This window comes from Salarias fasciatus, chromosome 18 (assembly GCF_902148845.1).
Source record: "Salarias fasciatus chromosome 18, fSalaFa1.1, whole genome shotgun sequence".
NCBI lineage: Eukaryota > Metazoa > Chordata > Actinopteri > Blenniiformes > Blenniidae > Salarias > Salarias fasciatus.
Window position 1 is genome coordinate 23,456,652 of NC_043762.1, and position 144,179 is coordinate 23,600,830.

The 144,179-nt window shown below is 43.4% G+C and overlaps 5 protein-coding genes and 2 pseudogenes across 5 annotated transcripts in view; 4 read left to right on the top strand and 3 right to left on the bottom strand.

The window, feature by feature from the left end:
* Positions 1-12,540: 12,540 nt before the first annotated feature.
* On the bottom strand, positions 12,541-14,056 carry LOC115404985 (zinc finger protein 300-like). Its single transcript, XM_030114370.1, has one exon. The coding sequence runs from the start codon at positions 13,923-13,925 to the stop codon at positions 13,056-13,058; it is 870 nt and encodes a 289-aa protein (XP_029970230.1). The 5' UTR covers positions 13,926-14,056; the 3' UTR covers positions 12,541-13,055.
* Positions 14,057-32,833: 18,777 nt separating this feature from the next.
* Positions 32,834-34,766, bottom strand: LOC115406103 (zinc finger protein OZF-like). The gene is made up of 3 exons (XM_030116010.1): positions 33,995-34,766; positions 32,990-33,910; positions 32,834-32,853 (listed from the first exon to the last, which is right to left on the bottom strand). The coding sequence occupies exons 1-3, from the start codon at positions 34,656-34,658 to the stop codon at positions 32,834-32,836; spliced, it is 1,605 nt and encodes a 534-aa protein (XP_029971870.1). The 5' UTR covers positions 34,659-34,766.
* Positions 34,767-41,692: 6,926 nt separating this feature from the next.
* LOC115404979 (zinc finger protein 2 homolog) lies at positions 41,693-60,393 on the bottom strand (annotated as a pseudogene).
* A 16,234-nt stretch (positions 60,394-76,627) lies between these two features.
* LOC115406104 (uncharacterized) lies at positions 76,628-78,298 on the top strand (annotated as a pseudogene).
* A 4,381-nt stretch (positions 78,299-82,679) lies between these two features.
* LOC115404981 (zinc finger protein 391-like) lies at positions 82,680-102,234 on the top strand. Its single transcript, XM_030114366.1, has 3 exons — positions 82,680-82,862; positions 84,322-84,582; positions 100,018-102,234. Exons 2-3 carry the CDS (start codon positions 84,354-84,356, stop codon positions 101,235-101,237), a joined length of 1,449 nt encoding a protein of 482 aa, XP_029970226.1. The 5' UTR covers positions 82,680-82,862; positions 84,322-84,353; the 3' UTR covers positions 101,238-102,234.
* Positions 102,235-113,691: 11,457 nt separating this feature from the next.
* Positions 113,692-125,161, top strand: LOC115406106 (oocyte zinc finger protein XlCOF22-like). The gene is made up of 3 exons (XM_030116011.1): positions 113,692-114,361; positions 114,530-114,697; positions 125,148-125,161. The coding sequence occupies exons 1-3, from the start codon at positions 113,758-113,760 to the stop codon at positions 125,159-125,161; spliced, it is 786 nt and encodes a 261-aa protein (XP_029971871.1). The 5' UTR covers positions 113,692-113,757.
* A 14,016-nt stretch (positions 125,162-139,177) lies between these two features.
* LOC115406107 (zinc finger protein OZF-like) overlaps positions 139,178-144,179 on the top strand; it is a 13,749-nt gene continuing 8,747 nt past the window's right edge. Inside the window, exon 1 of the mRNA XM_030116012.1 lies at positions 139,178-139,364. Coding sequence (XP_029971872.1) covers positions 139,178-139,364 — 187 coding nt within the window. The remainder of the gene's footprint in view (positions 139,365-144,179) is intronic.

Sequence of the window (144,179 nt, forward strand, 5' to 3'; positions counted from 1 at the left end):
CATTAGTTATTAGACAAAATGGCCACCATTTCAGCTATCAAGTTGATGTCCTGTCACATTTCTTTGATTTGTTGTATATAAAGTCCCTCATTATGGCTTGTGAACCGCTAGCGGTAGCTCGCTAGTGAGTTAGCTAGCATTAGCATCAATGCAGTGTTTCTCCCTCCAGCTTGTTAGAGTGTTTCCTTGACGACTGATCTCTCGTAGAGCCTGTGCTGCTGTTGTAAACCAGCTTTGCCTTACACAGTCTACACCCAACAGTATTTCCACAGCTTGTTTGAAAAGCTGCCACACAGCGCTCCACTCGTTGTTAGCTGCCATCACGTCCCTGAGTCAACTTGAACACAACACCGGCTGTGGCTGCAGGTTTTTTTTTTTTTTCAATCAATGTAACATTGCGCCACACGTATCTATTATGTATATGAATAACTGCACTACAGGGAACATTTAGTTAGTTAATGTTATTATTTGAAGCTTTCAAGTAACTTCATCGCTCCAAAAAATATTAGATAGGTGAAAAAAGAATAAGGAGGAGGAAAATGACATGTACACGGTTATTGATTTTCCTAAACGGTTATGATTTATTATCTGTGTACATGTAGACGTTGACACCCCTACAAGAGACTATTTTGATCAAGATAGTTGTTCAACTGAGTAAAGACCGCACGTTCCAAAACCTTTGATAAAACATTATACAAGATTGATACTGGCGTATAATTACAAATCTCAGCTCTGTCTTTCTTTTTAAATAATGGTACAACTCTAGCCATTTTGAGTGCATCAGGAGAAGCCTTGTTTCCACAGCTCCGGAACGGGTCGGGCTGGGTCATGCTGGATAGGTGTGTATGTCCACTGGCTGTGGTGATAAGGGTTACGACCCGTGACCATTTTTCACTCCTGGTCACGAGAGGTAACAAACCGTGCAACAACGGATATGGTTGGGAGGGACTTCAGCACAACTGTCTGCTGATTGGTCCGGGAAGACTGCTACTGTTGAGAAAGTCCACCATTAAAAAAAAAAAAACAAAACAAAAGAAAAAAAAACAAACTGTTGGCAACAAGAAAACACTCCGTCAGCCACCGAACTTTTTCAAAAAAAGTCTACCGAACACTGGTCTTCATGCGAGGAGCTGCTGCTGCTTTCCGTCACTGCAGAGGAGGTTCAACGGAACCGAACGGTGCTGTCAGAAATGAAAAAAAAAAAAAAAAAAAAATTGCATTGTCTCAGAGCGGCTGCTCTCTGTCGGCTGAAGACCCCGGTCAGCACCACACAAAATGCAAGAAGCTGCGGAGAGATTACAGAGCAGTAAATGATCACAACAGTCGCAGTAGGATCCTGAGGAAGAACCGGCAGTGGTTTGATGCCATGGACTGAATTTAGAACCGAAGACCGGCGAGTGAAGGCAGAGGAGGCGGTCTGGACTGCGCCGCAGCCCAGCTGAGGTGGAGGACAATGGTAAGTTTTAAAACTCTGAACTGTACAACCACCAGTGTTACCATGAAATTATCCACAACGGAAATCTGTGATTTTTGTCTTAAATTTGTGTCCACGCAGCATGATCGCTGGTTAGCATTAGCACGCGGCTTAGCTAGTTAACTTTACACCCAGCTGGACATCATATTCCATGTATCGTTATCGCTGTTTTCTGAATGTGTGCTTTGTGTAATGTTTCTGCAGGAGGACGTCAGTCGTTCCAGGGCCAGGAGTCCTCCTCCTCTGGACCCAGGGATGTTGATGGGAGGTGCAGCACCTTCAACATCCACTCCATGTCCTCCAGCCGGACTCTCCTGCTGTGTTATGAAGTACACAGCAACTTTGAGGTAAGCAGGAGCCTTGTTGATGGTGTACATATTGCAGTAAACCATTCAGCATCTATCATGTAAAAAGACATGGATACATTCACCACTGCTGGATGTTTACGCTGAACATCTCTCTCGTCCAGTGTTATGGCGAACACAAACCATTGAAGTAACAAAAACTGCTGGACAAACAACAACAGACAATATTGAATCCATTACAGAAGTGCAGAGCAGTCAGTTGATAGGTCACACTCTGCAATTACACCCTTGGAATAACATCCAGCAATGTTACTGTCCAAGAACGTCTCCACCACCTGCCACCACAGTGTCTGATGGGTGGATGCAGGGTGTGGGTGGCAGTGCCTTGCTCTCTTTCCCCCTTTACTTTTTAACCAGGAGGAGGCTGGAGCACCAACGAGACCTGACAGAGCCCCTGAGAGAAATCCAGGCTTCAGGTGAGCTGGAGGCACAACTGAGCTGGGAGCTGCAACGTGAGCAGCGTGACAAACGGCACGTCCATCAGGAGGAGCAGTAGGAGGAGCAGCGTCTAAATCTGTACTTGCTTGAAGATGAAACAGGGCAGCGAGGCTGAATGAGGCTGATTTGGCCTCTCCGCCAGACCTTCAGACGTTCCTTCAGGGGGTTTCTTTGCTGGTCCAGACTTCGAGAACCCAGCGTTACATGGGAGCAACTCAACAACTGGTGGTGTCGATGTTTTTGCATTTGACATTACTTTCTAAGTAGTGGTGCTGAATGGAAACCAACTGAGAAATGAAATAACTATTTGTAAAGGTTGTATGTGGTGATATTTTGAATATTTTACATAGCTATCATCATGAACTTTAATCCAGATAAATTTGCACTGTGACACGTTACAATAACAGTGTCCTTTATGAAAACCACACACTTTAGTCTGATTGCTACAGAAGAGCAAAATGTAAGGTGGAGCTAGAGTTTTTGACACGTAGGAAGAAGTCAAAACTTATATAATCTTACTCTGTCACATCTTTAAACACAACTGACAGCCTTATAAAAAAAATCCTGTCATCAACCAACTCCTCTTTTGAGCTGGCCTCACGTTGGCAAGCATGTAGTCTCTGCACAATTTCGAAGACTAGTTTGAAACTGTAAATCTCCTCTTACAGCAAACTGTTTTGTCTGTCAGAAATGTATTAGTGTTATCCAGTTATGAGCAAATCTATGCTTCATATAGAACAGAATAGGCTTAATTTATCTCACCACGGTTAAATTTAGTTACAGAGGCTCGTAGAACAGAGGGGTGCAAAAAAATGAGAAAATGTGCAATAAAGAACAAGTAATAATGCAAATCTTAATAAGAATAATATAAATCTAAAAGAAGAAAAGATCTAACTTGATATACAACAAATCGGAAACATACCAGGACCTATAATATATACAAATATGTTCAGGTATGTTTTAGAGCAGACCTGGGCCCTTTGGCTGACTTTGACTGGCCCTCATAAGGTTAATTGGAAATTACAAAATAAACGTACTTTCTCATTTTACCTCATACATGGACTAAAGGTGCATTGCTTTTATTTTGAAGTTTTTTTTATTCACGTACATAATGACGCAATACGTATAGCAACCGATAGCAACACGAGCGCAATTGGATTGTTGTCACAAAATGACTTTGGCCCTCGAAAATTTCCTCTCATGCTGAAAAAAGCAAGATAGATGCCGAATGCAGGCTTGTCAACAAAAAGTTGGACTGCTAAGTATTAGTTTACTGAAGTCGGAGGTAAAGCCGTGTGTTTAGGTTGTGGGGAGCAGATCGCCATCTTTAAGGACTACAATTTGAGTCAGCATTATGAGATGAAACACTCGGAGAAATACAAAAACTTCACTGATGCTGAAAGGGCATGGACATGGGAAGCGTTGTTAGCTAAGCTGCAAAAGCAGCAAGGCTTTTTTTACCAAGCTTCACACATCCAGGGATGCAGCTTTGTGATATCCCACAAAATCGCCAAAAACAGTAAGCCATTCTCTGAGGGGGAGTTTGTCAAAGAGTGCTTGGTGGACTCTGCAGCACTAATACAAGGGGGTACCCAAAATCCCCAGAATTTGGTTGTAACTTTTTATTTATTACATTTCAAAATAAAACACCACCGTCACCTTAAAAATAATCTCCATTCGCATTAATGCAGCGCTCCAGCCGTGTCTCCCACTTCATAAGTGTGTCGCCACACCCGTGCGTAATTGTGCCATTTTGGGCCGGCTGCAATTTGTCTGTCACCTCCTCCACATCTGCAAACCGCTGTCCCTTCAGCTCCTTCTTCAACTTGAGGAACAAGTAAATGTCACTCGAGGCTACATCTGGCGAATAAGGCGGATGGGGGAAGAGATTCATCCCATTCTTCACCAGAAACTGCGTGACGTGCAGCGCCGTGTCCGCTGGCACACTGTCGTGGTGGATCAACCAGGCTCCACTTCGCCGCTACGCGGACCGCTTCCTCCTCACATCCTCACGGAGCCGTCTGAGGACTTCCATGGAGTAGTCCTGATTTACAGTCTGACCTGGAGGGACAAACTCGCTGTGGACGATACCCTGGACAGTGAAAAAGCAGCTCAGCATTGTTTTCATGGCTGAGCAGACCTGACGCGCGGACATCTGGCCCTTCTCAAACCACCCGAACCACTCATGGACCTGAGTCTTCCCCAGAGCATCATCCTTGTAGACTTTCTACAACAAGGTGAGTGTCTCTGCTGCTGTTTTTTCCCAGCAAAAAGCAGAATTTAGTGTTTGCGCGCTGCTCTTGCTTTCCAGTTAATGTCGCCATTTTGGAAAAATCGCAGACCGCAGCGGCACTCTGTCACTATAAATAGCACCTGACAGGCGTCAGTGTCACTTTGGGAGCTCAGCTTTTTCACAGATATGCACGAGGCTTACCTGGAGCACATTTGACGGCCAGAAGTCGAAACTCATTATTATTAGTATTTTATGACCAAATTCTGGGAACTTTTGGGTACCCCCTCGTACATACTTTGAACAAGTCCCGCTGTTCAGGCGAACAGTGACGAGGAGGATTGAGGACATTGCGGGGAATCTTGAGCTTCAGCTGAAACGTGAAGTGGCAAGTTTTTACTTTTTCTCCTTGGCTTTGGATGAGAGTTGTGATGTCCGCGACACAGCTCAGCTACACTCATATTTGTACGGGGGATAACAGACTTCAAGATCAAGGGGGAACTGGCAGCCATGCAGTCGATGAAAGGGACGACGACAGGGAGTGATCTGTTTACCGAGGTAAATGTGTGCATGGACAGTCTGGGATTGAAATGGGACAGACTGGCAGGTGTCACAACGGACGGTTGTCCAAATCTTACAGGGAAAAACGTCGGACTTTTGAAACAAATGCAAGATAAAGTGACAGAAATTGACGCTGATCAGAAATTGGTATTTTTGCATTGTATTATACACCAACATGTGTTGTGCAAGTCAGTGCTAAAAATTAACCATGTTATTGATGTTGTTAAAACAGTAAACTTCATCAGGGCAAGGGCATTGAATCACAGACAGTTTGTAGCACTGTTGGAGGAGCATGAGACTGAGCAAAGTGACATCGGCTACCACACAGCTGTCAGATGGCTCAGCCTGGTCAATGTGCTGAAAAGGGTTTGGGACCTGAAAGCAGAGATTCGAGAGTTTTGTGAGAAAAAAGGCAACAAAATCCCATAGCTCTCAGATGAGCTTTTGCATTTGCTGTTGATGTGACTGCACTGATAAATGAACTGAACACCACACTGCAAGGCAAAGGGCTTTTTGTTCATGAAATGCACAGCCTGGTGAAGGCTTTCATGAGAAAGATGCAGTTTCTTTCAAGCCAACTGGAGAGCAATGCTCTCACTCACATGCAAACGCTGAAAGAAGTCCCACCATCAGCTGATCACCTCCGCAGGTACCCATCCATGTTAGCAGCATTGCATGGTGAGTTTTCAAGGCGATTTGAAGATCTCAGAACAATCGAGGATGAAATGCACATGATTTCCTCTCCCTTTACCTGCAGCGTGGATAACGCACCCAGTGATGTTCAGCTGGAACTCATTGACCTACAATCTGATGCAGTAGTGGCAGAGCATTTTTCAGAATCTCTGCTGGATTTCGACTCTTCTCTTAAAGCAACACTAAGGAACTTTCAGTTTTCGTTGATTTTGGCGGCGCCAGTGGACAAAAGCGGTAGTGTTTTGCCTGAAGGAATACTACAGTTCCCATGAGGTCCATGAGGCCCATGAGGTGACGTCGTAAAATGCTGGTCCCGGTGGCATGCTGTCGGACTGAACTCGCCTACATTTATTTCCAGCGGCTGTGTGAAGGACGGATAGCGACAAGGTAATGAATCTAATAGTGGCTAAACAATGTTATATCATGATATGACGCATGCCGTAAAGCAGTCCGCACATTTGGAGTTTTATAGTGTGCAGGGTTCCTACCACCCTCCTCACAGTTGCTTAGTCTAAGTGAAAGCAATACTGACATCCTCAGCCCGTGACAGAGGGGTCATTCAACTAGTTGTAAGTCGATGTATCATCACAAAAGATGTTAAAATGTTTTATTAAGGTTGAAAAGTTCCTTAGTGTCGCTTTAAGGAGGAGAACTTTCCAAACATGAGGAGACATGCTCAGAAGATGTTGGTTCTCTTTGGCTCTACCTACGTATGTGAACAAACATTTTCAGTGATGAAGTTTACAAGATCCAGCTATAGATCCTCTCTCACTGATGATCATCTGTCAGCTGTGCTTCACATCTTCACCTCAGACATTCTACCTGACTTCGATGCACTTGTTAAAGCCCTGAGACTAGATCTCTCTCACTGAACAAGAAAAAATAAACACCAAATGAGGTGGTTAGACTACAAATGAAGGCATGTGAAGGCACCAGCCAGCAGTGAACTGGGCCACTTTCTTTGGAAGTCTTTTTCTCAAAATCACAGTTTAGTGATGTTCAGTTCAGTTAGTTCAATATGATGTGTCTTGCTTAATGTTTTGAGCACAAAGACAATATTGTGGTGTCTGTAGAATGCTAAGAACAGTATTTGAAACGCAAAATGTGTTTTGGAGTGAATGTGACTGAAAATGTTCACTAATATAAGTCACAAATATTTAACACAAGTTTCACAAAAGTTCACATTTTCTTCACCATTGCTTTGGGAAATTTGATTGAATAAATGACATTTTTTGTATGCAACCTCACATTTTCATTGCTTAATTATAACATAGCCGACTCTTACCAGCTTGTCAAAACAATGCTATTTACTGCTTTTTATAAAGACATACAATTAATATTATGCAGAATTAGGTTCAGCCTTTTGGCCCGGCCCTTCACAATATTTTCTGTTTCTCATGTGGCCCCCTGGAAATAATAATTGCCCACCCCTGTTTTCGAGCAACAAAATGAGTATATACTAAAGTGGCCATGATTTCTTATGGGGGTTATAAAGTGACCTTAAAGGGGCTGTATCATTCTTTTTTAGCTAGTCCAAACCCTAGTATAGGCATTAACATGGTAATAGTTTATTTTTGGCCCTAAGGAAAAGTTATTTTGTGTGAAATAAAACACTTTCTGGGGCTAATTCTGAAACCCGGAAGAGAAAACCTCTGTTTCACTGAAAATCCCGCCTCTCCCCCTGTGGACTCTGACTGACAGCGTACTTCAACCAATCGGAGCTTCAAAACAAATACGTCATGCGTTAGCATCTCTAACAGTGTGTTTCCACTGGACGCGTTTAACGCGACTGCATTCACGCAACAAATGACACCATGCCACGCTAGACGCCCGAGTTTTATCGCTGGTGTGTGAATTCATTCGCACAACGCGTCACACTGGTACAAATATGCAACACAGAACATCCTGCAGAAACATCACAGCCCTCCTCATCACCGTCTCCTGCACAGCAGCAGTGGGCAGGATTCTTCTGTTTGTCCCACAGTCCTGTGTGCACCCGGCTGTCCGTCTCTGTGTGTGTTCCATTGCTTAAACCTCTGATAAAGCGGTCAATACGGTGTTTCAAATTAACTGGTGTCCTTGTTAACTGGTGACTGACTTCCTTTAGCATTTCCTGCTGCTGCTGCTGCTACTGGCAGTAGATGTTGAAATTAGACTCATAAAAGGTCTTACACAGCTTTTTGTTTGGTTGTTAACATCTATCAGCAACAAGGGACGTGAAAGAACCCCAGTCGCCAATAGGGAAACCAGTTATTCCAAAACACCGGCTCCTCTCCGGGTTCTACGCACCTCTCCTCCGCTAGTTAGCTGCTGTGTTCAGGTGACTGGAGCTGCTACGGAAAACTGAAACTCGGTCGTATACATGAAGGTAGCGGTGACAGCTGGACTCGGAGACACTCGGGAGACACGTGAAGGAAGTGTGGACAATTTGCACAAAGGAACGGCTCTCAGACAGCTGTGAACCGGCTCTCATCGTTCAATTAAAAAAGCTGTTCAAACGAACGGCTCGTTCATTGAACGTCACAGCACTACTGCAGGAGCTGCGCTTGGACGACGGCCGGTTCCAGCGCTACTTCAGGCTGACGCTGTTCCACCAGAAGCGGTGGACAAATGAGATCGCGCACGCCCCAAGCCGCTCGCCTTGGCATCATGCTAACTGTTCTGCATGGTCGGAGCCCTGCATGCCCTACGTCAGCACGTCCGTGAAGACCTCCACGCTGATAGGCTGTCCTGGCGCGACTTCGCTTGAAAAGTTCAATTATTTCAACTCGTGCGACAAGCATGAAGCGATGAAGCGGCGGGCTTCGGGCGGCGAGCGGTGGGTGGGGCCAACTGGCAGTGCAAGTAGACGATTTTTCGCTGGAAACGCTCGCCGCCGGCCACCCGCCACGTCATCGCTTGCCGCCCGCCGCCCACCGCTCAAGATTGAGCGACAATCGCGTCATTACATTGACTTTGTATTTAATCTCATCGCACGAAAAATTCGCGTCGCATCCGGTGGAAACACACCGTAAGACATCATAGACCTTTTTCACAAAAAACGGAAATACACAATCAGTGGGTAACTTTTCTTCCGGTCCAGCGCCAAGTCCATTCATTTTCTCCGAGATGGATCGCGTTTTCAATACATGTCTCCAACATTTCCCCAGCATTTCCTTCGCTGATGTGGAAAGGATGGTGGAAGAGAAGTCAGTGACAAAAAAAGTCAAAGATGAAGAAAGGATCCAAGTTTTTCCATGAAAAATTAAAAGAAAAACACAAAGGTAAGTAGAGAGTTAGCATGTTAGCCTAAGTGCTACTGAACCCTAGCGAATGTACTTAGGCATACTTTTTAATGTGTAGATCCTGATAACCGTATCCAAACATTTAAGTTTCATTTGCAGCATGACGACACCCGTTTGTTCTCTTTATGGCTGTTTCAGTGAACGTCTTTCAGATATGATATTAGACGAATGCTATCATTGATTAGCCCAACAGCTAACAGCGTTAGCTCTCTGCTTACGTGTTTTTGTGCGTGTCTTATCGTCATCATAGTATCAAATGCATTAAATGGCCAGGTGACAGTGAGGGCAAGGTGCTGCCGGTCGCAGAGAAAAAGCGAGGAGCCTCATAAACTAGAGGTTTGACCACAGAGAGCAGAAGTTCCCTGCCGTTGCAGCTGCTGCTGCTCTCTCCGCTGACGTGCTGTCCATCCCAGCCTTATCTTATACAGGAGCCTCGATGCCGCTCTTTTTCTTTGTCCTTTTATTTCACTTCATTCCATAGGTTATAAGTCTCTACTGCTATGTTATCTGTTTCTATAATAGATCTGTGGCCAGAAGAGTGCATCCCCACTCAACCAAACCAGCTTTGTGCAGTGTATTTCTATTGTACTGATTAAAGTCGTGTCTGTGTGTGTGTGTGAAAATATATTGTAAATGTTATTTTGGAAAAAAAAAAAAAGGGTCGTGGTGGGTGCACTACAAAATCCCCTTGCCATAAGCTGTTACCATCTCTTACCACTGACAGTTATGTATTTCCATGATGTCATGTTCATCATTCTTATCCATTTTTGTACAGATGACGCTTGCTGTTAACAGTGGATGTCTGATGGCGTTTTCCTGTAGCTGTGCAGCAGGAAAAGGGTTTTTCAACCACGCTGTGGCCTTACTTCATCAGACAGCGCATTATACACAGTATGGCCTGCAGACTGTTCCTCCATCTCTGGCCTGCACATGCAGTCTACAGCAATGGCATGGAGCGAGAACTCAGGTGGGTGTTTAATAAGGTAGTTTATTTACTCTGTTTTCATTAAGTGCTTGTGTTTACCGTATGTTCTTTTTTGTTTGTGTCCTGAAATTAATAAAAAAAAAACAACACACACACACAGAATGTGTATTACTCCAATTCTCTGCAAAAATGAACATATTTCACCATTGTTTTCAGGGAATTCATCCAGAACCTGTGAGTGATGTGGTGGTGTGAAAGCCAACAACAGAAGCAAAGTTACCCACTGATTGCGTATTTCCAGCTAAAAAACCAGGAAGTGTGAAGAAGGTCTATTAAACGAAACGAAAAAAAAAAAGAACTTTATAATGTGAGTGAGCCTCATTATCTGTAATATCAGATTTACATAACAGACCGATAACCTGTTCAAACCTCAGCCAGTGTCGGTTCGTCCACGGCAATGCTGCTCACTGCAGCCATGATCTTCCTCCACACAACGTTTTCATATCCTTTAATTCCAGTTTTTAGTCTTCCACAGAGCGACTCCTTATTTACCTCCACCTCAGACCTGAGAGGATCGAAATCCAGCTCGCAAAAGTTTCTTTTTTATGCCAGAATTGTGGGGCTTCTGAGCAATGAATATAGCCATGCCATCCGCTGCCGGTGCCGCTGAATCAAGACCAGCCATCATCACGGCGGAGATCTTTGCTGTAGCGCTCTGGCACATGTGTATACCGGTGCGACCGGTGTACATGCAATGCGGTCTCAAAATTTGGGCTGTGCGCGGACGTCTGTGGAGGGATCCATGCAGACGGGAGCACGTAAACAACTTTACGTGTGCACGTGAAAGTACGTCAAACTCACTTAAAAAAAAAAAAAATTTGATGTCCCTTTAGGGGCCCCGTACTTGTCAACTTGATCAGCTTATTCCTTTTCAAAAAGCGTCATGACTCCAGCTTTCTTCTATTAAATCCCATCATCATAAGGAGGATCGGGGAAAACCCTCCTCTAAACTGCTCTCAGCCAATCACAGGTGAGCTCACCTCTGTCTTGGAAACAGCGTGACTGACAGGCTTCTAGTCACTAAGGTTAACTGTTGTGGTGTCTGATGTCTTCAGGAGCCTCGGATAACTTTTTATGAGTGAACCCACATCAACAGTACAACATAAGAATTAGTATTACAACACGTTTTGCTCTCTGCTAAAGGGGATTTTTTTTCTGTTTCTACATGTCCCACGATTTGAGAAGCACAGTTGTAAATCAATACCTACTACATGGACACAGATAGACCAATTTATTAAAGAAAAGAAATTACATAAAAATACCAGTATAACATATAAAGACAAATTAAATCACATTCAGATTTTTTTTTAATTCATTTTCAAGGGGCAATTGAGACGGAAAAAATACAGTGTCAAGTCTGCTGCAAGTAACAGTATGGGCCCATTCCAATTCGCCCCCTTAACCCTCAATCTCAACCCTCAATCTTAAAAATGCGCGCTCCGGCGAGTCAAGTCTTTTGAGCAAATGGACAAGTTTGAGGGAGGTTATGTCCCTAAATGTTGAGATTTTCCCAGACCACCCTTGGCGGTAAGGGATATCCAGAATGCATTGCGCGTGTATAATACACACACACCTGTATCTGAGTCATCAGTGCTGCCATGTGTCTGAAGAGTCTTCTCCTTCGCACCGCTTTTCTTCTTTCTACGGACAATCTGAAAAAGATTCTCAAAGCCCACGCAGCTGGAGTTTCCATCGGCATTGTTCTTCTTGTTTATTTCTGGGTTTACTTTCTTCTTGTAGTGCTGCGATTTATCTGATATAGTGCTGCCCTCTTCAGTCTAAGGGTGTAACTGCGTTTAAGTGGTTTCCCATTTCCAAGTCACATTATGTCCCTCAACTCTCATTTTTGAGGGACCCTCAAATTGAGCGTTGAGCTTGAGTGTTAAGATGGGAATTGGAATTGGCCCTATGACTAGGCATAACACATAATATACTCATATGTATGAAGTGTACTTTAAGAAGGCATGAGGAAGAAATGGCTGGGTTTTAAGAAAACTAAATTTTTTTATGCTAATATTTTTGCTTCTTTTACACACAGTCAAAGCTTTTGAAAAGAAAGTTCAAGAGTAAAAATAATATGACTCTACAAGATGATAACTCATAGATATCATCATTTAACTTTTTCACATGATCTGGTGTTACAGCCAACTTCAAACCACAGTCTGAATCGAAGAATCACAAGTTAAATCAAATGGGCACCCAAAAGGTCATTAAAAAACAAAAAAACAAAAACAAAAAAAACCACTAGGAAAGAAGCTCTATTTTTTATGGTTTAAAGGGGACATAATATGCTTTTTTCCACTTTGTGAAGAGTTTCTTAAAGTAGCATGTGTTGCCGTTGCCTCATTATGACGTTCAATTTAGAAAAATTGTCTGTTTCCTCCCTGTCCTGCGACACCACATTTTGTGAAAATGCCTGCTGAAACGGTCGAGTTTGGTCCGCTTATCCTGAAATAAGAGGATTTAACTCCTCCCCCTGACTGTTCCCCCACTGTGTGTGTGTGTGTGTGAGAGTGGGCGTGGCCAGATGCGTTCAAGTGCATACCGGAAAGCAGGCTCAGAAACAGCCTGTTCTGAGGAGGGCTCGTTAGAGGCACTTTTTAGACCACTGAAACTCCGAACAAAGGATGAATTTGGGGCGAACAAACTTAAACACTATGCTTTCGGGCTTCTGAGACCTGTATGGCGTAACTGGAAAATAGCATAATATGTCCCCTTTAATTATCTTTGTTCACTTCAGAGGAGATAGACTGTCAGTGCCGACGGCACGTTGGTGCTTGAGCACCGGCAACACCGAACCCTAGCGTCGCGCCACCTTTCTGTTCAAAGTGAGCCCTCAAAACATATTTTGTCCATCATGCACTTTACAGTGGTGTTGAATGATGTTTTAGCCACGACAGCTGATGCACACAGTCCATGTAATGCACGCATGCGCACAGCTATGACTGCACCCATGAACACACTCTGCCCCACTAAGTATTTTCACGCAAAAACACCAATGTGAATGAGACCTCCCACGAGTCCTTCATGACTTGATTTCTTCGTGAGATTTCATGTGATACACCAATGAAGAACGATGAGTAAAGCTCTTCCCACATGTTTTACATGAATACGGCTTCTCACCTGTGTGAATTCTCATGTGGACCACCACATCACGCCTCGCACTGAAACATTTTCCACACTCGTCACAAGAATACGGCTTCTCACCTGTGTGAGTTCTCATGTGATTTTTCAAGCCAGACTTTTCACTGAAACTTTTCCCACATGTTTCACAAGAATACGGCTTCTCACCTGTGTGAGTTCTCTTGTGGATCAATAAAGCGTTCTTTTGGTAATAACTTTTACCACAGGTTTCACAGGAATAAGGCTTCTCACCTGTGTGAGTTTTCATGTGGGCGGACACATAACTCTTTCTGCTGAAACTTTTCCCACATGTTTCACAAAAATAAGACTTTGTGCCTGTGTGAATTGTCATGTGGGCCAAGAGATTACTTCCCTGAATGAAAGTTTTTCCACATGTTCGACAAGCATACGGCTTCTCACCCGTGTGAGTTCTCAAGTGGTACGACAAAAGACTCTGGTGACGATAATTTTTCCCACATGTTTCACAATGATATGGCCTCTCACCTGTGTGAGTTCTCCTGTGGGCCAACAAATGACTCCTTTGGCTGAAACTCTGACCACATGTTTCACAAGAAAATGGCTTCTCACCAGTATGAGTTCTCCTGTGGACCAACAAATCACCCCGACAACTGAAACATTTTCTACATATTTCACAAGAATACGGCTTCTCATCCAGGTGAGTTCTCATATGGACCACTAAACTACTCTGTCTACTGAAACTTTTCTGACACCTTTCACAAGAATATGGCTTCTCACCTGACTGAGTTCTCATGTGGACCAACAAGTCATTCTTCCGGTTGTAATTTTGACCACAGATAGAGTTCACTTCGTGGACTTCAGAGTCATGGAACTCATTAGTGTCCGGTGCTTCTTCTGGTTCACTCAGGTAACTTTGTTCCTCAATACTTTCAAACTTCAGTGGAAGCTGCTCTGCCTCCTGGCCGATACCCAGTTCATTGTTGTCCTTAATCTGTGAAGGTTCTGGTTCCTCCTGATTCTCTTTAAAGAGGAGAAGTCCTGGTTCTTCTGGTTCCTCTTTGATCTGTGAAGGTTCTGGTTCTTCTGGTTCCTCTTTGATCTGTGGAGTTTCTGGTTCTTCTGGTTCCTCTTTGATCTGTGGAGTTTCTGGTTCTTCTGGTTCCTCTTTGATCTGTGGAGTTTCTGGTTCTTCTGGTTCCTCTTTGATCTGTGAAGGATCCGGTTCTTCTGGTTCCTCTTTAATGCGTGGAGATTCTGGTTCTTCCTGCTCTTGACAGTAGTTTGTTTCCTGTTTAAAGAGCTGCTCCTCTCTACAGTCGTGGTTCTGTTGGAGCTCTGGAGGGACAAAACGTACAAGATCAAAGGTCACCTACATTACTTCTACAGTTCCAACTTTGGAAAAAAAAAAAATCCACTCAAGAATACGGCTGTCACAAATGATTATTCATCGATCTTGCCAGGAGGGCCTCTATTGTTTTTCGTCAGGTTTTTTTTTTTTTCATGGTTATTTTTCTGACGCGGAAAAAACCCCTAATTTGACCCCCTAAACAGTAATGAAAATTCGCCAAATTTGGCACACACATCATGGCTGGCAAAACTTTTGATAAAATGGAAAAATTAACTCCATCGCTGCCAAAATGTGCTCTCTAGCACCACTAGGAACCTCAGATCATCAGGGAGGTGACCAAGACTGACCTGGTCTGGAGGGAAACTTTGAACAACAGCAGGGTGCTGGTTGTGGCATGGCAGGACAAGTGTCTGGTGAAGATGGTGACAACCTGCCACCATGACACCATGCAGAGGGTTGAGGTGTGCAGAAGGGTCTCGAGGAGAAGGTGGGTCAGGTGAAGCCAGAGAGCATTGTGGAGTACAATGTTTGCATGAATGAGGTAGATAAACTGGAGCAGAACATTGTCTACTACCCCTTCATTAGAAAGTCACTGAACGGGCCACAGAAATTTGTGGCCTAGAGTTTTCAAGTGGCCATGTTCAACACCTTTGGACTGCACAAGGCCGGGAACCCAGGGAAATGCAAAACTCTCTTGGAGTTCATGAGGAGGGTGGTGAGGTGGTGGACTGCCAAGCGACATGCAGCGGATGAGGAGGAGGAGGAGGAGGAGGAGAAGGAGAACCAACCAGCTAAAAGGCCACCGTACAACCACGACCCAAATCACAGGCTGGATGGCCAGATGGGCAAACATCAGCTGGAACATTTGATGTCCATCAATATGTCAGATATTCAGGTGAATCCCTACATATTTCCTCTGGGGAAAAAGGAGATGATGTGTGTACTTCAGTGTAATGCTGTGCTGTTGCTGGAATTACCCTTACACACAAGAGGGGGCGCTGTGTGGTTGAGTTGAAGTAGAGAGTGGAAAAGAAGAGTGGCTGTATTTGGAGTTATCAGTCTGGTGAATAAAGAGACTGATAACATAACAGCCACAAACTCTGCTTCAGTCTGTGGTGGACAAACCAAACACAGCCAGAACCATGGAGATCCTCCACCAGTCACATTCATGTGTTCATTCACATGTTTCCATACCTGTTCTGTGTCTGCGCTGATCATCAGTCTCCATCTCGTACTGGACCACAGTTTCTTCAAACACGCTGAATATTTCCACAGCAGCAGCAGTTCGTCTCTGGCTGCTGAAGTCTCTCAAACAGTGGTGGGAATTGTCACTTTCACCATCAGGAACAGTCACCTCAACAAGCTCTTCCTCCTCTTTCATGTGTGGAGCTTCATGTTCCTCCTGCTCTGCACTGGAGCTCATCTTCTGCTGTGTTGCTGTGGATTCTCTGGAGGGAAACAAGACAAAAGTCACTGATGTGCTAGAAGGGAAGATTTTACATTGATGGATGGATGAGACAGGACAGACTGCATTTAAAATACAAACATTTACAAACAAGAAGTCTGCAGAAAACTGACAGTAGTGGGCTTTAAGGAACAAATGACAAAACTGTCTGGATGCAGCATCAGCTTCAGAGTTAAGTGACGAAGGTGAACAAAAATTCAGGAGATGGACAGTGTTTCCAAAGCGAGTCACGGGCAGATAAACACCTCAAAGCAAGGGTAATCAACAAACAGACCAGAAACATAAAAGTGAGTCCAAACTCGACGTTTATTCTACTAAGAAACCCCCCAGCAGAAAACCAGCCACTCGTCGCTCGAGCGCTCCTCATAATAACTTTAACAGAAAACGCCGCAAAACGCGGAAAATCATGAAATAAACCTCAAATGCTCCTCAATGTCCAAACTTTCACCCCCAAAGTTTCCCAAAGTCCAAAGCGCACGTCCCTGCAGGGGACCGACTGAGTGGGCCGGCGGCAGATAATTACTCACGACCTGTAAACACCCCTCATCCTCTGGTCTCTGCTGCATCTCCTCTCCAGCCGGCAGCTCCGTGGAAAAGTAATGCAGCGATTCCAAAAGGGCAACAAAGTTATAATCCCTGAGGCACAGATCCCACCAGCAAACACTCCACGACTGTTACCTGATAGTAGCATGCAAACAGCCCGCGCGACTGACTGCTTATCCCAAGATTCTTTGTGGCAGTGACATCACATTTTCCATCTCTATAAACATGAACCATCAAGCTTGATTTATGCTAGACCCGCCTGTGAGGTTTGTGCAGCTTCACACAGATAAATTATGTATTTTTGGCAGCCATGACCCCCACAGTCCTTCTAAAGAGGAAAATTTGTTTCACACACCTCCAAATTCTTCAAAAGATATGCATAATGTACATCACAAACAGCAGAGCTTTCAAAAAACAAAATTTCATAAAAAATGGTAAAGGTGAAGAGGAGGAGGACTTAAGATTTGATTTTCAACAGACTACAAACAGACAAGGACAGAGTCACCAACAGGGAGACTGAAAACAAGATTTGGCTCTGCTGTTGCTGACATGCTGGAAAATATCCCAGAACAACAAAGGAAGCAATAAAATTTAAAAATTACAAACTACATCATGAGATGAGCCAGATGTCTTGTAGTTGATGTCTCATGCAGAAATCAAACACAGATAAAAGGTATTTTTACATCCGATTCTTGATAATTTATTTTCTTTGTCACAGTTTTTGATAAACAAATAATATTTCTTGCTCAAGAATGTTACTTGCATTAAAACAGTGTTGAATTTCTAATTCAATGCAGTCCTGTATGTTCTTCTCTCCTCTTCAGCAGACATTTTCTAAGCTCATTCTCCTGTCAGGGTACAAATTCCTGTGGTGTCAGGAAGAAGGACTTCAAGTCATTTCAAGCTGAAGTTGCAGTCCCAGTTGCTCGTGCGTTGCTCAGACGCTCAATGTGCAACAAGTTGTTGTGTCCTGCTATACCACCTCCCTCCACTAGTCTCCATTCACAGGATCACCCGCTGATGTTGAGCAGTAGAAGAAGAAGAGCTACTTCCTCTACTCTACTTTAGCACTGTGCTACACATAGGCTGTGTTCGAAACCGCATACTGTCTACTACATCCTTACATACTCATACTATCCATCCTGCATCCTGCTTACTCAGTCCATCAAACAGTATGCGAAGCGTTTACACTACAGCATACTACATAATAACCCACAATGCATTGCACTTCTTCCATGAGCAGAAATCGATCTGCTAAAGCTGATTTCACTTTAGCTCTAAACTCGTCAAATGTATAACTTCATCAAGATTTTTTTTAAAATTAGGCGACAAAGTGGTGGTTTAGAGCCCGAGTGTGTCGTTTATTTGTCCGAATACCAGCCGTTTATGATTTTCTTCGGACGAATTCGGCGAAATTCAAGCCAGCTGCAGTGAGCAACGCACTTCCGGTTATTTTCACCAAAATAAACCACCCCTTTCCCTTTCTCATGCAAAAAAACCTGTGATAAATCTGTGCTTTTACTTTGAAAACAAGAAGGCAATCTTTCAGCAATATATCACGCTTAACGTCGCCGTTTGGACCGGTGTCCCGTTAACGGACCACTTATTATGCCAATTATGATGCTTTACCGACGGAGAGTTTTTTCGGCTCTTCAACAAAGATCGGCTCGCCGTCTTCGGTACATCATGGTCGCTTTCAGCATGGAGTTGTTCTCAGATGTAAGGGGTTTTTTTGTTTTTGTTTTTTGTTTTTACTATTTTTAATCATTGTCAATACAATCACAAATCTCGTAACATAACATACCTACGAGCACAAACAATGGAGGGAAGATTAAATCTAGAACCATACTCAGCTTGCTAAATGTACATCATGAAGAAACAGTCATTGTGAACTGAATAAAGTTTATTCAAATGTCCGTCGCGTTGCATCTTGGGCAATTTCAGTATGAGTAGCGAACACACGATGTATACTCAACATTTCTGGCGAATGCAGTATGCATCCGGGAACTTCTCGCATACTCAAAATCGCATACTGCCAGTGTAAACACACTGCATACTCAATAAGTTAGTATGAGTAGTACGTAAGTATGCGGTTTCGAACACAGCCCATAGATATCATATAAAAACTAGATGCCTTAAGGCGGAGTCAGCAACGTCGTTCACTGGCGGCCATCTTTGTACAGTGGACCACTCTGGGGCGCTCTGTGTAATCTAAGGGAAGGTGAGTGATTTACACTAATTAAAATACTCAACTCACTGAATTCTTCATGGATTTACAGACAGTTTGATTTATTACTAACGTTATGTTGCTATGATGCAGACTAAATTTTAATATCACAACTTTTCTTTTTGCATGCAGTTAAATGCCTACATGTCTGACGTTTATAACAAACCAAGTCGTTTGAAAATCGATTGAAAATTGAACAATCTATAGCTATTTCAAAGTTGACGCTCAATTGACATTAATGTGATGAGTGAGTGAGCGGCCCTGTACCAAGATGGCCGCCATGTGACGACGTTAGTCCCCATTGGGTTACAGCGCGCATGAGCCATCTAGTGTTTCTATATATATCTATGGTGCTACACGTGTGTTTGCGATACACTGCCCACTGAAGTTTGGGAGCAGACGCGCGACGAGGAACAAAGACACACACCTCTCGTGTACGTTCCGCGCCTCACGTTCACGCACGAAGTAGAATCCAGCCTTAAAAGCTGCACAAACCACAGTAACGTTAGCATGTTCGCCCAGACTGAGTGGCAATAAATCACTTCGTCTGTTTTCAAACAGCTCAAGCACCGTTTCCACTCTTTCTGACACACATGCTGTTTAATGCTGAAGCTTTCTGCTTTCAAATCACTCCTGTTGTTTCACTTTGAACAAAAACTGCAGCTGCAGCCTCATTTCTGTCTGCTGGCTTCTAAACAAATGGAACAATCCTCCACCACTCACATTCATGTCTTCATTCACACTTTTACTAACCTGTTCTGTGAGACTTGATTGGAGGTTTCCACTTCTTACTGAACCACAGTTTGTTCACATTTCTCCAGCAGCAGCAGTTAGTCGTTGCTTGATAAACTCTCTCAAAGCCTGAACTGAACTCATTGTTGCTGCACGAGATGAAATATTTCCTCTGTGAGAAACGAGTCACTCAACAACACCACAACCATCGTTTATCTATGAACACAGCGGCAGCTGAACGCCGGAACAGGAAGGAAGTTTAGACATCTTTCTACAATAAAAGCGCTCACTTCAGAGTAAAAGCATATACACACAGTCCATGACTTGAAACATTCTGGACCCCCTTGTTTGTTAATGACCACATTACTACTGACTCAGATGAAGTTACCAAAGAATTAGCTTCAATCTGTGAACAACTAAATTCCTCAGCTTTTCCTGTGAATCAACCAAACTCCTTCTTCAACCACCTCAAAGATCTTTTTCCTCACACTGGTGAGGCTTTGAATTGCTGTGTGATTCCGATCCCACATTCATGGAGCTGAAAAAAGCTGAAGAGAGTTTGTCCTCAGACAAACCTCCAGGTTGTGATACCTTAAAGCCAACTCAGAGAAACGTTTCTGTGATTTTTTTTGTGTGAACTCTTCTATACTAATATCAAAAGAAGACATTATTGACAAGCTGACTTTCATATCCACTATGAAACAAGGCCTGATAACAACATATAATAATAATACCCAAAGGTGGTGAAAATCCCAAAATTGGGAACTTGAGACCAATTATATTGATTAACAATGATTATAAAACTGTAGCTGTTATTTATGGCACCAGGCTGAACAAGAATTGTTCATCCTGGAAATAAGAATTGAATTAAAAGTGAATCATAATCAGGCTTCATAAGGAGCAGATCCATTCACAAGAGCGCTCATTTAGTTCTTGATCTCTGAGATTACAATCACCTCATAAGAGACGGTGGCTCCCTTCTATTTCTTCACTTTCATAAAACATTTTACTCAGCTGAACATTGAGCCATATTCAAATGTTAAAACTTTTTAGAATTGGAAACAAATTGATCAACATGATAGAATCTCTGTCATACGATGAGATCTGTACTGAGATCTGTACAGGATTGATAAATGAGGGTCGCTGTGTCCTGCAGATTAAAGATGAAAGGGACCGTCCATCTTGTTATCAGCTCTCAGTTTCAAAGTGTGAATCTCACATGGTTTGTGGCTGCATTCGTGTCTATGGTGTGGACAGTTTCCACGTCTGGAGAGGAATCATCAATGTTGAAAAGGATGTAGAGGTTTAAAAACAACTTCTGCTCCCATCCAGACAACATCTCTTTGAGGAAGGAGGAATGGAATTAAAATGAGGCCATTTATCAAGGGAAGTCTTAACTTTAGCATTACAATGGATTTTTCATCTGTAATGTGAAATCAATGATTGATTTGTGAGAAATGCAATTCACTACATTCTGCTTTTACTGACATTTAACTTCCCAACTGTTGTCACTTGTGTTGAATCATCAAGGTAAAATCCGATCTTGTTTCACTGTCTCCTCTGAATGAGTGAAAGTGCTGCAGAAAGTGACTCTCTGAAAATCATTCACGCTTGACATTTATTGAAAACTCTTCAATGCTACTAATTGTTCTCCTTCAGTCAATCATCTGTATTGATTCATCTCTTCTCTGCATGTTCTCTTCTTCTCCAGAGTGTAAAGGAGAAGACAAAGTGATGCAGCCATCAGGAGATGTTCCTGCTGCTGAAGGAGACTCAGTTATACTGAATTGTGCTTTTGAAACCTCCAACTCAAATCCAACGTTGCTCTGGTACAAAAAATCAGTGCACAGTTATCCAGAGTACATGCTGATACGTATTTTAACAACTGCGGAGAATGCTGCAGATTTCCCCAAAGACAGATTTGATGCTGAGCTCAAAGACAAATCAGTTCCTCTGAAGACCCAGAAGCTTGAGCTGTCTGACTCTGCTGTGTACTACTGTGTTCTGCAGCCCACAGTGACAGGAAACAGCACAACTGTGGACGAAAACCTTTGCAGTGAAGACAACACAATCCTCCACTAGAGGGAGCCCCACTCCATCACACTGCTGTGGTTTGTCTCTTGACACACACTGGCAGAAAAAAATTATGTGAATATTTTTGATTTTCCAGGTTTTCTGCTTTAATTGGTTCTGCAGTATGATCTGAAATGAATCTGTGTCACAATCTGTGTCACAAGTCTAAACAAATCTAAATTTCTTCACCAATTTTCCTATTTCGTGTTTTGACTGAACATATACAATTATTCTACTTCGTGTGGTGCTTAGCCCACCTACGAGCTTTGCTATTGGTACCCTCCTCTGGTGCCAGCCAGACACTGAGACAAGTCAAAGAAGTTGCCACGCCAATCATACCTGGGCGCTGGCACATGCCCCGCCCCGCTCCAAGGGGATATAACCGAGCGGCTCCCAACAATCTCCCTTGTTTTTTCTCAGCCTGAGATAAGATCATTCCTCGATTAAAGACAAAGACAATAATGGACAAGCTGGCCCGAATCAAGTTGCCATCCGGCGTCGGGCTCTTCACCTGCCGCAGCTGTGAGACTCCGCTGCACGAGAGGGACCGAAACAACCACTCTTTCTGAGGCAAGCCTCTGGCTCATCGTGCTTCCTGGTCGGCCTGCCTCCTTCCCGCTGGAAGAAGTCGAGTGCCGGGCTGCCTTCATGGGAGCTGTGTTTCCCGCTTCCTCACTGCAAACCGGGGGAGCGACTCGTGGCTCTGTTCACCGCAGCATCCCCTGGGTGCCGAACGCGTGAAACGGAACAAGGCTCCGGCGTCACGGAGGCCTCATCCCGCTCACTCCTCTACCCTCTACCGTAATATATGTAATAGGCTATCAGGCCCATTACATCGTTAAAAAGCGATCCTACTTGCACCAACTGATCGCGCTCATGCTACAGAGGCACACTCAGCTCAACAGGGGTGTCTCCTCCTCTTCTTCGGCTGCTACACGGGAGAAGCGCCAGACAAGGGCGGCCGGGGATGCTGTGGCTGGGGTCAGACGCCCTCGCACCCGCCGAGATGGCAGCATGTGACATGCTGGGCATGCTGGGCCTTCTGGAGCCCAGCATGCGCCCTGGGCCTTCCGGGGTCAGGAGTTCTGAGCGTCTCTCCCCGACGACGTTGGCGGCGCGGCACAGACACCCCGCTGCCGAGGTCTGATCACGGCACCGCTGGCCCGACGCGACTTGAGCTCACAGCCGCTTTGTCTGCATCAGCCACCACGTTTTGGCAAGGGTTGGAAGGACACCTGGCCTCTTCTCCCACCCCTAGCTGAGGCCGAGCACGGCTCCTTTGAGGGAGGCCCAAACGTCTGTACTCCGAGACGGCGGGTGGTCCGGTGTTTCTGGATGTGAACGCGGTGCAGCCACTGACGCTTCACTTCCACATGTGGAGAGACGTGCTGGCTGACTTCCACTGGGGGTGAGTGATCCCCGCCCCCACCCTCGCGCTGCCTGCACGTTCTCAGGCGAGGAGTGCTGAGCGTTTTTCTCCCGCATCTTTCACCCTCTCTCGTCCGCCGAGCTCGCAGCGGAGCCGGGGAGAAATTTAACGTTAACTCCCTGCTGTCGTGAGACGCGGAGAGCCAGGACGGCTGGGGATGCTGTGGCCGCGCCCAAGCGTTCCAGGCCCTCTAAAGAGCACAATTCCTCACATCACGCCATGCTCGCACTGCAGGGGCGTGCTGAGCACAGCTGTGGCCTCTTCTCCACGGCGGCCGTTCCACCTGTGGTCACCTGCTGACGTGGGACGCGGAGCACCAGGGCTGCCGGGGATGCTGTGGATGCAGCCGGGATTTCTAATGAGCACAATTTCTAACATCACAACGCGCTCACACGGCTAGGCCGTGCTGAGCCCGGCTGCAGCCTCGCCATTTTCAAGATGGCCACCGTACCTGTGGTGTCTCGCCGTTGCACGACACGGAGCGCCTGGATTGCCAGGGATGCTGTGTCCATAGCCAAGCGTCCCAGGACCTCTAAAGAGCACAATTTCTTGCACCACACTGCGCCCGCACTACAGGGACGTGCTTAGTGCTGCATTGGCCCCTCCTCTTCCACTGCTACTCCACGCGTGGTCGATTCAGCCCCTCGTGTCGCGCTCACACCACAGAGGCGTATCATGCCTGACGCATCACATCTCAGACACATCTGCTCCGCCGGTGCACACAGGACACAGAAGAGGGGCGCCTCTGGTGACGCGGCGACCGTTCACAAGCATCCCAGACTGGTTTCGACGGGCATGTGTTGTACCCCCCCTCGCTTGCGCTGCCTGCCCGTTTACCGGCTAGGAGTGCCGAGCGTCCTTTCCCTGCGCCTCTCACCCGCCCTCCTCCAACAGGTTTGTGATAGAAGTGGGGAGGAATTTGATGGTGGTGGGACTGTGACTGACAGCCCCCCTGTAGTGGGACAGCTTGGTGTTACCTTCCCCAGGGTTATCAGCGGGGTCAGTGGCCTGACGCGACTCAGGACCACGCCCCCTTCATCTGCTTCGCCTGCCGCTGAATGCCGGGGACCGGCCGGGCGTCCGGCTTCCCCGGCACCTCCTGATGCACACTGCACACAGCCCTTTTGTGATGGCCCCCCCGCCTCTTTGTTCTGAGAGGGTGGTCGGGCCTGGGCTCCTAGACGTGAATGCAGTGCAACCGCTGACGCTTCATTTTCACGCATGGCGGGAAATACTGGGTCCGCTCTCACCCTGGTTGTCCAGGATGCTGAGGAGCGGTTACGCCCTTCAATTTGCAAGCTGTCCTCCTCCTTTCTATGGCATCCGCCGCATGTGACTTGTTTGCCCCTCGGGGACAGCCGCACTATGGAGGAGGTGTCTTCACTCCTACACCAAGGCTCCATAGCGGAGTTGAGCGTGGAGGAGGTGCACTCGGGCTTCTACTCCCCCTATTTCCTGGTCCCAAGAATCAAGGGGGAGTAAGACTGCTTACACATCCTCAACACTCACGTGGCCACCAGGAGGTTCCACATGCTGACGGTCAAACACCTCCTGGAAAGCATCCGCCCCGGGGATTGGATGACGTTGATCGACCTCAGGGACGCCTATTTCCATATCCCCATTTTGATGAGGCACAGGAAGTTCATCAGGGTTGCCGTTGGAGACCGGTGTTTTCAGTGCGACCGCCTCCCTTTCAATTATTCCCTCACTCCGCGCACCTTCTCCAAATGTGTCGAGGCTGCGCTAGAGCCCCTCCGTCATTGTGGTCTGAGGATTCTCACCTACATCGACGACTGGCTGGTACTGGTATCCTCTCGTCAGGAGGCCGTGGAACACATGGCCCAGGTTCTCCACCACATCAAATGCCTTGGGTTCGTGGTGAACAAGGACAAGAGCGCGCTTCTTCCGGCCCAGCGGACGATGTATCTGGGCCTGGAGCTGGACACAGTGACCATAGCGGCTCGTCTCTCCAAGGAGAGATGAAGCTCACTCCTGTCCCTCCTACGGGCCCTGGTTGTGTCACCCGTGGTACGGGTCCACCAGGCAAGGGCTGTTCTGGGGATGATGGCTGTGGGCCACCCCGTGGTGCGCCTCGGTCTCCTACATATGCGCAGGCTCCAGAGATGGTTCAGTCGCCTCCGCCTACCTTCAGTGCGGCACAGGTACAGCAAGGTCTCGATTCCATCGCAGGCGCGTGAGAACCTCCTGTTCTGGCTCAGGGCCGGGTCTACGCGGGGGCAAGAGGGGCCTGGCCCTCTCAAATAATAATAATGTTTTGATCCACACAGACCTGCGCATGCGCAGTGCTCCGCGGAAGGATATACCGGAGCACAGCAGTAGAAGCATAGACTCAGCCGCTGTGCGCCTGGTATATCCTTCCGCGGCGCACTATGCTTGTGCAGATCTGTGTGTGTCAAAACGTTATTTTAAGGGATTGAAAAGAAAACATGTCTTTTAAAAAGTTTTATAACCATTCGGATTTACTTTGCGTGCTAATACGCCGTCCCCTGGACCACTGGAATGAGTATTTTGTCCACTTTCTCAGTCTGGCTCTGTCTCCACTTCACCTGCCGTAGTTGAGCTAACCTAACTATGATGGTAACAGCTGTTAGCCAAGCATTGGACGAACAGACACAAAAAAGGTATTTATGAGCTTATCTCACTTTGTAAATGATAGGGATAGGGCGTGGGTCCAAAATCTTCGGAGTATTCTTTTAACATTAAAATTTACCACAACACTCAACTGGCTATATCAGGACAATGGACAGCGAATTGGAATTCCTCTATGAATAGAGACCCCCATTTGATCCTAACCAAAACGGTAGATTGGCTATTTCAGCAACATGGACAGTGCCTTGGAGTCATCATGAAAGAGTGACCCACTAACATTCTGCACCACAACAGCGGATTAGCTATTTCAGCACCATGGACAGTGCCTTGGATATATCTCTAAACAGTGACTTAATATTAATCTTTATCACAACAGTCAATTGGCTATTTCAGCACCATGGGCAGCGCCTTGGATTTATCTGTAAACAATGACTTAATGTTAATCTTTACCACAACAGTCAGTTGGTGATATCAGCACCATGGACAGCAAATTGGAATCAATGAATTAAAACTGACAATTTTTACCAAATCTGTGGTTTGGCTAATTCACCACCATGGACAGTGCCTTGGAAACATTTTGAAAGAGTGAACTACTGATATTCTGCACCACAATGGTGGATTAGCTATTTCAACAGCATGAACAGCGCCTTTGATTTTTAATGAAACAGTGACCCAGGGCCGGGTCTACGCAGGGGCAATAGGGGGCCTGGCCCCTTCAAATAAGTGTTGTGCCCCTTCAAACTAAATCCCCCAAATATATTAGCACGAGCACGCACCACAACCCCCCGGTGGAGATTCTGCTGTAGGCAGGTCTGCACTTGTCCTCTCTGAGAGCGCAACATGTGCCAGGGGCATTCAATGTCAGCGTGGACAGGATGTCTTGGGGAGGCCCACTGCCCGACGAGTGGTGCGTGTCACCCCGAGTGGTAGCCCCGATTTGGCGCAGGTCCGGCCCCTCCGTGGCTGACCTTTTCACCAGTGCAGAGAACGCACAGTGCGCACTCTTGTTCTCGCTCAGGTCGTCAGATGAACCCCCTCTAGGGGTAGACGCCTTGGCTCACGAGTCTGGCCTTCGGGCCTCCTGTACGCCTTCCCTCCGACTCACCTCTTGACTCCTTTGCTGCGCAGAGTGTGGCTGCAGGGCCTTCACATTCTGGTGGTAGCCCCAGACAACCCGCGCGCCAAGGTGGTTCCCGGACCTGGTACAGCTGGCAGTCGGGGATCCCTAGCCGATCCCCAATGAGCCCGATGCCCTACTCCAAGCAGGGGGCGCCCTGTGGTCCTGCCCTGTCTTGGGCAGGAGACTCCTGGTTTGGATGCTGAGTGGGTGAGACTAGCCGGGTTTGATCTCCACCCAGCTGTGGTGTCCACTATCCAGAGTACCAGGGCCCCCTCTACTGTCAGGGCCTACAGGTCTTGATGGCAGCTCTTCGCGTCGTGGTGCTCGGAGAGGGGTTTGGACCCTGTTTCCTGCACCGTCGGCGGGGTTTTGGACTTTTTGCAGGGGTTGCTGGATAGCGGTCGCTCTGCATCCACCCTCGCAGTGTTTGCATTGGCCATTACGACAGGGCACGAAGGCTTTGGGCGCTTCTTGGCACGCAGCCACGCACTGCTGAAGCGGTTTCTGTGGGTTGCGTGTGGGCTGAGGCCTAACCCTAGACATGTGGTTCCCCCGTGGGACCTCCAAACCGTGTTGGAAGGCCTGGGGGCCCCACCCCCTTCGAACCTTTGGAGCGGGCAGACTTCCGTTTTCTGTCCTTCAAGGCTGCCCTCCTTTTGGCTCTGGCTTCTGCCAAAAGGGCTGGGGATCTCTGCGCCCTGTTGGTCCACTCCTCCTGTTTGTCCTTCAGCCAGGATGGTGGACTGGTTCATCTCTGGCCTAACCCGGCCTTTCATCTCAAGGTTATCACTTCGGATTTTTGTTCGAGAGTGACCTGGATCAGGGGCCTTTGCACCTCGCCTGGTTCATTGGTGGACGATCCACCGCTGTGGTCGCTGTGTATGGTCAGGGCTCTGCGTTGTTACGTTGAGCGTAAAGCTAGCTTCCGCACTATGGACCAGCTGTTTGTGGGATTTGGAGCCAGGGGGCGTGGAGCCCCGCTGTCCTCCCAGTGCCTTGCCCACTGGGTCGGTGGGGCTATTACGGCAGCTTATGAGGCACGGAACCACCCGCCGCCGGTGGTGGTTCGGGCCCACTCCACACGTGGTGTCGCCGCCTCAGCCGCTCTGTGCAGAGGTGTCACCTTGGGTGACATCTTCCGGGCTGCTTTTTGGGCTTTTGCATCCACTTTCGTGCACTCCTATCTTGTGGATGTGTGCGCAGATTCTGTGGCCCTGTTGGTCTTTAGAGGGGACAGGGGTCCCATCGCTTAAGTGGACGGGTTCTTGGCCTGGCCGGCCGCTGTTTTCCCTGGGGGAATTCAGGCTGTGGCGTAGGTCCTACCTGCCTGCCGGTGTGACTCTGGGAGTCTTGACCGGTGTGTGCGTACTCCGTTGATGGTGTGTCACGGTTTTTACTTGAACACGTGTGCTGTCAGCACCTCGGTGCGAGGATGCTTGACGTCAGTGTCTTGGGGGTTTGGTGTGGCGGTACTGGGCATACGGCCTGCCTGCTTCCTCTTCCGTGCCAATCTTGTCAGGCTGTCCAGCTGGGGGTACATTTATCCCTATAGCCTCCGCCTTGGTAGGATACCAATAGCAAAGGCCGTAGGTGGGCTAAGCACCACACGAAGTAGAAATTATAGTTACTAGACGTAGCTACAGTTCTATAAGTGTGTGCGTGCCCAACTACCTGCAGGCCCAGTTGGACTGCTTCCATTGTTCTGGGCTGATGCAAAGAAGGGAGTTTGTTGGGAGCCGCTCGATTATATCCCTTTGAAGCAGGGCGGGGCGTGTGCCAGCGCCCTGGCATGGTTGGCGCAGCAACTTTTTTGATCTGTCTCAGTGTCTGGCTGGCGCCAAAGGAGGGTACCAATAGTGAAGCCCGTAGGTGGGCACGCACACACTCGTAGAACTGTAGTTACATCTAGTAACTAATTTCAGTTCAGTTCAGTTCAGTTCATTTTATTCGATTTGGTTTGCAGCGGTTTCACATTCAGACATAACATAAAAACATACATAACAACATGAGTGGCACAAACCTCGGTGCACAGCCAGCTCCAGTACAAAAACAAAAAACAGATCTGCAAGGTGGACCCATCAAACCAAGGTGTGCGGAACATTCCACATAGGTAAATAAGAAATGACAGACTACTGTCAGCAAATATACTGTAGCTGCATAGTAAAAAGCATGGTTAGCATTATCAACGAGTAAGGAGAGATGACATCGGTAAAGGTTCTATTACTTCCTTTTCTCCTCTGCGTTTAAAGCGCGGATGGAGAGAGGCAAAAAAGAAAATTTAAATCTGTTTTTAGTCGCTAGAGGAACAGTAAGGCGGAGGTCGGAAGGAAGAAGCTTATAGCTACTCCTGATACACAGGGTGAGTTTCATTTCTGCAAATCGACTTGGCTTTCTTAAGCAGCTGAGTGTTATAATTTTCCTCCAGGCTGCTGAACTTCATCCCAGCTACTTTGGAAGCAGTGTGCACGATTCTCCCTCGAGAGTTTTTCTCCTTGACAGCAAGGTTACCGTAACAACACAGGATACAAAAGGAAATAACAGACTCAATAAAGGCACAGTAAAACACTCATCTGGCTTCTGTCTACCTGGAATTTGGCAAGCTTCCTCAGACAAAAGAGGTGCTGCTGACCCTTTTTACAGAGCATGTCACAGTTCATATCGAATTTGAGCGAGTTAACTATTATAGTGCCGAGATATTTGTAGCTGCTCACCAGTTCAACTAGCTGATTATGAATGACACTACGATGAGGAACCTGGGACGTACGTCTAAAATCAATACAGGCTTCCTTTGTTTTAGGAACACTGATTTGTAAGAAGAAATTATCGCACCAGGACACAAAATCATCAAGTACCTGGCCGTGACTGACATCATAGAGCAGACTGACGATAACAGAGTCATCTGCGTACTTCATAATGAATCTGTTTGTGTGACTACTACAACAGTCATTAGTATAAAGAATGTAAAGAAGTGCAGACAAAACACAGCTTTGAAGTGAACCGGTTGAGGATGATAGAAGGCTGGACAATGTTCCATTCACTCTTACTTGTTGTGATCTGTTCATTAGGAAGTCAAGAATCATGTTCAATATTACTGCTAATTCAGTAATTAGGCTGTGATGAAAGTCCATATTGCTCACACATGTATTTGGGTTGGAAAAGTACTTGTATTTCATTAGTGATAAGACAAAGTGTTGAAATGATTTGTTTATGTCCTTCAAGGTAAAATGGGTTTACAGTACAGCACTGGTTTGAAATAGGTTTGGTATAGTAAATGCAGTTCATAGGAATGATTAAGTAAGAGAATAAAACGGTGAAAAAGAACAGGGGTTAAAAGCACTATAAAACTGATTTCAGTTGATTAATGGTTTTTGTTTATTGTGATTTTGTCAGTTCAGGACTGTGATATATGTGGTAGGATGTGGTTAGAGTAAGGTTATTGATTAGGATAAAGGTTTTCATGATTACTGTTGTCTTGTGTTTTACAGTACAAGTATATTGCATTCAATTTTTTTTGGTAATATTTTGCAGAAGAAGTCAGTGTAATGCGGCAGTGTTAGAGATCATGGACCGAGTGCGCTCCCATTAATGAATGTTTTCCTGTTTTGCAGTTTTGTTGCAAAAATAAATATGTTGCACGGAGGATGAGTTGGCCCAGCATTTCCAACTGTGTAACATCCATGTAAAGCTCCAGGTATATTATTTTAGCAGTTAAAGTGGAAGAATGAGCAGCAGTATATGCAGAGTGGAATACTGAAGTGGAATGACAAGGGAAAAAGGAAGACTGTGTCTGGAAAGTTCAGTAGAAATTATTTTGTTGTGTGGGACCATAGTTTGTGGTCTGATCAAACCAGTTTAAAAATATTAATCACATCATTGGTGAACTTCCACCTCGTGAATGTATGAGTGAATGTGATAATACAGTGTAGAGTGCTTTGGGGTCTAATGCAGCAATGTCGTTCATTTACTAACATATTAGAACTCACTTTTTGAAGAAGTAACTACAATTAAATACTTTTTAAAAGTAACTTGTCCAACAATGGTAATAAGTCTGGAACATAACATTTTGAAAAAGCGAAGAATTAAATACTTTCTGGATGCAGTGTATTGATACTGGATAGGAGTCATATCAGATCCTGATGATAACAATTACACTTCATCTTAGCCAGAAGATCCAGAAATGAAACCTTCAGCGAGCCGAGTCATTTTCCACTCCATCAATATGAGTCTGAGTCCTGACTCACAAGGAATCAGTGAGTCTTGAGAGTGTCTCTCTTTTTCTTCATTTCTTTCATATCTGACATAACACACAACACGCTAAACAAAGAAACTTGACCACAGTTTAAAGTGAAATTGGTTACAAACTTTAATTCCTGATTCACAAAAGCAAAAAAATAAAAAATAAAAAAATCATACTTTTCACATTTACATGTTTTATACACAAACCATCAGTGTTTTTCATACTTCACTTTTGTCTGTTACTTCCTTCTTAAAATTAGTTTCCCTCTATTCAACACACTGAACAATTTGGAGCAGCATGGATGAAACTGCCTCATGGTGATTTTGGAGCATTTACTGGTGGTTACTTATATTAGTCCATGTTTTATCCTCTGAACCCCTGTCTGTGTGTCAGAATAAGGCTCTCTGTTGTAACTTGGAATTGAGAAAAGGATGAAATATGTGTCATGTAACGTCATGTTATGTGACATCCTGAGGCCTGAACTATGAAGCAGGATTAATGTGCCAAGGATAGCTCTTCGTTTTCTGGACTGACAAACCCAGACAAGTGTAATCCTTGATAAGCCAGGCTACAAAGTTTGTTATGAACTCGTTAATTCAACCCAGCAATTTCTAAATGTGGTCAGTGCATGTTCACATTAAAGTGGTGGATGTTCCAGCTTCTGACCAATCACAAACCCTGCAGAGCCATTTTTCACATTAGCACACACACAGGTTTGTATTTCTATCCTTGTGAGGACACTCATTGACATAATCTGCATTTACTAGCCCCTAACCCTAACCCAAACCACAACAATGCCTAACCCTAAAGAAATGTTTTTGCACTTTTACTTTTTTTCAGTAACAACAACATGGTCAAGAAAACACTGTTTCCCCTCATTAGGACCGGAAAAAGGTCCCCACAAGGCACATCGTGCCAGGTTTTCCTATCCTTGTGGGGATATTTGGTCCCCACAAGTATAGAAAAGCACACGCGCGCGCACACGCACGCACGCACGCACGCACGCACGCACGCACGCACGCACGCACGCACACACCCTTTGTGACCTGTTACTAACTGCACCTTTAAACTGGATGGTTGTGTGGTACAAAGTAAAGTTGCCCTCCACTACACATTTAATTTGAATAGCTTTTATTTTGTTCTGCAAAGGGCAAAAATATGCCTTCTAACATCACAGTTCGCCACACACACTCACACTTCAATGTGTTCTCATTCTCTGAACATATCCGACATCCGAACATAGAAAAATTAACTTCTGCAACAACATCTAAACAATAAACCATGTTGCTGTTCTAAACCAGTTTCATTATCCATTCAATATCAACTTTTCTCTGACATATACAGTTAGCTAATCATGTCTACCAAACATTGTCAAATTAATCAAATCAATCATGTATGAACTCCAAGTTATTTACTTGTCCAGGAGCTACTCCCGAGCAGCGCGAGCTTAATTCTACATCCCAGCTTCACACCTGCTCGCAGTAACTAAGCAACCAGTGCTAACTACTAGCCATTTCATTACAATACATTGGTTGGACAAGAATCATTAGTAAACAGTATCACATGACATTCAGCCGGGATCATAAACACACTCACTCGCTCTTTGAAAGCAAGACTTCCCTTCTTCCTGAACACACACTATCACGAACGCACTCCCTGCTGGTCTAAGGTACACACTGCCCACTGCTAGATAAGAATACATTTTTCAATCAATTTTTCTTGTCAGGAAACACACAATTTTCACCACACTTTGAATATGAATTGTACTTAATGTAAATTCTGTTAAACATGTAAATAATGACGTAGGTATTTCAACCCAGTAATGGCTCTAAACGCCACAATAGCTTGTGATTTAGGACTCAAACTGCACCTCCTGACCGAGACCTTCCATAGAGTCTTTCATGAATTTGTGACATTTCAAGTGGCGCTGAAATGAACTACGATCAGAAAACAATTTGCCACAAGTTTCACAAGAATATGGCTTCTCACCTGTGTGAATTTTCACGTGGGATGACAAATGACTCTGTCGTTTGAAACTTCTGCCACATGTTTCACAAGAATACGGCCTCTCACCTGTGTGAATTCTCATGTGGACTGACAAATGATTCTGCGTATTGAAAGTTTTCCCACATGTTTCACAAGGATATGGCTTCTCACCTGTGTGAGTTCTCACATGGACTAACAAATTAGTCTTCTCTCTGAAACATTTCCCACATTTTTCACAAGGATACGGTTTCTCACCTGTGTGAATTCTCATGTGGACCAGTAAAGTGCGGTTTTGACTGAAACTTTTACCACATGTTTCACATGAGTACGGCTTCTCACCTGTGTGAGTTCGCAAGTGAATTCTCAAACCAGACTGATCACTGAAACATTTCCCACATGTATCACAAGAATATGGCCTCTCACCTGTGTGAGTCTTGTTGTGGCAATACAAACCACTTGGTCTGGAAAAACTTTTGCCACATATTTTACAAGAATATGGCTTCTCACCACTGTGACTTCTCTGGTGGGCCACCAAATAACTGTGTCTAGAGTAATGTTCCCCACATGTTCCACAAGAATATGGCTTCTCATCTGAGTGACATTTCATGTGTACCAACAAATAACATCGATGACTGAAACTTTTTCCACATGTTTCACAAGAATACGGCTTCTCACCTGTGTGAGTTCTCCTGTGAGCCAAAAACTGACTGTATAGAGTATAACTTTTCCCACATGTTTCACAAGAATGCTTCTCACGTGTGTGAGTTCTCATGTGGACCACCAAAACACTCCTTTTACTGAAAGCTTTCCCACATATCTCACAAGAATGTGGCTTCTCACCTGTGTGAGTTCTCATGTGGACCAACAAATTACTTCGTGCAATGAATCTTTTTTCACATGTTTCACAAGAATATGGCTTCTCCCCTGTGTGAGTTCGCATGTGTATTCTAAAACCAGACCGATCACTAAAACATTTCCCACAAATCTCACAAGAATATGGCTTCTCACCTGTGTGGATTCTCATGTGGACCAAAAAATGATGAAGCTCACTGAAACTTTTCCCACATATTTCACAAGAATGTGGCTTCTCACCAGTGTGAGTTCTTATGTGGCGTAATAAATGATTGTGTGCTAAGTAACTTTTCCCACATGTTTCACAGGAATATGGCTTCTCACCTGTATGAGTTTTCATGTGGACCAACAAGTTATTCCGTTGAATGAATCTCTTCCCACATGTTTCACAAGAAAAGGGCTTCTCACCTGTGTGAGTTCTCATGTGGACCACCAAACTATGCTGTTGAGTGAAACTTCTTCCACATGCTTGGCAAGAATACGGCTTCTCACCTGTGTGAGTTCTCATATGGACCGACAAACCACTACGCTGACTGAAATTTTTCCCACATGTTTCACAAGAAAATGGCTTCTCACCTGTGTGAGTTCTCATGTGGACCAACAAATGGTTTTGTTTACCGAAACGTTTCCTACACGTTTCACAGGTATACGGCTTCTCACCTGAGTGAGTTTTCATGTGGACTAACAAATCATTCTTTGTTTTGCAACTTTTGCCACAGATTTCACAAAGTTTCTTCTTATCAGTGACAGTTTTTACAGTTTGACATTTTTTACGTTTTTTATGGACAGTTTCAGATGTTTCCTCACAAAGAAGCGTTTCACATTCAGCCTTTTTCTCTGACACAGGAAAGTTCTCTACATGCTCACTTTGAAATATGCTGATTTTTTTTACCTTGGTATTCATTGTTGATTCTACATTATGTTTCTTCACATCATGGACTTTAGAGTCATGAAAGAGGAACTGATTAATGTCCGGTACTTCTTCTGGTTCACTCACGTAACTTTGCTCCTCAATACTTTCAAACTTCAGTGGAAGTTGCTCTGCCTCCTGGCTGATACCCAGTTCATCAGTCTGTGGAGGTTCTGGTTCTTCTGGTTCCTCTTTGATCTGTGGAGATTCTGGTTCTTCTGGTTCCTCTTTGATCTGTGGAGGTTCTGGTTCTTCTGGTTCCTCTTTGATCTGTGGAGGTTCTGGTTCTTCTGGTTCCTCTTTGATCTGTGGAGGTTCTGGTTCTTCTGGTTCCTCTTTGATCTGTGGAGGTTCTGGTTCTTCCTGCTCCAGACAGTATTTTGTTTCCTGTTTAAAGAGCTGCTCCTCTCTACAGCCATGGTGTTGTGGGAGCTCTGGAGGGAGAACAAGTACAAGATAAAAGGTCAGTTACATTAAAAAATACCAAAAACACTCTGACTGAAGAAGTGAAACTGAAAACTGTCCTTCAAATTTCTACACTAACTTACAATACTGCTTGATGTGTACCTGTAGCTATAAAACAGCTGGTGGATTCATGATTACTCTTTCATTTTGAATGTCCTGATCAATTCAGTGGATGTCAGATCAGGGCCAGTATTTGCGACTTTTTGATCGTTTTGGTATTGGCAAATCCAGCAGATCACCTTGATGTTTGGATGGAGTAGAGCTGGGTCTCCTGCTCAGTGGAACTGGCCTCCACAGCCAACAAACTGCTGTATTCAGTGTGAACATGACGTCATGCCGAGTTGCATTTTGGGTTTCAGCGCCATCTTCGGAGGAACGCGACCATGAACAACAGCAATGATCAAGGAGAAAAAGAAAGATCGAAAGACGACGATATGAAGATCAACCAAAAGAAGCAGATACTGAGAACACAGAGTTGTGGTAATGGTTGGACTGAGACTAAACGCAACTCAAAATATAAGCAGAGCACCATCCATGATGCTTGTTATCGAAAAAATATAAAAAAAAATGACTCTTGGGGATGGAGAACAGCTCCTGAAGTTGTTAAAAAGATGCAAATACATTCTGAATGTATAAGTCTCTAAAGCTTTTAATGCCCAGGTTGGACCAGACTGTAAAAGTGCCATCAGATGAAGAGGGAGGGAACACAGGATTTGTATCCAGAGGAGCATAAGTTGAAAAAGTATGTAACCCAAAATTCCACCTAAATTGATTCCACATCCTCACAGTAGATTTAAGAACAATGTTCTTCACGTAGGGGGAGAGTGGGTTACTAACTGGGGAATGTACCAAGGACAAAAGGGATGGGTTTCGAGGAGAGGGACTCCATGGCCAACCAAGAGGGGTGGGGGTAAATAGAGTCAGATCTAATCCAATATTGTATAATTCTAAGATTTGTGGCCCAGTAATAAAACCTAAAATTTGGTAAGGCCATCCCTCCAGAGGACTTGGGTCTTTGTAGGAATTGTATTTATTTTTATTTCTGTATTTTGTTCCTTCTATGAAAGTGGACAACAAATTGTGAATAAATGCACTCTGCATTTTTCACATCAACACCTCCATGATTGGAAAGGAGCAGCAAGAAGAAAACAATCCTTACATTTGCCTGCCCCTACTTGAACAAATTAAATTTAAAATTTAAAGAAGAAAAAAAGATAGCCTAATCTCACATACAAATCCTTTTCACTAACCTTCACCAAAAACACCTTGAATATAACAAAGCTCAAAACTATTCATCACCATCATCATTCAAATTAAATTTCAGTCCATATTGACAATTTTTCCTTTGTTTATACATTTTCTTAAATCTATAAATATCCGTACAACCTTTTAAATCTTGTAATTGAGAATTCCACATTCTTACACCAACAACCGAAATACACACGTTTCATAGTGGTCCGAGCAACTTGGTGCTTAAAATCAAATCTTCTTCTATGATTTTCCTCTTCTGTAGTAAACACAAACAACTTTTGTAGACTTTCTGGTAACTCTATTTTTGGCTTTAAACATACACTGTAAGCAATTGCTGTAAATTTACGGCCAATTTTCAGCTCTAATCCGTTTTTTTTTTTTTTTAATGTATTACAGTTTTATACTGTATTTTGCAATGCATTGTGGGCTAGTAAATTTGAAGTGATGGCACAAAGACCTATAACGGTATGTTAATGTTTTAAATTACAGTACACTAAAGTATTTGTGGAAAAGTGGGTGTTTTTCCTGAAGTGGATGGAAGAGGCACTTCAGAGAAGACTATTTGGAGGACAGCATCTGCAGCAATCAGGCTTCACATCTCCCCAGTATAAGGTAACGTTTATTAAAGGGGCTGTATCATGCTTTTTTAGCTAGTCCAAACCCTAGAAATGGCATTAATAAGGTAATAGTTTATTTTTCAGTCAGTTCTAAGGATATTCTTCAGGATGTTTGGGATGGCAAAAATATTGCAGACATTGTGTTCTTTCAGACAGAATGCTTATTGGTGAGCTTGATCCTTTTTCAGGATGCATTTGAAGTGGTCAACCCACTGGGATCTGGGAAGAAAAAACACAAAATACTTGCACTATATCTCACCCTTGCAGATATAATTCCACACAATAGATCAAGCACTGATCACATGCAACTTGTTCTTCTCTGCAGAGAACAGGACTACAAGTTTTTTGGCCAAGACTTGATATTGGGCTCTCTGGTCAGTGACCTTAAAGATCTTGAGCTCAATGGCATTATCCTGCCTGATGGAAAGGTCTACAAGGGAACTTTGTGTGCCATTGCAGGGGACAATCCAGGCTCACATAACATAGGAGGCTTTGTTGAAAGTTTCAGCAGGAGTTCACACTTCTGCAGGTATTGTGAGATCACAAGAGAAGAATTCAATGCAGATCCTTTGTTTCAGGCTGTGCAAAATTGGTGTTTGCTCAGAATGTTGCCTGTCCTGATTGGAGACAAAATAGAAAATCCAGGTGACAACGAAATATGGCAGTTGGTTCTAAAACTTAAAGAAGTTGTGGAGCTCATTTGTGCACCAGCCATTTCAACTGGCCAGATTGCCTATCTAAGGGTTCTCGTCGATGAATATTTGTACTGCCGAAAGCAAGCCTTTCCTCACCACCAACTGAAGCCCAAACATCATTATGTCAGTCATGATCCAGACCTCATTGTACAGTTTGGGCCACTCATTCGTCTGTGGACGTCACGATTTGAAAGCAAGCACACATATTTCAAACAGTGTTTGAGGAAACTGCGAAACTTCAAGAATCCATGCTCGACACTTGCAGAGAGACATCAGCTTCTACAGGCCTCTCTGAGTGCTGGCAACTTTTTCCCTCCAGCTCTTTTAGTGAGAAGGGCACACAGTTTTTCTCAGGCAACTACAATGATGACATCAGAGAGGCAGTTGCACATCATAATTTTGAGACCAGAACAGACAAAAATAGGGGGATTCCGGAGTGTCAGTCACTGTGAGGCAACACATTGAGATGTGAACATGCAACAAACAGCTTTCTCCCATACATTGTTTGTGTTGGGGAGAAATAAAATGTTTATTATATATGGTGTTCTTAGTGTTGTTGGTGACTGATTTGAGCTGTGGCGGAGGTCTGCGCTGTCTGAGTGCCAAATTCCAGTTTAACATGTTTTTATATTTCATGTTCAGCTGCTGCCATGTGCGCTTCTTCCCTGTGGGATTACACCTAAATAAAATACCTTAATTGGTGACCATTCAAACAGTTTCCCTGTAATAATATTTAATATTTAAAGGGACTTAAGTCAAGATTTGTGAAAAAGTACACATGCATTTCCAGTTTATTCAATACTAATGAGCCGTGAAGCCTTAAAAACCTAAAATAACAGGCCAATCAGCGATTTGTCCCAATCCCCGCATGGAAACGATCGTTCAGTTCTTCTCTTTCACTAAAAAAATGGTGCATTGCATCATTGAATATATTACCACGTCTTGCTGGCTCACACTCTTTTTCTAACAGTAGTCTGCAGCGCTGTTCTTCCTCTGTGGTGTCTGTGTAAAATAAGGTTGAACATGTAAACAGCACATCAAGTGGCATGAAGTGCAAATGCAGTCAAGGCGTCGTCTGTGCGCCGTGAAGGCAGGTACCAAAAAAAGTACCGTTCAGCAACCGGTACCGTACGTGAGATATCGAAAAAGTACTTGTACCCGAAAAATATCTAACGGTACCCAGCCCTACGTAGGAATACATTGGAACAAGTAGGAGAACTTAGGAAGAGTGTTTATTTTGACACAATTGATCCAAGCAGCCAAATTCAACTGGTGTAATGACCATTGATCGAAGTGTTTCTGCATGCGTGCCAAACAGGGGGCAAAATTGGTATGAAAGAGATCCTTAAACTTGCTTGTCATCTGTACGCCGAGATTAACGAAGGAGCGAAGGGACAATTTCAATGAGAAACTATGCAGGGGCACATTACGTGCAGCTGTATTCAAAGCAGAATACACTCAAACCAGAGCAAGAGAGACAGCAGGAAATGAAGGCTCCAATTTGTTGAATTTGATTCAGGAAATAAACCAAGAGGGTGCTGTGTGGTTGAGCTGAAGTTGAGAGTGGATTTGGATTCATTCACATGTTTCCATACCTGTTCTGTGTCTGCGCTGACCATCAATCTCCATCTCGTTCTGGACCACAGTTTCTTCAAACACGCTGGATATTTCCACAGCAGCAGCAGTTCGTCTCTGGCTGCTGAAGTCTCTCAAACAGTGGTGGGAATTGTCACTTTCACCATTAGGAACAGTCACCTCAACAATCTCTTCCTCCTCTTTCATGTGTGGAGCTTCATGTTCCTCCTGCTCTGCACTGGAGCTCATCTTCTGCTTACCAATGTGTTGCTGTGGATTCTCTGGAGGGAAACAAGACAAAAGTCACTGATGTGATGGAAGGGAAGATTTTACACTGATGGATGGATGAGACAGGACAGACTGCATTTATAATACAAACATTTACAAACAACAAGTCTGCTCATTTCAACAAAACTGACAGTAGTGGGCTTTAAAGAATAAATGAGAAAACTGTCTGGATGCAGCATCAGCTTCAGAGTGAAGTGACGAAGGTGAACAAAAATTCAGGAGATGGACAGTGTTCCATGTAAATAAACTTTATTCTCACACTAATAAATCCAAGCCAGTTCCAGAAAATTTCCCAGAATGTCCCTATTATAAATACGTACCGTCAAGTTTGATTTATGCTTGACCCGTCTGTGAGGTTTATGCAGCTTCACACACATAAATTATGCAATTTTCGCAGCCATGGCTCCTCACACAGTCATTCTAAATAGGAAAAATTATGCTTCACAAACCACAAAATTCCTCAAAAATATGCATAATGCACATCACAAACAGCAGAGCTGAAGAGGACTGACGATTTGATTTTAGAGACACGAGAAACACAGACAAGGAGAGAGTCACCAACAGGGAGACTGAAAACACAAGATTTGAATGGAGAAAGTTTTTCTTCATATTTTATTTTCGCTGTCACAGCTTTTGACAAACAAAAAATGTTTGTGGTTCAAGAATGCTACTTGCATTAAAACAGTGTTGAATTTCTAATTCAGTGCAGTCCTGTATGTTCTTCTCTCCTCTTCAGCAGACATTTTCTGAGCTCATTCTCCTGTCAGGGTACAAATTCCTGTGGTGTCAGGAAGAAGGACTTCAAGTCATTTCAAGCTAAACTTGCAGTCCCAGTTGCTCGTGCGTTGCTCAGACGCTCAATGTGCAACAAGTTGTTGTGTCCTGCTATACCACCTCCCTCCACTAGTCTCCATTCACAGGATCACCCGCTGATGTTGAGCAGTAGAAGAAGAGCTACTTCTTCTACTCTACTTTAGCACTGTGCTACACGTGTGTTTGCGATACACTGCCCCCTGCAGTTCGAGAGCAGACGCGCGACGAGGAACAAAGACACACAGCTTCTCTCGTGCACGTTCCGCGCCTCACGTTCACGCACAAAGTAGAATCCAGCCTTAAAAGCTGCACAAACCACAGTAACGTTAGCATGTTAGCCCAGACTGAGTGGCAATAAATCACTTCTTCTGTTTTCAAACAGCTCAAGCACCGTTTCCACTCTTTCTGACACACATGCTGTTTAATGCTGAAGCTTTCTGCTTTCAAATCACTCCTGTTGTTTCACTTTCAACAACAACTGCAGCTGCAGCCTCATTTCTGTCTGCTGGCTTCTAAACAAATGGAACAATCCTCCACCACTCACATTCATGTCTTCATTCACACTTTTACTAACCTGTTCTGTGAGACTTGATTGGAGGTTTCCACTTCTTACTGAACCACAGTTTGTTCACATTTCTCCAGCAGCAGCAGTTAGTCGTTGCTTGATAAACTCTCTCAAAGCCTGAACTGAACTCATTGTTGCTGCACGAGATGAAATATTTCCTCTGTGAGAAACGAGTCACGCGACAACACAGCTTCAAACAGCCTCCAAAGCTGCTTCTTCTCTCACTGTTTCCGGAGGATCACAAACAGCGTTCAGCTTCATACTGACACCTAGTGGACACAGAGGGAACTGCAGCTTATCAGCCTCACCTCAAACAGTTGTAGCTCTTTCGTGAATGGACTGTCCTGTGTTTTACAACTCTCAATTCAATCATCATCATAAATGAGACATAAACATTTAATCAAATGCTTTGAATGAGACACAATACCTGGAATTTCTCACCAGAAGTAAATTCTCCAGAAAGATGCCAGGAATCGTTTGGGGAATCACAAACTGATCACTGTTAAAGTGAGAAACTCAAATAGTATCTGAAGTCCATCCACAACATCGTTCATTGATGATTTGGCAAAACAGCAGTTCCACTGCTGTGGTTGGAGGAGTTCCAGATTAGACTCAGAGGTAAAATCACAAGAAACATTAATGTTCATTTAAAAATAAAGAACTTGCACTGATGATAAATATATTTTGTAATTTATTGACAGTTTCAAAGAGGTTATGAAAATGCTCAAAATGTGAATAAAACAATGTGAAATGTTTGAATTTCTCCAAAACTTCATTTTAATTTCATTCACAATATAACACACAAGTTAACAAAAAGGTCTGATTTCTTCACAATAAAATGTTTCAGAATTTCATGGAAATAGTGATTTCTTGTGATTTTGATCAAAACAATATGTCAGAGAGACACAGAGAAAAACAAAAGATTGAACATTAAATGGATTAACAAGCTGAAGGTTTTCCACTGGATGCACTGTACTTGCGGCTTGACAAGGGATGGGGACCGAATTCAGTATTTTTATCAGTACTGACTGAATTTGGACATGAACACAGCATTCCACACACAAGAACGTAACGACGTTAGTTGCCGAGTCTTCAGTAAACACAGCAGCATGGCTGATAGGACGCGATCCAAATCATGGCTCCACTTTTCAAAATGTGATACAGATTATGGTCGCTGCAGCAGGAATACTTCTAATCTGAGGAAGCTCCTGGTTAAGAACAAGATTTTTCTCAAGGCTGAGGAGTGCAGCATTTTAAACAGATTCAGACACAGTTAGCATGCTAGCACAGCATCTGTTAGCGACTCATCTGCTGCCAGCAATAAATGAAAATTTATTACTACATAAACACACACCAAAGTACCGAAAACTGGTAATGTTGAGTTTCAGTACCGCTTCCTGTATCGATCCAAACTCATCCTGAAGTTTGATGCGCCTGAAACTTGAGTGAAAAATGATCTGACAGCGAGTCTCCTCTGGATACACCAGTCGACACACAAAGGCTTGGACGGAAGATGACGGAATCACCATGCTACAGATGACCGGATGCCAGTCCTCAGTTCCCTCTTGCACTCCGCAACTGCATCTGGTGGGAATGGCAAACCTGTGGAGCTCCAGATCTGCTCTGTATCGACTGTAAAATCGGTTTCAGCCCATGACGCAAAATCAACTAAAATCACAGCATTGCCACAGTGTTGTTGATCGAGCTGAAAGGAAGTATGTCAAAACAAATAAACTACAGATCATGTAGATAAACCAAATGGAGGTAAAAGTCATCAAAATGAAGCCAAAGCCACAAAGTATCTTAAAAACAGCAATTTCCAATGTCGGCCATGTTTTTCATTGGAGTCAGGCGGAGGGACGACACTCATTTGATCTAAGGTCATGCCCATAGGAAAGACTGGACAGATTAAATGTAGCAATGTAACCAAATTTGAGGTGCTTTTCTGAAATGACAACATAAATATGCTGTGAACTAACATAGGTATAACAACATTTGGAGTGAGACTAAATTTTCCTTTGGACCGGATGATACATTGTGATTTTGGGCTCAAGCTAAACTTCATGAATGACACCTCCCAACGAGTCTTTCATGTATTGTGGCAGGACAATAAACTATGATGAAATTGATTCTCACATTTCTGATAAAAATGCAGCAACTTACCTGTGTGAGTTCTCATATAGCGTAAAAAAATCACGAAGGAGGAGGAAACGTCCACATGTTTCACAGGAATGCGGCTTCTCATCCGTCTGAGTTTTCTAGTGTATTCTAAAAGACTGGTCACTGAAACTTTTCCTGAGTCTAACAAGAATAGTGTGAATCAGTGTGAGTTCTCATGTGGATCGACTTATTACTCTGTCTGGTGAAACATTTCCCACATGTTTCACAAGAATATGGCTTCTCACCTGTATGAGTTCTAATGTGTAGTCTAAAAGTAGAGGGGTTACTGAAACTTTTTCCACATGTTTCACAAGAATACGGCTTCTCACCTGTGTGAATTCTCATATGGATCAGTAAATCAGTCCGACGACTGAAACATCTCCCACATGTTTCACAGGAATGCGGTTTCTCACCCGTGTGAGTTTTCTTGTGTTCTCTCAAACCAGAGGGGTTACTGAAACTTTTTCCACATGTCTCACAAGAATATGGTTTCTCACCAGTGTGAATTCTCATGTGGACCAACTTATAACTCTCATCCCTGAAACACTTTCCACATGTTTCACAAGAATACAGCTTCTCACCAGTGTGAGTTCTCATGTGGACCAACTTATTGCTTTGACGACTGAAACATTTTCCACATGTTTCACAAGAAAATGGCTTCTCACCTGTGTGAGTTCTCATGTGGCGCGACTTATGAGTCTGGTAACTGAAACATTTTCCACATGTTTCACAAGAATATGGCTTCTCACCTGTGTGAATTCTCATGTGGTCCAAAAAATTACTCCAACGACTGAAACGTTTCCCACATGCTTCACAAGAATGTGGCTTCTCACCTGTGTGAGTCTTCTTGTGGGTCAATAAATGACTCCCTTGACTGAAATTTTTTCCCACATGTTTCACAAGAATATGGCTTCTCACCTGTGTGAGTTCTCATGTGGACCAACAAATAGTTTTGCTTCCTGAAATTTTTCCCACATGTTTCACAGGAATAAGGCTTCTCACCTGTTTGAGTTTTCTTGTGGACCAACAAATCATTCTTTTGGTTGAAACTTTCACAAAAGATTTCACAAACTTTCTTATCAGTGACAGTTTCTAAGTTGTGACATTTTTTACGTTTTTTAAGGACAGTGTCAGTAGTTGTTTCCTCACAAAGAAGCTTTTCACATTCAGCCTGCTTCTCTGACACAGGAAAGTTTTCCACAGGCTCACTATGAAATATGTAGATTTTTTTTTTAAGCTTTGTAGTCATCGTTGATTCTATGTTTTGATGTTTCTTCACATCGTGGACTTCAGAGTCACAAAAGAGGAACTGATTAGTGTCCGGTACTTCTTCTGGTTCACTCAGGTAATTTTGCTCCTCAATATTTTCAAACTTCAGTGGAAGCTGCTCTGCTTCCTGGCTGATACCCAGTTCATCAGTCTGTGGAGGTTCTGGTTCCTCTGGTTCCTCTTTGATCTGTGGAGGTTCTGGTTCCTCTGGTTCCTCTTTGATCTGTGGAGGTTCTGGTTCTTCTGGTTCCTCTTTGATCTGTGGAGGTTCTGGTTCTTCTGGTTCCTCTTTGATCTGTGGAGGTTCTGGTTCTTCTGGTTCCTCTTTGATCTGTGGAGGTTCTGGTTTTTCTGGTTCCTCTTTGATCTGTGGAGGTTCTGGTTCTCCCTGCTCTCGACAGCAGCTTGGTTCCTGTTTAAAGAGCTGCTCCTCTTTACAGTCATGGTTCTGTGAGAGCTCTGGAAGGGACAAAAAGTACAAGATAATAAGAACAGGAATTTCATAAATGATGATTTTGATCATCAACAAGTCAATTATTTTTGCCATTCGTCGGTTCATCGGATCACAAGTAAATGGCAGCCTGTGGTTGCTCTGATAGAACCATCATTAGCTTCCAGCTTGAAGTTTTTTGCTCTTAAAAAAAGACAAGTAAGAAGATACTGGAGTGATGGCCTAGCGTTAAAGCATCTGCCTCGCGGAGGTCGTGGGTTCACATCCCGGCCGAGTCATATCAAAGATCTTAAAAATGGTACCTACCGCCTTCTGGCCAGGTGCTCGGCATATATAGAACGGGGTAGGTGGTTGAACACACAGAGCTACCAGACATAGATATCTTTAAGCCCAACATATTTCCTCTGGGGGGAAAAAGGAGATGATGTGTTTACTTCAGTGTAATGCTGTGGTGTTGCTGGAATTACACTTCAACACCAGAGGGGGCGCTGTGTGGTCAAGTTGAAGAAGAGAGTAGAGAACAGGGCCGGGTCTACGCAGGGGCAAGAGAGGGCCTCGGCCCCTCAAATAAATGTTATGCCCCCTCAAACTAAATCCCCCAAAATATATTAGCACGAGCACGCACCGCACCATCTTCGCTCCGACGCTACATGCGGACCCCCCCGACTGAACGCACGTTTGTGCCCCCCCATACACTTGATATGCCCCCCATGAGCCAAATGTCTGGCGACTCGTCTGCAGTGACCAACTGCTACTCTGCACGTCAATGGTGGATTGGCTATTTCAGCACCAAGGATAGCGCCTTGGATTTATTGGTAAACAGCAACCCACTGTTAAACTTCACCAAAACAGTCAATTGGCTATATCAGCAGCATGGACAGCAATTGGAATTCATCAATGAATAGAGACCCACTGTTAATCTTGACCAAAATGGTGGGTTTGGGTATTTTAGCACCATGGACAGTGTCTTGGAATCATCATGAAAGAGCGGCCCACTGATTTTCTGCACCACAATGGTGGATTAGCTATTTCAGCACCATGAACAGCATCTTGGATTTTTACCAAAACAGTGACCAACTGCTACTCTGCACGTCAATGGTGGATTGGCTATTTCAGAACCATGGACAGCACCTTGGAATCATCATGAAAGAGCGAACTGCTGATATTCTGCATCACTGTGTTGGATTGGCTGTTTCAGCACCATGGACAGCGCCTTGGATTTTGAATAATACACTGACCAACTGCTAATCTGCACATCAATGGTGGATTGGCTATTTCAGCACCATGGACAGCACCTTGGAATCATCATGTAAGAGCGAACTACTGATATTCTGCATCACAATGGTGGATTGGCTGTTTCAGCACCATGGACAGCGCCCTGGATTTTGAATGATACACTGACCAACTGCTAATCTGCATGTCAATGGTGGAGTGGCTATTTCAGCACCATGGACAGCGCCTTGGATTTATTGGTAAACAGCGACCCATTGTTAAACTTCACCACAACAGTCAATTGGCTATATCAGCAGCATGGACAGCAAATTGGAATTCATCAATGAATAGAGACCCACTGTTAAAGGTGCATTAAGGAGTTTTACAACCTTAAAAATACTTATTTTCCACCATAAATATGTTACACATTTTTAATGATGTGTACAATGTGCCCTGACATATTCATTACAAGTACCTGTAACAACGCTAAATTGTCACTTGAAAGTTGCAGTGCTGGTCCGGCACCAGAATTTCTTTTTGGAGAATTTGAAAGGAATGACGTAATGCGCACTCCAGCTGGTTAAGTTTCATTTTGTCCGCCATTACTCCACCACATGCTTAGTGAGCAACAACCAAGCAGGAGCTTCCAGAAAGTAAGAAAAGACTGGCTTCTGGCACTGCCACAGCTCCAGCACAGACTCCACCAGGTAAAAGAAACTTAAATTTTACTTGAGCACTACTAAATGAGTGAAGAAGGAGTTCCCCTCTTCCATGCACCCAAGTCACAGGGACGAGTTTTTCACTAAGCTGCATTACGCCCAAGGCCTGCAGGGGGCGCTGTTTCACATAAAACGTGCAAACTCCTTAATGCACCTTTAATCTTTACCAAAACGCTGGGTTTCGGTATTTCGGGACCATGGGCAGTGCCTTGGAATCAACATGAAAGAGTGAACTACTGATATTCTGCATCACTATGGTGGATTGGCTATTTCAGCACAATGGACAGCGCCTTGGATTTATTGGTAAACTGTGACTCATTGTTAAACCTCACCACAACAGTCAATTGGCTATATCAGCAGCATGGACAGCAAATTGGAATTCATCAATGAATAGAGACCCACTGTTAATCTTTACCAAAACGCTGGGTTTCGGTATTTCAGCACCATGGACAGTGCCTTGGAATCATCATGAAAGAGCGAACTACTGATATTCTGCATCACTATGGTGGATCAGCTATTTCAGCACCATGGACAGCGTCTTGGATTTTTACCAATAAAGTGACCAACTGCTAATCTGCACGTCAATGGTGGATTGGCTATTTCCGCATCATAAACAGCGCCTTGGAATCATCATGTAAGAGCGAACTACTGATATTCTGCATCACAATGGTGGATTGGCTGTTTCATCACCATGGGCAGTCTCTGTAAACAGAGACTTAAAGCAGAACTATGCAAGATTTGCTTTAGCACTCCCCCTAGTGGTCTCCTGTGAAAGCTCACTGTCGTAAACATCCTCCGCATCACCCCCCCTCCCCCACCCCCGCGTGCAGAGAGTGTCCCACTCCCGTTTCATTTTTTTCCACTCGTTAGACAAAGTTTTTTTCTGTCTTTTAGGTTCTGCCATCCGTGAGCACCTAAGGGTGGCGTTGCTAATGCTAGCGAGGGTTTCATGTTTGTTTTACGTGCTTTTTATTAAATCTTCTGCAGCAGCAGTTCCTCGCGCTGCCCGTGAACTTCCCCCAGTTGCTCCCTCTGTCGTAGACATGCCTGCCTCGCACACTCAAACTTATTGGAAAACAAACACACTCGGAGATGCTCAGTGCAGCGAACTCATTCGAGCTCACTTTGACTAGAGGAGGTGCCACTCCTCTTTATTTTTCAGTTACCAAACGGAAATTAGAACCAATCAACACATCATGCAAAGATCGTCTATTGCAACACAACGACAGATATCGCAGTCCAACAGCTTTTATACTTGTAATCATGTATGAGTGCCGTAAAGCAGGTTTGTTCTCACGAGATGTAGTCGGGTCCGCTCCTCTGAAAGTTGCAAGTGCTGTTTTCAGGACACAGACCCCGGGGGGAGTGAAGGGACCGGCAGATCACCGTGACAAGTCTTTTGTTTACCCCCACAGGGATTCTGAAACACATTTATTGAGGTAAAAAAGTTGCATATTTCTGCTTTAACATTAATATTTACCACAACACTCAACTGGCTATAACAGGACCATGGACAGCAAATTGGAATTCCTCAATGAATAGAGACCCACTTTTGATCCTAACCAAAACGGTAGATTGGCTATTTCAGCAACATGGACAGTGCCTTGGAGTCATCATGAAAGAGTGACCCACTAACATTCTGCACCACAACAGCGGATTAGCTATTTCAGCACCATGGACAGTGCCTTGGATTTATCTGTAAACAATGAATTAATATTAATCTTTACCACAACAGTCAATAGGGCTTGAAAGGATGACGTCAACAGTGGCAAAAACGGCAATGCATTGTGGGCAATGCCGGCGGTGTGCGGTAACGTCGGTTTACGCCAGCTACAGTCAAGACGCTGCGCTCGTGTTGCTCTTTTAATTTTGTTTGGCGAGTTTCATACAAACATGGTGCAGTCGTGCTGTGTCATTAACTGCCACAGTCATTCTCACGATCGCTCCAGTAAAAAAAGAACGAAGGGATGACGTCTGTCTCATTCCCAACCTGGAAGCAGCGGCGGACCTCAGATATGTGAGCTAACAGAGACGCTGAATGGCCCGGAGAGCAGCTGTCAGACGACCAAACATGACCCGACAGAAGTAAATACGAGGAAAAATGGACCGAAACAGAAAGGCGACGGACTGTACCGAGACAAGCTGGACCCAGTTCAGAACCCGGTTGGGCTCACTTACCGTTCCTGTTGCGGAAAAGGCTGCCTCGAAGTGAAATGTCCATCAAAGCGTCGCAGGAAAAAAAAAAAAAAAGAAAATCATAGCAACAGCACAGCGCTACAGGCTTGTCAGGGCACAAACTACAGTCTGGACTTCAGTGACGGCATTTTGTCTTGAAGAAGACACAGAAATACTACAGCCAGACACAGAAACACTACAGCCAGACAGACTCAAATCTTTGTGACAGCTGCAAAGTTTTGTGACTTAGTTTGTGGACTCCGGTGGACTGCAAGGTGCACATTGTTTTCCTTCATTTTATTTGGAGTGTTATTTGTTTATGCACAATCTAACTTTATATAGTTGCAGTGATATTTGTTTGCACAAAGACTTTTGCACCTTATTAGAACTGTAACTGTAACTTTAACAGTGTCGTTGCACTCCACAAGGTTGGCAATAAACAGAAAAGACTTTGAAACAAAGAATGGTCTGACATTATTGCATGGGTAAATGGCGCAGTCTCAGAGGATTTCCCATTAAAATGAAGTTTCATAAATAGCTACTGAGCTATAATATTTAATTTCACAGCAGTATTATTAACTTATTGGAGTCGAGGCTGGGTTTTGTCACCATATGAGCAGTAACAGCTGAGGAGGTTTAACTGTCCTGACAGAATAAAATGTTAAGGATAAATATTAGAATTAAGCAGAGGAAGAATGTTAGCAGTCAATTTTATTTGCAAAAAAACAGAAGTTGGTCACATATAATCCAGATAAACAAAATCGGTTCATCTCACCATGGACCTAATTTCACCATTCACATGTTTATAAGGGACACACTGCTCATTCTCCACAATGTCCTTCTGTTGTGGAGCGTTCTGTTGTGGAGCACCTCACACACATCTGGTGTGTGAGGTGCAGGTGCAGCAGTTGCCTCCTTTTTCTCCGTTGGAATCTTTGGTAATCCGCAGCTTTCACCTCCGTGTGTAGAGATGTAATGACAGGTGCGCAGTCTGGATGAGTTTCATTCACTTCATAAGCAGGTCTCCCTGAAAAAAAACAAACAAGCCCATTATGACTTTTAAAATGAGGTCAGTTGCAATGTACTGTCAAAGTCAATCTCCTATGACTGAGGACAATTATGATATAAATTCAAAAGTAATCGATAAGGAAGTGGAGGAAAGAGACAGTGTTTGCTTTAACTGCCCTGAGGCTGTGTCCGTGGCTAACGCTAGCAACCAGCTAACACTGCTAACACCGCAACACGCCAGTAATATAACAGAACTCACCATCTGAAGATGTCGTGAACAGTCCAACATGTGTCGGCGGTGGCGTTGAATGAGATGTTTGGTCGTCTGACAGCTGCTCTCCAGGCCATTCAGCGTCTCTGTTAGCTCACATATCCGAGGTCCGCCGCTGCTTCCAGGTTGGAAATGAGACAGACGTCATCCCTTCGTTCATTTTTTACTGGAGCGATCGTGAGAATGACTGTGGCAGTTAATGACACAGCACGACTGCACCATGTTTGTATTTGTAGAAGCTCGCCAAACAAAATTAAAAGAGCAACACGAGCGCAGCGTCTTGGCTGTAGCTGGCGTAAACAGACGTTACCGCACACCGCCGGCATTGCCCACAATGCATTGTGAGATATCACGTGTCCTTTGAGTCCTATTGGCTATTTCAGCACCATGGGCAGCGCCTTGGATTTATCTGTAAACAATGAATTAATATTAATCTTTACCAGAACAGCCAGTTGTCTATATCAGCACCATGGACAGCAAATTTGAATTGGAATCAATGAATTAAAACTGACAATTTTTACCAAATCTGTGGTTTGGCTAATTCACCACCATGAACAGCGCCTTTGAAATATTTTGAAAGACTGAACTACTGATATTCTGCACCACAATGGTGGATTAGCTATTTCAACAGCATGAACAGCGCCTTCGATTTTTAATGATACAGTAACCCAGGGCCGGGTCTACGCAGGGGCAATAGGGGGCCTGGCCCCCTCAAATAAATGTTGTGCCCCTTCAAACTAAATCCCCCAAATATATTAGCACGAGCACGCCCCCCTCCCCCGCTGAAGACACATTTGTGCCCCCCCATACACTTGATATGCCCCCCCCCCCCGAGACGAATGTCTGGTGGTGTCTGGTGGAGAAGAAGAGTGGCTGCGTTTGGAGCAAGCGCCAACCTCTGCTCATAAAACATAAAGATGATGGGGGAGTGCAAAAGAGCTGTAATTCCATGGAAAATTCAGCAGGGGGCGATGATGCTGCTTTCAAAAAAGCCCCGGTCTCATTGGAACCCATTCAAAAATGCAGATTTTCAGAGTGCAAATAAACATATAAAGCGCACGGTTTCAGAACATGTTTTGGTCTCTGTGAATAGTTTCTATAACCGAGCTGGCTTCACCAGACTCTGATTTTCACATAAATCATTTGTTGATGTTATATTACGAGTTAAAGTTTTGCCTAAATCGCCCTATCACAGCGCCTCCTCTGTCCACGTGATGCAGTCACCTGACAGACTGGACCAATCACATTTACATCCGGTTTCAAATTTTCAATGTGGAGACCTCCTGGTGGACTTGAAGTCTTCAGAACAGGATTTTGGGAAAGCTATGGTTGACGTCACGTGAGGTCCATCCATTGTATTAACGATCTATGGTTTGGAGTTATCAGCAGAGGTGGGAGATTGAAGCCTGATCAAGTAATTTCCATGCCATGTTTTTGCCCTCACCATGTACCACAGACAAGCTGAGGAGCAGGGTTGATTAGATTCACCTGGTGTGATACATGGTCAGAGCAAAAACATGGCATGGAGATGACTTGATCAGGCTCCAAACTCCCACCTCTGGTTATCAGTCTAGGGAATAAAGAGACTGAAAACACAACAGCTACAAACTTTGCTTCTGTCTGTGGTGGATAAACCAAACACAGCCAGAACCATGGAGATCCTCCACCAGTCACATTCATGTGTTCATTCACATGTTTCCATACCTGTTCTGTGTCTGCGCTGACCATCAATCTCCATCTCGTACTGGACCACAGTTTCTTCAAACACGCTGAATATTTCCACAGCAGCAGCAGTTCGTCTCTGGCTGCTGAAGTCTCTCAAACAGTGGTGGGAATTGTCACTTTCACCATCAGGAACAGTCACCTCAACAATCTCTTCCTCCTCTTTCATGTGTGGAGCTTCATGTTCCTCCTGCTCTGCACTGGAGCTCATCTTCTGCTTACCAATGTGTTGCTGTGGATTCTCTGGAGGGAAACAAGACAAAAGTCACTGATGGATGGATGAGACACGACAGACTGCATTTAAAATACAAACGTTTACCAACAAAAAGGTCTGCTCATTTCAAGAAAACTGACAATAGTGGGCTTTAAAGAATAAATGAGGAAACTGTCTGGATGCAGCATCAGCTTCAGAGTGAAGTGATGAAGGTGAACAACAATTCAGGAGATGGACAGTGTTCCATGTAAATAGACTTTATTCTCACACTAATAACCCTGAGCCAGTTCCAGAAGATTTTCCAGAATGTCTCTATTATAAACACGAACCGTCAAGCTTGATTTATGCTTGACCCGTCTGTGAGGGTTGTGTAGCTTCATGCAGATAAATTATGGAATTTTGGCAGCCATGGCTCCTCACATGGCCGTTCACCACAGGAAAATTATGCTTCACACACCTCCAAATTCTTCAGAAAATATGTGCAATGCACATCAAAAACAGCAGAGCTGAAGAGGAGGAGGACTGAAGATTTGATTCGGAAGAGACGAAAAACACAGACATGGAGAAAGTCACCAACAGGGAGACTGAAAACACAAGATTTGGCTCTGCTGTTGCTGACATGCTGGAAAATATCCCAGAAAAACAAAAGGAAGCAATCAAATTTAAAATTTACCAACTACTTCATGAGAATGTTCAGCCAGATGGATTGTAGTTGATGTCTCATGGAGAAATCCAACAGACAAAAGTTATTTTTGAATCCATTTCTAGATATCTAATTTACTTTGTCAAAGTTTTTGACACGCAAAAAATGCTTCTGGTTCAAGAATGTTACTTGCATTGAAACAGTTGAATTTCTAATTCATTGCAGTCCTGTATGTTCTTCTCTCCTCTTCAGCAGACATTTTCTAAGCTCATTCTCCTGTCAGGGTACAAATTCCTGTGGTGTCAGGAAGAAGGACTTCAAGTCATTTCAAGCTAAACTTGCAGTCCCAGTTGCTCGTGCGTTGCTCAGACGCTCAATGTGCAACAAGTTGTTGTGTCCTGCTATACCACCTCCCTCCACTAGTCTCCATTCACAGGATCACCCGCTGATGTTGTAACCTTGCCAGCAAGCTGAATTCTCGCAGTATTTGTTCTCACACACCACGAGAATTCATCTTGTACCGCTCGCGCCCATGTGCTTGGGATCGGACTTTTTTTCGGTCGGCCCAATCACGCGTCGTTTAGGGCAGGACATGAAGCTTTGACGGAAGCAGGAAGCGACGGACTGCTAATAATATTAGCATGGCTAGTGAAAAAAATGGATGTCCCGACAGCGATTAAATCTGTTTTGGATGAATCCTCTATTGCGTCTTTGAAAAACGATCAGCAAGAGATTTTTTCTTTGCAGTGATTGGCTGAAACCAAACATGGTTAGGCGGGTGCACTGTGTCCTTCCATCCAATGAACGCAAAGAGTTCTACAGCAAGTCCCTCCTCCCCCGAACGGATTTGCCGAGTGAAATCCCAGATTGACATGTGAAGCTTGTTGCGGCACATGTCAATATGGCTTTTGCCAGGTTACTGATGTTGAGCAGTAGAAGAAGAAATGCTCCTTCTTCTACTCTGATTTAGCACTGTGCTACATGTGTTTGCGATACACTGCCCCCTGCAGTTTGGGAACAGACACATGACGAGGAACAAAGCCACACACTTTCTCTCGTGCACGTTCCGTGCCTCACGTTCAGGCACAAAGTAGAATCCAGCCTTAAAAGCTGCACAAACCACAGTAACGTTAGCATGTTAGCCCAGACTGAGTGGCAATAAAGCACTTCTTGTCTTTTTAAACAGCTCAAGCATCGTTTCCACTCTTTCTGACACACATGTATATGTCATAAATTATACCCTACTCCTTCTCTTTTAGAAAATATGACATGTTAATGTCATTAACATGTCTTAGAGGCTGCCTTCAGTCAGGAAGGGACACATATTTAAAGGGGAACGGTCGTTTTTACAATCTGGACCTTATTTCACATTCGTCACAACAACATTTACTCACCCGTTTGACTTTCGTGTGATTTGCAGTTGGTTCGGAGATAATTAGATGCTCCCATATCCATATAACGGCAGCGGGCGGGGCACCGACATGCAGCCGTTACAGACGCTCTTTTCTCTTATGTTTGTTGTGGGGTGGTAGATACATGTAAATTTATTAAGTCAGCATCACTTAGCGCTATTGGGAAGTCTGTAAACCGGCTAGATTGAGCAACTCTCCGGGAACTCTGAAGCGATGATGTCATCACACTGCGCCGTGGCGCACATTCATTCTGTTTGTTTACATGGAAGTAGCGTCTCTGCTCTGCAGTCAGACCACGGCATCTCGATCGGCTTTTTTAGTCAGTCAGAGTTTATTTTCAGCTGGTTGTAACTTTGGTACAATGGTTCCAGTGTGCATATATCCTGGCTGTGAAAGTAAAATGACCAGCTGGACGTCATTGAGCTCACAGGCTCCCACTTCGTGACCGGGATTTATTGAAGCTATGGCTAATAGCGCTCAACATGGACCCCAGCATCAAAGTTCCAACTTAACCACATTTGGATTATCGGGTGTGTAGTGCCCACTTCACATCTGAGGACTTCTTCCCAGTTCAGGAAGGAAATGAAGGCCAGAAGATCCAGAGAATGAACCTCAAAAAGAATGCCATTCCAGCGGCTGCAGGAAGAGAGCAGGTCGAGGTAACGTGATGCTAATAATATTCATTTTTTTCTTTACTAATGTCTAGAGTTGGCTAGAATGTTATAAACTTGTTCCTACTCCTTTTGAGCAACAGTGTACATAATATTGTACTGTTTATGTACAACTCTTGTCATTGACAGATATACTTGTATCATCCTTTGTTGTTGCTCAAATGAACTAAACAGTAAACATCCCAGCCTCTAGACATTAGTAAAGAAAAAAATGAATAGCGTTAGCATCACGTTACCTCGACCTGTCCTCCTCCTGCGGCTGCGCGATGCTGGAATGGCATTCTTTTTGAGGTTCATTCTCTGGATCTTCTGGCCTTCATTTCTTTCCTGAACTGGGAAGAAGTCCTCCGATGTGAAGTGGGCACTCCACACCCGATAATCCAAATGTGGTAAAGTTGGAACTTTGATGCTGGGCTCCGTGTTGAGCGCTATTAGCCATAGCTTCAATAAATCCCGGTCACGAAGTGGGAGCCTGTGAGCTCAATGACGTCCAGCTGGTCATTTTACTTTCACAGCCAGGATATATGCACACTGGAACCATTGTACCAAAATTACAACCAGCTGAAAATAAACTCTGACTGACTAAAAAAGCCGATCGAGATGCCGTGGTCTGACTGCAGAGCAGAGACGCTACTTCCATGTAAACAAACAGAATGAATGTGCGCCACGGCGCAGTGTGATGACATCATCGCTTCAGAGTTCCCGGAGAGTTGCTCAATCTAGCCGGTTTACAGACTTCCCAATAGCGTTAAGTGATGCTGACTTAATAAATTTACATGTATCTACCACCCCACAACAAACATAAGAGAAAAGAGCTTCTGTAATGGCTGCATGTCGGTGCCCCGCCTGCTGCCGTTATATGGATATGGGAGCATCTAATTATCTCCGAACCAACTGCAAATCACACGAAAGTCAAACGGGTGAGTAAATGTTGTTGTGACGAATGTGAAATAAGGTCCAGATTGTAAAAACGACCGTTCCCCTTTAACATATGAAGTGACAAAGGAACAGGATCTATAACAACCCAACCCACTTTAGCCCCCTGTGGGTGCTGATGCATCAGAGAAAAATAGCATACAGACCACAGACACCTCTTATACCCCTTTCCCACTGGCTAAAAAACCCGTTTAAACCCGCTAAGTCATGGCAGTGGGAAAAGGTTTGACCCGGGACTTCGACCCGGTAAATTCCCGGGTCAGCTTTCTACCGGCTTTTAGTGAGAGGGACACATCCGGGAACTTACATGATGACGTCGACGCAGCGCGGCTAAGTTAGCGCGCTAGTTGTTGTTTCTGGACACAGAGTGAGATTTCCTTCGTCAACATGACCCAGCAATGGCAAGATAGCGAGACCAGAGAGCTTCCCCTGATCCGTGGGGAAGAGGAGATTTGTCTACAGGTAACAGGGACTGTTTTCCGCTGCATTGTTTACTTTCGTTTTGCTCCGTCGCGCTGATGATGTCATCAATGTGGGACACCATCAGTGCGGGAAAACGCAGCGACGCAGCTCACCAGCAGGAGGTGAGACGCGGGTCTGCAGGCGGTGGGAAAGGAGTCTAAAAAGGCGATCGTTAGCGGGTCGCAGACACGGGTCGACCCGCTAGTTGCAGTGGGAAAGGGGTAATAGAGATTACACCCGGTCAGGGGGAGACACATCTGCTCAAAATGCAACAGGACAAACAGGAAAGAAACCCCCCATTTGGGTTTGCTTGGTGTCAGGAGTCCAGGGGGGGCGTCTGCTAAGGAAGTCTACTTAAAGTTGATAACCATCACATGCATCAAATACATAAAAATTTCCATTACATTACGTTATCGGCTCAGTTATTACATTTTGAAAGGTGTTTTTTTTTTTGCATCAGGCCCACAACGTAACAACCGGCCAATAATAATAATAATAATAAGTTATTGCGTTATTGGTCAAAAGTTATTACGTTACAGGTTCAGGACTTTTATTACGTTATTGGTCAGTTATTACGTTATGGGCCTATTACATTTTAAAAAGGCCAAATTTATTACGTTATGGGTCGCTATTACGTTACGGGCTTCTACAACATTGAGTTTACATTTCGATCGATAAAATTATGATTGCCTGTGTCTCTCCCCACATCTGGAATCTTTTCAGCTGGGTCACTTCCAATATTGACTAAAACAGTCATTAAAGCAATTGGCCACATCCATCATGTCATCATTTTGTTTTCCTTCCACAGTAAAATATTTGGGGTAACATACCTTTCCTTTAGATTCATTTATTACATTGTTCAGTATTTTCCATAATTCTATTAAATTATCTTTATTGTTATTCAATAATTTACATAAATATTTCTTTGCAGTTCTGACAATATATGTTAGTTGTTTTTATATGTTTTGTATTTATTTTCAGTTTCCTTAGTTCTTGATTTCATGATTTTTTTTTATATAGCATATTCTTCTTTCTCCAGGTATTCTGCAATCCCTTAATAGTCCAAGGTAATCCAAGGATGACCTTTTTGTTAAAAAAATTTTGTATCGTTTCCTTAAGGGACAATTTCTAATCACACAACATTTGAAATATTTTAATAAACGCATCACATGCATCATGCACATTTCTTTTATTATAGACCTCTTCCCACTTGTGTGTTGTTACGTCACTTTTGAAAGCATTTATTGATTCCTGTTCTTATTCTTATACTGATTTTGTTTGTTCCTCTTAAGATGTGCAACAGCTATCAAAGACTGTAAATGCTGGTAAATGGTCACTTACCACATACTAACAGTCCACTTTTTGAATCATTAAGAATATCATTAGTCAAAATATTGTCAATTAATGCAGAAAGACAAGATGTTATTCGACTGGGTCGAGTAATCTTAGGATCCAAATTTAATCTGTATATTGTATCAATATGATTCTCAATCTTCTTGTTTCTATCTGGATTAAGGAAATCAATGTTGAAGTCTCCACACACAACTATGATTTTTGCTAATTTTCCAGAAAACCTTTCTTCTATTTTCTCACTAAATTGATCTATACAAGAGCCTGACATTCTATGATTGCAATTTGCAACTGAAAATTGTTTTTATTGTTCTCTCTTTGAATCTCAATTGGAAGACACTCAAACAGATTTTCGATTGCCATAGACATGTCCTCCACAACATTAAATTTCAGATTCATGTCGACAAATAATCCAACTCCTCCTCCTGCTCCACCTTTCTTTTTTCGGTCAGCATGTATAAAACCATATTCATCCAACTTAAAGTCCATCTCCGTCTCTTTGCAAATCCATGTCTCCGCACATTCACTACGCCGTGGAACACCAACAAATAATATTGTAGCGTTACGACATTGAAGCAAATACTGGGAACTACTTTTTCTTTTGAAATCACTACGCCCAGACACCATGTTTACTAAGTTGTTCCGTCTTAGCAATCTTCACAAAAACAACTCAATCTCATAATTTTGCATTAATATTTCCCAGCGTAGTAAATGTGCGGATTACAAGGTGTCCACCCAAGTGTTTTGGGGTTGTTGGATTGTGTATTTCATGAGTTTGACAAGGGGAAGCAAAAATACTGCCCACTTCCATTGTGTCCGTCCCGAAAACCTTCCCCGACTCACCTCTGAATAAACAGTAGCTCGCCCTCACAAAGAAAAGTAAGTATGTTGTTCGAAATGACTAAGGAATTGTGCTAAATGGACCAATTTTCCAAAATGTTGAAGTATCCCTTTAACACTTTTAATAATTTTTATTAATATTTTTATGAAAAATACAGTATTTTAGCTCAATAGCTCCCATATTACGCAACCTATTGACTCCAAATCACTTTTCAATCTCATTACTTCATTGTCTGGTTCAGACACACCTCTTTTGTTTTTTTAGCTCTGGCAATGTTCTTAATTTTTTTAGACTAATTTTTTGAAATTCTCTTTTCATTCCAAAAATACATCAACAGAAACACAATTTCTTACAAACGTACATTACAAACTTTTTTCAGATTTATAAAAGAAAAGGTATACATAACAGGTGTTTAAAAATCGTAAAAAAAAAAAAATAGAACACTTACATGCACACCTGAAAAAGACATAATCCAACCAACCAAAGACAAATAAAACAAAAACAGATGAACCTTTGTAGCTCAGAACCAGGGAGTGTCATATTTCAGTTTATGTCAATTAAAGTCTGATCGATATGGGCTGATAAACTCAATCCAACCATTCCAACATTTCTCAAACATAACTTTTTATTCCTAATTTTATGAAAAATATATATTTTTTTCTCAGTAGCTTCCAGGTTATTGACCTATTGACTTCAAATCACTTGGAAATCACATTACTGTAGTGTTTCTTTCAGACACACCTCTTTGCTTGCTCTGTTAATGTTCCTAATATTTGATATTATGTTTTTATGAAAGAAATTTGAGTTGTTTCTCAATAGCTCCCAGGTTATCTGACCTATTGACTCCAAATCGTTTGTGAATCACATTATTAAACTGTCTGGTTCAGGCACACCTCTTTGTTTTAACTTGTAACATTATCAATAATTTTTATGAATATTTTTATGAAAAATACAGCATTTTAGCTCAATAGTTCCCATAATATTCGACCTATTGATGTCAAATCACTTGTGAATCACATTACTACAGTTTCTGGTTCAGACACACCTCTTTGTTTTAGCTTTAAATGTTACAAAAAAATGTATTTTTAAGAGAAATACAGTATTTTAGCTCCCAGTTCATTTGACCGATTGACCGAAAATCAGCATTAGCACAAGCTCTATTTAATTTACTGAGTTGGTCAGTTTGGTTTTTGATGAACAGTATTCATGTGTCTTCTATTAATTATGAGAAAGGCGAGTCGTGATCCGTGGCACTTGACGTTTGATTTGCAATCCTCTCTCCCCAATGCTCGGTTTCACTTTTACCGTAATGCGTAGAATATGTGCGCACCGCTAAACAATGTGTCGGCTGACTTGACTGTGTTTGTCAGAGCGAAGGCGAGCTTGACCGCAGTGTTTACTTCCGTAGCTGTTTTCGGGCTCATTCGGACAGACGCTTCTCAGATTGTTTGATAGCGATCAGCTGTTGTTAGCTTAGCGGCGGCTAGTTCGCTTACCGACAAGCATCCTCGATTTCGCTTCCAGTATCCAGTCGTCACACTTCCTCAAGCAGGAGCACGATACACCGGCTCCGTCTCCGAAGCTCGCTGCCGCTCCGCAGCTGCCGCTCGCTACCCCCACAAATCGTTGATCTGCTGCTCGGCTCCTGGCTCCTCCACCCCGGTGTCCTCTCTGGGGCCTGATGACAGTGGAGCGTCCTCGTCTGGGTCGGATTCAAGCCGGTTCTGCCTGCCTGCTTGTCTTCATTCACACTTTTACTAACCTGCTCTGTGAGACTTGATTGGAGGTTTCCACTTCTTACTGAACCACAGTTTGTTCACATTTCTCCAGCAGCAGCAGTTAGTCGTTGCTTGATAAACTCTCTCAAAGCCTGAACTGAACTCATTGTTGCTGCACGAGATGAAATATTTCCTCTGTGAGAAACGAGTCACGCGACAACACAGCTTCAAACAGCCTCCAAAGCTGCTTCTTCTCTCACTGTTTCCGGAGGATCACAAACAGCGTTCAGCTTCATACTGACGCCTAGTGGACACAGGGGGAACTGCAGCTTATCAGCCTCACCTCAACCTGTTGCAGCTCTTTCATGAACGGGCTGTCCTGTGTGTTTTAAAACTCTCAATTTTATCATCATCATCTGTGAGACATAAACATTTAATCAAATGCTTTGAATGAGAGATAATACATGGAATTTGTGATCACTTGTAAATTCTACAGAAAGACACCAGGAACCCCTGTTAATAGACATTTAACACATGTTACAACAGTTAAGACCAGCATGGATGAAACTATCTAAGATACACAAACCACCAGTGCTTTTCAGAGTTTGTCTCTCGTGTTTCTCATTCAGCATCTTGTCTGTCAGGTCAGAGCTGCTCAGGATAAAAGCTTGATAGTAAAATAACTGGTCATTATAAGACAGAAAAAGGAACAAGCGCTGGGAGATGAAGATCCAACCTGCTGCTCTCACATATATGTCACTGTGACATGATGAGGAGGAGGGACTTCCTGTCCAAACAGAGAAACCTGGCTGTCACCATGAGAAACCACACACACTTTACAAAGTTTACTTTGAGGATCACTGAGCGCTTTTAGTTGAACATGATGCTTTTAGTGTCACTGCTGCTCCTCCATACATTCACTGGTAAGTCTACAATTCATCTCCTCCTCTTCTATTCACTGACAGCTGGATTCACATCTCATCATTTATTCACTAATATTTCAATGTTACACAGAAAGAAAACAGAGAAAATACAAAGCTGCTCACTAACTTTAGGACTCCTTTGTCTTTATTTCCCTGCAGACATCATCTGTGAAGACCTCAAACCAAACAAGAATGAAGAACTCAGTTTGTCAGGCAGCAATGTTTCTCTGATCGATGAGTACCAAAAACTTTTATCTTCAGATGAATTCTTCTGGTATCGACAATATCCAGGAAAACCTCCACAGTGTCTCATCTCTCACTCAGTAAAAGGATCAGTGGGAATTAATCCAGTTCCAGGACTGAATTTCAGTGTGACAGAAAAACAAATCCATCTGATCATCTCCTCTGCTGCAGTGTCTGACTCTGCTGTGTACTACTGTGCTGTGAGGCCCACAGTGACAGGAAACACAATCTGTGGACTAGAACCTTTGGAGCAAAGACAACACAATCCTCCACGAGAGGGAGCCCCACTCCATCACACTGCTGTGGTTTGTCTCCTGACACACTGTGGAAACACAGGAATCATGTGAATGAATTCATTTGGTTCTAAAATGTGATCTGAAGTGAATCTGTGTCACAAGGCAACAATGCTGATCACTGTGCAGCCCTGAAAGTGCTTTTAACTCATTGGAAAAACTCATTTTAAAACATAAATGTGTGACATTTTCCCTCTTTTTAGTTAACTTTAGTTTTTATTTTTTAGAGTTTATTTTAGTTTTTAACGTTTAGTTAACCCTTTTTAGTTATCACTTCTATTAATTTAAAAATCACATAAACTAAAAAAATGCAAACTTTTTCCCATCTGTTTTAGTTCCATTTTTCATGGTCTTTTGTCACAGCAGAACATGAATTTTATTGACAGATCAGGCAAGAGAGCAGTGATCAGAGAAGCAGCCCAGAGGCTCATGGGAACTCTGGAGGACATGAAGAGAGCCACAGCTCAGCTGGGACAATCTGTCCACAGGATATCAGTCTGTACTCCACAAATCAGACTTTAGTGGAAGAGAGGCATGAAGAAAATCTTTGAAAGTCAAAGCAGAAGAAGTCCTGTTTGCAGTTTGTCATCAGTCATGTTGGAGACGCAGCAAACATGTGGAGGAAGGGGTTCTGGTCCGAGGAGAACAAACAGAACCTTCTGGACTCAATGCAAAATGCTGTGAGTGGTGGAAAACTATCACTGCACATCAGCTGAACACACCATCCCCACTGTGAAGCACGGTGGAGGCAGCATCATGCTGTGGGGATGCTGTTCTCCAGGAGAGACAGGGAGGCTGCTCAGTGTTGATGGGAAGATGAATGGAGTCGAATACAGGATCGTCTTGGAGGAGAACCTGTTAGAGTCTGAAAAAGACTTGAGACTGGAGGACGCTCACCTTCCAGAAGGACGATGACTGTATGAGTGAAAAGATCAAATCAGAGCAGTTTATCTAATCGTGGTCACAAATATTCCACAGCTGTAATTATTCAGAGAATCTTATTATGTCTCTCTGATGTTTGATCTCGAATTATACCTGGTAACATCAGCTGGTATTTTCATCAGACGGGTTTTAAGAGCCACTGAAGTTTAATGTGTTTCTTTCTTTTCCAAAGCACATCTGTTCCATGTCCATCATGTTAATGTGGCCTGCTGAAGTATTTGCTCCTGCTTTTCATTTGGATGATGATCGTCTCCTTTCAGACTGGTAAGTCATCCAGAGATGGAGGGAGATGGAAGAGGAGAAGACAGACATGAAGCACATGTCCATGTTTGAGTTTATTCACTTTTTCTCTGATGAAACTGAGTTGAATGTTGTGGAATTCAGATCCAAATGTTCTGGAGAAATCTGTCGTTGTTGTTTTCAGGATCCTCGAAGGATTTACGACACCATTTAAAGATGAAGTGACGGCTTTGGAAGGAGACTCTGTGACTCTCTCCTGTAACTATTCAGCTTCTGGCAGCTTCCTCTACTGGTACCAACAGAAGTCCAGTTCATCTCCACAGCTTCTCATCAGTTCATATTCAGAGAAAACAGAAAGACTGTCTTTCAAACATGATAAAAACACAAAGGAGCTTCATCTGAAGATCTCCTCTGCTGCAGTGTCTGACTGATAATTCCAAACACTTAGAATTCTACAAAGTTCAAAACAAAGACCAGCTCAGGTAGTGATGAGCAGAAACTGTTGTCTTGACTGATCATTTTCTTTCTGTGCATCTCTTGCAGTTAGATCAACAGTTTAAAAATTGTAAGTGTGCACTTTTTGCTCTTTCAGACTGCAGCCATACGGTCGGGGAAAAGATCAGTATTACCCGGTGCAGCAGGTTGGAAGGGCCAAAATGAAGAAGTAGTATTTGAAGTAGGAATGTAAACTAAATAAATATCTGAGTACGGATGTGTTGAGTGGATTTTAATACACCACAGTTCTAAAGTCCTCTGACTGTGTCATTTCTTTTGGGAGAAAATACTTGTTCAATATTTCTCAGGGGAACCAAATGGAGGTGGTGGAGTGGAAGACTTGTTCCATGTGGTTTGGATCATTTCTCTCTTTTCTTTATTTTATAAATAAATGGTCAGTTTTATCATTCATATCACAGAATTTGTTAATATTTATTGTTAAATGATGTGTTGCTATTTATTTATATCAACCTATTTTGAAGTGAAATCATAAACAGGATCCATATAAATATCTGACCATATGAAGGTAATTTATAGTTATTATATCACTGTGTTCATGTAAACATAGTGAGGAAGTGAAGCCTACTACGGCTCATTGTCCTCTACCATCATGTTGTCATTGAATCTTCTTTGTATTTATTGCAGTGGGAAGATGTGGCCTCTACAGTGGTGCAAAGGAGAACTCCAAGAACACCTACACACCTGCATCTGTAGACTGAACACTAAACATCCAAAACTTTGTTTAAACTGTGAACATTGGTCACTTGTCAACTTGAGCAGCTTCCTTTTCAAAAAGATTTATGACTCCAGCTTTTATTCATGAAAAGAAATTACATAAAACATATAAGGACAAATGAAGCAGAATCATATTGAGAAAAAAAACTTTTAATTTCCAAGGGGCTATTAGGTGGACAAGAGCAGAGAAAGATGAGAAAACACTGAAGAAAAAGGAGGTGAGAGAAACAACAGGTTAAACATTATCACCAGAATATATACAGTGGCATATCTGCTGCCAGTAGTTGCCGTGGAGGTAGTAACTCAGTGTCCATATAAAGCTCCAGGTATATTATTACAGCAGTTAAAGTAGAAGAATGAACAGCAGTATGTGCAGAGTGGAACACTGAAGTGGAAAGTGAAGGGAAAAGTAAGACTGTCTGGAAAGTTCAGTAGAAATTTGTTAGATGGAACATAGTTTGTGGTCTAATCAAACCACTTGAAAAATGTTGTATTACTTTAATAAGGTCTGTCTTAATAGAATAACATTCTATCAATCACATATTGTAATTACAATACTGAGTACATCATTGTACAGAGATTACAACATCCTCTAGTTTTTATGGTGAAAATCCCTTGATATTTTTCACAATTTTTTATTTTAGATTTCATTTTAAAAATCTAAAATTAAACTGAAGTCATTCAATGCAGATGAGTGCATTTTCGGTCAAATACAAAGCAATGAGGAAAAGAGGGAAAGGGGGAAAAAACAGTCAGGCTCATTTAACACTGGCTGCAGCAGAAAGAAACATTTCTGATGGATGCATTTTACTTGTGGATTGACACACCTGAAACCTGAAACAGAGTGAAGTCATCCAACAGTGAGTGTATTTTCTCCACATTCTGCAGCAAACACACAAATGACTGGACAAAAGATGACAGACTCAAAGTACCACGGACGACCGGATGCCCCAAGAAAACTTTAAGGGCTTTGTAAAAACCATCATGGACTCCACTAACACCAGACTGGAGGGGCTCACAAAGGACATACAGGAACTGAAAACAAGCCTGGAATTTATCCTGAAAGAGGAGGATGAGCTTAAATCAGAACATTCCAAACATTCTGAACACAGCAAATCAATACAATCAGATGTTTTCAAAGTGTGTGACAGTCTGACGGCTGTAACGGACCAAGTGGACTATCTGGAGGGCCAGTCCAGGAGAAACAACCTGGTCTTTGATGGAATAGTGGAGTCGGCAAGTGAGACCTGGACAAAGTCAGAAGGAAAAAATAAAAAGGTTCCAGCTGAAAACCTTCTGTTACAACAGGACACTGAAATGGAAAGAGGCCACCACACAGGGAAGCCTGGAGGCCACAGACCCAGACCCATGGTAGCAAAGCCTTTTAGGTACAAGGACAAAATGCCAGGAGAATAAAAGGCTCTAAAATGTTCATAAATGAGGATTTCACAGATGCGGTGAGGAGGAGGAGGAGGAAAGAACTGATGCCTGAACTCAGAGCGGCCAGAGCAAAGGGAGAAACTGCAAACCTCAGACATGACAAGCTCATTATCCATCCCCGCAGCAGCGCGACAAAATGTTCACTGAGATATTAGGTATGAAAACACTCTCCACTTCTCATCATCTGAGACACCAGTTAACCTGAACAAAATAAGTTTGTAAGACAAAATGATCTACAGCTTCAAACATTTCAATTCACTAAACACCATCCACACACCAGAGGAAATGATTTTGACCCAGATAATAACTTCTTTTCTCATATATAAGAAAATTGTAATTATTATACTCTGGATGAGTTCAATAACATCATCAAAACTGTGAACAGTTTAGCAATAATTCACTTAAACAGCAGAAGCCTTAACGGCAACTTTGAAAACATAAAACTCTTTTTAGACCACATTATTCACAATAACATTATTAGTAACTAGCATGACTATTGCAACAACACATCATCAGTAGGGTAAAACCAACCTGTCTCACGACGGTCTAAACCCAGCTCACGTTCCCTATTAGTGGCTGAACAATCCAACGCTTGGTGAATTCAGCTTCACAATGATAGGAAGAGCCGACATCGAAGGAACAAAAAGCTACGTCGCTATGAACGTTTTGCCGCCACAAGCCAGTTATCCCTGTGGTAACTTTTCTGACACATCCTGCTTCAAACCCAAAAAGTCAGAAGGATCGTGAGGCCCCGCTTTCATGGTCTGTACTCATATTGAAAATCAAGATCAAGCGAGCTTTTTGCCCTTCTGCTCTACGGGAAGTTTCTGTCGTCCCTGAGCTCACCTTAGGACACCTGCATTACCGTTTGACAGGTAATGACAAATAAATGTTGTGCCCCCTCAAACTAAATCCCCCAAAATATATTAGCACAAGCACGCACCGCACCATCTTCGCTCCGACGCTACATGCGGACACCCCCCCCCCGACTGAACACACGTTTGTGCCCCCCCCCATACCCTTGATGTGCCCCCCATGAGACGAATGTCTGGCGACTCATCTGCAGTGACCAACTGCTACTCTGCACGTCAATGGTGGATTGGCTATTTCAGAACCATGGACAGCGCCTTGGAATCATCATGAAAAAGCAAACTACTGATATTCTGCATCACTATGGTGGATTGGCTGTTTCAGCACCATGGACAGTGCCTTGGATTTTGAATGATACACTGACCAACTGCTAATCTGCACGTCAATGGTGGATTGGCTATTTCAGCACCATGGACAGCGCCTTGGATTTATTGGTAAACAGCGACCCATTGTTAAACTTCACCACAACAGTCAATTGGCTATATCAGCAGCATGGACAGCAAATTGGAATTCATCAATTAATAGAGACCCACTGTTAATCTTTACCAAAACGCTGGGTTTTGGTATTTCAGCACCATGGACAGTGCCTTGGAATCATCATGAAAGACCGAACTACTGATATTCTGCATCACTATGGTGGATTAGCTATTTCAGCACCATGGACAGCGTCTTGGATTTTTACCAATAAAGTGACCAACTGCTAATCTGCACGTCAATGGTGGATTGGCTATTTCCGCACCATAAACAGCGCCTTGGAATCATCATGTAAGAGCGAACTACTGATATTCTGCATCACAATGGTGAATTGGCTGTTTCATCATCATGGGCAGCGCCTTGGATTTATCTGTAAACAGAGACTTAACATTAATCTTTACCACAACACTCAACTGGCTATATTAGGACCATGGGCAGCAAATTGGAATTCCTCAATGAATAGAGACCCACTTTTGATCCGAACCAAAATGGTAGATTGGCTATTTCAGCAACATGGATAGTGCCTTGGATTTATCTCGAAACAGTGACTTAATATTAATCTTTACCACAACAGTCAGTTGGCGATATCAGCACCATGGACAGCAAATTGGAATTGGAATCAATGAATTAAAACTGACAATCTTTACCAATTCTGTGGTTTGGCTATTTCACCACCATGGACAGCGCCTTGGAAACATTTTGAAAGAGTGAACTACTGATATTCTGCACCACGATGGTGGATTAGCTATTTCAACAGCATGAACAGCGCCTTTGATTTTTAATGAAACAGTGACCCAGGGCCGGGTCTACACAGGGGCAATAGGGGGCCTGGCCCCTTCAAATAAATTTTGTGCCCCTTCAAACTAAATCCCCCAAATATATTAGCACGAGCACGCAACGCACCATCCCCCCCACTGCCCCCCCCTGCTGAACACACATTTGTGCCCCCCCATACACTTGATATGCCCCCTCTGAGACGAATGTCTGGGGACGGGTCTGAACACAACAGGAGTGGAGGTGGTGTGGCTTTGTTCATTGACAGGAATCTGGACTTTAAGGTGGTGGAAAACATGTCAGCAGTCGTGGACAATATATTAGAGTGAATCACTGTTGAAATATCTCTGGAGACGAGGAAAAATGTCATGGTGAGCTGCATTTATAGAGCACCGGGCTCAAACAGACTTTTTTAATAAATAGCTGGAAGACTACAACTCAAAAGCAAATCAGAAGGTTATTTATGTTTATCTGTGGAGATTTTAATATCGATATTCTCAACTCTCAACCTGTCCAACCAAACAATACAGCAGGAAAGCAAGACATGATAATCAGTGGATCACAAAGGGATTGATAAATGCACGTAAAAAAGAAAAATACATGATATGGAGAATGTATAAAATTTTGAACCATTGAGGCAGAAAATAAATACAAGAATATAAAACTAAACTAACATAATGAAAACATGTAAGAAAGACTATTATAGTGAAATACTAGAAAATAATAAAAATAATCACTGACGAAAAAGAAATTAGATAGATAGATAGATAGATAGATAAAACTTTATTAATCTCCCAAGGGAGAAATTCCAGTGTCCAGCAGCACACAGATCATATACATGCAAATAAATAACAGTACAATAAATAAAAGTGCTCATAGTGTACTTTGTTTGGCTCAGGCACATCTGTTATACAGCCTGATTGCTGAGGGGATGAACGACCTCTTGAAGCGCTCAGTTCTGCAGCGCAATGACAGGAGCCTGTTGCTCCGCTCACTTTTTTGAGCTGCAACTGTGTCGTGCAGTGGATGTTTGGAGTTCCTCAAGATACTCTGCATTAGAGCCCCCATCCTCCTCTCCAAGACTGCTCCAACAGAGTCCACCTTCCTCCCCATCACAGACACACACCTCCTGATCAGTCTGTCCAGCCGATTGCTGTCTCTTTTTGTCATACTGCCGCCCCAACAGACAACCCCAAAGAAAACAGCACTTGCAACAACAGACTGGTAGAAAATGTACAGCATGTCACCACACACATCAAAGGATTTAAGTCTCCTCAGGAAAAACAGCCTGCTCTGTCCTTTCTTATACAGGGCCCGAGCCTGCTCCGACCAGTCCAGTTTGTGGTCAAGGTGCACACCCAAGTATTTATAGGTGTGAACAACCTCAATACTCTCTCCGTCGATGATGACAGGTTGATGAGAGGGCTTCCTGCCAAAGTCAATGATCATCTCCTTCGTCTTAGAGGTGTTCAGAATAAGACCATTGTCCCTGCTCCAGGTGGTGAATCCCGCGATGAGCTCCCTGTACTCCTTTTCATCCCTACCCTTCACACATGCCACAATTGCAGTGTCATCTGAATACTTCTGCACATGACACGCAGCAGATCTGTGAGCAAAGTCAGCAGTGTACAGTGTGAAGAGAAAGGGGGATAGTACAGTCCCCTGCGGTGCACCAGTGTTGCTCAACAGGGTCCCAGATACACCCCCCCCGAGCCGGACGTATTGTGACCTCAGAGTCAGGTAGTTGTGGATCCAGCGAACAAAAAGAGGATCCACTCCCATCCTCTCAAGCTTCCCCTTCAGTAACTGAGGCTGGATGGTATCAAAGGCGCTTGTAAAGTCGAAAAACATCAACCTCACATAGCCTCCAGCTCCCTCCAGAAAGGAGAGCGCCTGATGGACCATAAACAAGACTGCATCGTCCACTCCCATGCTGTCCTGATAGGCGAACTGAAGGGGGTCCAGCACCCCCTCCACTTGAGGTTTGAGCAGCCGGAGCAGCAGCCTCTCAAAAGTCTTCATCACCACGGATGTTAGGGCCACTGGTCTGTAGTCCTTCATCCCTGCAGGCCTTGCCACCTTGGGCACTGGGACAAGGCATGAGGTCTTCCACAACGCAGGGACACGTCCAGTCTGAAGACTCCGATTGAAGATGGTTTGGAGAGGCACAGCCAGCTCTGACGCACACTCCTTCAGCAGCCGTGGTGATATCCCATCAGGCCCTGCAGCTTTCCGTCCATGGAGCCTCCTCAGCTCCACACGTACCTCCTCCACAGTGAAGGCCGGCGCGTCAGCAGAGGTGGAGCAGCCGCTGGGTGGAGGAGAGGAGCAGGTCGCAGCCGCAGAGGTGGAGCAGCCGCTGGATGGTGAGGAGGAGCAGGTCACAGCAGCAGAGGTGGAGCAGCCGCTGGGTGGTGAGGAGGAGCAGGTCACAGCCGCAGAGGTGGAGCAGCCGCTGGGTGGTGAGGAGGAGCAGGTCACAGCAGCAGAGGTGGAGCAGCCGCTGGGTGGTGAGGAGGAGCAGGTCACAGCCGCAGAGGTGGAGCAGCCGCTGGGTGGTGAGGAGGAGCAGGTCACAGCAGCAGAGGTGGAGCAGCTCCCAGGTGGAGAAGAGGAGCAGGTCACAGCAGCAGAGGTGGAGCAGCCGCTGGATGGAGAAGAGGAGCAGGTCACAGCAGCAGAGGTGGAGCAGCTCCCAGGTGGAGAAGAGGAGCAGGTCACAGCAGCCGAGGTGGAGTGGCCGCCGGGTGGACATCCGTTAGTGTGTGTGTGCGTTTGTACAGAGTCAAACCGGTTGTAAAAACGGTTGAACTCGTCCGCCATGTCCACATCACCAGGAGCTACACATCCCTTCTCCTTGAAACCAGTAATGGTTCTCATGCCCTTCCAGACCTCTCGGGAGCTCTTATCCTGCAGCTTCCTCTCAAGTCCTGCTTTGTACTCCCTCCTGGCCCGTCTCATGGCCCTCCTCAGGTCATGCTGAGCAGTCCTCATTCTCTGCCGGTCACCAGACTTAAAAGCCTCCTTTTTACAGTTCAGCAGATGTTTTGTGTCACTTCTAATCCACGGCTTGTTGTTGGGGAAGCAGCGCACGGTTCTCAGGGGCACTACTACATCCGTGCAGAAATTTATGTAGTCTGTGACACAGACCACGCTCTCATTGATGTCATTGTCCACGTCTGAACCCACAAGCAGATTCCAATCTGTGGATTCAAAACAGTCCCTCAGCTTGGCTGTTGTCTCAGGGGTCCACTGCCTAAAAGACCTCCTGACCGTAGGCAGTCTCATCACAGATGGTTTGTATGATGGTCTGAGGTGTATGAGATTGTGGTCGGACTTTCCAAGGGGAGGCAGAGACACGGCAGAGTAAGCAGATCTCACATTCACATAACACAGGTCCAGAGTGTTGTTATGTCTGGTTGGACACTGCACATATTGAGTAAAGCCGCCTAAATGAGGGCTCACATCAACATGGTTGAAGTCCCCTGAAATAATGATGAGCGCCTCTGGATGTGAGGACTGGATCCTGGACACCGCCTCCTGGATGACGTCACACGCTGACGTCGCGTCCGCACGCGGCGGGATGTAAACAATAATGGCGGCGACCAGGTGAATTTCCCTCGGGAGATAATATGATCTTAATCCGACCGCCAGGAGCTCAACATCACGGGTACAGATTTTATCTTTCACTGTGATGTGACCGGGATGGCACCACTTGTTGTTGACCAGCGCGGCAAGTCCTCCACCCCTCGCTTTCCCGCAGGATTCCGCCGCTCTGTCCGCTCGAACGAGTGTGAAGCCGGGGATGCTAACAGCGGAGTCCGGCAGGGTCTCATTCATCCAGGTCTCCGTGAGCAGATATAACGAAGCTTCCCGGTAAGCACTCTTGCACTTCATCAGGGCTTCCAGCTCATCGCGCTTGTTGGGCATAGAGTTTACGTTACCCATTATAATAGATGGCACAAAGGGCTTGTACCTCCACCTTTTAGCTTTTAGCTTAGCGCCGGCTCGGCATCCTCGGAAGGGCTTCTTGATCTCGCGCGGGATCGGATGCTTGATTCCCCTCGATGTGCGCCTCAGCTCAAGGAGCTCATCCCTCGAGTACTTGTACCAGCACATTCCAAACAAAACAGTCACCAAAAACAGAAATTGTAACAATTTATAGAAAACCAAACATCCACAGACTGTGATGATATTGACATATTAATGTCAAGATGGATTCAGAACTAACTGATCAACTTCATTGACTCTAAATAAGCTTATCAAGGAAATCACAAATTCTGTGTAGACAAAAAAACCCCCTCACAACTGGAGTGTTCATTGATTAAAAAAAAAGCATTTGATACAATAAATCATGACATATTCACCAATATATTGGAGAAGTATGGAGTCAGAGGAGTTGTACTGAACTGGGAAATAAGCTATCTGGAGGACAGGAAACCGTTTGTGAAGATGGGAGACTGTTACTCTAAGCATCTGGATATTGTGTGTGGAGTCCCTCTGGGCTCAGTCTTGGGACCCACACTGTTTATCCTGTACATCAGTGAATTTTGTAACATTTCTGATATGGTGAGATTCATATTATTTGCAGATGGCATGAGTATTTTAGGGTCTGGTGAGGATAAATTGTACACAATGTTGAATTCATGAACATACAATCCCACTCTTCTCAAAATTAAAAGTTTTAAAATTTATAGATCTTATTGAGTTTAAAATTATACAAATCATTGACAAAGCCAACAATAACTTACTGACCGGTAACATTCAGAAAAACTTTTGCAGCAGAAATAAAGGATATGATCTCAGAGGAGAGTTTCAGTTTAAAATTCATGAAGTCCGTACAACTCAAAAATGTTTGTTACAATATCGTGGTGTAAAACTGTGGAATAAATTATGTGTGGAGACCAAATGACTGTCAAATGTATGTCAATTCAAAAAAATACATGAAGAGTTGATTGTGGCGAGGTTCGATTGTTTGTTATTGTGATGTTTAAGTGATAGGTGTGTTTTAATGGTTGACACCACAGTATTAATGGATTGATAAGAATGATGATCATAAACATTTAGTTTTTTGTTCATCAAGATAAGCGATAATGTGAAGGGGCAGGATTACATAAGTTTTCTTCTGTCTTCTCTGTTTCGGTCATGTGAAACTCTCATATGGGGATGATTTGGTCATATTAATTGACAATATTTACATCGATGGATGTGTTTTCTATTTTTGTTTGTATACATGTTTTTGTTTTTTTTCTTTGACATGTTCAAAATAAAGCTTCAAAATCAAATCAAACTGGAGGATACCTTGGATTTTGGGTTAAAACTGAACATCCTGAAGGAAAACTCCTAGAGTCTTTCATGACTTCATTACTTTGTGAGATTTCATATGGTATGGCAATGAACCACGATTAGTAAATCTTTTCCCACATGTTTCGCAACAATACGGCTTCTCACCTATGTGAGTTCTCAAGTGGACCAACAAGTGACTCTTTCTGCTGAAACTTTTCTTGCATGTTCCACAGGAATATGGCTTCTCACCTGTGTGAGTCTTATTGTGGCGAATTAAAAGACTTAGACTAGAAATTTTTTTCTCACATGTTCCACAACAATACGGCTTCTCACCTGTGTGAGTTCTCATGTGGACCAACAAATCATTCTCTCGGTTGTAACTTTCACCACAGATTTTACAAACTTTCTTATTGTCAGTGACAGTTTCTAAGTTCTGACATATTTTATGTTTTTGTACGGACAGTTTCAGCAGATGTTTCCTCACAGAGAAGCTTTTCACATTCAGCCTGCTTCTCTGACACAGGAAAGTTTTCCACATGCTCACTAAGAAATATGCAGATTTGTTTTACCTTTGTATTTATCGTTGATTCTACGTTATTATGTTTCTTCACATCGTGGACTTCAGAGTCATGAAAGAGGAAATTTGTGTCTGGTATCACTTCTGGTTCAATCAGGTAACTTCTGGTTCCTCTTTGATCTGTGGAGGTTCTGGTTCTCCCTGCTCTTGACAGTAGTTTGTTTCCTGTTCAAAGAGCTGCTCCTCTATACAGTCATGGTGCTGTGGGAGCTCTGGAGGGACAAAAAGTACAAGATAAAAGGTCAGTTACATTACTTTTGTAGTTCCAGCTTAAAAAGAAAAACTGACGCGAGAAATGAAATGAAAACTTTCAGAGTTCTAAAACAATTTCCACAATTGCTTTATGTGCACCTTTAGCAGCTGGAGGATTAACGATTACTTTTTGTTGAAATGTCCCGACTGGTTCATGGATGTCGGATTGGGCTCGATTTGTCCAAATCGACCTGATCACCTTGTGATGTTTGGAGGGTTGCAAAGGAGGAGTATTGCACTCACACATTTTCTCCATTGGTTTGGTTCATTTCTCCAAACAGAAACTACATTCTCCAAACAACATGGACAAACCTCCAAACTACTTGCCAATTACATCACAACACAATGATATGTCTCATTTCATCACGTTGCAAATATCTTAGTCCATGTCAGAATGTCTCAGAACATTTTTTCAAATTATTACGGACAGTCAGCCCACAATCAGCACGACTTCCAAGTGAGTACATCGTGTTGATCTAAACTGGCTGATTGATTCTCAGTGTCATGGTTGTTCTTTCCAAAAGATGTCAGCATCATTTCATCGTATCAGTCATCACATGATCAACAGTCTGTTCATTTGTCAAAATGAGTCAAGAACCTTTTGCATACCATACATGACTCTATTGGAACATTGGATAAATCGATGAATTGACAGCCAGGTGAAACTAGAACTTGACTATCACGTTAAGAGTTACACACATCTCAGACGACCAATCAAAAAGTAAGTTTAGTTACCTAAGTGTAGCCAGAGATTGTGAATGCTACCAAACATGTTGATTAAGCTTAACCAGGACCAGTATGACTTGTGAACATGGACACACCTAGCCAAGCTAATGAACAAGGGCCACTGGCTGCTTGAGGAGGAAGAGGAGAAGCGATGGCAGATGGTGATGGCAGGGTTTCCACCAGACCTTTTCAGTCTGGGCACCCCGCGCTAAATTCTGCAGCACCTGGACAATGGACAAGAAAAAGAAAAAAATAGCGGAGTGCTTGCAGCTAATTAGCAGCTAATTACCAGCTGCGCTCAATTGACTGAGCTGGACGCTCTGACAAGTCCTCCAACTCAAACGACCACAGTGGTCGTTAATTCAAGCCTCAAATTAAGACCACTGGGTACGTTTTAAAATCACGCGCCCCCAAGTGGCCATACAAATGATGTCACTGACATCACGGACTGAGGGAGGGTTTTTTTTTTTTTTTTTTGAGCGGAACAGAGAGGAGCGGAGTGAGATGTACTTAATAATTGCATTGGACTGCAAATACAATTCTCTGCATTGAATGACTTCAGTTTTATTTTCAAAACAGAACAAAACCTTTAAAATAGTTTCTGAAACAGATCAGAAGCCACAATATGAACCACAATAACAAAACAAAAAACAAATCTATAGGATGGAGAAATATCTGTATTGTAATTTACATAGTGCTTCTCTCGAGTCAAATATACTCTTTATCTTCAAGGTTTCCACCCCATTTATGGATGTGATTTGCAGTTTTTTCGTTCCTACGTGCCTTCTGACAGCGTTCTCTCCAGAGCTATCGCTCCGCTGTGTCCTTGACAACCAGTCGCGGTTGTTAAGGACTCTGACCTCCTACCCGGAAGGAAGGACCCGTGCGTCACGTACTGCATTTTTTTTTCTTAAAGAATGAAGTTTTACTTCTTAACTAATAATGATTGCCCACAAATACTCCTCTTTGGATTAAATAACAACGGATTGTGTGATTATGGTGACTGACAGGTTAGAGGTGTAGAATGTGCCTGAAGCTTCATGTTTGCCGTTCTGTTTGAACCGACTAGCTTAGCTACAAGCAATCGGAGGTGTGCTCATGTGACCAGGCAGCAAAGAATCATGGGAATCGTAGTGCAAAGAACACAGGTGGTCTCATATGCACAATAACCCGCCGCGTCCGTCTCGTATGCACATCTGTTCAGCGGGAGTATGCACCACATCTAACGGGCTTCCACATCTGCCTCATGCCCTGCGTAAAAATCATCTTACAGACTGTCAATGGACGAAAACCCATTGATCTGGAGAGCGGGATTGTTGGTATCGCGAGAACACAAGATTTCGCGGGAATTGCAACATCAAGGAGTCACATGGTCACTGGTAAATCACAGAAATAAATCCAGAGCGATGTACTTCTTCACACTCAATTCATAAGACTCGCATTACACTTTACCAGTAGTACATGTTCAGCTGTTCTTATGGCTTATTGGCATTCATAAACTCAGAAACGTAACCCTACATTCAAACCCCAGAAAGAACTACAAAAATTCATGGCGTCATCCATGGATTTTCATCATGGCGCAGTTGGGAGTTGTAGTTCTATCTTCAAAATACCCGTTTTCCCTAAATAGAAAAGTGGGGTTTAGAGTGATGAGGAACATGCTCCTTTGGATTATTTTTTCAAATGAAACTGATATATATAGGTGAAATTTAGTTTTTACCACATATCGTGATGCCCCCTGCTGGTAATAATATCAAGTCAAACCTGACAGGATAGTGGAGTTCAAGAGCTTTGTATAACAGCTGGTCCCATGGTTCTAGCATGTTTCATTGTCAAAATAGAAGTTTTAAAAGAAGCACCAAAGTCAAAGTTCAAAGGTCAATATCTCTGAGCAGGAGCAAATTCAGACTTCCAGTCTGGCATCATCTTACTCCCCTAATCAAGTCCTTTGCAATGATGTATCATGCTTAGTCCTGTGACACATTTTTAATTTCCCCTCCTCTGCAACCAGGCCTGTTTGACATGTACGTTTCAGGGAGAAATGTGAGGCTCAAGAGAATAAAATGTGATTGAATTGAATTTATCTCAAATATAATGGCCAAATTCTTCATTGAGAACTTTGTTTGAACTTACCTTGTTGTCATTTTGGGTCTTTTCTTAAAACACAGATGAGCCTCACAACCTCGCTATATGGATGACCTCACCGTAACAACAACGTCGGTCCCAGGGTGCAGGTGGATCCTACAAGTACTCGAAAGACTCATCACCTGGGCAAGGATGAGTTTTAAGCCATCCAAATCAAGATCCATGGTGCTGAAGAAAGGGAAGGAGATTGACTAATTCTGTTTTTCCATCTCAGGAACTGTCATCCCAACCATCACTGAGCAACCCGTCAAGAGCTTGGGGAAACTCTTTGACTCCACCCTGAAGGACTCAGCAGCCATCCAGAAGACCAGTGTAGAGCTTGGAACCTGGCTCACCAAGGTAGACAAGTCTGGCCTGCCTGGTAGGTTTAAAGCCTGGATCTACCAGTGTTCAATCCTGCCCCACATCCTGTGGCCCCTGCTAATTTATGCAGTCCCAATGACAGCAGTGGAGACCCTAGAGAGGAAGATCAGTGGCTTTCTCCGAAAGTGGCTGGGCCTTCCCCGTAGCCTTACCAGCGCTACCCTATATGGAACAAGTAACATCCTGCAGCTTCTTCTCAGTGGCCTCACAGAAGAGTTCAAGGTGGCACGCACTAGAGAAGCCTTACAATACAGGGACTCAAAGGACTGAAGGTTTCAGCAGCCGGGATCGAGGTGAGGACAGGAAGGAAGTGGAAGGCATGGGAAGCAGTGGAGCTGGCGGAGTCTCGCCTAATACAGAAGGCGTTGGTGGGCACTGTGGCAACAGGCAGAGCAGTCTTGGGTTACTTCCCAAAGGTCAGCCAGACCTATGGGAAGGAAAAGCACCATCTGATCCAGGAGGAAGTCAGAGCAGGGGTGGAGGAAGAACGAGTGAGCAAGGCAGTAGGACTACGGCAACAGGGAGCGTGGACAAGGTGGGAGAGCGCACTACAGCGCAGGATCACCTGGACAAACATCTTGCAGCCAGATTTCCAGCAGGTCCGCTTCCTGGTGCAAGCGGTCTATGATGCCCTGCCAAGCCCAGCGAACCTCCATGTGTGGGGGAAAAGTGAGACGCCCTCCTTCCCGCTGTGTTCTGGTAGAGGCTCTTTAGAACACCTCCTCAGCGGCTGCCCGAAGGCCCTGGCCGATGGCCGCTATCACTGGCGCCATGACCAGGTGCTTAAGGCAGTTGCTGAGAGTGTAGCCTCAGCCATCAGCTCTAGCAAGAACCTTCAAGCTCCAAAGAAGGCAATCTCCTTTGTCAAAGCTGGAGAAAAATCCAAATCAAACCAACAGAAGACAACTGGCCTACTCCACACAGCATCCGACTGGCAACTGCAGGTCGACCTGGGAAAGCAGCTGAGGTTCCCCCAGCACATTGCAACAACTACACTCTGTCCAGATATGATCATGACCTCTCAGTCTACAAAACAGCTGATCATACTGGAGTTGACAGTGCCCTGGGAAGAAAACATGGAGGAATCGAATGAGAGGAAGAGAGCCAAGTACCAGGAACTGGTGGAGGAGTGTAGGGGGGGAGGCTGGAGGACCTTCTACGAGCCCATAGAGGTAGGATGCAGGGGATTTGCAGGACGGTCCTTGTGCAAGGTCCTGAGCCACCTGGGCATTGCAGGAGTGGCAAAGAAGAGGGCCATCAAGTCCGCAAGCGAAGCCGCCGAAAAGGCTTTGGATGAAGAGGGCAGATCCGTGGGCTGCTACTGGGACATCCCCGGCTGGGTTGCCTGGGTGAGGGTGTATGATGTTGAGAGACCCAAAACACCCAATGAACATCACTGAAACATCACTGATGATGTGTCCCAGTGCATCCATGAGGCGTTTCTTTGAATGGCTTCTGATCTGTTTCAGAAACTGTTTCAAAGGTTTTGTTCTGTTTTGAAAATAAAACTGAAGTCATTCAATGCAAAGAATTGTATTTGCAGTCCAATGCAATTATCAAGTACCTCTCACTCCGCTCCACTCTGTTCCGCTCAAAAAAAAAAAAAAAAAAACCCTCCCTCAGTCCGTGATGTCAGTGACATCATTTGCATGGCCACTTGTGGGCGCGTGATTTTAAAACGTACCCCAGAATCGTAATTTGAGGCATGAATTAACGACCACTGTGGTCGATTGAGTTGGAGGACTTGTTGGTTTATGCACACTCCACAGATATGTTTGTGTGTGTTTGTGCGCGCAGTCGCTTAGTGCGCGTCATTGTCTAACTGTCCCTCCCCGTCCTGTGATTGAGTCCCGGACTCAGGGACAAATTCTCCTCTTGGTCGCCAGACTGCCCTGCAAATCGAAATGAAATGAGGGTGCAGGCAGGATGGGAATTCCCAGGCTACTCCAGCAGGTGACGAGGGCAGGAATAGAAATCAGACCATGACTTTACTTCCACTTCTTCCTCCTCTGAGTTTCTGGCTGATGCTCATGTGATCAATCTGATTCTCTGTGATGTGAAAACACTGCTGTGGCTTGATGTGATGGAGTGGAGCTCCCTCTAGTGGAGGATTGTGTTGTCTTTGCTCCAAAGGTTTTCGTCCTGAGTTGTGCTGTTTCCTGTCACTTTGTGCTGCAGAGCACAGCAGTACACAGCAGAGTCAGACAGCTCAAGCTTCTGGATCTTCAGAGGAACTGATTTGTCTTTGAGCTCAGCACCAAATCTGTCTATCAGGAACTTTGGAGAGTTTTTCTCTGATCCAGTGATACGCTGTAGAATGAACTCGGGAGAGTCATTTCTTTGTTTTTTCAACCAGAACAAATATGAAGTATGTAAGCTTTAAACTTCAAAGAAACAATCCAAATTAACTGAGTCTCCTTCAGCAGCAGGAACATCTTCTGATGGCTGCACCACTTTGTCTTCTCCTTTACACTCTGGAGAAGAAGAGAACATGCAGAGAAGAGAGGAATCAATACAGATGATCGATTGTGGGAGAACAATCAGTATCACTGAAAAGTTTGTAATAAATTTCACGCATGACTAAAAAATGTATTTTCAAGGAAACAAACATCAGCATAAATGTTGGAGTGTGATTTAGTGGATCCTGAAAATTCAAAGTTCTTCATGTTGAGCTCAGTAATGCGTTCAAGTGTTTGAAGAGGAAACATGTTGAGTTTTGTACCTTACCAAAGAAAAGAGCAGCAAGAAGAATCCACAGTCAATGTTCCATGTGTCCAACAAGGTTTCAGTCAACAGGAGAAAGTAGCTGATGTTCAGCACTCAGTGAGACAATAGTTGTCTTCACAGCAGCTCTTCTTATTGACACAATGGTTGAACTCAGTGCAGAAGTAGAGCAGTACCTGCTGGATAATGTGGCCCTCGAGTGGAGCTCCAAAGTTGACTTGAATAGTGTGAAAAAAGTCTTCCAGCAGCTTGTCAGAGAGTCACTGACAGGCTGTTAGCAGCACAATTTGTATTTGTCCAAAGTTCATCATTTATCTACAGCTCAGTATAAAACACATGTCCAGTGTTAAAGTAAGAAGCTTAACTAAAATAGTATTACTTCTTCTGAATAAGAAAAAAAATTAATCAAAGAGATGTTGTCTGGATGTGAACAAAAGTTGTTTTTAAACCTCTCCATCCTTTTCAACATTGATGGTTCCTTTCCAGATGTGGAAACTTTCCACACCATAGACTCTAATGCAGCCACAAACCATGTGAGATTCACACTCTGAAACTGAGAGCTGACAACAAGCTGGACGGTCCCTCTCATGTTTAATCTGCAGGACACTGCGTCTGTGATTTTAAAATGAATTTCACATGTAGATCCATCTGATCACAGAAGAGTTTTCATTCAAACTCTATCAGAAGCACAAATTAAAACAACTCCATACGTTGCATTGTACAGTTTAAACTTACTTTAATCGGCTATCCAGATAGTGATGTTTCCACATGGGATCATCAGAGTCTCAGCTCTGTCTTTTTCTCTTTCTTTCTTTTTTCTGATCAAACTGAAACAATTTCTTGATTTTATTCCTAAATCTGTAAAAGCTGTTTTTTTTTCTATTCCTGTACCTCTGAAAAATTCTGCTTCACGAAATGTTTTCCTCCTCAGTCCATTTACTAGCTCGTATCGATTGAACCTGTCAATTCGTCCTTCAGCTTGTCTATTTTCTATCAGCAACATTCACTTTTAAAACTTTGTTTTTTCTGTCAGTGTTTTTCTGAGATATTGTTTTGATCAAAATCACAAGAAGCTGCTATTTTCATGACATTCTGAAACATTTTATTGTGAAGAAATCAGACCTTCCTGTTACCTTGTGTGTTATATTGTGAATGAAATTAAAATGAAGTTTTGGAGAAATTCAAACCATTTCATGTTATTTTATTCACATTTTGAACATTTTCCTAAACTCTTTGGAACTGTTTGTTTCCTGTTGATATTGTCAAACCTCCAACATGTTCTAAATTATGTTGTGAATAAATCACTGAATATATTTTTCATCAGTGTAAGTTCTTTATTTTTAAATGAACATTGATGTTTGTTGTAATTTCACCTCTCAGAGTCTGATCAGGAACTCCTCCAACCACAGCAGTGGAACAGAATGAGAGTCCCCGTTGTGGAAAAAACAGGAAGAACATGAAACTTAAGAATTCAAGTTTCATTAGTGGAAGACTGGTGGTGTGAGGGGACAGTTGTAACCAGTGAACCACCGTACCACACCTTGTAACATCTCTTATCTTGGATCAGTGAGCAGAGTGTTTGAAGAGCAGCTGGAACCACAGTGACTCTGATCAAACAGGAATTAGCAGAATCCATCTGATATGAAGCTGTGTGCTGAATCCCACTTCCCTCCTCTTTGAAGAGGAGTCCCATATCTGTGTTCAGCTTTTTGTTCAGCCTCTTCTACACTTTGGATCACTGTGTCTCAGCACAGTAGTAGAGAGCTGTGTCTGCCAGGGTTAGCTTTGGAATGCTCAGTGTAGTTGATGAGTCTGATGTTTGGGATCCATGTTTGTGTTCACTCGTGGACGTTTTGGCTCCTTTGTAGAGTATAAACTGAGGAGCTTGAAGGTCTGAATGATGTCTGTACCAGTAAAGATAAACACCATCACTATCTGTCTGATAGCTACATGAGAGTGTGACAGATTGTCCTTCTCTTCCACTGACTTCTTGCCCGTCAGCAGAGATGTCTGCAACTGTTAGTCCTGGAAAAAGTGGAGAGAATGAAGACTTTAGATGAACATTGTCCATGAGGCTGAGAGGAGAAGACAGTGGAAAATGTCCCCTGAACACTGTTACTCTGTGGACACAAACAGCTGGACTGCAGCTGAGATTCCAACCAGTTTGTTCACAACTTGATGTCAAAGAACAAATCCAGTGAGATGAAACAATGACTGTTGGTCAGTGAGACATTTTATGAAGACAGCAGGTTGAATGAGACGTTCTTAAACTCACCTCTAATGAGAGACAGAAGCACAAAGAGGGAAAGCAACATGACTTTGGAGTGATTCAAAGCAGACACACAGCAGATCAACAATGTTCTTCCACTGCAGTAGAATGAGGATGAGCTGAAGTTCAGTGGGCGGGGCCAAATATGTCTTGATATTATCTTTGTTCACTTCAAGTTGACCAGTGAGATTCAGTTCAGCTTCTACATCAGATCTGTGTGTGCTTCTTATCTGTACTGCTTCATTTCTCGTGATGTGTTTGTCTTCAGTTCAAAGAGTCAAAAGTCAGAGTTTCAAGTCAGAGGTTTCGTGGATATAGTGGAGGATTGTGTTATCTTTGCTCCAAAGGTTTCAGTCCACAGATTGTGTGTTTCCTGTCACAGTGGGCCTCACAGCACAGTAGTACACAGCAGAGTCAGACACTGCAGCAGAGGAAATGATCAGATGGATTTGTTTTTCTGCAAACTGAGCCACTCATTCTTGATTGGTTTGATGATGTCTGCAGGGAAATAAAGACAAATTGTTTTGGTCTCCTGGATATTTAATATTGAAATATCAGTGAATAAATGGTGAGATGTGAATCGAGCTGTCAGTGAACAGAAGAGGAAGAGCTACAACTGTTTGAGGTGAGGCTGATAAGCTGCAGTTCCCTCTGTGTCCACTGGGCGTCAGTGTGAAGCTGAACGCTGTTTGTGATCCTCCGGAAACAGTGAGAGAAGAAGCAGCTTTGGAGGCTGTTTGAAGCTGTGTTGTCGTGTGACTCGTTTCTCACAGAGGAAATATTTCACCTCGTGCAGCAACAATGAGTTCAGTTCAGGCTTTGAGAGAGTTTATCAAGCAACGACTAACTGCTGCTGCTGGAGAAATGTGAACAAACTGTGGTTCAGTAAGAAGTGGAAACCTCCAATCAAGTCTCACAGAGCAGGTTAGTAAAAGTGTGAATGAAGACATGAATGTGAGTGGTGGAGGATTGTTCCATTTGTTTAGAAGCCAGCAGACAGAAATAAGGCTGCAGCTGCAGTTGTTGTTCAAAGTGAAACAACAGGAGTGATTTGAAAGCAGAAAGCTTCAGCATTAAACAGCGTGTGTGTCAGAAAGAGTGGAAACGGTGCTTGAGCTGTTTGAAAACAGAAGAAGTGATTTATTGCCACTCAGTCTGGGCTAACATGCTAACGTTACTGTGGTTTGTGCAGCTTTTAAGGCTGGATTCTACTTTGTGTGTGAACGTGAGGCGCGGAACGTGCACGAGAGAAGGTGTGTGTCTTTGTTCCTCGTCGCGCGTCTGCTCCCAAACTGTATCGCAAACACACGTGTAGCACAGTGCTAAAGTAGAGTAGAGGAAGTAGCTCTTCTTCTTCTACTGCTCAACATCAGCGGGTGATCCTGTGAATGGAGACTAGTGGAGGGAGGTGGTATAGCAGGACACAACAACTTGTTGCACATTGAGCGTCTGAGCAACGCACGAGCAACTGGGACTGCAAGTTTAGCTTGAAATGACTTGAAGTCCTTCTTCCTGACACCACAGGAATTTGTATCCTGACAGGAGAATGAGCTTAGAAAATGTCTGCTGAAGAGGAGAGAAGAACATACAGGACTGCACTGAATTAGAAATTCAGCACTGTTTTAATGGAAGTAACATTCTTGAACCAGAAACATTTTTTGCGTGTCAAAAACTGTGACAAAGTAAATTAAATATCTAGAAATTGATGCAAAAATAACTTGTGTCTGTTGGATTTCTCCATGAGACATCAACTACAACCCATCTGGCTGAACATTCTCATAAAGTAGTTGGTAAATTTTAAATTTGATTGCTTCCTTTTGTTTTTCTGGGATATTTTCCAGCATGTCAGCAACAGCAGAGCCAAATGTTGTGTTTTCAGTCTTCCTGTTGGTGACTTTCTCCTTGTCTGTGTTTCTAATCTCTTAAAAATGAAATCTTCAGCTCTGCTGTTTGTAGTGTGTATTATACACATTTCTTGGAAGAATTTGAAGGTGTGTGAAGCATAAATTGTCCTCTTTAGAATGACTGTGTGAGGGGGCGTAGCTGTTAAAATTACATAATTTATCTGTGTGACATTGCACAAACTTCACAGACGGGTCAAGCATAAATCAAACTTGACGGTACGTATTTATAATAGAGACATTCTGGAAAATCTTCTGGAACTGGCTCAGGTTTATTATTGTGAGAATAAAGTCTATTTACATGGAACACTGTCTTTCTCATTTATTCTTTAAAGCTCACTCCTGTCAGGTTTCTTGAAATAAGCAGACTTTTTGTTTGTAAATGTTTGTATTTTAAATGCAGTCTGTCCTGTCTCATCCATCCATCAGTGTAAAATCTTCCCTTCCATCACATCAGTGACTTTTGTCTTGTTTCCCTCCAGAGAATCCACAGCAACACATTGGTCAGCAGAAGATGAGCTCCAGTGTGGAGCAGGAGGAACATGAAGCTCCACACATGAAAGAGGAGGAAGAGCTTGTTGAGGTGACTGTTCCTGATGGTGAAAGTGACAATTCCCACCACTGTTTGAAAGACTTCAGCAGCCAGAGACGAACTGCTGCTGCTGTGGAAATATCCAGCGTGTTTGAAGAAACTGTGGTCGAGCACGAGATGGAGACTGATGGTCAGCACAGACACAGAACAGGTATGGAAACATGTGAATGAACACATGAATGTGACTGGTGGAGGATCTCCATGGTTCTGGCTGTGTTTGGTTTATCCTCCACAGACTAAAGCAGAGTTTATAGCTGTTATGTTTTCAGTGTCTTTATTCATCAGACTGGGAACTCCAAATACAGCCACTCTTCTTTTCTTCTCTCTACTTCTACTCAACCACACAGCGCCCCCTCTAGTGTGTAAGGGTAATTCCAGCAACAGCAAAGCATTACACTGAAGTAAACACATCTTCTCCTTTTTTCCCAGAGCATATATCTGTTGGGCTTCACCTGAATATGTGAATATTTGGCCGTTGTATCCAGACAGTAATATTGAGATCTGGGGGGGTTGGGTGGTGGTGGCGGCGGAGGCATGCACCCGCAGACCAGGGGGGTGCGAACATTCGGGGTGCGTGCGTCTGCTCGAGGGCCCGGGGTAGTGCGTGCGTTGGCCTTGGCGATTGTATGATCGTGATTGGTGATCACGATTAATTTCCAGTCGATCACGGTGATCAGCTGTGAGCACATTTACTCGATCAGACATGGTAGAAATGTGCGTTCCCACAGCCAATCACAGTCGACTTTTTCCTGCTTAACATCCCCCTGTAAGTTGTCTGAGAAGTAAACAGAGATGGAGCTGAACGTGGAGCCGAGGGCAGTGGAGCAGATGAAGTCAGCCATGGCTTGTCGTTATCCTCTGAAGATGAGGCTGCTGCTGACCAGACAGGCTTTTCCACACCGCATCGCTGCTAGCAGACCGATCCGCAAGGAGTCTGGTCTTTTGAGTACATGAACTACTTGTGATACAGTTTAACTAACGATCGTTTAGTTCTTCTCTTTTACTGAAAAAACGGTGCATCGCATCATTGAACATATCACCACGTCTTGCCGCTAATGCTGTTCTTCTAACAACATGCAGAGAGAGCCTGCAGCAGCTGCAGCGCCCTTCTTCCTCTGTGGTGTCTGTATAAAATAAGGTTGAACATGCAAACAGCACACCTAGTGGCATGAAGTGCAAATGCAGTCATGCCGTCGTCTGTGCACCGTGGTCTGAATAAGGATCTCCCTGAGTTTATTCCAAATGTTTCAGAAACCAGAATATTTATCTTAACACGAATATTGACTGCACGTAAACGCAACCAGTGTCATCTTTTCAGGCCACTGCACCATACGAGCAACATTCTGAGAGGAGAAAAACGATTAATTTTGTCTATTTTTTTTTTAATATTATTGTAGTTTTGTGCTGTTATATTTTAAGTCTAATCTGTCCAATCTAGATTATTTAAATTTTGTACATTTGATGCAAGCATTAATGATGGCAGCAGCATATTTAGCATCAGAACTTGAAAACAATGTTTATATTCTAAATCGCCTTCATTATCCCCAGAGGGTTTCTTTAGTTTTTTTAATCTTTTATAGCAACAAAAATCCTCAGGGCTGGAAACTGTCACACTTAAACTAACGATCGTTCAGTTCTTCTCTTTTACTGGAAAAAATAGTGCATCGCAAGATTTTATTATCTTGGTGCTAGATTTTTTTCCATTTACTGCACTGTTAAGGGAGATTGTTCTTATATTTTTCTATGTTCATATTATTTAATTTGCATTGTTATTTACTTGGTTTGTTAATAAAATGTTAAACTATTCTATAGTTCTAGTTTTCAGTGCAGATGCTTTAAAACTGGTTTAAAAACAATATAACATATCGTGATTATAATCGAGATTGAATGATATGAAAAAAAATCGTGATTTTTTTTTTCCATATCGCCCAGCTCTATGCGTGCGTGCGTGCGCGCGTGTGCATGTTGGAATCCTCTTGTGGGCCTGATTGGACGGTTCGGCGAGCCACATTTGGCCCCAGGGCCGCTAGTTGCCGACCCCTGCTTTAGACCTCAGGCTAAGCCCCGCCCCCAAATGCAATTGAACCAATAACATTCACCTACCAACTCCCTGGAAATGCCCACTCACCGGGGTGTTTCAAGAAGAGGGGAGCAGAAATTTGAGGTGTGATGACAAATGTAGCAAGTGTGTGTGTGTGTGTGTGTGTGTGTGTGTGTGTGTGTGTGTGTCTTTGTCTTTGTCTTGCTTTTATTATATCCTGATTTTTGTTTTTGTACTGTTAAGCACAATGTCGGCTGCAGATGTGTGTGCTCCTCTCTTTAATAACAAAACTGGGCCCCTCTTCCCGCCTCATCGGCTGAACCCACTTTGTCTGACCTCTTCGTTCTTTGGAAACGAGTGAAAATTAAGATAAAGCTGCTTCAGCCCTAGGGGTGGGCGATATGGGATGGGATACAGTCAGGTCGGCACCAATCCAAGTCGGCCCTGGCCAACTCGGCACCGCCCCCGGGATACAGTCAAGTCGGCATCAAAGCAAGTCGGCCTTGCGGGCGGCGGCTCTCAAATGGCCGAGTTGGTCAGTGCCGACTTGACTGTAAGCTGCTTACCAACTCGACCAAAAGCCTCTTTTTTTTTTTAAAACACGATGCGGCTGCGGCGCGACTATTTGCACAGTTTTATAATTATAATGAAAGGCAACTGGATTGATCAAATGCCGCCTGGTCACATGACCAGACAGCCACTCGCGCTGTGCGCTCGTAGCTAAGCTACTCGGTAGGGGTGTGCGATATGACGATATAAGATCGTTAAGGATTATAACGTCGGGACAATCTCATAAATCAGACAGATCGTTAAACCGTCTATAGGGCACGTTCTCCTCGTTGTTTTTTCACCTATATATAATATTTTTTGGAGTGATGATGTTACCTGAAAGCTTCAGATAATATCAACTAAATATTCCCTCTAGTGCAGTTATCCACACACATAATAAATACATGCGGAGCAACATTAACAATGATTAAAAAAAAAAAAAACAAAAAAAAAAAACACGCAGCCACAGCCAGTGCTGCGTTCGGGACGCAAAGGCAGCTAACAACGAGCAGAGCGCTGTGGAGCTTTTCTGACTGGAGCTACTGCTGGGTGGAGGCTGTGTCAGGCAAAGCTGGTTTAGAACAACAGTACGGGATCTACAAGAGATCAGCCACCATAGAAACACCCCGAAAAGCTGGAGGGAGAGACACTGGAGCTATCACCGATGCTAACGCTAGCTAGCGAGCTACCGCTAGCAGTTCACAAGCTAGCATGAGGGATTTTAGATACAACAAATCATAGAAATGTGAAAAGACACTTAGTGAACATACCATCAAGTTAATAGCTGAAATGGCCCCTTTGTCTCATAACTAGTGAAACGTCTTTGATTTAATGGGATTATGAGGTAGTGTATTTCAATGGAGACAGAGCCCTCTAGTGGTCATATAGCGCAACCATTAAAACTATATCCCATTAAAACTGAGGTTGGCCGCTTCATTCAGTCTCTCAATTAAAGCTTCATCAGTCACATCCGGGAACTTGATGTTATCATTCAAAAGACCAGTTCCCACTGACCTCAAGAACTTCTTTTTGACCAGGTCTTCTCCTAAGTGGTCAGCTTCTTTTCCCTTTGAGGCATACAGCAGCCTGTCTTTAAGTTCAGTGGCCCTGAAGAGGAAGTCTTGAGGGGAATCTTTGGGATCCTGAGAGATGTTTATCAACTTTTAATATAGGTCAGATACATCATCTTCTCTGTAATGTCCTTTCAATATTGTCTTCAGCTGAGTGAGGGTCAAATCCGTTTTAAGTTCAAACATGTCTCTGATTTTGAGTCCAGGGCTGATGGCTCTGATCACGGCCTCAATTACATCTGTTTTACTGTGGCCCTTGCGAAGTCCGCTTTCCATCTGATGGAGCAGGTTGGTGTATGACAGCTTATCACGCTGTCCACCTTGACCTATTTGCCCGTTGATGCGAAATTCTCGGCGGATGGTTACTTCTGGGACTCTCCCAGTTGAGGTGCTCTGGCTCTCGAACGGCGCGGCAGCCGCCATGTTATGCTTCTCTCCTGCCTGGCTGTCCCCCTGAGGCTCTCCGGACCTGCTCACTTGGTAGCCGGGGCAGGAAAAAAAACGCCATTCGCCAGAATCACCTTTTTGCCCAGTTTCAGAAGCACTCATAGCTGATAAAAGTTCATTGACATATTGGACAGCCTCATCTGGTTTGTAGCTGTTCTGAACTTCGTCCAGTTCAATCACTTTCATTACATCTCTGCGGCTTGATTTGTTCAGTGACTCCTCCATCTTCTCATCCATAATACATTTCAACAAGTTACGGACCTCCACAAGCTCATCCTTGCTTCTGTGACACAGTGCGACGGTAACTTGATCCCTCAGAGTTTCCATATCCCTTTTGGTACTCACAGTTTATCTTCAGAAAGTCCGAATCTAGGTTCGTTGAAGGAGAAAAGTTTTCCAGCGAGGCAGCGAGTCGACGTTCGCCGCTAATGTTGGTAGCTTGCTCTCCTCCACTCAGATCAGCGTCCCTGTTAACCTATCTGACAGTTCATACAGGAGACGCGGGGGACCGCCGTGTGCATCACGGCTCGCGCTGTGGACCGCGGCCGCTCCGCTCCTCTCTATTTTCTCCGCGAGCCGCGCGCGCCGTGGACCGCCAGTTGTAAAGCTGGACAGAGCAGATCGCACCACACAGGAAGTCGGGAATGGAAAATACGAGAGAATCCGGTCCATTTTCAAATTAAAATGAAGTAAAATAACATAAATTATGTTGCTTTTCGGCTTTCCTTTTCAGATAAACACACACACACACGGGGAGAGAGGGCGACAGAGAGAGGCACCGCACGCTGCGGCGCTCCGCTCTGATCACACCCCCGATCACAATGTTGTCTGATTATATATGGTGTTCTTATGGTTGTTGGTGACTGATTTGAGCTGTGGCGGAGGTCTGCGCTCTCGGAGTGCCCATTTCTAGTTTATTGTTGATTTATGCCCAACTATGTCAAAGACTGCCCTATCTCTCAATGATGATGAATTATTTTAAAAAATTCCTGGATCCAGACAGTGATCCGGATCATCACCAAAATTTAATGGATTCTAAGTTAACCCAAGACCCACCTTTCCACAAAGTTTCATTGCAATCCGTCCATAATGTTTTCCGTAATGTTGCTAACAAACCAACCAACCAACAAACTGACGTGATTACATAACCTCCTTGGCGGAGGTAAACAACAACAGAACAGTAAACAGCCACGCTAAACCCAGAAATTAAACCTACCAGAACAATTTTTCCCTCGTTCTCTCCAAGCCGCCGCTACGACGCTCAGATACTGAACTGTCCGTCAGTAACAACTTGTCCCATTCTGTCCGAGACACTCACCGTTTAAATCTTATTTCCACCGATACAGAAGTTGACATCGCATCCCGTCGACTGATGCTGGAGCACAAATTAATCGTTCAAAGCCAGCTACTTCGTCGGTGGCTAACAGCTAAGCTAACAGCTGACTGAGACACTTCGGTGGCATCCATCAGCAGGCTACTTCTACAGAGTGACCCTGAAGGCAGCAGGAGCTGCACGGCACAGGTGCTGTTCACAGACGCAGAGGGTTTCAAGGTGTTCCACAGGTAATGAAGGCAGTTTAGGAGGAGTTGAATACTGACAGGTTAATGGACGGTGTTACTGCCTCCGTGAAGCAGGAGCCTCAGATTCTCAAAATCATCTGGCGGGCCAGATATTGTTGTTCGAGGCCCAAAAGTGGCATCGGTCCGCCAGTTGCCGACCGCTGCAGTAGATGATGCTCCTTTACGAGCAGAGGTGTCAAGAAAGTACTTTCCCATGCCATGTTTTCCATGTACCCAGTCAATTCTCGAAGAGCTGGGCTGATTGTGATCACCTGGGCCCAGAACTGTTTGTTGCAGGTGATTCAAATCAGCCCAGCCCTTTGTTAACTGACTGGGCACAACAAAAACATGGCATGGGAAAGTACTTTCTTGACACCTCTGTTTACGAGGCTGTAGCGACTCCTCACCTCCAGATGCCCCAGCACTGTCACTGCCTGCTGCTCTCCACATTGTACTGTGTCATAGTTTTTTCATTTGACACTGCTGCTGCTGCGGGGTTCGCTCGCTTGCTGTTTAGGCGGCGTAATGATGAGACCCTAACCTCGGTCGGCCTCTGGTGGCTGGCTGACTGTTGGATTTATAAAATGCTTGATTTAACACGCAACAAAGCCCGCTTTTTCAATTTTAAAATCGCGACGATCGTCTAAATTTAATTGCGGCAGCCAAAATCGTGATAAAAATTTGATTAATTGTGCAGTTGTAGTCTGGAGTTCAACTGAGTTCCCCGGTGAAGTGAGGAAAGCAGCCGGGGATCCAGGAGCAGGTCTGGCGGAGCGGCGGGTGGCTGAGGCGGGTAACAGGAGCTAACTGGAGGTACAGGTCCAGGCTGACTGCCGCATTCCACATAATGTGTGCCGTCCGCAGTAAATACGTTAATATTTTAATGAATCAGCATCGTTCCACATCCTCCGCGCTGTGCTTCATGTATGAACCGCACAGCCGCGGTAGTCAGGAGCCTGCATTGTGGTGTGTCCCAGTCGATGGTAACACTTGAGATGGCCGTAGTGCAACCATTGGAACACAAGCTGCCGAAAAACAACAAAGAAGGAGGATTCCACAATGATGTTTCTTAATTTGCCTTATTTAATTACGGACTTACTTTTGCAGCATCTTTGCTGTAGTTCTTATTTTTTAACCGGTATATTGAGTTCTGTGAGTTCCTATGTTTTCAAGTAACCTGAATGCACCGCTGTGGTGTGAGTGGCTGGGAGGGAGCAGGGGGCAGGACTAGGAAGCGAGCATGTGTGCATGTTGGAAAAGTGGAGAGAGAGCCGCCTCTCAGCTGGTTTTTCTTAAGACTGTTGTTTTGTGACCAGGTCCGGATAAGTGGTGGAAGGTGGATGGATGGATGTTGTTTTGCTGTAGTTTTGCCATGGTTGCAACCACAGTAAGTTCTGAAGCTTAATAAACTAAGAATCCAACTCATCTTCCTTTCATGTTGCTGGATGTTGCATTATCATATTCCGATGCGTCTTGTAGCCCGAAAAATACGGTATGTAGTAAATGGGGAGAAAATCAGCTGGCTGTGCAGCAGCAGCCAATAAACACCACCTAAGGGGAATAGAAACGGAGGGGAAAAACGGCAACACTACCCCCACGTGGTGGCCGAGGTTTTTTTTTTTCAAACAGCGTGGTATCGACAGGGTATCGGCATCGGCCCATGTGGCACAGCCAGGTATCGGCATTGGTATCGGCGACCAAAAAATGGTATCGGTGCAACCCTAGTTACTGATCTTGTCTGGGTCATGGCTGATATTTCCTTCTGGGTCTTGCTGAAGATTGCATTTTTCTTTGTTTTTAACTGATTGGCCAGGAATCTTCCAGATTGATTACTGTGCTCAAAGTTCTCTAACGGAGTCATTGCATCAGGAATTTTTATTTATTTATTTATTTTTAATCTAGAATTTCATTCACTTCAGGTTTAGCTTTCCTTGTATCCTTCAGCATGTGCTCTTGTGGGGAGGCATGATAACCCTCCTCCAGCGATTTAATTCTGAGTTCCAACTCCAAAGTTCTTGAAGCTTCTTTCTTTTTCTTGTGTAAGGATGGGTAAGTTTGGGATGCTTTTTCCAATAAGGAAGTAGCCTCAAATGAAGACAAGGTCTGGGCTCTCTAGACCCCCAAGGTGAAGGAGGTAAATTTAGGCTACTTTTTCCATTGAAAAGAAGTAACCCTTAATGAAGACTTCATTTTAGGCTACTTTTCAAGCTCCATAAGTAGCCCAAACTGAAGAGGTCACTTGGGTTTTTGTCATTGCAGGAGACCCCCAGGCGAAGGACGTAAATTTGGGGTACTTTTCCCATTTAAAAAAAGTCACCCCAAATGAATACTTTCATCTTGGGGTACTTTACAACCACAAGAAGTAGCCCAAACTGAAGGGCCACCACAAGTCATTTTGAGACACTTTGTCCCAAAGTGTCCCGTTGGCCCCCGGAGTCACTTCGTGGCCCCTGGGGCACCCCAGGTCAATTTGGGACAGCTTGTCCCAAACTCTCCCAAAATGAAACAACGTGCCCCTTATTGAAGTGGGCGAGGCCACCACAACCGCCCCCAGGGTCAACGGGTGGCTTTCCAGGTGTTTTGGGCAAAAGTGTCCCAAAATGACCTGGGGTGCCCCTTACCGAGGTGGGCGGGGCCATGACATCACTCCCGGGCACCAACGGGAGCCTTTGGGGTGCTTTTGGGCCAAAGTGCCCCAATATGAACTAGGGTGCCCCTTATTGAGGTGGGCGGGGCCATGACATCACTCCCGGGGGGACACGGGAGACTTTGGTACAAGGTGCCCCAATATGAACTGGGGTGCCCCTTTTTGAGGTGGGGGATGGGAGGGCTGCTCTCACAGCCAGCCTGCAGCCTCCGTTTTCTCTCAGAAAAGAGTCGACTGCCCATCCCCCACTCGGGCCCCTAAATGATTGACACTTCGTTTTAGGATATTAAAAAATTGACTGTAAGTAACCCAAATTCACAGGGGGTGACCGTGGCTACTTGGGAAGGTCGCACGAGTCTGAGACCCGACACACTAGTCTAGCGCGGGGTCATGATGCACATACTCAGCTTTCAACCTTCTAGTTCAAAGCGTTTGTGAACCAGGAGCAAAAAGTGACTCACGGCTTGACCTCTCAGCCAATTAGGGTTGACCTTTCGTACCTGGGAAGGTCACAGGTGCACGACACGCAGCACAGTTGTTGCACGTGACGACACGATGCGCATACTCAGTTTTCAACTTTCTAGCTCGAAGTGTTTGTGAACTAAGAAAAAAAGGGACTTAAAGCTTGACCTCTAAGCCAATTAGGGTTGACCTTTCATACTTGGGAAGGTCGTAGCAGTTTGCCACGCAGCACACTGGTGACACGTGATGACACGATGCATATATTCAATTTTCAGCCTTCTAGCTCAAAGTGTTGTTGAAATATTAAAGATAATTGGTGTTCCCTCCTTTTCTCAGATTCAAATAGGGGGTCTCTTAACTTCTCCAGGTCAAAAGCGGCTACTTTAGGAATCGGCCTCTTCTTGGGTCCCGCGAAGCCCCCCGTGACCCTAGAGACCCCAGATTCAGAGTGTAGGATGAGAGAGACTTCATTTTAGGCTACTTTTAAGCCTCACAGAAAGTAGCCTCAAATGACGAAGTAAAAATGGGCTACTTTCAAAAGTAGCCCAAAAAGAAGGGGGTACTTCTAATCGCAGGCGACCCCCAACGAAGGAGGTTAATTTGGGCCACTTGCTGTGTTGGAAAAGTAGACGGAAATGAAAAATTTCGTGCCCCTGGTACTCCATGGAGGTAAATTTGGGCAACTTTGTACATTGAGGAAGTAACCTGAAATGAAGCCTTCATTTATGGCTACTTCATACATTGAAAAAGTAGCCCAAAATGAAGGCATCATTTTTATCTTCCATGAAACAACGGCTTCAATTTGGGCTACTTTTGAAAATTTGAAAAGTAGCCTAAATTGAAGCCATGAATCTGATCTCTCCCTGCAACAAAAGGAAGTTTCATTTTGGACTACTTTTTGTTTTTGAAAAGTAGCCCCAAATGAAAAGCTGGCTTTTCCTGCCATTGCAAAAGAGGGAAGTAAATTTGGGCTACTTTTCAAAGTGGAAAAAGATTTTATAATGAAGATTTCATTTTAGGCTACTTTTCAAATTTTCAAAAGTAGCCCAAATTGAAGACATTAACATGAGCTTCTCTTCAAGGAAAGGACGACTTCATTTAGGGCTACTTGCTGTGTGTAAAAAGTAGCCCAAAATGAAAATTTCGTGCCCCTGCTACTCGGTCGAGGTAAATTTCCACTACTTTGTCCATGCAGAAGTAGCCAAAATTGAAGCCATCAATCTGAGCTCTCCTTGCAACAAAAGGAAGTTTTCATTTTGGGCTCCTTTTTGTTTTTGAAAAGTAGCCCGAAATGAAAAGCTGGCTTTTCCTGCCATTGAAAAAGAGGGAAGTAAATTTGGGCTACTTTTGAAAATTGGAAAAGTAGCCTAAAATAAAGATTTCATTTTAGGCTACTTTTCAAAATTTTAAAAGTAACCTAAATTGAAGTGTTCATTTTAGGCTACTTTTCCAATTTTCAAAAGTAGCCGAAAATGGAGTCTTCTTTTCAGGCAATTTTTTCAGTAAGAAAAGTAGCCCAAAATGAAAAAGTAGCTTTTGTTTCCAGAGATAAAAGAAAGAGGTGAATTTGAGCTACTTTTCAATCATAAGAAGTAATCCAAAATAAAAACTTCAATTTGGTCAGGGTTAGAGAAGATGACCTCCATTGGAAGTCATTTTGGGGTACTTCTCAAACTGACAAAGTAGCCTAAAATGAAGACATGATGTTTGGGGTCTTTGTGGCCTCAAGTCACCCAACAGAAGAAGGTAAATTTGGGTTACTCCTCAAACTCAAGAAGTAGCCGAAAATGAAGCGGTGACTTGGCTTCTTATCACCGCCAAAGGAGGAGGTAAATATAGGTTACTTTTTCAGTTTAAAAAGTACCCGAAATTGAAGCAGATAAATTTGGGGCACTTTCAAAATTGAAAAAGTAGCCAAAAATGAAGCGGTAAAATTGGGGCACTGAAATCTTAAGATAAGCTAGATTTTGAAATGCAAAATGTGTTGACTGAGGGGTAATAAAATGGTGCTTTGCTCTGACTGCCAGAGAAGCAGGTCTGGGGACAAAAGTCCCCGAACCAAAGAAAGGCACCCCGTACGGTATCGCGCCACAACACCCCGTGCGCCTCAAGTCGTTTCGGGGCACTCTCATGTGGATCCTGTCCAAAGTGCCCCAAATTGGGAAAAAAGTACCCCCTAGAGGCAAGGGAGCCTGCCCACCCGACCCGGTCGTAAGGCTTCCGGAAAAGTTTGGGGACAAAGCCCTCCCGAAACGCCCCACTTGGAACCCCCTGCCCCCCACAGGTCACCCCGAGACCTTTGGGGCCTTCTGCCGACGACGGCGTGCAAAGAGTCCCGAATGGGAGGGGCAGTCCCCCGTATTGAAGGAAAGTACCCCTTACGGCATCCCAGCATCGAAATGTACCTGTGCAGTCCCCCAAAGCGGATAAAAGTGGCCCCTCTGGCGTCCCGGGTCGTCTCAGGGAAACCTTCCCCCGAACGGAACCGAAAGTGCCCCTAATTGAAGGGGCCGGTCCCTGGGTGGAGCCCGGCGGGGTAGCCCGTTTCGAAACGGGCACCCCGAAGCCTGCCTCCCTGTGGCGGCTCGAGGGATCGCGGTAGCCCGAAATGAAACGGAGGCATTCCCTCACAACTCCCCCTAACGCTACGAAGGAAATTATTTTTCCCCATCTTTACCGCTTTCCCTGCCTCCCAAAGAACACATGCTGAAGTGTCTGGCAAGTTATTTTCTAAATATATAGACCATTCTCTTTTAAGGTAGCTGATAAACTCTGAATCTTTAAGTAATGATGTATTAAATCTCCAGTTCGGTAGTTTAATCTTATTTCTGAGAGTAAATGAAACTGGTGCTTAATCGCTTATGGTAATGGATGAATTTTGATTTCTAAGACGTGCTTCATCAGTGTGCTGCTAGTTAAGAAATAATCTAATCTAGAGTAGGAATGGTGAACTGAAGAGAAGAATGTGTATTCTCTCGCAGTCGGGTGGTGAGAGTTCCAGGCATCGCGAAGACCAAAATCCTTCATGTATTGTTTCACAGTTTCTGTGGATTGCCAGACTCATTGGCTTCCTGTGGTACTGAGCCTGTCCATTCCTGGGTCACACACCATGTTGAAATCCCCTCCGATAATCATTGTGTGACCTGAGTGATCGTCCAGTGAGGAAAAGAGGGAGTGAAAGAAGGAGGGGTCATCAACATTTTAGATAGATACTATGATAATAACAAATCTGCCTTCTGGGTCTATGATTGAACTTTCAGTAGAAAAGTTTAACCTTCTACTGATAAGCGTTGCTACTCCTCTTTGCCTGGAGTTGTAACAGGCTGAGTACACGTGTGGAAACTGTGCTGATGGAAGAAGGTCTATTGATGAGTTTAAGTGAGTTTCCTGCAGTAAGACAATGTCTGCTTGTAAATCCGGAAGCCAACGGGTAATTTTTAATCTCTTTTCCCTTGTACCAGCTCCACGAATATTCCAGGAGATGACATTTATAGTGTTCATAACTGGACAACTAGAATGAGTGTTATATGCATTAGAGATGTTCCGATACCATTTTTTGCCTCCCGATACCGATTCCGATACTTTTACTGTTGACATCGGCCAATACCGAGTACCGATCTGATACCAGTACATTATAAAATAATACCATGCCACGCCTGCATGACTGTCACATGATTATCACTGTGGTAAGGCCTGGCTCAGGTTAAACCCTCTAAAACATGAATCAATACAGCAAATTCAAGCCATTTACTTTTTAAATAAAACAGTATAAAAAACAGCAATGTATACAATTGAATTAAATCAATCTAGGAATAATTATTTTCAACAACTTAAAGTACAGCCCCAATATTTTTAAATTAAAGGGAATTTAAATAGAACAATATAAAGCAGTAGTGCAACGACAACTTAAATCTACAAACATATGTTGTTGCATTTTTAAATTAAAGTGCAGACACAATATTGTAAAATGAAGGCATTCAGATAAAACAGTATAAATAACAGTAGTGCAACAGTAACTTAATAAACAAATCTAGAAATATTTTTTAATTAGGGTGCAAACATAACGGTAAAATGAATAGGGCATTTAAATAGAACAGTAAAAAAAAATAGTTCAACGGCAACTTAAAAGATTACTTTCTGAAATGTTACAGTCCAAAACCAACCTATGAAGTTACTTTCAAAAAATAAAAATCCAAAGAGCAGAAGCTGCACTCTAAACAAAAAAATATGCTTCTTTAACGGGCGCTGTACGTCTGTCACATGATCCATTCTTCTTCTCAAGAACAGCAGCTGCAGCACAGCGGCAAAGAACTGTGTCAGAGCCAATGACCAGCAGATGGCGGTAGTGCAATCAACGGGATGCAAGCTGCCAAAGCATTGCAGAAGAAGTGTCAGTGCTAACGGAGCTAAAGGAGCTAACGGAGCTGACCAGTAAATAGATTACCAATTTGATTAATGACGTGGTATCGGATCGGTGCCTGTACTCCAGTACTCGCCGATACCGATGCCAGCATTTTCAGCAGTATCGGCGCAATTTACCGAAAAAGGTACCGTTCAGGAACCGGTACCATACGTGAAGTATCGAAAAAGTATTTGTACCCGAAAATATCTAACGATACCCAGCCCTACTTACTATTAATTATTTTATGGCAGTTTTCTTTATTAGTATTACACAGTCGTTATGGGACAGTGAAAGTACAGCACCTGACATCAGTAGAGCCACAGAGTGATGTTTGGGTCTTGGAACAGTTTTCCGTTGATAAATAATTTATTCACGGTGATGACGGCATAGGAGCCCTCGGAGATGGACTTTTTTTCTGATCTGGAACAGAACTCTGCACCGATCCAGGATCTCCTTAGGAAATTGATCGTTCAGGCAGAAGTTGGTTCCGTTCAGCTCCTGGCCCTGGCTTTTCACCTGCTTCTTCTGTTTGAAGTTCACAAACTTGGCCATGATGGGTCTGGGTCTGGACTCGCTGGGTCTTCTCCCTCCCAGGCGGTGGATCCTGTGGAAGGAGATGTTTTCCACCGCTTTCTCCGGGAGCTTCAGCTACGTTTTAATGAAACTTTTCACTGTCCTTCTCCATCTGCTCTGGGATTCCAGAGAACACTAATTTGTCCCTCATGCTCCTGGCCTGGAGATCGATCACCGTTTCTTTAATCTTCTTGTTTTCCTCAGACAGTCGGGTCATCCCCTCAGTGAGGGTTTTCACCAACTCTCTGAGGCTGGCATTTTCTGCCGCCATTGTTTCGACCTGCTGCTGGCTGAATTCCAGTAACTCGCGTATGGCCTGGAATTCCTTATGGAGGATTTCCAACAGGCTCAAACAAGCTGGAAAGTTTCTGATATATAGAGATAAGAACATCCGTCGAGTCATCCGCAGGTGGAGAAATAGCTCCAGACGGTTCCTCATTCCACTCTCTCTTTGCTTTAGATGAAGGAGCAGAGGGGGTGGATGTTTGGTTCGACTTGCCCATGACGATCCAGTCGAAGCAGTGATCTATGTACTCCGTCAGGCTGGCCGAATCCTCCTCACTGTGCTCCAGGGTGAACCTAAAACACACTAATTCCTCTACTTCTACAACTTTTTAGACCGAGTTAGCGAAAACAGTGTAATTTAGTGAGTGAATGAATCTTTGAGCGCGCTTAGTTTGAATCTGCCATCTAACAGGAAGTGCGTCACTTACCACATCACACATCACCTACCTGCCCAGAAATTAAACCTACCGGAACAATGTTTGACTCGTTCTCTCCAAGCCACTGCTGCTCAGATACTTCCTCTCAGAACGGAACTGTCTGTCAATAACAACCTTTCCTGTTTTTTCTGAGATACTCGGCGTTTAAGTCTTCTTTCCACCGTCTCAGAAGTTGAGATTGCGTTCCGTTGACTGATGTTCGAGCATGACGGAATGGTTCAGAGCCAGCGAGTTCATCAGTGGCTAACAGCTAAGCACCTTGGCTTGGCGTCCAGCAGTATTCCGCCTTTACGAAGTGTCCCTGAAAGCAGCAGGGAGTTGCACAGCGCAAGGTGTTCACTGACTCGGAGGGTTTCAAGGTGTTTCACAGGTTATGAAGGCGGTTTAGGAGGAGATGGATACTGACAGGTTAATGGATGGTGTTACTGCCTCCTTGAAGCAGCTGCCTCAGATTTTCAAAATTATCTGGCAGGCTAGATATTGTTTGCGGGCCAAAAGTGGCCCGCGGGCCACCAGTTGCTGCCTGCTGGCATATACCATAATGACGTAACAAAAAAAACCACAAAAGGCAGCACCAACCTGATCCAGAGACAGTAAAACATCAACAACAAAACCTTGCACTCACCACTTAAAAATGAAATCCATCCTCTGAGCCAGCTTGATCAACTGCTCTATGACGTCCTTGTAAAATCTTGCACAAAGTCTTGTTGTTTTTAGTCAGCTTTATGCATTTTAGCATATTCACCTGGTTAAAATTTCTGTTTTTTTTTTTTTGACAACGTCCTTCTTGAAAAACGCTTCTGAAACCGATCCACAGTTCTATCAGCCAGTTAATCGTCCATCATCATGTTAACAGAATAGCAGACTGTGCAACAGTGTCATCACGGTGCTGCCTGTGAGCCAATCAGTGAAGCTCCTCCGAAAGGCCTCGCCTTGACCAGCACTACAAACTGCTGGCCCGAGGGCAGCATGTCAATGTGTGTGTGTAATATGTCCATTATCAAAATAATCATTTGTGGCAGCCCAATTCCTGAGTCGATTTTTTTTTTACAAAGTTGGATCTGTAGAAGTAATGTTACTAAACATTTTATCTTGTATTTTTTGTCCCTCCAGAGCTCCCACAACACCATGACTGCAGAGAGGAGCAGCTCTTTAAACAGGAACCAAACTGCTGTCGAGATCAGGGAGAACTAGAACCTCCACAGATCAAAGAGGAACCAGAAGAACCAGAACCTCCACAGATCAAAGAGGAACCAGAAGAACCAGAACCTCCACAGATCAAAGAGGAACCAGAAGAACCAGAACCTCCACAGACTGATGAACTGGGTATCAGCCAGGAGGCAGAGCAGCTTCCACTGAAGTTTGAAAGTATTGAGGAGCAAAGTTACCTGAGTGAACCAGAAGAAGTACCGGACATTAATCAGTTCCTCTTTCATGAATCTGAAGTCCACGATGTGAAGAAACATACTGACTTACAATCAACAATGAATACAAAGCTCAAAAACATCAGCATATTTCATAGTGAGCGTGTGGAAAACTGTCCTGTGTCAGAGAAGCAGGCTGAATGTGAAAAGCTTCTTTGTGAGGAAACATCTTCTGAAATTGTCTGTAAAAAACATAAAATATGTCAGAACTTAGAAACTGTCACTGATAAAAAGAAACTTTGTGAGATCTGTGGTAAAAGCTACAACCGAAAGAATGATTTGTTGGTCCACATGAGAACTCACACGGGTGAGAAGCCGTACTCTTGTGAAACTTGTAGAAAATGTTTCAGTCGTCGAAGTCATTTGTTGGTCCACATGAGAACTCACACAGATGAGAAGCCGTATTCTTGTGAGACATGTGGGAAATGTTTCAGCAGACAGAGTGATAAGTTGCTCCACATGAGAACTCATACAGGTGAGAAGCCGTATTCTTGTGAAACGTGTGGAAAATGTTTCAGTCATCCGAGTGTTATGTGGGTCCACGTGAGAACTCACACAGGTGAGAAGCCATATTCTTGTGAAACATGTGGAAAAAGTTTCAGTGTCCAGTCTTCTTTCAGAGTACACATGAGAACTCACACAGGTGAGAAGCCGTATTCTTGTGAAACATGTGGAAAATGTTTTCGTCAGCAGTGTCATAAGTGGGACCATATGAGAATTCACACTGGTGAGAAGCCTCTTTCTTGTGAAACATGTGGAAAAAGTTTCAGTCATCCCTTTGGTTTAAGAGTACACATGAGAAGTCACACAGGTGAAAAGCCCTATTCTTGTGAAATATGTGGGAAATGTTTCAGTCGTCGGTGTGATTTGTTACGCCATGTGAGAAGTCACACAGGTGAGAAGCCATAGCCTTGTGAAACGTACAAAATCTTTCTGTCATCACATTTATACACTGGTCCACATGAGAACTCGCATAACGGCCTAGCCATACTCCACAAGAAGGCAAACTTTGTTCGGCAGCTCAGGAGGCGCAAGAAAAAAAATGATAGTTTATTTCAGGCAATGGTGTACAAACATGATTTCAATGCATTTATCATTTATACAACCATAACTGGACAAGTAATACATGTGCTTACATAGCTCATATAAAGTGCCTGAAAGGGAGTGGGAAGAAGCGAACTTATTTAATCCCACCCCCATTACATAAAGTATGCACATAATTTCAAAGTCACTTCCTGTTCATTTCTGTAATATAACAAACCCAAAACAACAAAGTACAAATACAGATAAATATTAGGCAAGTGTGTGACAAACTATTAGAATATTTTTTTGTTACCATAGGCAACAAATACCATTGTTGGTATGTAACTGTTGTTGCAATGTAAGGATTTTAATACCAACAATGTTAATTCATTTTGACATACTTACTTTCAGCTTGATGAAAGACACTCTTGCAATGCTATGATTTTTCTGTTGCTAAGGTGGTTACTATGGACACCTTTGAAACCAGAAATAAGTTGATTTTGCGTCACGGGCTGAAACCCATTTTACAGTTGATACAGAGCAGATCTGGAGCTCCACAAGTTTGCATTTCCCACCAGATGCCAATGCATTGCAGAGTGCAAGCGGGGATTGGGGACTGTCATCTGGTCGTCTGTGACATGACGAATCCGTCACCTTCCGCTCAATCCCTTGCTTGCTGGCTGCAGTATGCTACAAAAGAGACTTGCTGTCAGATCACTTGTCACTATGATTTGTTGTATGTTCAGTGTATTTTTGTGTCTGCTGTTCAGTTTTAATGTACGACCAACTGAAGATAGTCAAGTTAGTCTTTTACATGGAGTTGCATTTATCTAGTCTGGGTTAAATGAGGAAGTTAAGTGTGGAGACAATGAATAAAATCAGCTGTTTCTCCACAGACTGTGTTCTGAGTAAAATAATTTTTAAAATCAAATTTTGCACATTCCGGTGAATGTAAATGGGAACAATGCTCTCCAGAACAGGAGAAAACACTGATACTGGAACCTTGTTGGACAGAGGAGGCGCTGTGATAGAGCGATTTATGTAAAACTTTAACTTCGTAAAATAAAATCTGCAGATGATTTATATTGCTGGGGTTTATGGTTGGTAATAAATTACTAAAGTATTGGGTACTGGGAGTAATTGATCACTTTAAGTAATTTGGTAACTTATTGATTTGAGTAAATTGTTATTTACCAATTAATAATTACAGGGCATTAACAGTGAATCACCAATAACAATTACAGTATAATAAACTGTTTTTTGGGGATGAGTGGATCACAGAGTGATTTAACCATTAAAGCATTGATTAACCAGGTGTTGGTAATTAATCAATAATGCCACAAATGACCAATTACTTGAAATTTGTAGATTACAGGAAATGAGCTGAGAGAAGTTGTGAACTACGCATTAAATGAACCTGTGGTATTTAATTAATAATTCCAGGGCACCACCTCCTAGAGGACAGTCACCAATGGTCAGTCTCAAAAATGGAAAGTAAATTTAATCAAAAATCAACTGTTAAATTACCATAGAAGCGTAAGATTGAGTGTGAAGTTGTCAAAACCAGGGACATCATCACAAGACCATGAAAAACAAAAATCAGTTGTCAAGTTCAGTTAATGAGCGTTCATTAAAAAAGTCTATTCCTGATTAGCACATCTAATAACAAATCTGAACAGATTTAAAGCATACACCATCTGTGTGTGTGTGTGTGTGTGTGTGTGTGTGTGTGTGTGTGTGTGTGTGTGTCTCCCCGTCCGTCAATAAATTTCATTTTCATTTTATTTCTGTCTCATGATGGTCCGACTCCAATCACCATGAAGTGAAATCCTCCATTTCTACCTTTTATTCACTCCAAGAGGGAAATCTGAGTCTTCTTTCACAGAACTTCACTAAAGAGTCAAACATCCTCATTGGTCAGAGTGGCTGGACACCTTGGTCAATTCTTTCTTGAAAAAGGTACAACCTCAGTTTTCCGGATGTATAACTGCAGTTCACTTTTAGTCAGGATTTTTTCTTATTTAACCAACATCAATCAAATTATAAATTGTATTATATTCAGTCAAAACATGAAATAGGAAATATGCTTGTGGATTATGAGATTAAGAAATTTAGATTTTTTTTGAGACTCCTGACACAGATTCACTTCAGATCTCATTTTAGAACCAATGAATGTAGAAATCCTGGAAATGGAAAAATATTCACGTCATTCTTTTTTTTTCTGTCAGGAGACAAACCACAGCAGTGTGATGGAGTGGGGCTCCCTCTAGTGGAGGATTGTGCTGTCTTTGCTCCAAAGGTTTTCGTCCTCAGTTGTGCTGTTTCCTGTCACTGTGGACCTCACAGCACAGTAGTACACAGCAGAGTCAGACACTGCAGCAGAGGGGATCTCCAGATCTACTCGTCTCTGTGTTTTGTTGATGTGAGCTGAGAAGTCAGACCGACTTGGATGAATTAATCCTCCCTCTGTGATGTAGAGCAGGAACTCTATTCTGGATCTCTGGTATTGTCGGTACCACTGGATACTGTAGATGCTTCCTTCATATTTGCAGCTCAGCTTGATGTTTCGTCCCTCTGCTGCAGCTTCTTCTTGACTTTCCTGCTGGATGACGTTAATGGAGCTCATGTCTGTGAAATGATTCATTCATATCAGTTATTTCTTGATTGATCTGATCAACCAGCAGCTATTAAATGACACAAAGAACAATGACCGATGTTTCTCCTGTGGTTGTGTTTTATTGTAGAATTAGATTATTTTCATGTGTTTTTCCTCTCCAGCAGGTGAAGAGGACAGGAATACAAACCAGGCGATGACTTTACTTCCACTTCTTCCTCCTCTGAGGTTCTGGCTGATACTCATGTGATCAATCTGATTCTCTGTGATGTGAAAACACTGCTGTGGCTTGATGTGATGGAGAGTGTGTGAGTCGATCTAGTGGATGTAGTGGAGGATTGTGTTGTCTTTGCTCCAAAGGTTTTCGTCCACAGTTGTGCTGTTTCCTGTCACTGTGGGCTGCAGAGCACAGTAGTACACAGCAGAGTCAGACAGCTCAAGCTTCTGGATCTTCCGAGGAACTGATTTGTCTTTGAGCTCAGCATCAAATCTGTCTTTGGGGAAATCTGCAGCATGTTCCACTGTTGTTGAAGTAACTTTAAGCACGTACTCTGGGGAACTGTTTGCTTCTTGTTTGTACCAGAACAAATACGAAAATGAGGCAGTGGTTTCAAAAGTACAGTTCAGTATAACTGAGTCTCCTTCAGCAGCAGTAACATCTCCTGATGGCTGCATCACTTTGTCTTCTCCTTCACACTCTGGAGAAGAAGAGAACATGCAGAGAAGACATGAATCAATTCAGATGATCGACTGAAAGAGAACAATCAGTAACTTTGATGAGTTTTTAATAAATAAACTTTCTAAATCGTTCTTCATGTAGAGCTCAGTGATGTGTTCAAGTGTTTGAAGAGGAAACATGTTGAGTTTTGTATCTGACCAAAGAAAAGAGCAGCAAGAAGAATCCACAGCCAACGTTCCATGTGTCCAACAAGGTTTCAGTCAACAGGAGAAAGTAGCTGATGTTCAGCTCCAAAGTTGACTTGAACAGTGTGAAAAAAGTCTTTCAGCAGCTTGTCAGAGAGTCACTGACAGACTTTTAGCAGCACTTTCACTCATTCAGAGCAAGTTAAATCAAAAACTTTGGAGCAAACTTGAATTCCAGTTCAAAAAACATCCACTGATTTAAGCTGCTATGTGAGCATGTGATCTCTTCACAGTATAAAGACAGAGGGTCTTAATACTCCTGTTTCATGGATATTCTGTGTAACAGTGTTGATTTGTGCTTGTTGTTCTTCACTAGTTGCTGTGTGGCTCATGACCTTTCAGGTTCTGTTCTTCTTAACATTGCTGCTATGTGTTGTTCTCTACCATCTTGATATTGTCTTGATCTTGATCTTGTTAATATATTCTCCTCGGACCAGAACCTCTTCCTCCACATGTTTGCTGTGTCTCCAACATGACTGATGACAAACTGCAAACAGGACTTCTTCTGCTTTGACTTCCAATGACTTTCTTCATGCCTCTCTTCCACAAAGGTCTGATTTGTGGAGTGCAGACTGATTGTTATCCTGTGGACAGATTGTCCCAGCTGAGCTGTGCCTCTCTTCATATCCTCCAGAGTTCTCATGGCGACAGCCAGGTTTCTCTGTTTGGACAGGAAGTCCCTCCTCCTCATCATGTCACAGTGACATAAGTGAGAGCAGCAGGTTGGATCTTCATCTCCCAGCACTTGTTCCTTTTTCTGTCTTATAATGGCCAGTTATTTTACCATCAAGCTTTTATCCTGAGCAGCTCTGACCTGACAGACAAGATGCTGAATGAGAAACATGAGAGACAAACGATGAAAAACCGATGGTTTGTGTATTTTAGATAGTTTCAACCATACCGGTCTGAATTGTTGTAAAATGTCTGAAATGTCTGTAAACAGGGAACCAATTTGAATGACAAAGTCAGAAACAAATGAAATTTGCCAATCGATGAATGATGTTGTGGATGAACTTTACATTCCATTTAAGTTTCAAACTTTGACAGGGATCGGTTTGTTATGATTCCCCAAATGATTCCTGGCATCTTACTGGAGAATTTAATTCTGGTGAGAAATTCCATGTATTATCTCTCATTCAAAGCATTTGATTAAATGTTTATGTCTCACAGATGATGATGATTAAATTGAAAGTTATAAAACACACAGGACAGTCCATTCATGAAAGACCTGCAACTGTTTGAGGTGAGGCTGATAAGCTGCAGTTCCCTCTGTGTCCACTAGGTGTCAGTATGAAGCTGAACGCTGTTTGTGATCCTCTGGAAACAGTGAGAGAAGAAGCAGCTTTGGAGGCTGTTTGAAGCTGTGTTGTCGTGTGACTCGTTTCTCACAGAGGAAATATTTCATCTCGTGCAGCAACAATGAGTTCAGTTCAGGCTTTGAGAGAGTTTATCAAGCAACGACTAACTGCTGCTGCTGGAGAAATGTGAACAAACTGTGGTTCAGTAAGAAGTGGAAACCTCCAGTCAAGTCTCACGGAACAGGTTAGTAAAAGTGTGAATGAAGACATGAATGTGAGTGGTGGAGGATTGTTCCATTTGTTTAGAAGCCAGCAGACAGAAATGAGGCTGCAGCTGCAGTTGTTGTTCAAAGTGAAACAACAGGAGTGATTTGAAAGCAGAAAGCTTCAGCATTAAACAGCATGTGTGTCAGAAAGAGTGGAAACGGTGCTTGAGCTGTTTGAAAACAGAAGAAGTGATTTATTGCCACTCAGTCTGGGCTAACATGCTAACGTTACTGTGGTTTGTGCAGCTTTTAAGGCTGGATTCTACTTTGTGCGTGAACGTGAGGCGCGGAACGTGCACGAGAGAAGGTGTGTGTCTTTGTTCCTCGTCGCGCGTCTGCTCCCAAACTGCAGGGGGCAGTGTATCGCAAACACACGTGTAGCACAGTGCTAAAGTTGAGTAGAGGAAGTAGCTCTTCTTCTTCTGCTGCTCAACATCAGCGGGTGATCCTGTGAATGGAGACTAGTGGAGGGAGGTGGTATAGCAGGACACAACAACGTGTTGCACATTGAGCGTCTGAGCAACGCACGAGCAACTGGGACTGCAAGTTTAGCTTGAAATGACTTGAAGTCCTTCTTCCTGACAGCACAGGAATTTGTACCCTGACAGGAGAATGAGCTTAGAAAACGTCTGCTGAAGAGGAGAGAAGAACATACAGGACTGCACTGAACTAGAAATTCAACACTGTTTTAATGCAAGTAACATTCTTGAACCAGAAACATTGTTTGTCAAAAATGATGAAAGAGGAAACAAAACATCAAGAAAAACATGTAATGAATAACTTGTATCACTGTTTGATTTCTCCATGAGACATCAGCTACAATCCATCTGGCTGAACATTCTCATAAAGTTGTTGGTAAATTTTGAATATGATTGCTTCCTTTTGTTTTTCTGGGATATTTTCCAGCATGTCAACAACAGCAGAGCCAAATCTTGTGTTTTCAGCCTACCTGTTGGTGACTTTCTCCTTTCCCCTTGTCTATGTTTCTCGTCTCTTTAAAATCAAATCTTTGGTCCACCGCCTCTTCAGCTCTGCTCTTTGTGATGTGCATTGCACATATGTTCTGAAGAATTTGGAGGTGTTTGAAGAATAATTTTCCTGTGGAGAACAGCCACGTAAGGAGCCATGGCTGCTAAAATTACATATTTTATCAGCTGCACAAACCTCACAGACGTGTCAAGCATAAATCAAACTTGACGGTACGTGTTTATAATAGAGACATTCTGGAAAATCTTCTGGAACTTATTATGAGAATAGAGTCTATTTACATGGAACACTGTCCATCTTCTGAATTGTGTCACTTCACTCTGAAGCTGATGCTGCATTCAGACAGTTTTCTCATTGATTCTTCAAAGCTCACTCCTGTCAGTTTTCTTGAAATGAGCAGACTTTTTATTTGTAAATGTTTGTATTTTAAATGCAGTCTGTCCTGTCTCATCCATCCATCAGTGTAAAATCTTCCCTTCCATCACATCAGTGACTTCTGTCTTGTTTCCCTCCAGAGAATCCACAGCAACACATTGGTAAGCAGAAGACGAGCTCCAGTGTAGAGCAGGAGGAACATGAAGCTCCACACATGAAAGAGGAGGAAGAGCTTGTTGAGGTGACTGTTCCTGATGGTGAAAGTGACAATTCTCACCACTGTTTGAGAAACTTCAGCAGCCAGAGACAAACTGCTGCTGCTGTGGAAATATTCAGCGTGTTTGAAGAAACTGTGGTCCAGAACAAGATGGAGACTGATGATCAGCGCAGACACAGAACAGGTATGGAAACATGTGAATGAACGCATGAATGTGACTGGTGGAGGATCTCCATGGTTCTGGCTGTGTTTGGTTTATCCACCACAGACTGAAGCAGAGTTTGCAGCTGTTATGCTTTCAGTCTCTTTATTCACCAGACTGGTAACTTCAAATACAGCCACTCTTCTTCTCCACTTTTTCTTCATCTCAACCCCACAGCGCCCCCTCTGCTGTGGAAGTGGTATTCCAGCAACAGCACAGTGTTACACTAACGCCAGTTTCAAACTGGATGTTCTGTTTCCGGTGCGGAATCACCGCAGCACTGTGACTCACGCCGCCTCCGGTGCAGCTGCAGTCCGCTGGAGGAGGTTGCCACATATGTGGCTGTCCCCCCAAACAATATGAAAGCCGCTTAACTGAACAGAAAGGAGTCCAAATCGCCATCTCTGTTGAAAATGCACGTTACAACCGTAAAAACCGTCTTTGTATAATAAAAAAACACATCACAAATACAAATCATTTCATCAACCTGCCCAACGTGTTAAAAAGGTAACACCTCTGACCTCACGTATCGACCATAAGATGTCGCCATTGCACTTTCAATCTGTATCACCAGACGCGATTAAAAGCTCTACAGGCCGTCTTTGGTGTCACTGTTTTGGTGCATAAAACACATATTTACGAAAAATAAACATGCGATGCTTTAACTGGCGGCGGGGCAAGAAAAGCCTGCCAGGCCTATAAAGCACTGAGGGAAACCCTGCATTAGACTGAGAATCAATCAGCCAGTTTAGATCAACACTATCTTATCACTTGGAAGTTGTGCTGATTGTGGGCTGACTGTCTGTATTAATTTGAAAAAATGTTCTGTGACATTCAGACATGAACTAAGATATTTGCAACTTGATGAAATGAGAAATATTGTGTTGTGAGTAACTGACAAGTAGTTTGGAGGTTTGTCCATGTTGTTTTGAGAATGTAGTTTCTGTTTCTAGAAATGAACCAGACCAATGGAGAAAATGTGTGAATGCAATACTTTGCCTCCTCCTTTGCAACCCTCCAAACATCACAAGGTGATCAGGTCGATTTGGACAAATTAACCCCAATCCAACATCCATGAACCAGTAGGAACATTTCAACAAAAAGTAATCGATAATTCTCCAGCTGCTGAAGGTGCACATAAAGGTTCTTCAATGAACCTTCGGACACTGAGAAGTTCCTCTCTGTCTTTGAATCTTAAAAAACTGGATCAGATCACTCGTGAGCAGTAAGATTAACTGTGTTTACGTATTACTCCTGATGCACGCCGATTTGTTTTCTTCCGGAATCGACAACGTCACGTGCGTGGTCAGGACGCTGCTTGAAGACCATTGAGATAAACCAGAGAAACAAAACTGCTTTTTGAGTTAATGACAATGGACACTCTGAGAAGATGCTGTCTAAATCAGTGCTTAAAATATTTAAGTTTTGCATTATATTCTGAACTACCTTGAAATACATATTTTTGCCTCTTATTAGAAGTGATTTTTTGTTGTTGTTGGGGAAAATAGACATTTTTATTTTGTTTTGTTCTCTGTTAAGTAGTTTTCCCCCCAGCCCCTTATTACTATTGTCTCTGTTTAGCTGTTTTATTGATTGATTTTTGTTTGATTTGATATTTTTTATTTATTTATTTTTCCTTTCCTTTTTTTTTTTTTTTTTTTTTTTTTTTTTTTTTTTAATTGTACTCAAGGAATTGGCAAATTTAGGGGGAGGAGTAAGAATTGCATATAGTGGAGTGGTGATGGTTACTCCCCATTCTTATTTTCAGTTTTATTTGTTGTGTGTGGAGTGTGTCTGTGTCTTTGTCTTTTTGCTCCTGTCACCTCTTCCCACTTTTCTCCACGTCAGTTGCTTGAGCTGGGTCACTTTAGATGGAGACTGCTTAAGGGCCTAAAAATTGTACATTGTACATGTATATAAGTCTTACATCCAAAATTGACCTTTTAAGAGTGTGGGTTTTTCAACATAAGCCAAAAGTTATAACGCTGTCCGAAACTTGGCTGCATAGTAATATTTCTGATGATGAGGTGAAACTTGATGGGTATGTATTATTTAGGCAAGACAGCCGCTTTACAGCTGGTGGTGTAGCAACTTATGTTTCTTCTGAGCTTAAATCTGTGCGTATTACCCCAGCTGTTGAGCTGACTGACCTTGAATGTTTACTTATTGATATTGTTTTTCATACTAACAAAAAATTGCTCGTGAATATTTATAGACCTCCTGTTCCTACTGAATCTATGAAATCTATTCTTGCAACTCTAGGTTCTGTCAAAAAGCAACATGAAATTATAATTTTGGGAGATTTTAACAGTAATTGGCTGCATCGCTCATCATCAAATGAAAGAAACTTAGTAAATAGTGCTGGCCTTACACAACTAATCAAAGAGCCTACAAGAGTTGGTAATATTTCTTCTACACTTTTGGATTGGATACTGGGAACCCACCCTGATAGAATTTCTGTTTCTGGTGTTATGTCTGATTGGGTAAGTGATCATTCATTAGTTTACTGTGTCTGGAAAATAAAATTGCCAAAAGCTGCTCCTAAATATATAACATTTAGACAAATCAAAAATATTAACAATGAGCAATTTGTTAACGATCTAGTAAATATTGATTGGCATAAATTTCAGCTTATACCACATGTGGAAGATGCATGGAACTATTTTTTCTCTGCAGTATCCAAAATAATTAATAAACATGCTCCTCTAAAAACTCATCGTGTGAAAGGCAGACATCTGCCCTGAATTAACTCTACATTGCTTGATCTCTTCAGAAAAAGAGACCAAGCTTTGGCTAAATTTTGATCCTCAAATGATCCTTCTGATTGGGAATATTACAAATTACTTAGAAATCAGAGTTAAACACAAACAAGGAATACAAAATCAATTTTTTATAAATACAGCTTCTCTCAAAATGTAAACGACCCAAAACAATTTTGTCGCGAGTTGGATCAACTTCTTCACAAGTAAAACTCTAAAAGTAAAACTCAGCATCTCATAGTCAATAATGAAACTATGTTTGATCCTGTTACCATTTCACAAGCTTTTAATCAACACTTCCCTAACATTAGTAGCGTCTCTAATAATCCGCCTGTTTTCTCAGGGGGCTTTACCAACAAACCACGTGCTGGACCCTCCTTTTCTTTTCGAAATATAACCTCTTTAGATGTTTTTAATGAACTATTTGGATTAAAAACTAATAGTAGTGCAGGCCCTGATGGTCTTGATGTAAAGTTTCTTAAAATGGCTGCACATGTGTTAATGTTTCCACGAGCTGATCTGTTTAATCTGTCCATAAATACTTGTTCAATTCCTTCAATATGGAAGACCGCTAGAGTTACTCCTGTCTGCAAAGGAAGCGATCCGACTGACTGAAACAATTATCGTCCAGTTTCTATGATATGTGCTGTTGCCAAGGTTTTTTGAGAAAGTTATATTCAATCAGCTATAACAGTACCTTAATGCATATCATATTTTATCACCAGTACAGTCTGGCTTTAGAGCTGGATATTCAACAACTACAGCTTTGCTAAAATTTCCCAATGACATTCTCCATTGACCAGGATCAATTTGTGGGATCCATATTTTTAGATTTGTCCTAAGCTTTTGATTTAGTTGACCATTACTTGCTTCTTGACAAACTTCATACAGTAGGCCTGAATAAAGAGGCAGTTTTATGGTTCAGTTCTTACCTTCACAATAGGAAACAGTATGTTCGTTTTGATGGTGTTCAATCTGATAAATGCACAGTTGAAAATGGGGTACCTCAAGGTTCCACCCTTGGTCCTCTACTTTTTTTATCTTCATTAATGATCTCCTGCAAATTATACAGAACTGCTCAATAAATTTGTGTGCTGATGATACAGTGCTTTATAATGCTAATTCCGATCTCACACTACTGCAGAATCAGCTGCAAGCAGATTTTAATCTGATTCAAAACTGTCTTCAAAATAATAAATTAAAGCTGAATTTGAAGAAACAGTGCTGCATGCTTTTAGGTTTTCATAACTTACTTACATCCCCTAACCTACATATTGCATTTAGTAATGGTTCAACTGTCCAAAACGTTGACTCTGTTAAATATCTTGGACTTCGGTTTGATCCTGAACTCCGCTTCAAACCTCAGATTAACCTAGATTACATCATAAGATGAACGTACGCTACTTTCACTCCTCTTTTTCGGTCTGCAAACTGTTTTACAAAAGAAGTCAGAAAGCAAATAATTATTCAACTTGTCCTCCCCATTGTTGATTATGCTGACAGAATCTATCAAAACACTCATGACTTGGATCTAAAGCCTTTAAATGTCCTCTTCAATTCTCTATGTCGATTCATACTTAAATGCCCTTATAGAACTCATTACTGTATTTTGTTTGAGAAGCTGACCTGGTTGCAACCATATGAAAGGCGACAATATCACTGGACAATATTCATTTTTATTGTCCTCTGTATCTTAGGCAATTTTTGGTTCCAGGTACTTCTGTATATTCTTTAAGAAGCACTCATAGTCTTACTTTCACTGTTCCACGTACAAACAAAGAGAGTGGTCGCAGAGCCTTCCAGTATAGTGCTCCATTTGATTGGAATAGGTTACCTTTATCCATTCGCAATGTAACATCTTTGGATCATTTCCAGTCCTTATTATTTTCACACCTTAAAGCTTCCTGCTCATGTTTTTAGTTTTTTTTTTAATTATTATTATTTTTAACCTTTTAACTTCTGTCAATGCTGTATCACCTGTTTTAGAACTCATGGAGGATTGGGGGGGTGAGGGAACAAAGGAGCATGTCTGTCGTGTGTGTGTGTGTAAGTAATGTAACTGACGTTTTATCTTACACTTTTTGTCCCTCCAGAGCTTCCACAGAACAATGACTGTCGAGAGGAGCAGCTCTTTAAACAGGAAACAAACTACTGTCAAGAGCAGGAAGAACCAGAATCTCCACAGATCAAAGAGGAACCAGAAGAACCAGAATCTCCACAGATCAAAGAGGAACCAGAAGAACCAGAACCTCCACAGATCAAAGAGGAACCAGAAGAACTAGAACCTCCACAGATCAAAGAGGAACCAGAAGAACTAGAACCTCCACAGATCAAAGAGGAACCAGAAGAACCAGAACCTCCACAGACTGATGAACTGGGTATCAGCCAGGAGGCAGAGCAGCTTCCACTGAAGTTTGAAAATATTGAGAAGCAAAGTTACCTGAGTGAACCAGAAGAAGTACCGGAGACTAATCAGTTCCTCTTTCATGACTCTGAAGTCCACAATGTGAAGAACCATAATAACTCAGAATCAACAATAAATACAAAGGTAAAAAATATCAGCATATTTCATAGTGAGCGTGTGGAAAACTTTCCTGTGTCAGAGAAGCAGGCTGAATGTGAAAAGCTTCTCTGTGAGGAAACATCTGCTGAAACTGTCTGTAAAAGACGTAAAAAATGTCAGAATTTAGAAACTGTTACTGACAAGAAAGTTTGTGAAATCTGTGGTGAAAGTTACAACCAAAAGAACGATTTGTTGGTCCACATGAGAACTCACACGGGTGAGAAGCCGTATTGTTGTGGAACATGTGGGAAAACATTTTCCGGTCAAAGTCTTTTGATTCGCCACAATAAGACTCACACAGGTAAGAAGCCGTATTCCTGTGGAACATGTAAGAAAAGTTTCAGCAGACATAGTAACCTGTTGGTCCACATGAAAACTCACACTGGTGAGAAGCCGTATTGCTGTGAAACATGTGGAAAGTGTTTCCTTCGTCGGGAAAGTCTGTTAGTCCACATGAGAACTCACACTGGTGAGAAGCCGTATTGTTGTGAAACATGTGGAAAGTGTTTCCTTCGTCGGGAAAGTTTGTTGAGCCACAAGAGAGCTCACACTGGTGAGAAGCCGTATTCTTGCAAAGCATGTGGGAAATGTTTCAGTCATCATAGTTATGTAGCGGTCCATATGAGAACTCACACAGGTGAGAAGCCATATTGTTGTGGGACATGTAAGAAAAGTTTCAGCAGACAGAGTAACTTGTTGGTCCACTTGAGAACTCACACAGGTGAGAAGCCGTACTCTTGTGAAACATGTGGGAAGTGTTTCAGTTATCACAGTAATAAGTTGGTCCACATGAGAATTCACACTGGTGAGAAGCCATATTCTTGTGAGACATGTGGAAATAGTTTCAGTCACAAGTCTGGTTTAAGAATACACATGAGAATTCACACAGGTGAGAAGCCGTATTGTTGTGAAACATGTGGAAAGTGTTTCGTCGGTCGGGAAAAATTGTTGGTCCACATTAGAACTCACACAGGTGAGAAGCCGTATTCTTGTGAAGCATGTGGGAAATCTTTCAGTGATCACAGTTATAAATTGGTCCATATGAGAACTCACACAGGTGAGAAGCCGTATTCTTGTCAAACATGTGGGAAATATTTCAGTCGTCATAATCATAAACTGGCCCACATGAGAACTCACACAGGTGAGAAGCCATATGCTTGTGAAGTTTGTGGGAAATGTTTCCGTTATCAGAGTAATAAGTGGGTCCACATGAGAACTCACACAGGTGAGAAGCCATATTCTTGTGACACATGTGGAAAAAGTTTCAGTGACAAGTCTGGTTTTAGAATACACATGAGAACTCACACTGGTGAGAAACCGCATTCCTGTGAAACATGTGGAAAATGTTTCCGTCGTCGTCGTGATTTGTTGCGCCACATGAACTCACACAAGTGAGAAGCCGTATTCTTGTGAAAAATGTGGGAAACGATTTCCTCATTGTCGTGTCACAATATATCTCAAAGAAATCAAGTCATGAAAGACTCGTTAGGAGGTCTCATTCATGAAGTTTAGCTTGAGCCCAAAATCACAAGGTGTCATCCGGTTCAAAGGAAAACCCAGTCTCACTTCAAATTTTGTTTTACCTATGTTGAATCGTAGTTCATTCTCATATCATATGAAATCTCACGAAGTAATGAAGTCATTAAAGACTCTGCGGGAATTTTCATTCAGGACGTTCAGTTGTAGCCCAAAATCCAAGGTATCCTACAGTTTGATTTGATTTTAAAGCTTTATTTTGGACATGTCAAAGAAAAAAACAAAAACGTATACAAACAAAAATAGAAAACAGACATTCAATGATGTTCATATGATGTCAATATGACCGAGTCACCCCCATATGAGACTTTCACTTGACCGAAACAGACGACAGAAGAAAACTTATGTAATCCTACCCCTTTACATTATCGCTTATCTTAATGAACAAAAAACTAAATTTTTATGATTATCATTCTTATCAATCCATTAACACTGTTGTGTCAACCGTTAAAACACATATTTCACTTAAACATCACCACAACAAACAATCGAATCTTGCCACAATCAATTCTACGTGTATTTTTTTGAATTGGCATGCATTTGACAGTCATTTGATCTCCACACATAATTTATTCAACAGTTTTAAACCACAAATTTTAACACAAAAACTTTTTGGAGTTGTATGGACTTTATGAATTTTAAACAAACTCTCCTCTGAGATCATATCCTTTATTTCTGCTGCAAAAGATTTTCTGAATGTTACCGGGCAGTAAGTTATTGTTGGCCTTGTCAATGATTTGTGTAATTTAAACTCAACAAGATCTATAAATTTTAAAACTTTTGAATTTGAGAAGAGTGGAATTGTATGTTCACAAAATTCAGCATTGTGTACAAGACATCCTCATCAGACCCTAAAATACTTGTGTCGTCTGCAAATAATATGAATCTCACCATATCAGAAACATTACAGATGTCACAGCTGTACAGAATTAACAGTTTGGGTCCCAAGACTGAGTCCCGAGGGACTCCACGCACAATATCCAGATGCTTAGAGTAAGAGTCTCCCATCTTCACAAACGGTTTCCTGTCCTCCAGATAGCTTATTTCCCAGTTCAGTACAACTCCTCTGACTTTTTATGCATCCATCCATCCATCCATCAATTTTCTACTGCTTATACGGGGCCGGGTCGCGGAGGCAGCAGTCACAGCAGGGATGGCCAAACTTTCCTGTCCCCAGACACTTCCTCCAGCTCCTCTGGGAGGATCCTAAATCGTTCCCAGGCCAGCTGAGAGACATAGTCTCTCCAGCGTGTCCTGGGTCTTCCCCGGGGTCTCCTCCCAGTGGGACATGCCCGGAACACCTCCCTAGGGAGGTCCACGAAGCGTCCTAACCAGATGCCCGAGCCACCTCAGCTGCTCCTCTCTATGTGGAAGAGTAGCGGCTCTACTCCAAGCTCCTCCCTGGTGACTGAGCTCTCCCCCCTGTCTCTAAGGGAGTGCCCAGCCACCCTACGGAGGAAGCTCATTTCAGCCGCTTGTATCCAGGATCTTGTCCTTTCGGTCATGACCCAAAGCTCATGACCATAGATGAGGGTGGGAACGTAGATTGACTGGTAAATCGAGAGCTTCGCCTTTCGGCTCAGCTCCCTCTTCACCACAACGGACCGATACAACGACCGCATCACTGCAGCCGCTGCACCAATCCGCCTGTCAATCTCACCTCCATCCGTCCCCCACTGTGAACAAGACCCCAAGATACCTGGGCCAGAGTCTCTCCACCAACCTGGAGAGGGCAAGCCACCTTCTTCCGATAGAGGACCATGGCCTCAGATTTGGAGGTACTGATCCTCATTCCTGTCACTTCACACTCGGCTGTGAACCGCCCCAGTGCATGCTGTAAGTCCGGGTTCGATGGAGCCAAAAGGACAACATCATCTGCAGAAAGCAGAGATGAAATCCTGTGGTTCCTGAACCACACCCCCTCCGGCCCCTGGCTGCACCTAGAAATTCTGTCCATAAAGATTATAAACATAACCGGTGACAACGGGCAGCCCTGCCGGAGTCCAACATGCACCGGGAACAGGTCCGACTTACTGCCGGCAATGCGGACCAGATTCCTCCTCCGGCCATACAAGGACCAGACGGCCCTTAACAAGGGGCCCCAGACTCCGTATTCCTGGAGCACCCCCCACAAGACACCACGAGGGACGTGGTTGAACGCCTTCTCCAAGTCCACAAAACACATGTGGACTGGTTGGGCGAACTCCCACGAACCCTCGAGCACCCTATGGAGGGTATAGAGCTGGTCCACTGTTCCACGATCAGGACGAAAACCGCATTGTTCCTCCTGAATCCGAGGTTCGGCTGTCGGTCAAATCCTCCTCTCCAGTACCCTGGAATAGACTTTCCCAGGGAGGCTGAGGAGTGTGATCCCCCTATAGTTGGAGCACACCCTCCGGTCCCCCTTTTTAAACAGGGGGACCACCACCCCAGTCTGACAATCCAGAGGCACCGTCCCCGACTCCCACACGATGTTACTGAGACGTGTCAACCAAGACAGTCCCTGCACATCCAGAGACTTAAGCTACTCAGGGTGAATCTCATCCACCCCCGGTGCCTTGCCACCGAGGAGCTTACCAACCACCTCGGTGACTTCAGCTTGGGTGATGGATGAGTCCACCTCTGAGGCCTCAGCCTCTGCTTCCTCCACGGCAGACATGGCGACGGGATTGAGGAGGTCCTCGAAGTATTCCTTCCACCGTCCAACAATACCCCCAGTTGAGGTCAGCAGCTCCCCACCTCCACTGTATACAGTGTTGCCGGAGACCTGCTTTCCCCTCCTGAGGTGCCAGACGGTTTCCCAGAATTTCTTCGAGGTCGACCGATAGTCCTCCTCCATGGCCCCCCTGAACTCCTCCCAGACCGGAGTTTTTGCCTCCACAACCACTCGGGCTGCAGTTCGCTTGGCCTGCCGGTACCTGTCAGCTGCTTCGGGAGTCCCACGAGCCAACAAGGCTTGATAGAACTACTTCTTCAGCTTGACGGCAGCCCTTACTTCCGGTGTCCACCACCGGGTTCAGGGGTTGCCTCTACAACAGGCACCGGAGACCTTACGACCACAGCTCTGGGCAGCTGCTTCGACAATGGAGGTAGAGAACATGGTCCACTCGGACTCAATGTCCCCAGCCTCCCTCAGACATGACAGAAGCTCTCCCGGAGGTGGGAGTTGAAAACCATGCTGACAGAGGGTTCCACCAGACGGTCCCAGCAGATCCTCACAGCAAGTTTGGGTCTGCCAAGTCTGTCCAGTTTCCTCCTCCGCCAGTGAATCCAACTCACCACCAGGTGGTGATCGGTCGACATCTCTGCTCCTCTCTTCACCCGAGTGTCCAAAACATGCGGCCGGTGGTCAGATGACACTACAACCTAGGGTGTCCTGGTGCCAAGTGCACTTATGGACATCCCTGTGCTCGAACATTGTGTTTGTTATGGACAAACTGACTAGCACAGAAGTCCAATAACAAAACACCACTCCGGTTCAGATCAGGGAGGCCGTGCGATCCAATCGCCCACTTCCAGGTCTCACTGTCGCTGACCACGTGGGTGTTGAAGTCCCCCAGTAGAACAATGGAGTCCCCAGTCGGAGCACTGTCCAGCACCCCTACCAGGGACTCCAAGAAGGCCGGGTACTCTGCACTGCTGTTTGGCCCATAAGCCGAGACAACAGTGAGGCACCTGTCCCCGACCCGAAGGTGCAGGGATGCGACCCTCTCGTTCACTGGGGTGAACTCTAACACATGGCGGCTGAGCTGTGGGGCTATAAGCAAACCCACACCAGCCCGTCGCCTCTCACTGCAGGCCAGAGTCCTGCAGTGGGTCGGGTACCCGCAAAAACAGCTGATTTGCGGGTGGTTTTTAAAAGCTTTTTTTTTTCCTTAAGTTCGGATATGGGTGGGAAAAATAACTTGCGGGTCGGGTCGTGGGTTGTGGATTGACTCATGAGAATCAATATAAAATAATAATAAATAAAATAAAAACGTTTTGACGTGATCCATCTGCTGTGACTGTCTGCAGCTGCACCTCGTCTCTTCTGCATCCATTTCCGGGGTTTTCAGTTAGTTGAGCAAACTACAGAAAACTACCTTGGTCATTAAATACTCTCTGAGGATCGCTTCCGCTATTTTGTGACAGTCAGTGGCTCAGCTGTTTAATCGTGTTTCGCCATCTATTAACACAACTTGTGATTGGACGAGAGCATCAAACGGTCTGCCGCCGTCTGACAAGCGCCACTTCAGTTAATAGGTATTTAGATATTTGAGAAATAAATGGATAAAACGTACAACTATTACTTTGTAATGTTCCTGAAGTGTTCAAATATTACAGTGTTTCCCTGATGGATTACTTTTCTCCTCGATGGATTCTAAATATGTCACGACTCGTAATTGCTGAACGCAGCTCAAGTCTGTACAGAAAGTAAGTCTATTACAGACGTAAAGTTCCCTTTCAGAGATTAAAATTTAAAAGCATTAAACGTAACAAACCAGTGTTTTTACAGTTGTATGGGAGAAGAACACGCAGGGCTGATGATTCATGACTGAAGTCAGGCTTTTATTGGAAGAGCTGCTTCATTCAGGTGCGTTATTTAGTCACTGACACCTTAACTGTGGCGATATGCTGTATGCATGCAGACATTGTGACCCAAAATTATTACTTTAAATACGGGTTACGGGTCGGGCTGCGGGTCGTGTTTCAGCGGGTCTGATTGGGTCACGGTACTCATCAGGCTGATGCGCGGGTTTGCGGTTCGGTTGCGGGTTTGTACGTCCCCGGGTCGGGCCGGGGCGGGTCTTGAAAATTGGACCCATGCAGGACTCTGCCGTGGGCAACGCCAGAGAAGTGGAGAGTCCAGCCCTTCTCGAGAGGTTGGGTTCCAGAGCCCAGGCTATGTGTGGAGGTGAGCCCGACTATATCGAGCTGGTACCTCTCAACCTCCCTCACAAGCTCGGGCTCCTTCCCCGCCAATGAGGTGACATTCTGTGTCCCTAGAGTTAGTCTGAGGATCGGGTCGCCGGGCACCCTGCCGTCGTCTGCCACCCAATCCACATTGCACCCGGCCCCTATAGTTCCCTCGGTGGGTGGTGAGCCCAGGTGAGCCCACCGGAGGTCAGGCCTACGTCGTCCCTTCGGGCTGAGCCCGGCCGGGCCCCATGGGCAAAGGCCCGGCCACCAGGCACTCGCTTACGAGCCCCAACCCCAAGCCTGGCTCCAGGGTGGGGCCCCAGCTGCGCCATCATGTGCAACGCCACGACCTTTGTTGTCTTCCTTCTCTTTTTTTTTTTGTCTTCCTTCTCATAAGGGCTTTCGAACTGCTCTCAGTCTGGCCCGTCACCCAGGACCTGTTTGCCATGGGAGACCCTACTGGGGGGCATAAAGCCCCCAGGCAACATAGCTCCTGGGATCATGCAGGCTCTCAAACTCCCGCACCACGATAAGGCGGCAGTTCTGGAGGGAGATTTTTTTTATTATCTACAGAATTTGTAATTTCCTTGATGAGTTCATTTAGAGCTAATGAAGTTGACTGGTTAGTTCTGAATCCATCTTGACCTTAATATGTCAATATCATCACAGTCTGTGGATGTTTCGTTGTTACAATTTCTGTTATCTCTTTTTCGTCAGTGATAATTTTTATTATTTTCTAGTATTTTGCTATAATAGTCTTTCTTGCATGTTTTCAATATGTTGGTTTAGTTTAGCTTTATATTCTTGTGATCATTTTCTGCGTCAATGGTTCTACATTTTATACATTCTCCATATCATGTATTTTTCTTTTTGACTTGTATTTATCAATCCCTTTGTGATCCATTGATTGTCATGTCTTGCTTTCCTGCTGTGTTGTTTGGTTGGACAGGTTGAGAGTTAAGGTTATCTCCTCAGATTAACATAAATAACCTTCTGATTCACTTTTGAGATGTAGTCCTCCAGCCATTCATTAAAAATGTCTGTTTGAGCCCAGTGCTCTATAAATGCAGCTCACCATGACATTTTTCCTCATCTCCAGAGATATTTCAACAGTGATTCACTGTAATATATTGTCCACGACTGCTGGCATGTTTTCCACCACCTTAAAGGCAAGATTCCTGTCAATGAACAGAGCTGCACCACCTCCACTCTTATTCTGTTTTCTTTGAACCATTTTATACCTTAAATCACAGTGTTCCTGTCCCCAGACACTTCCTCCAGCTCCTCTGGGAGAAGCGTTGTTATTAGTGAGTTATTAAAAGGTAATTAAATGTGCTTAAAGGACGAAGCTAGCAGTTCACCTGTGGTCTATCAGAGCTAGCAGCACGCTGGATACACGGAGCTCCGAGCCAGGCAGTCGCTATAAAACTTTTTTTTTACTTATGTCTGACTATAGAGTATTTGCAGTCACGTGACCCGAAGTTGGCAACCGGAGGACCGCCACCATGTTGGAGTGAAAACAAACAGTGACATGCGCTGTCATCCATAGAGAGTAGTGCACGTTCGGTGTTCTTTAATGTTGAAAATGTTGACTGATGAGTGTCGGGATATTGTTGTTTTGTCAGATCAAGTGGACAATCTTGACGTAACACACCCAAGACCGGTACCGGGAGAAACTACGGATTTCAGGCTGCAGCATGACCCGTATGCACGGCTGAGACTCAAGAACTCCCCGTCTGTAGGATGCGGATATTTACTGTTTTCTAATCGACAGTTCTTCTGCGTACAAGAGCCTGGATTCCTACAAGTATTTTGTTTTCTGGCTTTGTGGGAGTGCTGGGACAGTATTGAATCGGCAACATGGACAATGTTCCTGTAAAATCTAAGGTGCGTATCTGCTAACGGTGTCAAACTCCAGGCTAAAATGGACTTATTCATTATGTAAATACTCACAATCGGCGCTTAAATATGTTCGTTTCTAAGGAAAAGTGATCATCAACAACACTGAAATGGTCCTAAGTTGTTGGCAATACAGAAGTGTAATTGTTTTTTTATAATGTGCTTCCCACATTTCACACATTGTTGTATTCATTCAGCATTTATTAATTCAGCTGGTTGATTTTTTTTTCCGCTGCAGAGTGAAGCACAGTGAAGAACAGAGCAACACACACTCTGGTTTGAACACAGAGCCAGCAGAGTGACAGCAGGACCGCCCAGAATCCCTCCTTACCTTTACTGAAGAGAATCTCCTTCCCAGAATTGCACAAATTCAGTTCTGAGGCAAACAGGTATGAACACTGTCACATCACATCAGTTCACCTGTGTCCATTTTGTGAAATTATTTGAAATACTGACATTGAAACCACAGTGCCAAATGTATTGCACATGTTCACGTATAATGGTTGAATTTTTTATTACATTTCTTCTCTGGATATTTGGATGATACAAGATAAGTAGTGCATAAAATTGGGCATAATGACACATGGGGGAACTTACATGGGAGCATAATATATTGGAGCTTGTTTTTCCTTTCCAGTGATATCTTTAATGTGTTTATAAAGGTTTCTTTGTTTTAAACTTTCAGGTGGGAGCGTGACCACGAAAAGACAGCCTGTCACAGTTCAAGAATGTTGTGCAGCAGATCCACCAAGAAGCTGACGCTGCAGTGGTTCATGATGCCGGCCAGCACCTCCTGCCAGAACATCCACACTAAGGGGCCTCTCCAGATGTCATGATAAAATGTCATTGTTGTGGGCAAGGGATCTTTGGAATCAAGTGTCCCTACTACAGAGACGATGACAGAATTAAACAATTTGCAACTGAGAGGCCATTCTGCTGACAAATCATATTCTCAAGTCTCCATGTCTTTCATAAGCAGATTAATAAATGTTCTGTAATGTTTAGAACTAAAAGAAGCATGTGATGAGAGAGAAAGGTTGATCTTGTGTGGCATATTAACAATGACATTTATTGCAGTGTTTGTCATGTCATTCTTTACATTCTTTAGGGTTAAATGTCAAACAATAAAAGTACATCTGTACTTCCAAGTCTCCCCATAATTTCAAACCTGTTCTAAAAAATTGTTCCTGATGTCTGGATTCCACAAGTAAGCATTTAGCCATATAAACAGTGACTAGAAAAGCACACAGTTTTTCCCATCAGCTTTCATTTCCGGGTCCACCACTGTCTCTGCTACTATGTCTTCTGGCTGGGGACATCCTGAAAGGTTGCATGTAGGGTTAACAACACTCTAGCAGCTTCAGTGTGTCTTTGAATTGCCCTTTTTTTGTATCCTCTCGGTGCATGTAGCTTTGAGGAGCTCGCTGTCTTGGTTGTTTTTGGGGAATGGCACGTGTTGGAAGACCGATGGTATGTATGCAGGAGAGACAGGATCGCTGCTGACAGTTCCTGAAATAATTTAGAAACGGGGAAAAAAAATCAACATTAAACAGTGCATAGGCTATGCCACTCAGATAACGTTATGATCACTGTTAAAGGGATACTTCAACATTTTGGCAAATTGGTCCATTCAGCACAATTCCTTAGTCATTTCGAACCGCGTACTTACTTTTTTGTGAGGGCGAGCTATTGTTTATTCAGAGGTGAGTCGCGGAAGGTTTTTGGTACGAACACAATGCAAGTGAACGGTATTTTTGGTTCCCCTCGTCAAACTCATCAAATACACAATCCAACAACCCCAAAACACTTTGGACACATTTTAATCCGCACATTAACTACACTGTGAAATATTAATTCAAAATTACCAGACTGAGTTGTTTATGCGAAGATTGCTAAGACGGAACTACTTACTAAACATGGCGTCTGGGCGTAGTGATTTCAAAAGAAAAAGTAGTTCCCAGTATTTGCTTCAGTGTCGTAACGCTATAATATTATTTGTTGGTGTTCCACAGCGTAGTGAATGCGCGGATTATAACGTGTCCACCAAAGTGTTTTGGGGTTGTTGGATTGTGTATTTGATGAGTTTGATGGGGGGAACCAAAATACCATCCACTTCCATTGTGTCCATCCCGAAAACCTTCCCCGACTCACCTCTGAATAAACAATAGCTCACCCTCACAAAAAAAGTAAGTATGCTGTTCGAAATGACTACGGAATTGCGCTAAATGGGCCAATTTGCCAAAACGTTGAAGTATCCCTTTAAGGGTGCTTTCACACCTACTAGTCCGCTAGAGTGGTTCGGTTCTGACATAAATGTCGCAGCTGTCAACTAGTTCAGTTCGCATTCACACCACTTGTTTTTGCAGATGAACTATCCATTATGACTCTCCAGCCCCTTGGTGGCGCTGTTCACACAATAGTGTGTTTTGGTTGATGGAAGTGAACCCTGATTGGCCAGCATGTGTGACGTGATGCGCCGCGCGGCTTGCTATGGAAGCCTCCGCCGACCAAAAAGCCTTCTCCACAACAGAGCGGACAGGGCCGAGGCCGGTCAACGTTCACACCATCAGCGAACCGCACCTGCGGTTCTTTGTCCCGGACCAAAACTAACTGGTCCGGTTCACACCAGCGCATACGAACCGAACCTGCAGGGGTTGGGGACTCTAGTCTGCTTCAAGCGGACCAAATGCTGTAGGTGTGAAAGCACCCTAAGGCAAATGTACTGAGTCCATATTGCTAAATTAATTAATATGGATCACGAACCAATCGTGATCCATCAGCCCATCAGCCCCTCCGACCACCACCACCCACTCAGATTGCATCCACCGAGGTTTCCTGTGTTCCTTTTCAGATTCCCATTCAGGTTCTGCCCAGACCCCTCCCTGCTTAGCTTCTGAGATCTGATAAGCAAAGATATATTCAAGACAGTATCTGCAGAAACTCTTCTATGGAACTGTTTTCCAGAGTAAACCAAGGAAGTAAATAACCACATCACTCAAGTTGGGAGAACTTTCTTGTAAATAATCATTACTTGTAGACATAAAGTAAACATAACTTGGAAAACAATTTCAGTCTGATTTCAATGTCTACCTTCTATTAAGTGAGCTGAACTTAGTAATTTTTTTTTTCACTAATCATCTAATCACAGTGAAAACAACTTAAAGGAATACTCTGAAGATTTTGGACCCATGCCTTATCCCGATCATTTACAAGTGAGATAAGCTCATAAATACCTTTTTTTGTGTCTGTTCGTCCAGTGCCTGGCTCCTAGCTGGTAGCATCATAGTTAGCTTAGCTCAACTACGGGAGGTGAAGTGGAGACAGAGCCAGACTGAGAAAGTGGACAAAATACTCCTTCCAGTGGTCCAGGGGATGGCGTATTAGCACGCAAAGTAAATCCAAATGGTTATAAAGCATTTTAAAAGACGTGTTTTCTTTTCAATCCCTTAAAATAATGTTTTGATCCACACAGACCTGAGCATGCGCAATGCTCCGCGGAAGGATATACCGGAGCACAGCAGTAGAAGCATAGACTCAGCCGCTGTGCGCCTGGTATGTCTTTCCACAGCGCACTATGGTTGTGCAGATCTGTGTGTGTCAAAACGCTATTTCAAGGGATTGAAAAGAAAACACGTTTTTTAAAAAGTGGTTTAAACAGTGGTGGGCACAACTAACCAAAAAGTTAGCTTCGATAACCATCTTTCCGCTAACTGAAAAGTTAGCTTTGATCATGCTAAACCAATAAACTGCTAAAAGATTTAGCTGAAGCTAACAATAACCGCTAACCGCAAACTTTTATTATATGAGTGACTTGTAAACTCTGTCTATGGACTCGGTAAACTGACGAGTTAGCACTCAGTATGAGCCGGCGCGTCAAATGCGCACGTGTGACATTTGTTGATGTCGCGCCATGATGCAAGCACATACGTAAGTTGTTCAAATACCCTGGGAATCTTGAGTTCCGGGGCTTTCTAACAGTTTTTCAATCGTTTCAATCAGACAAACGGATCGGGAGTTATATGCATTACAATATCCATGTTTTTTTAAACAATTTTTGGCGTTTTTTAACCGCAGAGAAGAGACTTTTCATTACTTTGCACAGTAACGGAAGCACGTACGAGAGGCGTTCAGTGTTTCCCATAGGATTGGGGGGGGGGGGGGGTCATAATATGTTCTTCTTTTTTCATTTCTAATTAGAGCTGGGCAACAATTAATTGCACCCCAATCCTGGAGTTAATCACGATTAAAATGGCTCATTTGAAGTCTGCTGATTCCATTCAAAATGTGTGTGTGTTACATAAATAATTTTACAATTGATCAAATATAATATATAATGGCTTAAAATACCAAGTCTTTACCAAGATTGCCCCCCAACACACACACACACACACACACACACCAATAGCAGAGCAGATGAAAAATGGTTTGAAAAATAAGTTTATTAGGGCTCACTTCCTCAAACTTCATCCTATCTCCAAGACAGCCTAAATTCAGTCACGCCGAATTGTGCCTCATACTTACCTTTATTAAGCCAGATTGTGTGTTGAAGGTAAATGTACTTTATTTTGCGTGTTTTCAGCGCCTGAAAAACGCCCAGCTGGCCGAAACGCTGCACCGACAAAACTCGAGATTTAAGTTTCACTTTCATTTTCGTCATATTTGCGCTTGTTATTTCAGTTTGTGCCTCATACCAGCATTTTCCTCGTGATTTTTCTGATAATTCGGCCGAGTTCAATATGGCAAATAATGAGGAATGGACCGTGTTTCACCGCTAAAAGCGCATGTGATTTTTTTTTTTTTTTTTTTTACGCTCAGCTGGAGCGCAGTGAGGCTCTCCTACTCGGGGCACAAACACGAGTTTGCAGTGGCGGATCTCGTGTAAGGACAGCATGTGGAACGGCCTTTATGCAGGAAAACTGAAGTTTGCGTGTAAAAAAGTAACAATTTTTATTTAACTTGACCTTCTGGGGGGGGGGGCGCGGGCGCCCGGGCGCCCCCCTAATATAATGGTAGGGGAAACACTGGTTCAAGTACCCTCGGAAACTAGAGTCAGCCTACATTGGTTCCCAGAGCTACCACTATGCTAATGTGTAAATTTAGCGGAAGCTAATTAGTCTGCTAATGTTTTTCAAAGTTAGCTGAACAGCTAATCCGCTAATGGAAAAGTTAACTTTGCTAATTAGCGGTTAGCTGATTAGTGGACTGCGCCCACCACTGATTTTAGGCTTCTGCCCTGATGTTTGTGTGCTCGGTCGTCAGTGTTCTTTCCTTCCTGCTGCTTCGCATTGTTTGTGTTTGGACTTCTCTGGTTTCTCGGACTTTCCTTGTTTTCACCCGATTTTCTCCTCCATACTTCCGCTCGTGATCCTGTCTAGTCCATGAGCCAAGGCCCCAAAAAGGGTGTGTTGGTACCATTTTGAGGGATTAATTTTCATAGTGATTTTCATGAAGGTACACATCTCTAGTGTTGGAAAATGTGTGATAGCCTTCAATCCACGGTAGTTTTTAGGAGCTATCATCACTTAAACCAAAGAAAGTCAGCTCGGCCGACTATGAAAAATAATCCCTCAAAATGGTACCGATTTGCCCTCCGGGTCATGTACTAGTCAACCTGGTTTGGACCATTGACTGTAAATAAAAAAATGGGCTGAGCTAACGTGATGTCACCCATTTCATTTCTGAAATCCCATTTTGAAGCTTCCAGCAGGACGTCTCCATACTGAACACTTGAAACCGGATGTAAATGTGGTTTGTTCAGTCTGTCATGTGACCACATGTTGTGGACTGAGGAGGCACTGTGATAGGGTTATTTATGTAAAACTTCAACTCATAAAATAAAATCAACATGTGATTTATACGAAAATGGAAGAGGGTCAAGCTGACATGCTTGTTTAATGTGTTTATTTGCACTCTGAGATTCGACATTGTTGAATGTGTTCCTCCAGGATACATGGAGTAGATCTAGAAAACCGAGGGAGAACTGGACTTCCAGACTGCTGACACATTAGCCACTGGATTGCTAATGCTGCTTACAGCCTGGTTGATACTCCATCAGGTCACAAACAGGGCTTAGTGGATGGAAGCTGATGTAAAAAAGATCGGTGAGAAGATCAGCTGGACTTTCAATTAATCAGAAATGGCGAATATTGGTCCTGATCTAATATTGACAGACCTTTGTGGATCATCCTGACCAAAAAGAGTAAAAGATCTGACTGCAGCTTTGAAAGGTGAAGAAAGAAGAGGTCTGTCAAGGCAGATGGCCACAGACGCTTCAAAGAAATACAGAAGAAGCTTCTTTGTGAAGAGGAATGCTTTAACAAAAAGAGAAATGGAAAGGAAGACATTGGCCCAAGAGAGGGAAGCCTTGGTGGATGAAAAGAAAGAGATGGCCATCAAGAGAGAGGGATACAGCCAGGAGCATTCCAGCATACAGAGCATGAGGGAGTGTTCAACTGGAGAAGAGACTTCAGAGCTACAAAAGAGATGAGAGGAAGGTGTGAGAGGCTGGAAAAGAGGAGCTGGAAGAGCTGAAGAGAGCTCTCTGTCAGGAAAAGGAAGAGCTATAAGATGAGAGAAGAAGCTCTGTTTCTGTGTCCAATGACAGAAATGGTTCAGATGGATCAGCCAGTGCTCTTATAGAGATCTTATAGGTTTCTTTTGATTCTTTACATTAAAGATTAAACTGTTTGTATTTGCTCTGACGAAAATCCCACTCTGTGTTTTCAAGATTAAAGAAAGTATGTTTTGGACAAATGAAAACCAAAAAAAATTTTTTTTTTTTATTGGGGAAAGTTGGTTTGTTCTGTTGTTAAAGCACTTGAACAGTGAATGAGGATGTTGATTATGTATGGAGTTCAGAATAAAGGAGCTGTAGCCTGGGAAACACTCTGTGATCCACAGTTCTTTTCAGATACTGGCTACACACTGCTCTCTAGCCTGGGTGTCGCTTGCTGCTGGTCCAGATTCCCCCGAGGTCTGGTGGTGGTAACACCAGTATCCTCAGCTGACATGTCATCCACTGAGCATGCTGGAATGATCTGGATCGGCGGACACTGAAGCTTGTTGCAGTTCCTTCCAATATCCTGGACAGAGAACTTAGCACAGACACTGAAGAGGAGAGGAACACCAATCAACAAACTGAAGGAGATGTGCTGCACTGCATGAGGCAAATTGTGGTCTCACCTGGAGTCTATTTCACCAAGCAGGTTTAAAGAAAACCCTGTCTTCAATAACCCGGAAATGAGGGAAACTCTGAGATTTCCGTTTCACAAAGGGAGAGAACGCAAACCAGAGACAGAGGAGTAACTCCAGCCTGTTCCACTAGGAGAGGGAACTTAAACTGTCGGTCAGTTCCCGCAGTAACACTCTGTGACTCTAAAAGGGAGAGAACGCAAACCAGAGACAGAGGAGTAACTCCAGCCTGTTCCACTAGGAGAGGGAACTTAAACTGTCGGCCAGTTCCCGCAGTAACACTCTGTGACTCTAACCTGGTCGGAAGCAAGTTTTTCTCAGTCAACCCTGAAGTTTCTCTCTGGCTCCGCCCCCTTTCAGCCACACCCGCTGTTCCATTTCCTCATTCATTCAGTCAGCTGGCGAGTTTTTGTGTAGCTGTCAAAATGTCATGTCCTTTTATCAGCGATCCTGCAGATGAAGCAGCGGCATTACTGCAGCGTGAACTGAATATTCGTCGGGAGATTATTCACAGATTGTGCATAGATGTTTTGGCGTTTGTGGATGGTTATCTTATTGAATGGTACCACTTCACGTCTCAATCTGCTACATTCACAATCTTTTCCGTCCATACATTTGCAACATAACCAAACGTAGTCGCGTACTCACATCCCAGCAGATATGTGTTGCGCTGCAGTTCTTGGCAAATAGGTGCTTTTTATATAAAACTGGAGACGCAGAGCACTTAGTAGTTTAAATCACCACCATCATTACCACCACAGCAAATAAAAGACATGATACACATTTCATTTTGCCTTCTTTATTTCCTACAAAAAAAAATAAAGGGTTTAGTTCATGTTCCAATAGTGAACATAATTCACCTGTGACCATGAACCCACCTGCAACTTGTGCTCCAGTATCTCAATTTCCAATTTCGTCTTCTTCATCTGGAGGTCCAGATGCTGCTGTTCTTTAAGGGATTTCTCTGTCTTGTGAATAAAGTGGATTTTGTAAATTTCTTTGACTGGTAACTGGGAATACATAGAGGACATTAAATTATACAGCTGCACGTGAATTGAATGAAATGAACCTCTGGTGTTTACTGAACATCATCTCACAGTTTGATCTGTGATGTGGAAGTTGAGGGACCATCCTGCTGCTGACCAGCCATGATCTGTTAAAAAGGATGACAATGTTGAATATTTCAGTGTCGGCTAAATGTCAAGCTCTATGTTCCACAGGAGTATTCAGAATTTTAATGGGAAGAGAACAATCAGTAACGTACCTCCATATGACTTTCTGGATCCTCTGTGAAGGCAGCAGACACGGTTTCATCCTCCTCATCCTAGATAAATGACATGTTTCAGTATATTTTCGTATATTTTTCCAAACTAACATTTGGCAAAAATAATTTGAGTAGTTTCTACTGACAGTTTCAGGTTGGTTGTAGCATGAAGGGGCTCCAGTAGGCAGATAGAACCTTCACAATCTGGGCCAAAAGAAGAAAAGGACATGAAAGACAAAATAAATATTTGTATCAATAACATTTTTAAAATATTATACTCAAATAATAGATATTAAATAGGATTATATAAGATGATATAGATTTGTGGCAAACAACTGCACAGTCCATCAGCCACTTAGTATTTATGCTACTTTACAATGTCAAACATGCTTAAAATGATGCACCTCAATGAGATTATGACGAGGTCTTTTGAACAATGTTTTTATATTTCATCTTCAGCTGCTGCCATGTGCGCTTCTTCCATGCAGGATTACAGCTAAATGAAATATCTTAATTGGTGACCATTCAAACAGTTTCCCTGTAATAATATTTAATATTCAATAATATTCTGATATAAAGGACTACATTTAAACTTACGCATTGACACGGGCAGCAATTTTCTGCCATGGCATCTCCCTCTCCTTCGCTGCTGCAGCGGTGTTGCATTTTTTTCTAAAAACGTGTTCCAGCCCGCCATATGTCGCTCTCCGCTTCTCTGTTGCCATGGTGACTCGTTGAATCGGCACTCCATTGATGCTGGCTTTTTATAGTTGTCGTGCACGTGCTAAACTCCAGGTGAAACTACTTGAAGTTGAGTAATCCAACTCAAATCAGCTGTTGTGTAACTGAAAACCCAGCGTTTTCCCTTTCAGAATAGATCAACACAGTTCAGGATTTCACTCAGGGTTTTTTCAACCTGCTTGGTGAAATGGACCTCTGATCCTGAATGACTTTCTGGTTTCTAACCCCTCTGTTGCCTATTTATTATTGTTCAGTGTGAGCAGAGTGTTTGAAAAGCAGCTGGAACCACAGTGACTCTGATCAAACAGGAATGAGCAGAATCCATCTGATATGAAGCTTTGTGCTGAATCCCACTTCCCTCCTCTTTGAAGAGGAGTCCCATATCTGTGTTCAGCATTTTGTTCAGCCTCTTCTACACTTTGGATCACTGTGTCTCAGCACAATAGTAGAGAGCTGCACTGCCAGGGTTAGCTTTGGAATGCTCGGTGTAGTTGTTGAGTCTGATGTTTGGGATCCATATCGATAATTAGGAATGTATTCTTCATCACTCTGTGATTTTGCTCCTTTCCAGAGTATAATCTGAGGAGCCTGAAGGTCTGAATGATGTCTGTACCAGTAAAGCCAAGGATCATCATCATCTGTCTGATAGCTACATGTGTGACAGATTGTCCTTGTCTTCCACCGACTTCTTGTCGGCCAGGAGAGATGTCTGCAGCTGTTAGTCCTGGAAAAAGTGGAGAAAATGAAGCCATTAGATCTGTCAGGTTTTTGTAGAGAGGTTGTGTGTTTCCTGTCACTGTGGTCCTCACAGCACAGTAGTACACAGCAGAGTCAGACACTGCAGGAGAGGAGATGATCAGATGGATTTGTTTTTCTGTCACATCGACCTTCAGTCCTGGAACTGGATCCTCAATGTAGCTGGAGCTGGTGTAGGAATGGTGATGCTCAAAAGAGTTCATGTACTCTGTTACAGTTGTGATTTAACACCACATTTCGAGCCCCCTTGTATGCCTGGACAACTTTGAATATGTCTGCACGGGTGTGCAACATACCAGAAGAAAAATCTCCAGATGAACGTTTTTTGGTACTCATAGAACAGAGAAACATTGCTTCCTGATAAACTGAGCTCCTCATTCTTGATTGGTTTGAGGTGTTCACAGATGATGTCTGCAGGGAAATAAAGACTCCTTTATAGATATTTGTTAGTTTTCTTAATGCTGAAACATCAGTAAATAAATGATGAGATGTGAATCGAGCTGTAAGTGAATAGACGAGGAAGAGATGATTTGTGAACTTTAAGAAGTTTTACTTTCATCAAAAGTGGTCCAATGTTTTCTGAATGTGGAGTTAAAGGAAAAAATGTTCAGTGAAACTTTTGTTGGTTCAAAACATCCCAGAAAGTAAAGTCTAAGCTGGGATGATACAACATGGTGGAGATATCATCATGCCACGAGGCTGATTTTCCATCTTTCCCACTGGAAACACTGACTGCGCTTGAATGTGGCAGAACGAGTGGTGAAATGAACAGAACAAACCAAGACAACGCCACCTGGGGACTTGCACCCCAGGATCTCAAATGCTAAATAAAATTAAAAAAAAAAAAAAAGACCCACATGTTCAAAGGATTCACTGGGACGGGAGATGTGAATTCAAATTAAAACAAACTTTATTCAACTCTAAATATTAAAATTAGCAGACTAACTCAAAATAAATGGGGTTTGAGGCCTGCCAAACAAAACCGAACTGGACAGGGCTGGGACTTACCACGACAGTGGTAACAAAAGGGGGGAAGGATCCAAAAACATGCAGCACCCGTGACACAGCAAACAAAAAGTGAAAAAGGAACCACCACCAGGGGACCGCTGCCGCTCTGGAGCCCAGCACCTGCCAAAAGAAAAGAAAGCAACAATTAAAGTCATGCAATGATGGCAGCCCTCATACCTAAACAATGTTCAAAGGAAAAAAAGAGAACAAAGTAATTTATACAAAATGACAAAACAGAAATCATTACAAAACACTGAGAGTAAAGAATCCAAAGAAATTGAAAACAATGAAACACAAGTAATCACTAATGAACGCAATCCAGCAGAAGAAACAAAAAAAAAAAAAAATCAAAACAAATGGTTTGTCTGCATTTATAAAAATGCTAGAGCACGGCACATGCCCAAGCTCCTGGGCTTGATACAGGTGGGCAACACAAGAGCCTGGGCCGCCCATCAGGACACTCGGGCAGCAGGGTGCACTGAGGAGCCCAAGGCATGATGACTAGGTGGCCAGCACATCCAAAGAAGGGGAGCCAAAACAGCAGTATAGACCAAGGAGCAACTGCAGCTGATGACTGCACAACTGCAACACAAATCATGAAATTATACCGGAATATAATGAAATTAATCTAAACAATAAATCATAATTTCCTACCGAGGAGGGATGACACACCTGGCAGCATGAAGAAGAGCGCACACAACCCAATTCAACAGCGGCGGCGGCGGCTGCAGGAAACACACCGCGCCCACACAGACTCCAGGGCTGTCCAGCTCCCAGTCAATTCACACAGCTGTGAAACGCAGGGCTGGGGTAAATACACTGCTGAGGCTGCTAAGTGGATTAAAAGGAAACAGGACATGCGTACCTTTGTGGAAGACCCAACACAATCCCACACAGACACACCGTCAGGACAGCAGCCGCATGTCTGTTAGCCCCATGAGAGAGGAAGAGAAAGGGCGGAGCAGGTGTATTTATAGACGCCCAGTAATTAAAAGCCACACTGCCTCTTGTGGAGGGGAGCACAGCTCCCCACCATGCCTCAAAGAGTGATGAGATCAAATCACGAGTCAAGTCAAACCTCCTCTGCAGTCAGGAGGGAGATACTTGTCCAAAGCCTTCATTGTTGGTTTAATTTATCATTGTTGAACCAAGAGGTGGATTTTTAAACTGTTGACCTCTGAAAGAAGCAGACGAGGAAGAATTTCATGTTTGACTTCAATAGTCACACTGGATCCAAATACAGTGTAACAGAGAGTGACTCCCTCTAGTGGATATAGTGGAGGATTGTGTTGTCTTTGCTCCAAAGGTTTTCGTCCACGGTTGTGCTGTTTCCTGTCACTGTGGGCTGCAGAGCACAGTAGTACACAGCAGAGTCAGACAGCTCAAGCTTCTGGATCTTCAGAGGAACTGATTTGTCTTTGAGCTCAGCACCAAATCTGTCTTTGAGTTTCTCTGAAGCATGTTCCACTTTTGTTGAGTAAAGCTTCAGAGTGTACTCTGGGGAACTGTTTACTTCTTGTTTGTACCAGATCAAAGTCGGACTTGTGTAGGAGGCTTCAAAACTAAATTTGAGAGTCACTAGCTCTCCTTGAGTAGAAATAACATCTCCTGATGACTGCATCACTTTGTCTTCTCCTTTACACTCTTGAGAAGAAGAGAACATGCAGAGAAGAGATGAATCAATACAGATGATTGACTGAAGGAGAACAATTAGTAGGGTACACATCATCAGTAGGGTAAAACTAACCTGTCTCACGTTCCCTATTAGTGGGTGAACAATCCAACGCGTGGTGAATTCTGCTTCACAATGATAGAAAGAGCCGACATCGAGACACCCATGCCCCACTGAAGACTCGGACCGTGACTTTCACGAAATCTGCTCTCTGATACTCAGCTCTATGTCAGGCTGGACCGGACCTCTTCCATCTCTGTTCAATCACTCACCGCCTGCCTGGAGGAGACTAAGCATGGATGAATGACAATTTTCTCCAGCTCAACAGCTCCAAAACTGAATTTCTATCAATTGGAACTCCACACCAACTTAAGTCCTCCCCTTTCACAGTCCTATCATTTGCTGGCCACAAAATCAACCCAACAACTTCCGTCACCAACCTGGGTGTCCGCTTTGACCCCACCCTCTCCTTTGACCTCCAAATCCAACAAATCTGTAATTTTTTCACCTCCGGAACATCTGCAATGCACTCCTCATCGGGATCTCTGGAAGAAGCCTACAACGGCTTCAGTCGATTCAGAACTGTGCTGCCAGGATCCTGATGAGGGTGCCAAAAAGACACCATATCACTTCCATTCTCCATAACCTTCACTGGCTCCCGGTAAGGTTCAGGCTGGAATACAAAATCTGCCTCCTGACCCATCAGTGTGTCTACGGTAGTGCACCAGTGTACCTAAAAGAACTTCTCTCCCCACACGACCCGACCAGATGCCTCCGCTCCGCCGACATCAATCTGCTGAAGGTCCCCAAACCAAGCTGTGCTCTATGGGGGACAGGGCTTTTCAGGCTTCAGCACCCTGACTGTGGAATGCCCTGCCTGCCCACCTGAGGGCACCACAGTCGGTGAACTCGTTCAAATCTCGTCTGAAAATGTTTTTATTTAAGAAAGCTTTTGGATGATTTAACTTGTACCCTATTGTATTTTATGTTGTGTAAAAGTATGAGTGTTTTATCCTTCTCATCTACTTTTATTGATTTAGCCTGTATTTGTTACTTTTAATTGTCATTGTTGTTTTTAAACTTCACTGTAGCAGTTTGAGATTTGTTTTACAAATGTAAAGTGCATGATAAATAAAATTCATTTTTATTATTATTATTATTATTATTATTATTATTATTATTGTTAGTAAATTTCAAGCATAAACAACCATTTTTCAAGGTAACAAACACCAGCAGAAATGCTGGAGAATGATTTAGTGGATCCTGAACATTCAAACTTCTTCATGTTGAGCTCAGTAATGTGTTCAAGTGTTTGAAGAGGAAACATGTTGAGTTTTGTATCTTACCAAAGAAAAGAGCAGCAAGAAGAATCCACAGCCAATGTTCCATGTGTCCAACAAGGTTTCAGTCAACAACTGTTGCACAGTTCTACCGTTGACGCTGGGTCTTTTTTTTCTTCTTCTTTGCGCTAATCAGTTGTTTCTTGGGCAATGAATGCATCAAACTCGTGCACATGCATAACTGATCCTGTTTCCGGGTACAGATTGTGTTGCTGCACTGCCTCGTAACTTTGTCTTGAACGTTTCTGGCCACTGCTGCACACTGAAGCATGCTTCAGCGGTAATGCGTGCCCGGCTTTAATGGGTTAAATGAGATGTATTTAGGTTTTCCAGGCTACAGAAAGGTGTAATTACAGAAAAAAATTATTTATTTTCTGATTGTTATTTTTAGTCACAGAAATGCACTGTTCTAAGTGTTGTTTTGAAGTGATGTTAAGAAAATAAAAAAGGAGAACTTTTCATGAGTTTTTTAGTTTTTTTTATATAGATAATGTACATATTTTACTATATTAGAAAAGAATCGGATCGGATCTCGGAATCGGCAGATACTCAAAATGATAGGACTCGGACTCGGTGGCAAAAAAAACTGATCGGGACATCGCTAATTAGATTCATTTCTGGATTCTTAAAGGAATACTTCGAAGATTTTGGATCCACGCCCTTTCCCTATTATTGACAAAGTTAGATAAGCTCATGAATACCTTTTTTGTCTCTGTGCATCCAGTGGCTGGATCCCAGCTGTTAGCATCGTAGTTAGCTTAGCTGAATTGCTGGAGGTGAACAGGAGACAGAGCCAGACTGACGAAAGTGGACAAAATACTCCTCACAGTGGTCCAGGGGATGGCGTATTAGCACGCGAAGTAAATCCGAATGGTTATAAAACATTTTAAAAGACGTGGTTTCTTTTAAATCCGTTAAAATAACGTTTTGATACACACAGACCTGTGCATGCGCAGTGCTCTATGGAAGGACATACCGGAGCACAGCAGTAGAAGCCAGACTCAGCTGCTGTGTGCCGGTATATCCTTATGCGGAGCACTATGCTTGTGCAGATCTGTGTGTATCAAAACGTTATTTTAACAGATTGAAACGAAAACACGTCTTTTAAAATGTTTTATAACCATTCGGATTTACTTCTCGTGCTAATAGTACGCCATCCCCTGACCACTGGAAGGAGTATTTTGTCCACTTTCGTCAGTCCAGCCCTGTCTCCTTTTCACCTCCAGGAACTGAGCTAAGCTAACTGCGATGCTAACAGCTGGGAGCAAGCCACTGGACGCACAGACACAAAAAAGGTATTCATGAGCTTATCTCACTTTGTCAATGATAGGGAAAGGGGGTCAAAAATCTTCGGAGTATTCCTTTAAAGTTGTATTGTTATCATGCTTTTGCTTATTATTGTGCTATAGGGTGCTGGTCATTCCGTTACGGAAATGTAAATAAGATCTAAAGTTTAGCAAATTATTTATTTAATCAGTGATGTGATGCCAGTAGCCGAGAAATAACATATTAGCTAAAGGGAGATTAAATACACACAGGATGTTTAGACAAACATTTTATTCAGACTTCTATAAATTGTCTTTAATTTAAGCAGCAATGGGAGCGGATGGCATGCGCCGCCTCGAGGCCTGAGTCCCGGGTCTGCTCCGTCCTGTGTCCTGTTTGGTCTGGGGTCCTGCTCGGTACCGGGTCTGGTGCTGGGTGTGTGTGTCTCGTTGGGACTGTCAGTGCTGTGGGGAGGAGACCTGGCCACGGTTCTGCTGCTATCTGACTCTGAGACATAAATAAATGAAACAATAAAAATCCGAGCTGTATAACTTGAGTCAGCCTCATTATTTGTAATATCAGGGTTAAATTAACGGACCTATAATCTCTTCAGACCTCAACCGGTGTCCGTTCGTCCAGGCAACACGGTTCAGTGATTGTCCTCCAGACAGTGTTTTTCTGTTCTCCTTTAACTCCACTTTTTATTCTTCCAAAGAGCTTCTCCTAATTTACCTCCACCTCGGACCTGAGAGGATCCATATCCAGCTCAAAAAAAGTTATTTTTTTGCTAAAATCGCTCTTTTCATGTGTTTGACCTCAGTGGGTGCAGCTTCAGGACTGTGAATATTTCAGGGCGTAACAAGATGAAACTTACCGCTCATCCTAATGTACAAGGTGTGACCTCCTTCATCTCACAATAAGGTCAGTAGTCTATTGAATATCACAGAATTGTAAGTAGATGGTAATGCTGCAAAGGCGTTGTTTTCCCCTTGTTCAAAATTGTGGCATTGGTTGCTGGGTAGATCACGTGGTTTTTTTCTGTCTTTTTGGTTCTACCATCCGTGAGCACCAAAGGGTGGTGTTACTAACGCTAGCGCGGGTTTCATGTTTGTTTTAAGCACTTTTATACTTGTACTTCTGTATGAGTGCCGTAAAGCAGGTTTGTTCTCGCGAGCTGTAGTCGGGTCGGATCCTCTGAAAGTTGCAAGTGCTGTTTTCAGGACACAGACACTGGGGGGAGGGGAGGAACCAGCCAGTCACCACGCCAAGTTGTTCACCCCCACAGGGATTCTGAAAAGCATTTATTGAGGTAAACATGTTACTTAGTTTTGCTTTAACAACTGCTTTAAGGCTGTCAAGGACTGTTGAAGTTAAAGGCGACTATTTGTCTATGCTTTTACTCTGAAGTGGACGCTTTTATTGTTTAAGGCGTCTGAACGTTCTTCCTGTTCCTGCGTTCAGCTGCTGGTGTGTTCATTCATAGATACACGATGCTGATGGTGTGACTCGTTTCTCACAGAGGAAATATTTCATCTCGTGCAGCAACAATGAGTTCAGTTCAGGCTTTGAGAGAGTTTATCAAGCAACGACTAACTGCTGCTGCTGGAGAAATCTGCACCGTGTTTGAAGAAACTATCCTGAAGTATGAAGAGGAGATTGATCGCCAGCGCAGATTGCTGCAAATCAACTTTAAACCTCAAATCAAGTTACACAGAACAGGTTAGTAAAAGTGATTGAAGACATGAATGTGAGTGGTGGAGGATTGTTCCATTTGTTCAGAAGCCAGCAGACAGAAATGAGGCTGCAGCTGCAGTTGTTGTTGAAAGTGAAACAGGAGTGTACTACAGTTTTCTTGAAATGAGCAACTTTTTGTTTGGAAATGTTTTTTAAATGCAGTCTGTCCTGTCTCATCCATCCATCAGTGTAAAATCTTCCCTTCCATCACATCTGTGACTTTTGTCTTGTTTCCCTCCAGAGAATCCACAGCAACACATTGTTCAGCAGAAGATGAGCTCCAGTGTGGAGCAGGAGGAACATGAAGCTCCACACATGAAGGAGGAGGAAGAGCTTGTTGAGGTGACTGTTCCTGATGGTGAAAGTGACAATTCCCACCACTGTTTGAGAGACTTCAGCAGCCAGAGACGAACTGCTGCTGCTGTGGAAATATCCAGCGTGTTTGAAGAAACTGTGGTCCAGAACGAGATGGAGACTGATGGTCAGCGCAGACACAGAACAGGTATGGAAACATGTGAATGAACACATGAATATGAGTGGTGGAGGATCTCCATCATCCTCTGGTGTGGAAGTGTAATTCCAGCAACAGCACAGCATGACACTGAAGTAAACACATCATCTCCCTTTCCCCCAGAGGAAATATGCCGAGCTTCACCTGAATGTCTGAATATTTGGTCGTTGTATCCAGATATTAATATTGAGATCTGAATATTTGCCTCCAGCTGCAACGCTACTCTCGTGACTGGACTTTCACTTCACACTAATGGACCTGCTGCCCCTCCTCTCAACAATCCATGCTTTAGACCTCAGGCTAAGCCCCGCCCCCAAATGCAAATGAAGCAACAACATTCAACTACCTACTCCCTGGAAATGTCCACTCACAGGGGTGGGTCTAGAAGTGTGTGTGTGTGTGTGTGTGTGTGTGTGTGTGTGTGTGTGTGTGTGTGTGTGTGTGTGTGTGTGTGTGTGTGTGTGTGTGTGTGTGTGTGTGTGTGTGTGTGTGTGTGTGTGTGTGTGTGTGTGTGTGTGTGTACGTACGCGTGCGTGCGTGCGATCACAGAGCATTAATTTTCTGAGAAACCATGTGTACACACCACAAGATCTCATGGACTCACCTCCTCATCCAGACAAAATTAATGTCATGTCACGTCTCTCGTGTCAAACACTTAAAATTGGGAGCAAGTGACCCGACAGCCTGATGTAACTGAATAGTAGATGGAAGCATGGTAACAGTAGGTGGGACATTATCACAGGAAAGCTGTTCAGGTCAGACACAGGTGATGAGTGGCAGATGTGTCAGAGGAGAAGCAAACAGTGTTGAAGTGTGTCGGAGTGGCAGCGCTGCAGCAGCATTTGAACAAGAAGAAAGTCTCCAAAGACAAACATGAAGATCTGTGGACTGAGCTGTACTCGGGTGAGCATAAAACACTGGAAATAAATGGGTCAAAGCACTCAAATAAGGCACTGGACATCACTTTTGTTGTTACTTAGAACAGACATTCTCGTCATTTGTCCCACAGTACATACATACTGTCACAATGGAAAGCATGAAGCTGTTATATCTTTAACAGCTGAACGAAAAACAGGAAGCTGCAGCTTTCCATTGAGAATATTCTGACCAGGGATGAGATTTGTTCCAGTGACTGCTGAAGCTTCTCTTGGCTCCTCCTGGACGCTCTGCTCATTGGCTGCTCTGGCATCTCACACCTGGACTGGGATCTGTCTTGAGAGCTGAGGGGGAGGAAGGACCATCTGGATTACACCTGAAGTCATCATACAACAGAACAACTAGTACAAACAATCAGTCTGGAAGTATCATTAATCTGCTCTCACCATCAGGCTGTGTTAATACACACCAACATTTTAGCCTGGGAGATAGGGCTGGGCGATATGGCAAAAAAAATGATCACGATATTTTTTTTCATATCATTCAATTTTAATTATAATCACGATATGTTATATTGTTTTTAAACCAGTGTTAAAGCATCTGAACTGAAAACTACAACTATAGAATAGTTTAACATTTTATTAACAAGCCAAATAAATAGCAATGCAAATTAAATAATATAAACATTGAAAACTATAAGAACAATTTCACTTAGCGGTGCAGTAAATGGAAAAAACATCAAGCACGAAGATAATAAAATCTTGCGATGCACCGTTTTTTCAGTAAAAGAGAAGAACTAAATGATCGGTTAAAGTGTGACAGTTTACAGCCCTGAGGATTTTTGTTGCTATAAAAGATTAAAAAAACTAAAGAAACCCTCTGAGGATAATGAAGGCGATTTAGAATGTAAACATTATTTTCAAGTTCTGATGCTAAATATGCTGCTGCCATCATTAATGCTTGCATCAAACGTACAAAATTTAAATAATCTAGACTGGACAGATGAGACTTAAAATGTAACAGTACAAAACTACAATAATATTAAAAAAATGGACAAAAGCAATCGCGTGTGTGATCATTTTTCTCCTCTTAGAATGTTGCTCGTATGGTGCAGTGGCCTGAAAAGACACTGGCTACGTTTACGTGCAGTCAACATTCGTGTTAAGATCAATATTCTGGTTTTGAAATATTTAGAACATAAATCGTTAATATAAACCAGGGAGATCTCCATTCAGACCACGGCGCACAGACGACGGCATGACTGCATTTGCACTTCATGCCACTAGGTGTGCTGTTTGCATGTTCAACCTTATTTTATACAGACACCACAGAGGAAGAACAGCGCTGCAGGCTTTCTGCATGTTGTTAGAAGAACAGCGTTAGCGGCAAGACGTGGTGATATATTCAATGATGCGATGCACCGTTTTTTCAGTAAAAGAGAAGAACTGAACGATTGTTAGTTAAACTCTATCACAAGTAGTTCATATACTCAAAAGACCAGACTCCTTGCGGATCGGTCTGCTTGCAGCGGTGCGGCGTGGAAAAGCCTGTCTGGTCAGCAGCAGCCTCATCTTCAGAGGATAACGCCGAGGCATGGCTGACTTCATCTGCTCCACTGCCCTCGGCTCCACGTTCAGCTCTATCTCTGTTTACTTCTCAGACAACTTACAGGCGGAAGTTGAGCAGGAAAAAGTCGACTGTGATTGGCTGTGGTCACGCACATTTTTGCCATCTCTGATCGAGTAAATGTGCTCACAGCTGATCACCGTGATCGACTGGAAATTAATCACGATCACTAATCACGATCATAAAATCGCCCAGGCCTACTGGGAGATTATTTTTAGGTTATTTCATTTGATCTGACCTGAGCAAGACATCGAAATACATCATGCACAAAATCCATCTCATCACACTTTGACACTTACAGGTTTCCCCTTTTATTCATATTCAAGCAAACGTGTCATTGTATTTATTTGAAGACGTTGAAGCAATGCCTCTTAAATATGTCTTTTAGCAAATTGTCCATTTTTTGTCATGTTATATTAGTTCGTTTTTAACTTAATAGACTATGCAGCAACGGTTTCCAGACCATGTGGAGCAGCTGGACTGGAGCTCAGTGATGCTTCTTTCCTCTCACTGGCTGTGTTCGAAACCGCATACTGCCTACTACATACTGCCATACCCATACTGTCCACACTGCATACTGCATACCCAGTCCATCAGACAGTATGCAAAGCGTTTACACTGCAGCATACTACAAAAGCTGATTTCACTTTAGCTCTAAACTCTTCAAATGTATAACTTTGTCGAGATTTTTTTTTAAATTAGGCAACAAAGTGGCCGTTTAGAGCCCGAGTGTGTCGTTTATTTGTCCGAATACCAACCGTTTATGATTTTGTTCGGACGAATTTGGCGAAATTTAAGCCAGCCGCAGTGAGCAACGCACTTCCGGTTATTTTCAAAAAAATAAACCACCCCTTTTCCTTTCTCATGCAAAAAAGCCTTAGTGATAAATCTGTGCTTTTACTTTGAAAACAAAAAGCCAACCTTTCAGCAATATATCTTGCTTAACATCGCCGTTTGGACCGTTGTCTTGATAACGGAATTGGACCAGTTATGATGCCTTACCGACGGAGAGTTTTTTCGGCTCTTCAACGAAGATCGGCTCACCGTCTCCCGCTGTCCGTCGCGTTGCATCTTGGGCAATTTCACTATGAGTAGTAAACCCACGATGTATACTCAACATTTCTGGCGAATGCAGTATGCATCCGGGAACTTCTGCCATAATCACAAATCGCATACTGCCAGTGTAAACGCACTGCATACTCAATAAGTTAGTATGAGTAGGAGGTAAGTATGCGATTTCGAACACAGCCATTGTCTGATCTCTGTGTGTCATGGTGTCTCTGGCTTTCTCTCTCCTCATCATGGTGATCTTCTTCCTCCTCCATATCTTTGCCGCTGTGGGCTTTCCCTCCTCCTGTCCCTGCTCGTCTTGGCCTCTATGTCACATTTCTGTTGCCCTTCTCTCTCTTCTTCTGCGTCATCTTCATATCCTGTCTCCCTCCACCTCTTGTCCATCTGCTTCGCTCAGTTGTTCACTTTCTATTTGACTCATTTTTCTCTTTGGCAAGAAAAAACTACAAACGCTGCTTTTCCTCTTCATTTCTGTAAATATCAAAAGAAATTTACAAGGTTTTATATGACAAACGGTAAATCATGATGAGCTTTTGTAGCCTGTGATCCTTGCTGGGATCACCCCCGGTTCTTCTTGCTGCTTAGTGTTTCTAGCTAGTGACGATAGCCCTCTTCATCACGTGGTGCTGAGTCTAACCAGCAGAACTGAAAACACACCTACTTTTCTGATAGGATCAAGACTGGACATTGCTCGGTGCATGATGTGTTGAAGCAGGGAGAGAGCTGGAACATGCTGGACAGGAGTTCTCATAGGGGTGTGCGATATGACTATATAAGGTCGTTAAGGATTATAACGTCAGGACGATCTCATAAATCAGAAAGATCGTTAAATCGTCCATAGGGCACGTTCTCCTCGTTGTTTTTTCACCTATATATAATATTTTTTGGGGTGATGATGTTACCTGAAAGCTTCAGATAATATTAACTAAATGTTCCCTCTAGTGCAGTTATCCACATACATAATAAATGCATGCGGAGCAACATTAACGATGATTTGAAAAAAAAAAATAAAAAACACGCAGCCACAGCCAGTGCTGCGTTCGGGGTTGCAAAGGCAGCTAACAACGAGCAGAGCGCTGTGGAGCTTTTCTGACTGGTGCTACTGCTGGGTGGAGGCTGTGTCAGGTAAAGCTGGTTTACAACAGCAGTACGGGATCTACAAGAGATCAGCCACCATAGAAACACCCCGAAAAGCTGGAGAGAGACGCTGAAGCTATCACCAACGCTAACGCT

Excerpts from the sequence above, each read along its gene's own strand:
- LOC115404985 (XM_030114370.1), bottom strand. The coding sequence starts at position 13,925 with ATGAGAACTCAGTCAGGTGAGAAGCCATATTCTTGTGAAAGGTGTCAG.
- LOC115406103 (XM_030116010.1), bottom strand. The coding sequence starts at position 34,658 with ATGAATACCAAGGTAAAAAAAATCAGCATATTTCAAAGTGAGCATGTA. Across the intron at positions 33,911-33,994 it reads CCACATAAGAACTCACACTG|GTGAGAAGCCATATTCTTGT; the intron begins GTGAGAAGCCAC and ends GAATCCACACAG. Across the intron at positions 32,854-32,989 it reads CCACATGAGAATTCACACAG|TTCATTTCAGCGCCACTTGA; the intron begins GTGAGAGGCCGT and ends TTCTGATCGTAG.
- LOC115404981 (XM_030114366.1), top strand. The coding sequence starts at position 84,354 with ATGAGCTCCAGTGTGGAGCAGGAGGAACATGAAGCTCCACACATGAAA. Across the intron at positions 84,583-100,017 it reads TCAGCACAGACACAGAACAG|AGCTCCCACAACACCATGAC; the intron begins GTATGGAAACAT and ends TTGTCCCTCCAG.
- LOC115406106 (XM_030116011.1), top strand. The coding sequence starts at position 113,758 with ATGAGAACTCACACGGGTGAGAAGCCGTATTGTTGTGGAACATGTGGG. Across the intron at positions 114,362-114,529 it reads CCACATGAGAATTCACACTG|GTGAGAAGCCGTATTCTTGT; the intron begins GTGAGAAGCCAT and ends GAACTCACACAG.